Here is a 112384-nt window from a genome sequence, read left to right as displayed (position 1 = left end):
TCAAACTGATGTCATCAAGTTATTAATAAGTGATTATCAGGCCATCAAACTGTAAAAGCTTGTGGGAGAGGTGTTGATATGGTAGAGATGGAGCAAGTGTCAAAATCTCTCATGGACAGCCCCTTCTCCTACACGGAAAAAACTGGAGAGAGAGTTAAAAGGACTAATGCACAGTGCTTGTGATGCAGTCGATGATGAAGATATGTTACACACAAACACAGAGATTCCTGGAATCATAGATGGTACAGTGCTTGTGGTTTCTGTGCCTGTTATGCAGCTGCAGAGTTTCTCAGATGCTTTACATGTCTCAGATCACAATTAAAATTCTCTGTCACGGCTGTACTGAAGACCCAAACGCACAACACACAAGGTTCTGAATGTGCGCAGATTTTATTTGAGAGAGAGATGGGGAGGACGGTTGAGGGGAACTGGTGGATGGTGGAGCGGGGTACCGGTAGGAGGACTGGAGGACTGGAAGCGGTGATCTGGTTGAGACAGAAACAAGGTCAGCACAAAAACAGGCGTAGTCTTGTCACAAAACCACAGAAAGCCAGGAATACAGACGTGGGGTCGGTGATTCAACAAACTGGCGAGCAGTGGGTGACAATCCGGGGTTTAAGAGCTGTGGTGTTGATGAGGGAATGAGCAGCAGGTGAGTTGAGTTACCGGTAGGAAGTGAAGAAGTGGAATGGATACCTGGACCTGGAAGAAACAGATTAGAACCCTGTCTGGTCTAGGCCGGGGACATTTCAAATTTACTTGTTCAACCACGTCATCTAGCTATTTATGCATATCATAAAAGCAATTATTAATTTTAAGGATCAAATTGCCAATGTGTAGCAATGTGTAGCTGCTGTTTCCTACATTACCAATTGCTTTTATCATGTTGATCGATATGTATTGGTTTTCTATTGAATAGTTTTAACCCCTCATTGTGCACAAGAGTACTATGTTATAGCCTATTGACAACATGGCTAAGCATTTTGACTATCTTGCTTATGAACAATGACTAAGTAATCATTTTGATGGCACTGACATGTTTATTGACATGCATATCTGTCTTTGACAGATGAACTAAGGATTTGTAGCAAGTTGTGTTTATTTTGCAGGTAGACATTGTATGGTGTTTTATGAATTCTTTTGACACCAACAAAGGACTGATTAGGTTATATTACTAAGAACAGTTTTCTTGTGGAATGCCCGTTTGCGGCTCGTAAGATCTTATTCATCAATAATCGCTTACTGTAGTGCAGTTCAGCTCAACTCAGTTGTATTTATATTGAAGTACCAGCTCCATAGCTGAAGCCATATTAATGATTGAAATTGTAAGGTTTTTTATTTAAAAGTTACAATGATGCATAGCCTCACATTTCGTCATTATGTTTAAACATTAAATACCGACAGACAAAATACAATACTTTAAATAACCTGCCAATTCAATCAAATACAGCTGTGATTAAATGCAAAATGATCAATATTTACAGTAATTAATGAGCAAAATAAACGAGTTATGTTTGTGTTGTCCACCTGCCTCACATTATGTAAATATACCCCCAAAACCATATATAATGGTATAAAGTCAAGAAACAAACAAATATAGTACTTGTAAATTAAATTACAGTAACATTAATATTCCCAGTCAGCTAACAAAGCTGTAAAACCAACATTAAAACATTTATAGATACTGTACATTTGGGGAAAGGTGATTGGAGATGTTTAATTGCCTCTAAGAGGACAAAAACAAAAGTGACATCCTAGTGTCACACGTGACAAATATGAAAATAAATAGTGAAACAAAACACTTTTTCCTTCCTGCGTCCCAGTTGGCATGGCACAGTCAGTAAGAAGCAACTGGATGGCAGCCCAGCTCCTTATGCAGAAGACTGCGTGGACCTTATCTTAAGTTGGATGTAAATCTCATACAACTAATAGAACATTTATAATTATTCACAGAACAGGTATATATAGTATAACGGCTGGATTTTGTGGGGGCCCCTGGGCAGTGTGGACCCTAATGATTCTCACCACCTTTCCCTTCCACTAGCGATGGTCCTCACAGGTCAAACAGAATGGTTCCCCACAATGCAAGGGGCATAGCAAGTTCCTGATCCTTGAGAACAAGCCCATTGTTTTACTGATCTTATCCCTCATACACTGAGGAATTTGGCGCCCTCTGGCCTTCGAGTTCTTTTCGATCACTTCTCCCAGGCTGTGATGACCTTATTACGAGCAGCAATTGTGTTTATGTCCTCTAGGAGGATTCCCTGAGTACCCTGTGGGGTAATCTTAAGAACATCTACCAATCTATTGTGTTTTTGTCTCCCACAAGATTCAGGTTTTTCAACACACACTCTTTTATGTGGCAAGAAACGAAAGGTTCCACGATGCATTGTGGTCACTGTGGTCCTTCCGGAATCACAGTGCCTGCAGACCACAGCACCCTGAAACCCCCTCCGAAAGTTTTTATTGAAAAAACCATAGATGACAGGATTGATGCCGCTGTTGAAAAAGGCCAGCCAGTGAGCTACAGGGAACACATAGCTGCTGAGGAAGTCTATCTGTTGCTTGTCCAGTTCGCCGTAGTCCGTCAGCAACATCAGAGTCCACAGTGGCAGCCACGACAGCATGAAAAGAACCGCTACCATGATGAGCATTTTGATGACCTTTGCCCTGCGCTGGGAACGAGTTCTCCTGACTTCGGCGATCCCCACTTGCCTCAGGTTGTTGCAGAGTTTGGCAGCAATGCAGCCGTACATGATACTGATGAGCACCAGAGGCACGAGGTACACGTGAATGAAGATGACCATAGTGTAGACCTGCCGCATCTCTGACCGGGGCCAGTTCTCGAAGCAGACAAAGACAGGGTAGGTCTGGTTGTCCTGGACCATGTAGGTGTCCTCCAGGCGGATGACGGTCAGCGTGGCAGCTGAGGGGCAGATGACGGCGAAGGCCGCCAGCCAGATGAAGAAGATGACAAGCAGGGCACTTACGGGTCTCATACGATGCCTGAATGGATACACGATACCTGTGAATCTGAGGGAAAAAAAGGGTGAGGTCAAAGTAGGTATGCGGAAATATTCATGACGATTTTTTCTCAAGACCATCATTATGCCTTTAGAAATCCAAATGTAGTTTGGATTTCTAACTGCTTTCGATTGAGGTTATTAAGCATGTGGACTTACCTGTCGATGGCAATAGCCACCAGTGTGAACACTGAGGCTGACACAGACATTCCCTGGACCAGATTGCTCATGGTGCATGTGAACTGTCCAAATGGCCAACCTGAGAACAAATAGAGATGGATCACTCAACAACACCAAATCAATGTGTGCTTTATGGAACGATCTATCGCCACACCACACAAACAGAAAACAAAATTCTTCGGCCAATTATAGTGTGAGGCAAATTCCCATACAGATCCACCTCAAATGTTAAGTTTGTGGTCTCATATTGTTACAAATCTTTTTTATTCTACTCCACGAATGTCCTGAGTGACCCACCACATAAATCCGCGGACAATATTGACCGTTTCTTAATTAATACATTTTGGGCTTATAATTGATCATATCGTACAGAGATGGTAAACTCCAAAACATTTATAAACAATAAGAATGATGTAAATTATAATAATACGAACAAAACCCACCTGATATCAGGTTATCAATCAAAGTTGTTGGAATGCAGAACACTCCGATGAGCAGGTCACTTAGTGCCAAGTTAAGAATGAAGAGGTTGGTGACGGACCGCATGTTCCGATTTCGAAGAACTACCAAAGAGACAAGCACATTTCCCCCGACGCAGAGCAGCAGGATCCCGCCATAACAAATGATGTACAGCATGGTCATCCCGGTGGTATGCAGGTAATACGGCATGAAGGTGCAGTTGCTCATTCCGTCGCTGTCCATGGTGCTGTTCATTTTCATTCAGTTAAAACCTCAAGGACTTGAAGATTTTTAGAAGTATCTGGTGAAGAAATAAAAATCTGCAGGAGTGTCACAATAGTTATGCACGCACTTTATAACAACGACTACACAATTTAACATTTAGACTACAAAACATTGCAGTTAACATCTCACAATTATATTTTACTCATAATCTGAAATGTGTGCATTGTGCTGTTCTGAAAATCGGTTAGATACATTTCTTATACAGTCATTAAAAGCAAGACTAGATATATAGGTTCAATAATTTCAGGAAAATTACTGACATGAAGAATAAACATTATACTGTAGTCAAAATCAAATTTTACATTTTGAAAACCTGCGTCATATAGGCTACTCTTGCTACAATAATTACCTCCAGGTTATGCGAGCGCCTGGTCACCGGAGCAGTGTTGTCCAATGTGTTCAACAGGTGTGTTATCCCTGCAACTGAAGAAGAATAACACATCCTCTATATTTGAGCAACTGGCAGCGTCACTCAAGAAGACATGTTCACCAACCTCTTCGATAACATGGAGATCAAAGTCACATTAAGTCGGAAATAAAAGCCTATTGAATCAACCACGATGGCAGAAATATAATTATAAAAAAATATAATTTTAGATTATTATTGTTAATGATCATTATGATGTACTTTATAGCTTTGAAGCTTTAGACTGTGTGCTTCTGTCCCCCAAAACGTTCTGTTGAAGCTACTATAGAGGCAAGGTTAGTTCGTTAACTTTAAATATATATTTTATGCGATGAACGTGTCCCAATGTCAGAGTTTGTCATTATTAAAATGTGTTTAGTATATTAGTATTTGATATGTCATCGGTTAGACATAAGCTAAACACGATGAAAGTCTTATTGCAATGGTCCCGTGGATAGTATGTAGAATGTATCAAATAATTATTTCAGTCTAAACGTTTATATACAGTACATCATAACATATTTCAAATACAAGTTTGTCGTTGTTCCATTCTATTTATTTTGCTTAGCCGAGCAAAAACATGTTGAGATCAAACAAAGTAGAGATCAAAAATATAATCAGTATTATTCACTGACATTACACTCAGCATTATTCATGCAGTTGTGGAATTTGCCAGTTGGTGGCACTAGTGCTCCCCATGAAACGTGAAAAGCAACTGAAGTTTGAAAACTATTTTCCAGTTTAGTCTTTGACAGTACCATTTGCCACTGGTTTTGTAATTAAAACGCAAGTATCGAAAATATGGCACATCTGATCAATTTAATCTACTAGTGCTTCTGTGTATCCAAACTTGTGTATCACAACAATACATATGTTGTGTTCGTGTGTGCCGTGTGTGTGTGTGTGGGTGTGCACTATATCCATGTGGGCGCTCATCTGTACGTGTATGTGCGTGTGTACTTGTGCGTGTGTACACACACGTGTGTGTGTGGGCAGCAGCGAAGTGTGTCTGGCCTGGAGCACCTCCTGTCGATCCAGTCCAAACAGCCTCCCTCCTCCTCTCTCGGCCCAGGACTGTTGCTCCTGCAGCAGAGATGGGACAGTGATCCAGACTGGAAGATCTCAAGTCTGGAATGCTGCCGTGCCACAGCTGCCTGGGTCCAACTGCTGCAAGGCTACTGCAGAGACATATCTTCCCGAAGCTGGAATAATGTTCCAGTGTTGTGACAGGCAGGCCATGCTGGTGCTGGAGATGGGTATTCTGGTGACTGTGCTGCTGGCAGGGAGTGCAGGACAGAACTCTGACAGACGGGAGGCTGGATCCTCCTGCTATGGAGGATTTGATCTCTACTTTGTTTTGGACAAGTGAGTTTTTCCCTTTACCCCAGGATTTGCAATAACGTATGGATTTCTAGTGAATTCTTGCAATCTTGTGGCTGCTAGTTCCCCCCCCTAGCGTACACAGGAACGTGTTGGCGATGCATGCTGAAAGATAACAAGATGTTTGTTTCGACTTGGTTTTGTAATCAGAAACATGTCTGTGCGTCGTCATTCATTTCCTTGTCCTGGGAAATACTTACGGCAAAGCAATCTCTTATCGTGTGCTATCGAATCTGCTCGTTCCCAAAAGCAGGTGTGTGTTTCAAAGGATCAGGTGACAGACCATAGTGAATAGCACGGCAGAGGAAGAGCTGTATCCCCATGGAAAAACCAATCGATGAGTTGATTACATGAAAACACAGGATGTGGACACAGGATAGGCTTGAGGTGTTATGTGTTAGAAATGGTGTTTGTTATGGTTTGTGTTAGTCACCTATCACTGAGTTTCCAGATGCAGAGAACTCCCTTTGATTCTAGCGTCACCACAGTATTGACGTTCCTCTGGTGGGGCTCATAACATTCCGATATAAACTGAGCTTCCATAGTACTGGGTTATCTTTTATTTGTCAAAGATTACTGCGTCGAGGCAAATTGTTTTGCTGTAGTATTTTCCTTAAATAGTGTTTTTTTGAGAGCTGCTGTCTGTATCTGGTTCTCACTCTCTCTGTGTCTCTCTCTCTCTGTGTGGAACCCTTTCACCATTAGAACCAGACATCCCAAAGTTCTAGTGTTTGTCAGTGTCTCTCAGCACTGAGCATGCAGCCTCACACCATGGGAAATAAAATGTGAATGGAGAGAATATTGTCTGTATAAATATGATACTGCGTACGGTACATTACATACTGTATATACAATATGAATGTAATGTGGTCGTAAATTTATCATTAATAACATCACTGTGTATACATTATTCATTTCGTTGTTTGTATTCATTGTATGTATATATATATATACTGTATATGTATATAGGTATATACATGTGTGTGTTACAGTGCGATCATTGCCGAGTGGCCAAGTGATATGTGATAAGAAAAGTTGTATTGAATTGACTTGCATTGGATCAAAACCCACCCGCCAAAACGTTGTTTTGAAGATTGAACACTGCTTTGGAAAATCTGGGCTCATTTCCCGAGTGAAGGGTTTCTGTCTACGTTTATGGAGCTGTACCAGTAAAGGCACATACCGCAACAAAAAAAAACATTTTCCTTTATGGGGTCCAAACTACCCCTCCCGCTCAGCTGGATTGTGCGTCATGGTAACGGTGCCTGAAGGCTCTACAGCATAACAAGTCAATAAATATTCATTTGATCAGTGCTGTTACTGCCTAAACATGGTTTTGCACACCCAAAACACAGAAACTTGTGCATACACACACATGCACATACAGTCTTTTGAAAGAAACTGAAAGTCCCTATGTTTTGATCAATGGAAATCAAACTAATTTCCCTTTATTTTATTCTAATGGGACACAATGATCATTACTGTGCTCATGGTGGACATGAACTAAACAACTGTTCTGTATCTTGTTGCTGAAATCTCCTCATTATTTTTTCAGGTCCGGAAGTGTGCTGCACCACTGGAATGAAATCTATTACTTTGTTGATCATCTTGCTCATAAATTCATCAGGTAGTGTACAGTTGAAGAACAGTAAAAAAAAACACGGAAATGTGGATGTCATGGAAACACTGTTTAATAGTCATAAAGGAAATACAGCAGAAACGCAATATTAAAGTAACGCACAGGTTGAAACATACGAGAAAAGTATTACTAGTGAAGAAGTCTCTTTATGTACCCAATTGCTGTGAAAGAACCAAGTTAAGGAAGACAGTTGCCAATTACAAGTTCAAGACAAAATAAAGGTATTTATTACACATATATAAGGTGCAGGTGTCTGATACACTCAAGTTGAGCACTTCAGAGGACTGGACAATGAATACAGGAATGAAGGGCAGTTAAATAGGATCACAATATGGGAGATTTTACTCTCACTTTAAACGTTAGGGGGGTATCAATCAACATAGCCTACGCAAACACTGAGAGGAAATGTTGTGTTCATGGTGCTAGATAGCTTTTGTTTAGGTCTTTAGATCGGGCTCCTAGAAATGGCCTTGACTTTCCGCTTATTTTCCTCATTCAAAGTTGCATGGCATTATGCTATTACACAGGCAAGCTTTAGCAAACAGCATAATGACAGTTTATCAATGATACAAGCAACGTCATTCATAGATAGGCATATTTCTCTTCTAAACATGACCAAGGGTCATGTTCTCATGAGCTAATCAAGCAGGGTATAGATCAAACATTGTGTTCAGAACATTCAGAACTGTATACAAAGTACAGTAATAAAGTAATCATTACTGGTAGTTAATAAGTCTTTGTTTATTGTTAATTGATCAGTGGTTAATGACAGACCTCTTCTACAGATTAACAAATGTATCTCTCTCTCTCTTCCCTCCTGTTCCCCCTCGTGAAGTCCTCAGCTCCGAATGTCGTTTATTGTGTTTTCTAAAGAAGGTCGGATCCTGATGAAACTGACAGAAGACAGGCAAGACACAAACTGACAAACTTGAATTGTTACATTGAATTGTTTCCACTATGCTGCTAATTTCTCTGGTTATTTTAGTATGTATCCATGTGTGTGTATGTTTGGTTGTCTGTATTTATTGTATTTATTTAAGATCTAGTTGTTGTTATTTATTTGCGAGTGGTTTTAACCGGAACCTCAGTACCAAATTACGTTCCGGCTCATGCAAATGTTTTTGGAATGACAATAAAATGATCCTTATACTACCTCTTCCTCCTAACCCAAATATACTCCACTCACTACTATCACAGTGTTCGCTTGACATGGTTTGACAGGACGGATCTGGTCTGGAAACAAATGATCGGAAGTGATGTTGACCTCAACTCACTCAACTGTCTTTTAATTCAGTCAATTCAGGAACATTTTGTTGATCAGGTTTATTCCGTGAAGAGCGTTCAAATGATTGGTGGATTGTGTGGATGTGTTTGTGGGTAGGGAACTCATTCGGGCTGGACTTGAGGAGTTAAGGATGGTGCAACCTGGGGGAGACACCTTCATGCATAAAGGCTTTGAGAAGGTGAGTCTTCAAGCATATAAATCAAGTCAAGATAAGCTAAATGTGATTGTATGGCGATCTACAAATTGGAAAAGCTGGATATACTGTATGTGAAATTACAACACACCGAAATAAATGTATAGACTTCATGAAATGTCTTTCAAATCTCTTCGTCTTGTACTTCAGGCCAGTGAACAGATCTACTATGCAACAGGCTATGGTAAGTATGATAATAGACACAAGTTATGCATTCCAACGGTTGTAAATCCAAATGGATATCCTTTCAGATATTTATTATCTGAATCAATAAGTTGTCCCATAGAGAATGTGAGTAGCCCAGGTAACATTCTGTACAATTGCGCCAATTATTTTTTTTTACAAAGGTATAAATATCTAAAGATAGCTCAAAACATCAAATATTTTGTAAAGTTTGGATGCTTCAGCAGTGGTGTGGATTATTGGAAAGGCCAATTTAATGTTGGTATTGCTGAAGTGTCCCTTTTACCTTAGTGACAGTGTGACTACGTGGGGCTATGCCCTCTGTTTGTAATGTGAATCCATGTGTTCTCAATCACCAGGTTACCGAACGGCCAGCGTCATCATCGCCTTGACCGATGGAGAGCTGAGGGAGACTCAGTTTGACCTGGCTGAGAGAGAGGTGAAGTAGAAACCTCTACCTGAAAACAGCCACTAAGCTCATCCATTTCCAAATCTGGTTATTTCTGGTTATTTGTTTCTGTGTTCAAATGTAACAGTATCCCTTTGGCTTTCTTTGTGTGTGTGACATTTCTGTTTGTTCCTGGACTACTTTGTGAAGTCTTAAACCTAAATTACATTTCGTGTAATAGCTTTGAATCTGAGGAAAGTGTTGTTTAAATATGGAGAAAAGATCAGCCAGCCTTTGTTTGGGTTTAGCAAATGGTCTGGTTTATACAAGTTGAATCTCAGCTTTCCACCAGATGTGTATATCATGAATTCCTAGTAGTACATGTAATAGTCTTTATTGTGTTCACACCTTCGATTGGTAAACAAAGATATACAAATTGGATGAAACACTACGTTATTCTCTAGAAACTACAACCATAGACGTCTGTTTAGAGGTCTTTATTTTCTGGAACAGTTCTAGAGTAAAAGTCCAGTCGTGGCACTCTCAGCCACAACATTAACCATACACTACCCCACAGTCGGTTTGAACTTAAATGCAAGTAATTGTTTTTTTTACTAATCTGAAGTTGTCAACAGCTTTTCCAAATGATAGCGTCTTTCAAGATCCAACATCAGTTTGGCACCAACACCCTTGTTTTCATATTCCATTTGAAACCAGGCGAGTCGTTCTCGGCAGTTGGGGGCTTCAGTGTACTGTGTGGGAGTGAAGGACTTTAATGAAACTCAGGTACGCGAGCTTTGTGTGGGAGGTTTGTCAAATGGGAACTGAATTGAGTTTGTCAGTAAGAGCAGTTGTAAAGGTCAAACAACAAATTCAAACGAGTACCACCTTGTAATTTGACCTTTAACTTAACAAGGCTCTCCTGCCTACTCTTTCTTAGCACCAGGAAAGAGTGGCACTATGGCTCAATCTGGGTACAGTGAATGCTAATTAAGTATCTTGCTTTAGTAGCGCATCCTTCAACTGATGTTTCGCGTACTCCACGTACACCTTTAACCTCCACTCTCCTATGCCTCACTTCTCTTGTGTTACATCCTGTATAACCAACAACCATAATAACCATGTGCAGTTCCTGTTTGACAACAGATAGATTCAAACTGTCACATGCAATAATGCAACCTAACTATTTTTATCTCGGTACAGCTTTGGACAATAGCTGACAGTAAGGACCATGTGTTCCCTGTGAACAATGGCTTTGAAGCCCTACAAGGGGTTATTGACTCGGTAAGACAAACGACTTCAAAGAGCAGTTGTTATGCTGGATGTAGTCACAATTATACAAATGGTTTCTGGATGGATACGGCAACTCAGGCCTTGGTTCAAACATTAAACAACCGTTACTAGGGCTGCTTCTGGTCGTCATCAACATTGCCGTGATTGTCGTCATAGTACCCCATCTCTTTGTGTGTTTTCTTCTCCCTCTCATGCAGATCTTGAAGAGATCATGTATAGAGATCCTGGCCGTAGAACCCTCCAGTATATGTGAGGGAGGTGAGTGGGAATCCTACTTTCCGGGAACACGGCGTCTCCTAAACAAACGACAGCCCTGCCATGTCTTTTCAAACATCACACCGAATGTCCAATTCCTGTCAGAATCTTTTCAGGTCGTAGTCAATGGAAACGGTTTCCTGCATGCCCGCAGTGTGGAGAAGGTCCTCTGTAGCTTTGTCATCAACGACACCCTCACCTTGAGTAAGTGATACCAACCGTGACACTGATGAAATATTGCAACATAAGTGGGAACCCCTTGTGCATTGTAACGGGTTACGGTTGTTTGAGAATAGATATACTTATTTTCATCTTCATCATGTATTTACTTAAAGGAGCACCACCGTGATATTGGTTTTAGGAACCAAGGAAACCAATAGTTAATATGTAATAAAGGAATAAAGGAATGAATTTGTTTTTTAAGAGTAGAGCAGATAGTAAAATACTACTGAGCATGAAAAGCAAGCTGGATACAGAATCAAAGTATTGTTTTCTTTACACTATTTTGACTCAAACAAAATGACGCTCCGAAGTCTGGAAGTGATAATAATTGTTATGAGAGGGTGAGAAATTGTTTCACAGCTGTGTCTGTGGGACAACTGAGTGAAGAAGGCTTAGATTTGTTCTTTTTGAAATGTGTCAGTTTCACTCATGATACCTACTCATTGTTAGTCCCCCAACTTGCAGTTGTCTCTTGGGGCCCAAGCTACAGTAGGGGTCTGAAAAGGATTGAGCCTTCACACAATGTAAACTGTTATTTTAGGGGACAGTTCTAATTTACAGATATAGCTCGTCTTGGCCAGATAAAAAGTAGAGGGATGAAGGGATAGGACGGTCTACCTCTGTTGATGGAACTCCCTCTTCCAATCCCAGCCCCCTTCCCAACCATCATGGCCAACTTCCCCTACTTTGCCTCAGCTGGTAAAATACTTAGGCCCTCTCACATGTCTGGGGGGAATGTGGACCTCATCAGAGTCGTGAGCTGTCTGTGCACACACTAGACTCACGCTCAGTCCAGCCAGGGTAAACAAACCACAGCCCCAGAAATGAGTTTCAGTTGCTCCACGAACCACAAGTAAAGGAAATCCAGGACGCAAGTAAGAGAAAGAATGTTCTCAAATGACTTATCTAGGGCATCGTTCCTTAATGATTTTAAAGCTGCATCATGTATGAATGACTTTTCAATCACACTGAGTCACACTCAGTATGACAAGACATGACTGACACCTTGTGTATTGTAGCACCGTATGACACTGAGTATTCTGTTGTCTGTTCCCAGTGAAGAGGCCCCTGGTGGTGAGGGATACTTATCTGTTGTGTCCAGCTCCTGTGTTGGAAAAGGAGAGAACGTAAGGGATGAGTCTTCTATCCACTGCTCTCTCTCCTTCTATCGAGCCTTAGCTTGGCTCTGAAACTGCTTTTCACCCTTTGATATGTACATTGGTATGATGTATGACAGAATGTCATCGATCTAATTTCTAAAACTATCCTACGGTGGCTACATTTTGGGTTGCATCTCACCAAATCGACTTCAAAGTACTTGGTGTTGTATTGAAGAAGCACACTGTCTCATAACAAAGCTCTGTTTTTGCTGTTTCAAATGAATTGAATACATTTATTTGGAGCCAGGGTTGGCATTGATGGACAGTGCCCCCCTCCCCAAATGAAATGCTGTCTTTGCTCTGTCAAAGCCCCCCTCCCAACTATGCTTCCCCTCCCTAGGACGGCCACCCTCCATGTCAGCATGAACAATGGCCTGAGCTTCATCTCCAGCTCTGTAACCATCACTGCAGTTAGCTGTGTAAGTACCAGAGCAGAGACTCACCACTCTGTTGCCTTGACTACGTATGGTCAAGTTATCTAATCACTTCTGAATGTCCAGGACAGAGCAACTTTATTCCATTCTTGGCCCCACTAATATGATGTAAGTAATTCAACATGTAACACAATTTGGACACGCATTTTGGACAATTGGTCAGTTGGCTTTTGTTTTTGATACAAATGTCATGGTATGAAATCAGAACATAACATACTACTCACATTTTTGCTTTCCCATTTCCATCCAGTCTGACGGGACATACTTGGCCATCGCTCTGCTCATCCTTCTTCTCCTGTTGACGGCAGCCATGCTGTGGTGGTTCTGGCCGCTATGCTGCACAGTGGTCAGTGGAACATCTGTTGACTAAAGATGATTCGTCTGATGATTGACACTAGAAAACAAACTGCAGTGACAACATTCAGAGATTCCATCTTTGAAGCACAGTACGTGCAGGACTGCTACCTGGTCCTGGTCCACATGTTTCATTTTGAACTGATGTGGTGTTGCCAACCCTAACTCTCGTTTGTTTTTCACAGATCATTCACGAACCTCCTCCTCCAGAGATGGAGGACAGCTCTGTAAGGAATCCCAGTTGGTTGATAATTACACACACACACACACACACACACACACACACACACACACACACACACACACACATATATACAGACACACTTATTCCAAAGCCTGTCTGATCTGCAAAATATCCAGTGGCTCTGAATCTTATAAAGCTTTTTATTCCGTTTTAAACACTGAAACAATGCTTTTAAAATAAAGACCAACTGTGTTCTGGATGACACCTTTCTCCCTCTCTAGGATGACGAGGATGGCTTCCCAAAGAAGAGGTGGCCCACTGTGGATGCGTCCTACTATGGAGGACGAGGAGTGGGCGGCATCAAAAGGATGGAGGTCAGAACTCCACTCTAGCACTATGGACGGAACCATCACCACCCTGTCAATTCCTTTAGAGCGCTGACTGCTTACTGCCCCGGCCACTCTTCCTGTTTCTCTACTTGTCTCTCTTCCTGTCTCTCTTCTTGTTTCTCTTCCTGTCTCTTCTTGTATCTCTTTCTGTCCCTCTTCTTGACTCTCTTCCGGTCTCTCTTCTTGTCTCTCTTCCTGCCTCTCTTCTTGTCTCTCTTCCTGCCTCTCTTCCTGTCTCTTTCCTGCCTCTCTGCCTGCCTCTTTTTTTTGACTCTCTTCCCGCCTCTCTTCCTGTCTTTCTTTCTTTTTCTACCGACTCTCCCGCTGTCCCTCCTCCTGTTTCTGCTGTCATCTTCTTTCTCTCCTCCCGCCTCTCCTCCTGCCTCTCCCTCCGCCTCACCTCCTGCCTCTCCTCAGGTCCGCTGGGGAGATAAAGGCTCTACGGAGGAAGGTGCCAAGCTGGAGAAAGCTAAGAATGCCCGCGTGAAGATGCCCGAGGAGGAGTTTGAGTTTCCTCCAAGTCGTACCCTTAACAATGGCATGCACAAGCCCATCAGAGCCCAGAAGTGGTACTCACCCATCAAGGTAACTGTAGCTTTCAATTCATTGAATATACCTTTGAATTCCATTGTATTTATTACGCTTCAAGGACACGTCGACTGACAGGGATTTGATTGTTATGCAAATATATTTTTTGAGAATAAAGGAATTGTGTGCTTCACAAGCTCATTTTCCATAATTCTTTCCATTGTTCCCTTTAAATGTCAAACACAAAATGTGTATCTTATCAAGCAAGCCCTTTCAACTAGAAAGACAGAGATATTTTATTTGTCCTTTCAGAAATTGATTATACGCCATGCATCAGTCGCCAGATACATGTAGATACAATAACTACAATAACAATGGCAAGGGCACAAGCAACAAACAACAGAGCAGCTCAACTTATTTACAGAACTTTGCACAACATTTCACTAAAGTGCTCTACACAATATAATAAGGTGCAACAAAGGTACAGTTATTTATGTTTCACAGTTTGTTCAGAAATGCAATACAGGTAAAAAAAAGTTAAGAAGATAATAGAGTTGCCCAAGTAGAACAACTAGTGTTTGAAACTAACTGGAATTCTTATTTCAATGATCAAATGTGCACTGTTCCAAAAAATATAGTGGTCACAGTAATGAATTGAGAAGATACTCATTGTCCAAACTATCTTTGTTCGTTAAATTTCCTAAGAACTCAGCGTATCCAGGAAACAGTTAATGCCTTTTGTTTCATAATGTCTTAGTCAGCTGGATAGGCAGTAATTTGAACCAGACTTAAACTGACTGACTCCTCTGAAATGGAATCTGCAATGCTGCTGCTATTTTCCCCCAAAATACATTATTTCCCTATTTTCTCCGCTCATCTGAGCAGTGGGTCCTACTTTACTGGGTACTCTACCTTTTCAATGTATCTAGTCCAAAGGCTGTGAGTCAAATAAAAACACAGACAAAGACAGACAGAATGACAGAGAGCTTGTGAAGAGGTCTAAAGACAAAGATCAGTTCTTTCGAGGCAAATTATTTTAATGAAGGCGCCCAACAATCTCGAACACTTCATTAGCTGTTGCCATGGGAGCTTATTACCTTGACTGGCTGGGTGTCAAACTGTGTGCACTGCACATTGACATGATAAAAACACAGGCAGTAGCATTAGACCAAAACATTTGAGAAATGAATGACAAACACCGATACACAAACCAGGAGCTGGTCATTATGGCTAAAGTATATTTAGGGGTTTCTCATTTTATAATCCATCTTTTTTCAAGTAGGCTGTTTTGTTATCAAGCAACAGTTTGGCATGAACATGACAGCAAACAAGGAATGACAAGGAACGAAGGTGGGATTTGAATAAATGTCATCTTCACATCTTGTCTTGCAGGGCAAACTGGATGCTCTCTTGGTTTTCATGAGAAAGGGCTACGACAGAGTGTCATTGATGAGACCCCATCCTGGAGACAAGGTGAGACACAGGAGAAGGTGGCAAAGAGCAGGCCAGCATGTGTCAGACACCCTGTAAGGACAAACTTCAGTCAGTTCATGAACTAATACTCATAAGATTTGAACTAGAACAAAGAGTCACGTTAATGTTAGACCTCTATACTTTTGTATATGCATATTTTTGTGTGAGCAGAGAGGGTCAAGTCCCACAGATAACTTAGCTTTTTTTTTGGGGGGGGGGGGTGAGAACTGGATACTTTATGGCTGTGAAAGAAGCAGACAAAGGCATTTCGAAGGAAAAAGCGGCCAAAGAGCCCACTATGTCATGGCTTGGCAGACTCTCCTTCAAAGTCACAAGACGAAGAACTCTAAACCTCAGGAAGAGGAGGGAGGAGGAGGGAGTGACTGGGCCAAGACTGCAGCATTAGGAATGGAGCAGAGCGAATGGAAAACAAATGTGGAAGGTCTTTCAGAACCTCTTTCAATTGGCGTTGCTTTAAAAAGAACCCTGATATCCCCAATAGGCAACATCACAGTAAGGTAGACACAATGTCTGCAAGGAGATCAAGTGCACTTTACATTTTATGGAGCTTTCAATTCAATTGAAGTCAATGCTCCAGCACTGAGGAATGGTCTGGTGTCTGTTGAAGCCATGCCCTGCTCGTCCTTCCCTGTTGTTTCTCCCTGACAGCAGAGAATGAGAAGAAGAGGTCATTCCATCTATTATGTTGTCACAATGCAACTAAATCTTCCAGTCAGACTTTTCCAGGAAACAATTTGCATACCGATAAGAAAGCAAGGATTTGGGTGGAGATCTCATTTCCATTAGTTCATTGATATGATCCGGCACGGTTGTAAATAACACGACGATATGTATTCACTCTAGAATAGTTGTACACCTGCTGACAATGTTTTTTCTCCCCACACTCTATCCTCTGAAATACAGGGAAGATGCATCAACTTCACGCGGGTGAAATCGTACCCTGCTCCGCGCTACCCCATCTACAATCACCCCTCCACCCCCATCTACAGCCTCCCTCACAGCTATCATCACCCTCCTTCACAAGACACCCTCTCACACAGGCCCTCCTCCCCCACCTCCACCCTACCGCCCCTGCCCTCTACTCCGCCCCCGTCCTCCATCACCCCTCCCCCATACACCCCGGCTCCTACCAGAGCTCTACCCCCGACTTCTCTTAGCCCTCCGCCGTCTCCACCCACCCCGCCGGCCCTTTGCTCCCCGACACCGCCTTCCCTTCCCGTTGTTTTGCCTCCCGAGCCACAGACACCCCCCCCGCAAAGAGCCCCCCCCCCCTCCCGTCCTCCCCCGCGCCCCTCTCATTAGGCTCCTGCTGTGGCCGACGTGTTAAAGAGAAAAGGAAGGAGTCCAGTCATGTTCCAAAGAACTGCTCAGCATTGGATCCGTGGAAGGGCCAATCAGAATATCCCAAATGCTCTGTCACCTGCTCACCAAAGCAAACTATACATCTTGCCAAGATCCAGCTCTCACAAGAACACGAGAAGGTTGTTTTGAAATATTTTTACAGAATTATTCAACACTTTTTTATTTCTTGCGTGTATTACAAAGACGTTGCTTACTATGCTGAAACCACGCACTGCTTTTTTCCTAAATACACATTCTCGTAATTTCTTCATGCTGAGTCGGATATGTATCACTGAGACATTGATGTCTGTCATAATAATGAATTAAAACATGCATACTAAGGAATGGAAATATGAAGGTCTTGTCACAGTGTCGAACCTCTGCCTAGAAAAAGAGAGGGATTGAAAAAGACTTATGAGAAGAGGTCTTACCAAGGAAAAGGAAGAGATGGCAGCAAATTCAAGTGTCCTTGTGTTTCAGCCAGCAGTTTCATCTATAGATTCAGGTAGTCTTTAGTACTCAGCCACAACTAGTTGCAAACTGTAAAACGGGAATAATTTAATCATGGATAATATATTGGGTATTTCATAAGTTGTTTGTGCCCTCATGGTTTCAATTTTTCATTGGGGGATTTCGTTTAGGTGCAGTTATGTGAAGCTCTCTGGAGCATTGCTTAAAAAGGGCAATCCAAATGAAATGTGATTGAAGATGGCAGTGGAAAGGAAGCCAGAAATAGAGAGGACGGTGCAGACCAGCAGATAAGACGAAAAGTGCCCAAATATTTAATCACACATGGCCAATGTTTGCTGTTGCGTTGAAATTTCCACTTCCAGCATACTCTGGGGTATATTCTGGAAAGCAGCAAATTACTTTCTTTGTGTATCAGCAATGACAACCAGGATGGTCGGTTTTGAATGATAAAATATTTTTATTACCGGTAAGTAAGAAAAAATAAACATTATGATATGTCAAGGCAAGGCAAAATGTCTTGGTGCCTTGGCTCATGGTAAACACAGTGGCCCATCGTACGTTTGAATCCAAATTTCAGTTAGCCACATGGAAATATCAGCACTGCATAAAAGGTATTACGACTACCTAGCCACAAACAGGATACTAACCATACTGCACATTGAGCAAACAAGATAAAAGTACCATGAACAGACTGCATTTTCTATTAATTCAAGCAATCTTCTTCTTGTAGCAAGACTAGGACCTTCAAACCTTGAAACTCGCATGAAGAGATCGCCTACTACTGGTTTAATAGCGTTGTTACATAATATAAAGAGAGGCAGACAGACTCCTAATCCTGTGGGAAGTGAGCTCATGGAGGCATGCCTGTGGCTACAGAGGCAGCCAGGGATGGTGGGGGCCTTGAGGCACGACTCCTGAAAGCAATAAAAGCAAATGCTAACGCTAATGCCACGCAGAGCTGCTAGATAAACGGTAGGCAGGAGGCGGCTCCACTGCGCTGGGCCCAGCAGGCTGGGGAAGCAGGGACTCAGGGAGGCCTGAAGGAGCTTGGATGACTGGCAGCACGGTGATCTTTAAAGGACTCTTTCCACAGTCGTTTGCATGGATGTGGATGCTTTTGAACACTGGTGACATCAGTTTTTGTGTCAAATAAATGAAAAAATATAAAAAACGACTTTGACTAATAGTACATTACTAATATTATAATGCATAATGCCATTTATGGATTCCTACATTAAATACATTTGATTTAAAAAAAAAAAAATTTTTCTCTCCAAAACATGAGTGCTGTACAACTTGTAATATACTTTACAGCATAGACAATCAGTGTGGTAAATAATTGAAAGGCTTGGTGGTGTATGTGATCCCATATCACAGAGAACATCCACTCTGCAAGTATGGGCCGTTTTAGTCCACATCACACAAGACTTTCTAACGGTACATTGAGTAGAACACATTCGATTTGACCACTAAGGGTGAACATGCCCCTTTGCTGTGTAGTAGGTGCATAGACTGTGCTCTTAATGTGGAAAAAAATGAAATGAGAAATCTGAAAAGGATAAGAATCAGAAAACATGAAAAAAGGCTGAACAAAACATGCTTTGTTCAAAAGATAGGAAAGTGACTACTTGGACTAGTTCACCATGAATCCTAGTACAGCAACACGCACATCCATGAAAAACAATTTTCAACGTGTACAATTATACAATCTGCAACCTAAACAAGTAACAGCACAGTTTGCATATAAAACAACATGAAATATAATTGCAGACATTAAATATAATTGTAAAGTAAAAATACCCATGCAGCACAGTACAATTAACGAGTACCATTTCAAATGTCCCTGGTGTTTTGGTTGCCAGTGTTTCCCCATCAGCTTTGCTCAATCTGATCGACCATCATAACGCTGAGGTAGAGGAACCGTGTGTCATACAAGTCCATTATAATACTGCATGCACCCTTAGCCAAGAGAGCCTGAGGAGAATCCATTTCTCTTTCTGGAGAAGGCAGGGTTTTTTATGGACAAGGGGTTAAGACCTTGTCAGGGTTCACATCTGCTGGTCTTGGTTGTTTGTAAATAAAGGTCATGCGGGGTGAAGACTGGGCTCAGGTGAGATGATGTCCCTCGTATAAAGGTTTGCCTTTTGGACACCTGGGATGAAAGGGGGCCCTGAGAAAGGGGTCCTTCAGAGCTCCCCCTCCGATGGTCCAGGAGTGCAGGGGTCCCACAGCCACCGAGCCCACGGCGGCCTGCTGCCCCACGCTGGAGACCACGCGGTGGGCCGCCACGGGCTGCTGGGGCAACGGGGCCTCGGAGCGAGGGTAGACGGGCAGGGGCTGTCGCTTCACGTGGCCCAGACCCCAGGGGGCCGGTCGGACCTGGGGACGGGAGTTGTGGGGCTGGATGTGACGGGGGGCGGCGTCCGGGTACGGAGGACACGGACGGACGGGGGGAATCGTTTCGACGGGCTCCCGTCTCCCCCCGCGAGGGCCCCGGGGAGAAGCGTCGGAGGACGGGGGGGGCTTACGGGGCAGGAGGAAAGTGGAGCTGGTGACCACGCCTTGCTCAGCCGTCCTAAAAGGGGCGAGCAGGAAGACGTCCGGCGGGGTGACGGCGCCGTCCGCAGGACGAGGGGGGTTTCCGAGGGGTTGCTTCACGGGTCCCGAGCGCCGGCTGGAGGGGTGAGGCGGCTGGGTGTGCAAGTTGCTGGTGTGTTGTGCCAGGATTCTGGGGATGGAACAGTCGTGCATGCAGGGAACCAGGACCCCTTCACAGGCTAGGCGATGTTCCTCACAAGCCTGCCCAGGGCCCCTGTTCCCCGACCCCCACTGCACATCTGTAGGGTACAGCGGAAAGCTAGTTTAGTGCTTCATCGTAAACAACGACTATTTGGTCTTAAGGTCTCAAGATTTTATTGGAAAACGGAGGTACTGTACACGGAGAGGTAAGAGTAAAAACCAAGATTATATTTTGTGTGTTGGGTTTCATTAGATTATTGATTACACAGTCAGTCATGACTGTAGGATAACAACTTTACATTCATGTGGTCTAATTCTGCCTTCTGTATCGGAGTGTTGAATCACAATGTGCGTCCCAAGAAAAATCACTAAAGCTTACTAGAGCTTCGACATAAGACTCCATCTCACGGATGATTCATGAATCACAAGACATGAGGTGAGAGAAATGTCAACAAGACAACAAAAAGGTTGACACAAGGAACAACCAGACTAAGACTCTTACCTGTGTAAGCCTGCCGTCCGGACAGAGAATGGTCAATTACTGCACAGGTTAAGGGTTCACACACAGTGAATGCTAAAATGTTATTTATCCAATGTTACGTCAATTTCCTTAAAAAAAAAAAAAACTGGTCTCAGGGCTTTGCAAAGCCACTGAATGAATACTCAACAACAAGAGTACATTCACATTTACACATTTATTTCACCATCTCTTTCTTTGTAGTTATTTTTAGTCATCTCACAAAAATAGAAGGTGCACACAGAATAACACAGCTCTGGCAATAAGGGGTTGGGTGCCATTGAGAATGAGTGAGGTTTCAGAACGCTCAGAAGGACGATGTCATAAACAGCTTCCACGTTTGGCAAAAACATCAGGGAGGATGGGGGGTTTCTGGATTCACTACGTCACAAGTTTCACTACCTGCAGGCCAAGACCTTTACTGAGTACAACAGCACAGTGATGTCTACTGGGAGAAGCTCAAGGATTGCATAGGTTCATAGCCACATTAGAATCCGCGAATGACTTGACTGTACAGTGTAGGGAGAGAAAGAGGAGGAGGGGGAGCGGAGAACATTGTGAACAAAAGCCTTCCGCTGCAGGTACTGTATCTACAAATGCCTGAGATAGATGAGACAAAAGGATTGTTACGTTGCCGTTATCTTTTTCTCCCTTCAATAAATGTTGTCAAACTGGAAATAGCTGCTGGCATGCCTTGCTTCACATACAGTTTTATGCAAATGTTTGGGCCCCCCTGGTCAAAATTCCTGTTACCGTGAATAGTTAAGCGAGTAGAAGATGAACCGATCTCCAAAAGGCATAAAGTCCAAGATGACACATTATTTTCCAAATTTCAAGCAAGATTAGTGTATTATTTTTCAATTTTAGAGTTAAAAAAAAGAAAGAAAGGCGCACCATGCAAAGGTTCTCAGAGAACATCCACCAAGGTCTCAGACCATAGCTTGTTAGTGCGCTGGCATAATAACCTTGTCCCAACAATCAGCTGCCATGGGCTCCTCTAAGCAACTGCTTAGTACTCTGAAAATGAAAATGATTGATGCCCACACAGCAGGTGAAGGCTATAAGAAGAAAGCTCAGAGTTTTTCTTGTCGCCATTTCTTCAGCTCGTAATGCAATTGGCAGTTAATAGGAACTGTGGAGAGGTCAAGTTGAGTTCTGGAAGAAAACGCTCAGAGAGAACTGCTTCAGGATTGCTATAATTCACCCTCAGGGACATTTAGCAGACTCGGGAGTGGTTGCTTACTGTTCTACTGTACAGTGACACCCACACAAATATGTCCTACAAATATGTTAAGCACGAAATCTGATTTAAAATACGAAAGAAATGGGTCCTCTTCAACCATATGCCTTTAGGAAATCAGGTCATCTTTAGCCCGCTTAGCTATTCACAGTGACGGGAAGTTTAGACCATGGGTGCCTAAACCTTTGGCGTTGAGCTGTATTGTCAACTGAAAAGTACTCTGTACTTCCTGGGCCACGGAGCAGCAGGGACCGGGGGTGCTGCGCTCTCACAGGAGCTAGCATGGCCTGTTCACTGTGCCCTGTGTTCAGGGTGGGGGAAAACGACTCACTGCCGAGGACCGAGATCTGTGACCCCCCCCCCCCCCCTGAATGTCGAGTCATCCATCATCATTTTCATCTCCCACAGCCTTCCACCTCCCCCGCCCCCCTCCCTTCCTCCATCAAAATCAATCGTCTTGTTATTCCATTGGTTGACATTGAGAAATATTCGAACTTATGTATGCCACTGTCTCTGTCAGAGGTCATAAAAGCAGCACAGGGGCCCTGAGACCCATTAAGGACTCTTAAGATGGACTGACTCACTCTTCCTACCTGAGAAAGTAAAGAGGGGGCCTGTGCTTTCAGCGAGAGAATTCAAACGGCAACACCAATTTGAGTGTCGCTGTTATTGCAGCGAGTCGAACAACACCACAAGCATATCACTCCCCCACAACTCAAACTGGCTGTTACTAAAGTTACAGTACATCATGTCAACACGCACACGCACGCTCGCTCGCGCACACCATCAAGTTATCGAACAAATCAACGGAACATTCAACAACATTGCCATGCTTTGATATGAGTCTCTAGGACCAACGAAAACCACTGCACATAATCATGGCTTTACAGAGCACTAGTTCAGCAAGGGTAGTGGTTCAGCCATTATTGAGCAATGAATAAGAACTGATTCAGGACCACAGTCCCTTAGATGTGTTCCCATTGCAATCAATGGGAACAGTTGTTTTGTTAACTTCAACGGAAAAAAAACAACCTTAAAGAATGTCGGCAAAACCAAGCCTTCCAAGTTCACTAAACTTTTACTTGGAAGATGTACAATTCATCTCAATCCTGAAAAGGTCAAAGCTAGGATTGTCACAACTGTATGTTCTGCTAGATTAACAATAGTTGACGAAACGTAGTGGGGGGGGGGGGGAAATAACTTTTCATCACACATTTGCACAAACAGGAATAAGATATTTAGTATTCAGTATTTATCCGTCTTCTTCTATGATATAGATCGTATGAATCATATATATATATATATATATATACGTACATATATGATTCTATATTCATATACTAATATTTATTTCATACATTCATTCTCTAACACTAGTCATATTCACATTTATTAACAGACACATTAATAAATATATATATTTCCATATTTCCATATTTTTCCACAAGTACAGCTATGACAGACAGGGAACGAGAACTTTTTAACAAGGACTTCTTACTTATTTTTAATTTTTTTAATTTTCATAGAGGAGGAACCAAACCAAGGGTCACTACCTCTGTGCCTGTAGGTATTGCAAATGTACATATTCTAGGATAACAACAACCCAGTAAAGGAACAGGTGTGCAGGATTCTATACAGCTCGGAATGTACATGAATGTGGTCGGAGTATAGAATGTTGTTGATGGAATGGCATTTACTTTTGATTAGCCTAATTATGCTTCTTTCACGGAAATGGTCGTCTCAGCGCTCTCTGGGGGGGTAAGCGCCCCCTTCCTTCTCTCTCTCCACGCGTTAATCGCTGAATGAATCATTCTCTACTCTCTGTATTGCACAGCCCCAGCCGCTAAAACGGCTGAGTTGACTGAAAAGCGTCGACTATTTGACTTTGGGCCCGTAGCCTCACTCTCCAGAACTTGAAGCACAACGCTTTAGGACTGCTCTGGAGGGATCAGCTTCTAAAAAGTGTGGACGAGTTTCAATGACAAACCATCCATTCTATACCACAGCAGGGAATGACCCGCAAACGAGTGCTAAATAGGCTATGTGGAAAGTTGGCAAAGGAGTTCCCCCCCCGCTCCCCTCTTAGTATGCTTCATCTTAAGTGGTAGCCTCACGTCATCCTGTAGCTAGCTTGACGAGGTGCAAATAATCGGGAGAGAGGGATCCTCTTTTCTGAAATGGCGTGAGACACACGGCGGCACAACGGGACCTGGAGAGAGGATGCAACGCAGGGGATCGGCGAAAAGCAAGAAGAACCAAGACACAAATGGGCCAGACACGACAGGCACTGACCGACGACAGAGTGAGGCCCAAAGCTGCCATCGATCGGAAAAAACGGATGTAAAGGAAAGTGGGACACAGTGAAAGGATGAGGGGATCGAGGGGGACGGGAGACTGAAAGCAGGCCACAGCGGGGGGCGCCAAGCAGACAGGACAGGACACGGAGGAGGGGGGGTGTTTTCCAATGAAGATGGATAATGTGAAAGGGACAAGCAAGTCAAGGTTGACGCGAGTGGTGACGGGGGCTTTAACAATAAGGTCTGGATCTATAATACACCTCCACCCCTGCCCGCCTCCACACAACACAGCTCCTCTCTCCTCTGCCAGCTGCAAATGGGTCTACAGATCGATGAGCTGGTCCACTAGCAGCAGGGAGCGGGCCAGGCTGGGGAGGCTGGACTCTGAGCTGCCACTGTTACTGCGGGAGTGGCCTCCTGTAATTGGCCACAGAAAGGGAGGGGGGGAGGTGGAGGAAGGAGGGAAGGAAGGGGGGGAGGGTTAGAGGCAGGGAGGGAGGGAGGAGAGCAAGGGAAGGTAGTCACAAGAAGCAGAAAAAGAGGAGAGGATCGGAGTAGAAGTGTAAAAGGAAAGAGAAATAGAAGCTGAGAAAAACACGACCCACGGATAAACTTTCAGCCGACTTGAGGGGGAAAACGAAGGACCAGTAAGTGTCCAGGTATGAGGACAGTGGCGAGGCGTACCTTGGGAGGTGCTTTTGGGGCCCGTGACGGGGATGGGGTCAAACTCGTCCTCTGGTCCGGGCTCTGCTGGAGGAGGGGGAGCATCGGGCAGATGGGCCTCCAGGTCGGACATCAGGAGGGTGGAGTCTGCATCATGAGGCAGGGAGGAAGAGAGAGATGAAGGTGCGTCAGAGCACTGGGGCTCTTCGAGGCGCTCCAAGCTAAAACGGTCACATGGACGTCGAGTTCAGTGCGGTCAAATTCAACAGATCATCTCCAGATGGTCGACCTCGGCATTTCCAGACAACACCGTCACTATGAAGATGGCCGAACCTCCAGTTACGCACACACACCACGATTTAGTCGAGAGGATAAAAAGGACTTTGCAGAGTGTCGAGGGGGCACCGTGTTATCATGTTGTAGTCTGGCAGTTCCAGGGACAGGACGGGACGGGGTTACCTGCCAGGGGCTGGGGGGCCTCCCCAGATAGCATAGCTAACTCATCCAGGGCAGAGGCAGCGGATGTGGGAGCGGCGAAGAGAGAGGGGGCGCCGCTGGGCCCTTCGGACGGGGCAAACTGGCCCGAGATGAGGGAGCAGCCCAGGAGAGAGTCCTGCCCTGTCGGTGCTTCTGGAGGGAGCGAGGAGAGAGGACAGGTCACTGACAAGTCTGGTGACGACGCAACGAGTCTGACTCCATGGGTCGGCTTGGGGTGAAAATCTCAATGATGGACAGCAGCTCGAAGCCATGATATTTCGGTCTATTCACCCTATTCCTGTCCCATGATTCATACTTTATATATTTCATTTATTAGCTTCGGATGTTATCTTTCTCTTAGATGTTTTAATTAGGTGTGAGAGCAGTTTTTAATCAGTGTATTATCCCAGTCGTGAAAACGTGTAGGTGGCCAACCACATATCAGGATTTTACAAATCAGGATGACGGCAATTTAACACAGACGATCTCTGCCACGGCGGAAATGTTGCAAAAGTAACATGAAAGAAAAAAACTGCAAATTGTAAGGTCCACCTTTGTCAACACATTTGTAGACCTATGTAGGCATTTCTAGACTTGCAGACTTAGACATGAACACACTTGCAAATATATATATATTTTTTTAAAGATATTTTTGATCTCGTACACATTTTGCAGATGCAGGCAATCATTTGCCGATCGTGGAATACATTTGTGAACTGCTGTACTCGATTGTCCTGCTACAACCATGGCCGCATCGCTACACCACCTAAAAGCTAGCTCTTCGATGGAGCCAAGTGGGTGGTATTTACAATGAGGAGTGAGTTACACTATAACAGGATCTCAAATACCACGGAAGAAAAAGGATGGGTCTTTAGTAAGTCAATCGTTTGAATGACTGAGCCGGCATTACACACACAGAAGGCTATTTAAATGAGCAAAGCCGGTTTAGCTGGGAGACTCCAAGGGGCGCTGGTGTCAGCCGGCACTAGCAGCGTCGCACAGTGCGTTACAAATCATTCCTTAGTTCTCTCCCCCACCCCAGCCGCCTTCAAACTTGGTTCTGTGTTGGCGCGGGCTGTTTGGGATTGATCTCTGCTACTGAGATCAAAACAACGTCGTAAGTTGGGTTTCTCTGGCAGAGAGCTGTCACAAAGCAGAATAATTCCACCAAAGAAAAGTCTACATGCATTCAAATGGTGCTTAAATTGACAGAGATAAATAGATATAATAGATCAGATTCAATGCCCATGCGCTGTTGTTGGGAAAATAAGACGAAGATCTTTCGAGTGAATATATCAAAGGATGAGACGGAATATGATTCCTTTGAAAGGAAATCTCTGTTCACGGCCTTGCCTTCCTTTGACAAACAGTCAATGTACTATACGTAAATGTAATGGAGGTAGGAATTAACTGACAAGCCTGCACTCACATCCATCAGCAGTCAAATTACTATCATTATGTTATATAACATCCATTATCGAATCCATGAGTACTGTCCATTGATGCTCCAGCTTGCTTAGAGATGGGTCTCATAATTTGTGTTGTCTGTGAGGCAGTTACTAACCACAATCAGGAGAGGATCTGTCCGCCTGCGCCAGAGGAGACTCCAGACCGGGGATGAGAGGGCCGACCGACACCTCTGCTGAAGCAGCTGAGCCAAGGAGAGAGGAGGTCAAGGAGGGGGATGTCAGAGCGGACACCAAGGTGCATTGGCCTAGTAGAAGAGATGATCGCTGAATAGGCTCACTGATAGCTTCGAGAAATGGTGAAGAGAAGGGAAGAGGCACAATAGGGAGAGAGGGAACTGGACCAAAATGAATTGAAAGTGTTCACGTATACCCCTTTCACACAAATGGAATTAGATTGGAAGAAAATACATGAGGGTAGCTGGTGGTGAAATCTGCACTCTTCATTACTGAACCATGGGTTACAGGGTGTAAGATGGACAGTGTTTTTATATTACTACATGTTATTACGTTATAATTGAATTATTTTATCATTGGTTTATAGCCATTTCCTGTAATTGGCACACCACTTCAACAAAGAGAAAGTGGAACTCTCTTTGACTGGATCACTTCAAGCGCTTTTTTCAAAATATAAATTTACATGTAGTCGTTTAGCAGACGCTCTTATCCAGAGCGACTTACAGTAAGTACAGGGACATTCACCACGAGGCAAGTAGGGTGAAGTGCCTTTCCCAAGGACACACCGTCATTTTTCACAGCCAGGAGTTCAACCGGCAACCTTCTGATTACTAGCCCGATTCCCTAACCGCTCAGCCACCTGACTCACCTGAAATATACGCTCATTAATGTCAAAACACAATAACCCTACCTGCCAATGGCTTTGATATGTAGGTATTAACCAGGCCGGCCATTTTAGGGTTGTAAATAACCTAAACTCACGCAAATATACAGGCCTGGAGACCATCGCTTTAGGTTTTAGGTGTGAAAGGGGTAAGAGAGACACGAAAAGATTAGTCTGAAAGACTAAGGCGATTTACCTTTGGCAGATTCCTCAACCGATCCACCAAATGGATCGGCCAATGACAAGAGGTAAGGGAGCATAAGAGAAGGGTCTGGGGACTTCAGTCCCTCAATCAGCTTCTCTATAGATTAGCAAAGAAGAGAACAAAAGTAAAAAAAAGTGGAAAATAACAGGCAGCATGGAACAACACAAAGACCACTGAAGAAAATAGCTTGTTCTTTGACAGAAATTCTTCAGAAATTGTTATGGGGAGAATAGGAAAGGTGTAGGAAGATGGATTTGAAGGTTAAGACAGACTCAAATGAATGCAGGACAATATGTTGCGTATTTGCAATCCATGTGCATCCACTACACAATGGGATGGAAGGAATGGCGGTTGTTATCAATTGATTGATCTGACTGGTCGTGGTGAGACACAAAAACCCTGTGTCTAAGTAAAGAGTGAAGAGTGCAGTCTTTTCACACATGCAGTGTGAAAAGCTGAATTTCCTGGTCTCGTGGTAAACCATAGTGTGTTACTTTTAGCCCTGTGGCTAACCTTGCCAATGGAAAGACCAGCTTATTCTTTCAAAACTTTCAAAACATTATTAAGATATTTCTTTTCAAATTGTCAGCAGTGCCAGTGAACATGATGGTCAACAACAGCAGATGATTTAACTGCATCATCATGTGCCCTTTGTGGCTAAAATTAATTGTGGCAACTGGGAAAAAAATTCTCAGTTATGAGGCGGAAAAGGGCAAGTACGCATACATTTCATGATTTTCCGAGAAAATACCATTGATGTCATATCAATTGGATTCATTTCCTACATCTCAAGAAGAGTAGGGTGGATTTTCAACAAGTATCGTTAACTGTAGATCAAACTTGACATTGTGACATTTGAGGGGAAAAAATAACATCTGAAGAAAGCTTGGAAAGCCACACATGACCGGCAACACTCACACGACTGTGAGAGATGTTTTTCCGACACAGGAGACGAGTAAGGAAGATGGAAGTGTTACCATGAAGTCACCTCCGACACTCCTTACCTGGTGTGTTTGAGAGTGAGAGCGCGTTGAAAGGCTCTGGAACGACCAGCGACGAGGTGATTGAATCCAGTCCCAGAATGTCTTCCGTATGCTCCACTAGAATGAAGTGATCAAAAAAGATACAAGAGACAAATTATATTGTTTAATACTTTGCAGATAATTGCTGTTGTATATTTTTTGTCATTTAGCAGACGCTCTTATCCAGAGCGATATAACTGCTGTATAACTGCTAAATATTTTAAAACAAATGAAGCTTGTTTATTTTTTACCGCTTCCAGAGGACTCCTGAATGTCCCTAAAATATATTTATATATGATGGTCCTATTTGAGGTTCTTATTACAACTTGTATGTTCTATGTGTACTTTTAGGAGGGATCAAACCATTATAAAAAAATTATAAAATGTATTCTGTTTGCTTGTTTTTAATTGCTGAAGCAACTTCTTTACAAAAGAATCAAATAAAACCATGTTTATTGTTGTTTTTAACCATGTTTGTTGTATAACCATGCAATAAAACCCAGGGTCTTCATGATGTCTTCGTTCCATTCAACATCACAAAACACAAACACAGAAACTGAACCTAGCACTAAACTGAACTGAAGCTAGCGGTACCGTGTTTAGCTATCGTTTAATTGCATTAGTGGTGAAACTAGTTCCAGCTGACCCAGAGCACATCCAGTGAGGAAACCCCCCTGAGGGGAGACCGCAGCCCTACAGCCGACCTGCCGGGGCAAGTAATTGGAACGAGCGGGAACGGACGGACGCCTCTGACGGGAAATCTAAGCATGCGTCAGTAGAGTGTATACACAGAGGCCTGGTGGAGCTGTGCTGATGGAGGGTGAGAGGGGAGGCTCACCAGCTGTCTGGGGGACAGTCTGGTCCGGGGAGGTGGACAGCAGACCTGGAATCAGATCCTCAGTGGGGGCCTTCTCTGTTTCTCCAGGTGCATCTGACAACACATAAATGACAAAGTTACCCCGACACACACACACACACACACAGTAAATTTGGTTTCGTGCACACGCACAATTTGTCACCTTACCATCAGCCTGCTTGTCCTTCTTCACCAGTTCCTCAGCAGTGAAGTTAGAGAAGCCGTCGTCGTCAAACGGGTTCCATGCAGGCGTCGTTGGGGCACCAGAGCCTGCGGGTGAAGCCGTGGCGCCCTCCTTGCCGCCCTCATTGGCACACGCTGGGGTCCTAGAATTCAAACACAAAACTCAGGGGAAGCTCGGCCCCCGCGGGCGATGGGCGAGTGATGTCACGCGGCGGGTGAGTGACGTCATGTGACGCCATGCAGCTCTTCTTACTGGTTAGGGTCGACATCTGCAGCTGCCGCTTGGCTTCGTTGTATGGGGTCACTCTCTGGTGAGCCGGTGATTGCAGTCAGAGGGAGGTCACTAGGGACAGGCCTGGGTTCCGCCTGCTCTGCGGTCTTAGAGGATGGAGGGGGGGGTTGCGGCTGGGCTGCAAGCGCCTTTATGTGAGGGGGAGAGAGTACGAGAGAAAAGTGTGAGGGAGGGTGTAAATGTGACTCATATCCGGATAACCACGGAAAAATATAAACATGTAATTGACAAAGGGAAATGGCGAGGGAGGCATGATTGACGAGAAAAAGCACAAGATAAAAAAGGGCCAAGAAAAAACAGGAAAAAAAGGATATTAACAGACAAACATGACGTCTGTTGTGCCCCCCAAAAAAACAAAGGGAATTCATACATTTGACAGTGATTGATGTCCTTTCATAACAGACCCCCAAAAAAGTAAGTAAAATCATTGGCACGCAACCAAACTGAAAATAAGACGTGCGCTTTTCCAAAAACGTGATGGATGGATGGATAAACGAAAATGGATGCATGACGTCATGGATGACTGGCCCAACCGGAATGACGACGGTCTGGAGGTGGGGGGGGGGGGGGGGGGGGGGGCTGTTACCGTCTGCTGTTTCACAGCAGCATTCGGACACGTCTCGGAAGAGCCGGGCTGGGTCCGGACGAGAGGCTGCGGGGCAGCTTGGGGCTGGAGGAGCACGGGCTGCTGGTCAGCGAGCGGCTGGGGAGCGGGCTGGAACTGGAGGACGGGCATCTGACCTCCAGAGGGCTGGGGGGAGGGAGGCAGGGGAGCCGCGGAGGAGGGCTGAGGGTCGAGTTGCGGTGCCGGGCCTGCTTGCTTACGACGGGCGCTCCGGGCAGGGGCTTTGGGCGGGGCGGGGCTGGACGGGGCCTGCGTTGTTTGCTGAGGGGCGGGGCTAGCCACGGTAGGCGTGGTCTGCTGTGGTGTGCCTGCCAGAGCTTGTGGTTGGGCCTCGGTCTTAGCCAGGACTGGGACTCCTCCCCCTGCTGCATTGACATCTGCTGGGATTGGCTGCCCTGGCTACCATAGAGATGAGTGACAGCAAGCAGTGTCATTAAAAAACCCGTGATGTCAACTATCATGGTCAGGTGGGAATAAAAGTATTCTTTAAGAGAAATAGCTCTCTTACTCTTCTAAACTTCTCCACACAATTCTTCCTTCAAATACACTAATAATATAATCGTATTCATAGTTTCCTCCATTCCCCACACACTCCTTCAGAAACAGAATACAAAGGAACTATTTCACTTGACCAACTAGCATAGTTAACAATGGCATTCAACACAGTGTCTGATATTTACCACTCGACTAAAAGCCCTAACTTGCCACTCAAATCCGGATGCATTATTACCTGCTTCTGTTGAGTGACAGCCTGACTGGAGGGCTTTTGAGATTGGTTGAGAGCTGCTGGAGGGGGGACTGCACCCTGGGCCTTGTGTGATTGGAGGGCTGCTGCTGGCTGGGAAAGGTTCAGAATAACACCTGTGGATGAAATAAAAATAAGTCTAGTTACTAGGCCAACTTGAAATGGAAGGGGGGAAAATGCGGGTAGAATCCGGCTGTGGCGGGTAAAGCAGTCACTCTTACTAGCCACTTTGGCAGGTGGAATTTGACATATCTCTCGCTATAAGATTTTCTATTGTAGTCAAAATAATAAACTCATTGCAGGGTTCTCAAGCCTCCCGCATTGACCGTGAGACGCACGCATTTCAACCAGCACGTATCGTTTCCCCCTTTGTTAAACAGTCTCGGACACTGTACGTTCGTTGCTAAGCAACGTAGACGCGCGAACACGTGCGAAAGCTCGTCTTGTAGGGCTTTTGATCAAACTTGAGGACCCTGCTCAGTGCAAGGCAAGGATGTGGAGGTAGGCTACATAACAGGTGTAGGAAAACCCGGAGGGCAGACTGGTGATGAAAGTGAAACCGAAAATTAAATGTGTATTTCATTTTAACCTTATTTTTATTTTATTTTTTTGCTCTAGTTTAACCCAGAGTCGAATAACTGTAATTCTATTTGTATTGGCATTATTTGGTTCATGCTAATACACTGTTCAGTTTCCCATCTTCCTTTAAACCATAGGGGAATTCGTTTTGGTCGTTTGGACAATATTTAACCCCCTACAAAAGGGAATCTCGCTGAGCGCGATCCTCGTGAAGCGCTTGAAGAAAAGACTAGTGAGGACCGTATACCCACCAATGGGCTGGGCTGCTCCGGCAGGGAGGTTGGCCCGTTTGCGAGGGGTGAGGGCTGCAGGCTGAATGGGGAGGATCCCCGCGCTGGGCTGGGCGTGGCTCGCCTTGGGCCTCTGACGGGGAGTGATGGAGGTCTCAGTGGTGGGGATGGGGTCGGTGAGTCTGAGGGTCGAACGAACGGGAGGAAAACCAAAGGTTGGTCAATGTGGTTTGCGTTGATGGTCTAAAGTAAGAGGATCGAGCGGCGGCTGGCAGCTGCCTCACCTGGTCTTGGTCTGGGTTTGGGTCTTCTTGGCTGCGGCCTCGCTAGCTTTGATTGGTTCAGGGAGTTGAGTGGGAATAGGAGAATTCTAGAAATGAGGGGGAGGGGGTGTCAATCCTCATTTAGATAGATGGACTAAGACATACATGTGTATTACAATGCACCGAGTACAATCTTGAGAGAAGTGGATCAAAATAGGAGAAGAAAATTACAAAAGTGTACTTTCGAAAGGCGTAGAGGAAAGAAATGTGCACGGTTCAACCAGTCACCCCCCCCCCACACACACACACACAGAAAAGGCTCAAATACAACCCGAGAGCAGAGGAGGACTGACCTTCACATTCTGAACAGGGCAGTCCCGCCTAGCCATTTTAAAAGCAAAGTAGGACACCTGGTAGATGTCGGGCCTTTTATCGGGGTCGGGCTCCAGCATGTACCCTGACAGACACGACGACCCGGGTGTGAAGAAGACACACAGACGTGGGAATGAGCGTTAGAACACGGAGAGAGAGAGAGAGACCACCAGGCCATAACCACCAGAAACAACACAAAGCCACATACAACAGACCCACACACACACAACCTCGAAAGCAAAGCCCCCGGCTGGAGGAGAGGAGAACCAGGGGGAAGGGGGGGGGGGTGTTCACAACACGGATTCAAGCTACGCGACCATGGAACCACACAACAAGCTCCCGCGCTGGGGGGGGGGGGGGGGGGCGCGAGGACGAGCATGCATACTGACGGATGAGGCAGTGGAGATCGAAGGAGTAGCGGGAGTTGTCCGGGATGGTGAAGTTGCCCTCGCAGATGGCCACCTGGCTCTCCCCAAAGGGCAGAGTGAAGAAGCACACCTTGTACAGCAGACAGCCCAGCGCCTGGCGACACAGAAGGGGGGAGGGAATTCGGTTACATCTCGACCTTCTAAACCCCCCCCCCCCCCCCCCCCCCCCCCCCCCCCACCGAAGGGCTTTGAAGAAATGATCCTATTTTGATGGCAATACGTGTGATGACACAGTAGGATGGCAGTATGTTCTGGGGAAGAAGCTCTTGAGTCCACTGACCCATATGTCTGCTTTGGTCGTGATCGTTTGGCTATTGTAGAGATTCACCATCTCAGGGGCTCGATATGAAAGAGTGGTGTACCTGAGAGGGAGGGGAAAATACATTGTGAGAAAGAATACCCATGAACGACACATCCTTGTTAAATACCACAGAAGCAGTCCAATGACCCTGAGCACTAGATGCCCTGACAAATGTGTTATGTCACCACCACTCATGCTGCAGGTGTCTAGTGTCAACTAGGGGTGGACAGCATGAATGATGTAGAAATATGCCGGTATTCATTTCCCTCACGGTATGATTTTGGACTTTCAAATAAGCCTGACGCTTAGCGCCCGGCCCTAGTGTCACCCTTCACAGCTTAGAGTCTTGAGTCGTGGTCTATTTTCAACCATTTCAGTCAACGTGACGTCTACTTCTCAACGCCCACGTACTTTTTTATGTCTTCCTCGACTATTGTCACGCCCTCGGTTTGCGGGTTCTGGAACTTGTTGGTGGCGCTCCCAAAGTCGCAGAGTACATAGTGACCCTTGTCATGCAGGAGAATGTTCTCAACCTGCAAGCACATAAGAGATGTCTGTCACAGCGGGACGCCGTCACATAAGCCACATTTCAGACGAGCAGCCCCAACAGAGTCGTCCGGGGTCGAGAGTGTCAACGATAGCACTGCACTTGGAGGTCCCGAAACACATCGATCCATAGTTGGTGGACTGCTCCTGACTGCTCATTGGCTTGAGTCAGACAGACTTCCAGGTGTTTTGTAAGAAAGACAGTGATAGGTTTAAATATCAACATCATCAGACGACTCCAGGTCACCACCAATTGCGGCTGAGCTGTCTGAACTCCCTTTTTTTTGTCAGGCCTACCCCCAAGGTGCTGTGTTCTAGGCAGCACATACACTAAAGACAGGAGAAGGAGACGGTCGGCGGCGAGAAAAAGAACATGTCCTGCCTTGAGGTCCCTGTGGATGATGGGTGATTTGCCCTGGTGCAGTCGAGACACGGCGTCGCACGTGTCACAGAAGATCTGCAGCACCTCAGCCTCGGTGAAACCTGTCTGCAGCCGCTGGTTCATCAGGTTCACCACCTGGCCCCCTGCAGGGAGACAGAACATTGTCGACGGACGATGGACGACGACGGACCCCCTATCGTCAAAACTGACGATAGGGTGTCCGCTGTTATTAGTTCACACAGGTCGCAAGAAAAGTGGATTTTCACAACAACGTGCTGTTCAAGTGCGTTTGTGACGTCACAGACAACACTGGGCCAAAGAGCAATGCTGTAACGCTTGCAATAGCAAATATGGAGCTACTTTTACTGCTAATTTGACACATTACAGTCACGTCACTTTCCATACTTCAGCTACACGATGTTATCCACTGCCCTTGCCGAACGCTGGATATCAAACCAGCAACACTGCAGTCGTGTGGATAGACAGCGCCCTCTTATGGACTAACAGGGTCATGTGAAATTGCCGAGAAAAAAACGTTGACCACAAATTCTGTGGTAGCGTGACCCTTTTTTTTTTTTTTTTTTTTACGCACAAGTGACCTTTTATCAGACAAACACCGTGACCGTCCCGGGACGAACACAACCGGCTTTTCTTTTTCTTTTCAACCGGCTTTTCTTTTTCTTTTCAACCGGCTTTTCTTTCCCGCTCCCACTAACCTTTACAGAAGTCCATGAGGATGAGCACCTCCCACACGTCTCCGGCACCAACAGCTGTAATACTGGAGTCCAGATAGCCAACAATGTTCTTATGGCCGACGAGGTCCTTCTGCAGACCCACAACGCACCGTCACAGGTTAGCAACCGACCATGAAGCACACCGAGGTGCAAAACAGACAGTGACGGCTTGTAGCTGTTCCCCCCCATCCCCGTGGGCCTGTGATACGCACCATGATCTGGATCTCCCGCTTGCACACTTGCAGGTCGTGCTCGTCGTTGACGTACATCCTCTTGAGGGCACAGCGCACGCTCTGGCTCGTGCGCACCAGGAACACGATCGCAAAGCCCCCTGCGGGAAGGTGGACACAACCGACAAGAAACGTTTCATTGTTATGTTCATTTAGCTTGTGTTAGAGCAAACTCAACGGACCTTAAAAGGAACAATAGACGATAATGGAGTGACCATAATAAGGGAAACAATTGGCATGATGAACAACATGCTATAGACGTGTTCATCAAATTATCATATCAATCCAAGTTGTGTCAACGGCCCTTGTGGCACTATGAATAATTTACTGCCATGGCAAGGCCTTGAGGAGATACTAGCCTGTAAAGGCCTACATACAACCATATGGTATACTTCACTGCAGATATCGGCACAATAATGTTTCATCGCTGTTAAAAGGCAGGTGCATTAGACTATCTGACAATGGTTTGGATACTGAAGGTCAGCCTGACGAAACTGCAGACTAGAATGATGCAGTAGACCAGTGGTTCCCAACCCTGGTCCTCGGGACCCCCCCTGTCCTGCATGTTTTGGATGTTTCCCTGCTCCAACACACCTGATTCAAATGAATGGGTCGTTATTTACTTATGGAGAAGCCTGTTAACGATCCATTCATTTGAATCAGGTGTGTTGGAACAGGGAAACATCTCAAACGTGCAGGACAGGGGGTCCCTGAGGACCAGGGTTGAGAACCACTGCAGTAGAGCAGCAGTGGGTGTGGAGGTAATGCTGCTGAGCCCAAACTGGGGCAGGGACATCTCAACTGTCAAATAGATAGACAACACAATGCCTGTCATCTGCCACTGTACACAGAGGGTCTCTGGTGAATCCAGAATCTCTCTCAGAAAAGAGAGAGTTTGTGAGTGTGTGTGTGTGTGTGTGTGTGTGTGTGTGTGTGTGTGTGAGAGAGAGAGATAGGGAGGGAGAGAGTAGGACAGTGATGATAAAACAAACAATTACTATCTTCTATCTCAGATAGGCCTGCACTTTGTACACTTTGCATTTACAGTGTAAACACTACCACCTGAGAACAGAGGACACTGTGTGCTGGCAAAAAAAAAAAAATTGAAACGGATGCTGCGACACTGAAACTGATTTGGATATTTTTTTTCACATGTTCATCAGAACTGGCCTGTGGATAGGGTCTACAGGAATAAAAGCACACACAACTTATTTTCAACCAATTATTACTATTCTATTAATGTTGCTAGAGTGAATAAAACTGTATAAAATCTTAATCTTGCTTTAATGTGTATTACTGTGTAACAATAACTTCAATTGTATATCTATACATATACACACACTGAATAAAACATAAAGCCAAGCTAAGATGGTGGGTGTTGTGGCCGGGTGATTTGACTTTAAATGAGTCATTTGTGAATTGTGATTTGGGCTTTTTATGTGGCTACAACTAACTGCACACGGTACTTTGTGTGTTGTACCAGCTGTGAAACCAGCTGTGAAGCCGTAGGCCAAAGTGTGATAGGCAATGAGGCTCGAGTCACCGCCGGCTGCTCTTAAAAGATGAGCAGCAAGCTTGCAATAGTTATGGCCAGAAATTGACAGCATAGTATATGTTATAGCAAGGACAATGCCTATTCCAGAATAAGATCGTCCTTAAAAGCTGATGAAAGCACATGCTCATACAAGTAGTAACCATGTCCGATGACTCATACATCCAAACCTTTCCTCCTGCCCATTTAATCAGGGCCTCATCCATAAGTGGATTTCCTGCCCTGCATGGGATTTACCACATGAAGCTGTTAATGACAGGGAACACTTCCATTTGCCTGACCTCTGAACTTTATCCATCCACGATAGGCTAAATTACGATTGAATGGGAAAGGTAGTGTCGTGTTTCAGATGGTGTGGCCTAGTCTTCCGAGAAAGGGAAGATGATACTACCTTCAATGGCATTATCAACAGACATAAGAGAACAGAGTTTGAGTGTATTTTCGTGGCTCAAACAAAGCAGCAACTGCCAATTAACCTCTCGGCGTAAAACGTTGTTAGTTTCCTGTCTGATTCAATCGTTACCATTACATTGGCCAGATTAACATTCACCAGTTTAGATTGAACTGGCAATATATCTTACCTTCGGCTACTGTTTCTTCAACAGTGACTTGGTACCGACCGATAGTAAATGCACGTCCAATAAAATTGCCACCTGCATGGCTCGATCCACTGCTTCCCCCTCCTGAACCAGGTCCAGAACTGACCAACTCCCGACGAGAATCAAAGAACTTCCTCATGTTATAAAGTGATGAGGGGCTTTGATGCCTTAATTCTAAAGAGTGAAATTGCTAAATTATACTTGTTTCCAGTTGTATTTTGGGGACAGAGCAGCTATTCTTTTTGACACTGTCTGCTTGTTTGCTGATGAAAAGCATTCAGTAATTTCTTAGCTGGCTGGCTATATCGATCTGTCAATTAGCGAGCTAGGTCCAAGATGTCAAAAAGTGACTATCCTTAGCAAGCTGGTGTCTAGTCTCCCATTTGCCTCACAAACAGGCGTATGTTACGTAATACAAACAAGATATATATCACAGTTATATCTCGTTCTACAACATGTAATTAGTGAACAAGCCTGCTATCGTCTTCAGGGAAGACATTTCCATCAGTCCAGCTGTTCATGATACCCAGCTAACGTTAGCTAGCTAGCTAATAGAAATGTCCCTCCATCACCGTGGCTATGACATCTCGTGCAGCTAAGGTTATCCAGGTTAACCTCTAAATATAACGACGTGTTTCAATATATCCGCGGTGCAAAGTATGTAGTACCCGATGGGAAAACTTTACACCATTTTCCATATTGTGTTGTAAACCGTATTTGTCAGTCTTTACCCTAGCTAGCTACCATATTTAGCGGTGTGGCTAGCTGGTACAATTTTCTTTTAACCACGAACGAACCTCTTTTTTCTCGCGACAGGAAATGTCTTCTAAATTGGCAAGAACTAGTCATTTAGCTAAATTTACGATTTTAAATGTCAGTTTGGTTTTGTCGATAAACATCTTCAAAATAAAAAACAAATCTACATTACTCGCTAGCTACACAGTAGCTTGCACTACGTAACCTACAAGCTTTGGTTGCTGCTGCTGAGTACCACAACAGCTCTGCTGCTGACTTGCTCATCTACGTCATTGCAGAAACATGGGATCTGTAGTCCTTCTACCACCACCGTGGGGCGCTGAATTTACCGTTTGTTGGATTCAGGTTGGATTTGGAGGAACATGACTGTTATACTTCTGTCGAGGAACAATATCCACAAAGAAGTATGCAAAATGCCAAATGCACATCTGGAGAATGAGGTTTTAATGATTGAGCAGTGCTACTAATCATTCATTCGTGTAGCCTATGAGTGGATTTTGGTTTTGAGAGTTGTCAGCTGATCTGAGGTCCACTAAAGTCTGCGGTGCTGAATGCAGCATAAAGGGGTGGGATCCAAAAGGAGGTTTTACAGTTCGTATCCATAAAGGTGGATGTTACACGACAAGTTACATACGTTACACCCTGAAGCGAGACTCTGAAGCGCTGCTTTACACCTCAGACATTTTTGGAACAATATAAGTCTCAAAGGTTAGTGTTACCGCAGATAAATGTTACAATAATTTTAACATTGACGTTCCCTCTTGACAAGATTTACGCTAGTTTAAGGGTGTGTCTATGAGAAAAGAAAGGTTGCTTCACGAACAGTTTTCAGGGTAGTGGCCATTGCCTAGGAGTTCTAGCAAGTATTAGCATCAGTATAAAAATAAAAGTAAATGTAATGTATAACTTATCGCCTATAACTTCTCAAGATTGAGCAGATCGTCCACCAAGACGGGTACCCTGCTAAAGTGGCAGTGGGTTAACTTAGAATGACACAATGTAATTTGGAGTCACTTCAGTGAAGTTCATCGATCATGTTTTATTGAGAAGGCAACACCAACTCTTACTATGTTGTGTTAACCAACTTTAACTTACCCATACACTTGTGACAAAGGTCCCAGAAGCATACATTTACTTTAAAGCAAAAGTTTTTTTGTTTTTTTATATATCCGTTCAACATAAATGGACACAAATATGCATATTCGTTGTGTTGGGCCTATCGTTTGAATTGAAATAACGAGACCTGGGTTAAAATTCATTTGATTACGGGGTCAAATCGTGTTGGTAAGATGATCTCAGAGCATCTGCCAAGTGGAGTGGACTAAAGAGAAGTCCCCAAACGATTGGAGTGAATTGTGAGGTCTTTTTGTTTTAATGACACACACAGAGGACAGTTGAACGCGATCACGGAAAAACGCTTTCAGAATATTGCATGCACTATTAATGAGAGACTAATGATGATTAAGCATAGGAAGTTGGCTTAGGTTACCTGCCAAAGAAAGCCCTACTGAACTATAAAGTGACCATGATTTATGTTTGATACATCAACCCCTAACTTTGTAACTAGTTTATGTAACTTTATGAATGTATTCAAAAGTGATTTTCCTCTTTTTCTAGCTCTTTCCATTTCTTACGTTTGGACTCTTATATCTTCATTACCATGGCGGCAGTAAGTCCTTCCGAGCACAGACACTAAACTTTTTAATGTATGCATAATGCGTTTGAAATAAGGAGCTATTATCATTATAATATTATTTCAATATTATATAATCATAAGTTACTTATGATTCCTTAAAACTGATGCCACAGCACATAGAAACAGTGGTGGCTGCTTAATACTGTGCTTTTGTATTTCCAAACTTTATTCACAGATACTTTAACCATGATTATTAGACTATTGCATCAAAGCTTGACTGCAGTGTATGTCTAAATGTATTGTTGGCCATTATGATGTGTCACTCCAGATTGGCAATCGGGGCACTGTCACGGAGGCTTCTGGTTTCAACCCCGAGGAGGATGTCCAACGTCTGAGAGGAGCCATGAAGGGGGCCGGTAAGAGACCCCTCTCCAGAAAATAAAGAAAGTAGGCCTGCACAATGGAAGCATTGTGTTTTAGCTTGATTCTATTCCATGCCCTTAGTGTCCTGATTCCATCCTTAAACTCCACTTGTGTAGAGCAGTAGGACGGAGCTGTCCTGCACAAGAGACGGCACTGCATTTGTGGAAATAAAAATTCTAGGCTGCAGTGGTTTCCATTGTATGACCTCATTCATTCCTCTTCAGTTGACCCCGTCAGCGTTTGTGTTTTCAACAGTGTTGAGAAGAGAAGCGTTATGGGATAGTCATGTTTTATTGCCTCACATTTTCGTTGTTGATTGTCTTTCTCCTCAGTCTGGTGTTGGCTGTGTCTATTGTTAGATGGTAGCTTACAGGGCAACACTGTGTAGTAAAGTCCTAAAAAAAAAATCAATTTGGTGAATCTTGGCACCATGCATGGAATGCTGATAAAGTTAGGAATTCGTAATCACCTTCGCCTGACTTTAGTTTTAGATGGATCACATCTTGTGAACAGTGCCTGACTCCCTCATTCATGCAGGTTTATTTCACGCGGAATCCCGAATGGTCATGAACCACTGTACTGTATAGAACATCATTGAAAAGCAATCTTGTCACATGTCCTCAAAGCAAAAACATGGTTAATGTTGTAAATGACCTTTTTAAGAGCAGGATAAAAAGTGAGGGAATATGTGTGATATTCTTTTCCAGGCACTGATGAGGCAGCCGTCATTGAAATCCTGTCTCATCGTACGATTGCTCAGAGGCAACGGATCAAGGAAGCATACAAGCAGACCGTCGGCAAGGTGTGAAGCGCTCGTAGCATTTTACACAATCATAGCTAATGTCTATTGGCACGTTTACAGGTACGCATACTCTAAAATAGAGATGGTTACTGTCTCTAATGACTTCTTTACTTCTGCCTGTATTTGCGTATATGGGTGGGGCAGGTTGAGCAGATGATAACGGTGGCTAACTATTAACCTTTTACACACTGATGCATATCGGCTGTATGTTGACAGGACACAGAGAGGCTAGTTTATCGTTGCGTTAAACCCCTAATCCTGCTCAATATATTAACTAAAAGGGAAGCTTGGTTTCTGTTTACTATACTGGCACTGAGATAGTGAGCTTGCACTATCCGTCTGTTGTATGACCGCATAGGCCAGAGGGAAGAGCAAAGATTGCAAGTGGAATCCTTGCGGACAGAAACGGTGAGTCATGCCAGGAGAGGCTTGGACGCAGTCATTGGCTAGCTGTCAAGGAACAGCCTGTCTTTCATAAACGCCAGCGTCCAATGTTTCCGCAACCACACCCTGGAGACCATAGCCTTGTTTCTGATCACTGTGACCCACTTTTGCTAGGCCGTATGTTATCTTAAATGCAACGTGCCTCTTTCGAAATGGCGTCGAATTGTCTTGTGGAATTGAACTTCAGTCCTTTCTGAGCAGGCACAAGGGGATTTTTTTCCTTTCTTCGTCCCATCTCCTTATTTCTTTGGTTCTTCATAGGACCTGAATGATGACCTGCGCTCCGAGTTGACGGGCAACTTTGAGAAGGTGGTCCTGGGTCTTCTGATGCTGGCTCCCGTGTATGATGCTTATGAGCTGAAAAACGCCATCAAGGTTAAACACTGTTAGCCTCCATTCCACACAGTGGCTGTTACTGGATTTTTACATGCATTTACTACTGTAGCATCAGTACACTATATCATACTGTTTATCTCCTCCCTGAATATCAGGGGGCTGGAACTGAGGAGGCTGGTCTCATTGACATCCTTGCCTCAAGGACAAATGCTGAAATGAGAGCCATCACCGCCTTCTATAAAAAAGGTAGCTACACTGTCTCTTTAAGCAATCTCCAGCTAAAACAAATCATATGCTGATTGTATAGGAACATTTCTGACTTCAGCACAATATGGATTATATCTGATCTGACAATATTGGGCCTATTGATGGACATTGAGACAGATTATGAACACAATAATTCATGGTAGGTAGAGCTTTAATTGAAAAAAAAAAGGTATTCATATTTGGTTTTCTGCTTTTAATTATTGATAGCGTTTTTTTTGCAAAGAAAGTTAGTAGTTTTCTGGTTAATTGTACTCTTAACATGCTGTTTGAGTTGGCTGCAATTGTATCGCTATTATTGATTTCCTGTCTTTTGGACGGCAGAATACGAAAAGAGTTTGGAAGATGATATCTGTGGTGATACATCAGGAATGTTCCAGAGAGTTCTAGTCTCACTTCTCACGGTAAATCACACCCTTTTTGTTAACCCCCCCCCCCCCCCAGCTTGACCCATGGTGTAAACTCTTATCTACTGCAAATACACACATAGATGACCTTTCCTCATTCCATCAGAGGAAATCCAACGTTACTGTTTTAATCAGGAGAACAGTCAAGCCTACTTCCTCTAATATATCATTTACTCTCTCATCCCAGTCCTGTTCAGCCATGTATTTGTGCTAACCTGAGTGTATGTCTGTGTTCTGATTGACAGGCAGGGCGAGATGAAGGCAACGACGTGAATGAAGCACAGGCTGTACAGGATGCTAAAGTACGGAAACCATATACAAATGAAGGAGTCATGTGATGGGGGGGTTTGTGTGCTGATGTTGCAATCATTTCGGTTTTGTGAAATCCGGGTACTGCTGTGTGCAGGACATCTACGAGGCCGGGGAAGCCCGCTGGGGCACAGACGAGGTTAAGTTCCTCACTGTGCTCTGTGTGAGGAACCAAAACCACTTACTTCGAGGTACTTCTCTAATTTGACATATCCATTTTTTCCTTACCTCATAAACGCGGCAATCTCAGTGTTGTTCCTCCTTTTTTTGTGGCTCAAAAATACTGGCCCCCTTGTTGTCATTTGACGAACAACACTTTCCCTCGCAATGGCGTTTTAGTGTTGATGACCTTAACTTTGTACTGTCATCCTAACCCGAAAAACGGTACATGTCTGCACCCCCTTCCTTATACCATCTGTTCTCCCTCTCTCAGTGTTTGGGGAGTATGAAAAGATCTCTGGAAGGACTATTGAGGACAGCATCAAAAGGGAGATGTCTGGTCATCTAGAGGATGTCTTCCTGGCAATAGGTCTGACTGATCTAATGTCAACCACTGTGATACATTTTTTAGTATAGTCTATATTTCATGCACATGCTGATAATTATGGCTGTGTCTGTATGATGTATGTGAAATTTAAGTTTGGTGAAATGTCAAATGTGTTTGTTTTGATCATTATAGTGAAATGCGTGAGGAACAAGCCAGCCTTCTTTGCTGAGCGGCTATACAAATCCATGAAGGTGATTTACCTTTTCATATCGTGATGTATGTTTGGATTATGTGTAAGAAAACATGGAACGGTGTTGGTTAGAAGTGGGCAGAATTCTGTGTAAATCACGTAACTGTCGTCTTAACCAGACCACCTCCCTTTGTCTCAGGGTCTGGGTACAACAGACAGCATCCTGATCCGAATCATGGTGGCTCGGGCTGAGATAGACATGCTGGACATCAAGGCTGAGTTCCTGAAGATGTATGGCAAGACCCTTTACTCCTTCGTCAAGGTAGGAAACAGGTTACTAGATATGGACTGGTACTAAAAGTTGATGGGGAAATATGTTCCCTTTTTTCCTGTGGTCTTCAAGTCAAACTGATGATTCCTTTACCGTTTAGGGAGACACATCGGGTGATTATCGCAAAATCCTGCTGGAACTGTGCGGGGGAGAGCAATAGAACAGCGATGACGTCATTTGTTGATGACTTCAACCATGCGACAAGAATAATAGGTTTTGGTCTGCAGTTTCCCTTGCCTTCAGGAAGCTGTGCTCCAACTCTCTACAATTCTAAACCCCATGCTTTTTTTTACAAATGAACCATGATGGCCTTTTCACAGTTTCTAGTGCTAATTAAACCAGAGACGAATGACATTTTACACCTGTCTTGAGTTCCTTTTATTGATCCCATACAAATGCATGAATAGGAGGTGTTAAGTTAGAGACAGAGCTGTCTGTAAGGCCTGGTGATGTAGACCTTACTGACCTATGCCGCCCACAGACAGAGACGTTTTCATCACCGACCTGTCAATGAAGTCCATTTGTTTAATTAGTTCGTTTTTGCTCATTTGTCGAGTCAGCTCTCAGTCTTTTGATCCAATTACCTTAACAGCATGTTAGTTTGATTTGGAAGGCAGTAAAGCACGTTGTAATCCATTCAGGGAGGCCCCATAGCTCATAAACAGTCATTTTGACGAAGGAGCAGGCCTATTACAGGACGCGGCACAGCAATAGAAGTACTGAAACGTATGTATTACCCTCTGGTACCTCAAGGTGGGGCCACCATCATTCATTCATTTGGGGATCTGACAGTGATGTCACCGCTGTGTTGAATTTGAGCAACAACAGGCGAAACAATAAATCTCATTGCTTGCTATAAAAATGTTTTCTTAATTACAATTCCTCTGGGAAGCAACAGCCGCCAGTGAACATATACTCTCAAACGTCTAGGAGCAACCAGCCTCAATAACATAAGGAAGTTGGAATCTAATATACTAATGTATTGTATGGTTTTATTTGTAACCCATTTTCTACTCTCGTCAGTGGCATCACAAAGCATTCACCAAGGGCAAGCTTTCCACTGTCGACACCATTTGAAATATAGGGATGGTTTATATTGTAGGATCAGACCATGTCTCAGTGTGTCTCAGCCATGAGCTATTGAATTGGTCAGAAAGGTTAAACTGATACAATTTAACATCTCAATATAAGGTAGCCTAATATGTACTGACATTGTGCGTGACATTGTGTGTGAGTTTTAAGAACTGGGGTCAAGTAGTCGACCAGTCTAAACCAACTGCCATGCAAATATGAGTCTATGCTGTTGCTATAGGAGCTGTGAGAGTGAGAACATTGTGGTTAATGCTTATTAAAGGCATCAAGAACATCTTGTTTCAATCCAAATATAGAGAAGACACTGCATAAAGCCTTAAAGCAGTAGTGCTATTGAGATCGATACATGATGTGGTCCGCAATGACGAAACCGCAAAGGTCTTAAGGTCAAATCGATAAATTCCCAATGCTTATAAATTGTCTATGAGGGGTCCAGGTCCAGAAAACATATGTTTTGGTGCATCATTGATCATTATTGATTAACATGTATTCAGGGAGTGTATATAACAAAAGAAATAAGGAGTAAATAAAGATTTATCTACATCAGACCATAGATAATGTGAGTGATAGCATTACCTTTGATGGCGATAGCATTACCTTTGTTGGCGATAGCATGTTTTGCACCAAATTGCATGGCTGCAACACTCCACACCACAAGAAAGAAGGAGGCATATAGAGGAAACCACATCCATGCCAGCACTGCTGAGGTCAAACAGCACACTGCTCAAACACTGAGAAGAAGTGACATGACAATGTCTATACACGGATGACAGCTTGTTGACAGCTTTACTAAAATGCTCACCCTTGCGATGATAACCTAAACAATTCATTGGAACATTTCAGGTAGGAATTCTTTTGTACATTTATCATATCCACTCAAAGGATTATTTCAGGTCAGTACAAATACAGCTTACAGACTTGGATCTGTCAATGGATTGTTGTAACCAGAGTTTAATTTTTTTTATTTGACAGCTACAGTATGGATTAGTTATATCCACTAAATGTAATGATGCAAATGTTGCCTTTTACTTGCTGTCAAACAAATACATCAAGCTCTGACTTATGAGATGTGTTTATCTATTTATATATATTTTTTTAAATAGACATTTTTGTTGGGTGCAGCTATGAAGTTTTTGCATAAACATAATCCCTTTGTGCAATCCAACTTTAATAACAATCTGTTGAGTGGATAGCTGGAGCATGATGGACGGGGGACATTTTGCAACACATCCTATTGACCTTCATGCTGTGAGGAGAGACGGTTCGAATTGCTGACACTTAGTTTCCCTTTCCTGTGCTTCAGGGACTTCTGAGAGTCCGACTGAAGACGGTATGAGCAGCAACAGCCCTGCCGTACCCATGGTGACACTGCTCATTGGGCCAATTATTTTGATCACAGTGTCTGGAAACCTGCTGGTTATAATCACCATCACCCGCACCCTGCACCTCCACACCACCACCAACGTTTTCATTACATCGCTGGCTTGTGCTGACCTCCTGGTGGGCTGCGTGGTGCAGCCTCTGGGGTCCTCCCTGGTGGTGACCGGTAACTGGCTCCTCAGTGCCACGGCCTGCGAGCTCTGGATCTCCATCGACGTGCTGTGCGTGACGGCCAGCACGGGCACGCTGTGCGCCATCGCCGTGGACCGCTACGTGGCCGTCACCCGGCCCCTCAGACACCAGGTGCTGCTGGGGAAGCGGCGGGCGAGGACGATGGTGTGCGTGGTGTGGGGCGTGGCCGCGCTCCTCTCCTTTGTACCCGTCATGAGCCAATCGTGGCGAGCTCGCGACGTCGAGGACGCCCTGCAGTGTTACCGGGAGCCCGCTTGCTGTGATTTCATAACCAACGCGACCTATGCCATCATCTCCTCCGCGGTATCCTTCTATGTTCCCCTCCTGGTTATGGTTTTCGTCTACGGTCGAGTGTTCCTCATCGCCACTCAACAGGTTGGAATGATCAACAGGAACAGGCTACGCTTCCACAGTGATAGCGACGTGGAATCTTCAGCTGGGGATGGTGTCGTGCACCTCAACCCAATGACAGGAAGTCGAAGGCCTACAAGACCCACAATCCTCAAGGAACACAAAGCTCTCAAGACGTTGGGGATCATCATTGGAACGTTCACTTTGTGTTGGCTCCCCTTCTTTGTGTCCAACGTCGTCAAAGTGTTTAAGCCTGGCGTACCGCGCAAGGAGCTCTTCCTGTTCTTCAACTGGCTGGGATACGTGAACTCGGGCCTGAACCCCATCATCTACTGCCGCAGTCGTGAGTTCCGCGCCGCCTTCCGGTCCCTTTTGGGTTGCCCCTGGCTCTCAAGAGTCGGTCTCCGCCGCCTGTTGAAGAGCTCGCAGAAGGCCCCCAGCCAGACTGGCCCCACTCCCACCTTGGCGGAGGGCCCGGGCCTGGAGTTGCCTCCAGGAGAAATAGATCCCGTTGATCCAGAGGCAGTCGGAATCGCACCTGTATAATTGTTTTTATATTGGCGTCAGTACAACTTTGCTTTAGGGCTGTGACAATGTATTTGTTGCCACTGTTAGTGGTGGGAAGTTGATGACTGATTTTTCACTTCCTTTGATCGATACCAGCGTGAGAGGTTGGTGCAGGATGCAGCATGAACACTGAGAAAGCGGAAGAGATCAACTTCCCACGCTTCAGTTTTGGTTGGTTTGTTTTTGGCATGTAAATAGCGTGTGGGTGTATCGATGGGGAAGTAATGCTAGTCTAGTTTAATTAATAAAAGGCATCATTAAATTCATAAAAGTGTTTCGAATGTTTTCATTTGTTCGTTTTTCCTCAGTTGAGCTTTTAGTATGAGTTATGTGTATAAGCAACGTGTATTTGTATCTTCTAAGTCTCTGTGTCTCTGAAAGTGACAGTTTGTACACGTTCACAAACTCAGGGCACAAGATCAAAGATTACTGATAGCTGTTAGTTGTCTAGGAAATACTGGATGCTAAATTTTGCATATGAAAATCTGAACGTGTCAGGGGGAAAGAATGTCGAACTTGTTTGTGTCATCTTGACCTAAGGATGCAAGGATGTGACAGGTGTTGATAGCTACATGGACTGTTTCAGAGTCGGATGTTTGATCTGTCCTGACAGCACAGACCTGCTCTGGCTAGACAGCCAAAACAGATTACACCTGGATATGTGGAAGGACTAAGCATCTGTTGCTATTGCTATTCCCTGCAGACTTGTCTTGCTGGTCGGATGTCTTGGAAACAAATATTATTTCAATAGAAAATGTGTATCCTCTGGGAAAATTGCATATTAAGTGGCACATTTTAAAGGCAAATGTATTATTGCCTCCATTCATTGATAATGCATATCATGAAGTATCCAAGGGTTTGTTTTTCATAATCATCGTTCAGAAATGTCTTTCCGTTTTACATCAACTTTGGCAATTTAAAAGCTCATCACCTGGTTGTTGCACAAATATTTTTAGGTTGACTGCTTCCCAAGTACCAAAGCAATATGAGAAATATTTTTCTAATTTTCATTGTCTTAATGTGACAATCATCATGCTTAGATCATAAGCATTCAAATAAATGATTTTGGTAGTGGGATTGCAAGTTCATTTAAATGTGCAAGGATGCTGTTGGAATTTAAATCCATCCTATCTTTTCACAGTATGGTTGGATAATGCTTTTTATAAATGTTTTACATGGATACCATGGAGATGTAGAGATTTTTCAATTCCCCAAAACCCAGCTTATCTTTTTTTAAATAAGACATTAAAGAATCAAAAGAAAGACGAAGATGGAACAGATTCCTGGCCAAGAAACAAACTGCATAGAGGAGCTACAGGGAGTACATCACGTACTTTATGTCTTCACCATCAGATCTTCCGAGTCAGTTTACGACTGTGTACGATATAAACTCTTCAGTTGAAATCGAACCTTCTATTCAAACCTCAGCTGGACTGTTTACAGTCACGTCAAGTTCGATTTCATGCATGTTGTTAGACGTTCCATGTTGTGACTTTCATGTGAAACACATGACACACATATGCATGTAAACAGAACTGGCCCACAGTGTGTTTACTGTAGAACTATGAGTCATCATAACAGTGGTAGCTAGGCAACACGTGGAGACCAAAACACATTTTAAGTAAAAGGATGAACTATTGATGGATCTTCCGTCAACCTGGGCCCGGGGTACATGGATCACCGTCCTGTATTCATTCATTCAAATCACATCAGAGTTCTGTGTCTCACTGCGCAGGGCCAGTGATACAGATGGTCTCCCACGAACTCCATTTCCTCACCAAACCAGTTACATTTTGGCCAGTTAAATTTTGCTAGCCAATGTCCTAGTAACTGTGAGGACTATTATTGAAAGATGAAGACTCGACAAGGACCTGGGGGCGAGGCCGACACCGCACAAATTGAGAAACTTCTGACAGCCTGATTGTATGATTGGCTATATCAGAATCCAATCCATGGTGTTCCATTACACAGAATGATCTACATATAACTTTTTCTTTTGAGATTCCGAAAAGGTTTGTTGGTTCCTCTCTTGAGTTCAGATTATACCTGGAAATGTGAAAGGATTAAGCATCTGATGTTATTCTCTGAAGAATTGTCCTGCTGGCCTAATGTCCTGGGAACAAATATGATTTCAGATACATTGTTGTGTGCAAATATGTTGCTTTATTAAGTTCACAGTGTCTGGAAACCAAATGTTCACATATATAACAAGAAGAAGAATCACACACAACATGTGTAAAAAAAATACATCCATATGTTGTAAGGAAGGTTGTTCTGATGCAAGGGCACTTGGGGGTTGTGTTCTGGCACACAGGAAGTGCACGGGGTGATGGATGGGGTGGAGTAAAAGTCTGATTCCTAACAATAGCAATCTGAACTCACATTGTGCCCATCAGCATGAAGTTGAGCAGATGGATTCTCCTCCCTCCACTTTGCTAACAGCTGGCAGCGTGGCACGAGAATACATGAACATTCGTCTTAGCCCCTACAAAGGAGCTGATTAGGAAGCGATCGAGCCACAGGACATATCAAAGTCCTGAGTCTTTTGCAAGTAAGTCTCATGTGAGACGGCAGCAGAGCACTGGCCATCCAAATCTCATAGGGACCAGATCAAATTGGTACAAAATGAGGAGGCACAAGTATGATTTGATGTCATTTCATGATATTTTCATAATTCAACCATAATTGAGGTGAGGGTCACTTAGCACCTAAGGTGGTTCAATTCAGTGCTGAAAAAAAACATCCAGATACCATGAATGTTGAGTCTCCAAAGGTTTTCGCTGTATAGTTTTGTAAACTGCTAAAGAAAAGTTAAGTCTGTCTCTTCAGGAATGGTGACTATTCAGTTTGGTTCTGGGTTTATAAGTATTAATCAATCTGCAGATTGGCGAGAGAATTTAAACACCCTTGACATGAATTATGCAATACAGACTGTGGGGCATGAAGGTCAGGAAAGAAAAGGGAAAAACAAAATACATCCCATCTATCTTTCACAAAAGTACACCAAAAAGCTTTTATGTTTTTCAAGTTAAGTGGTATGAAAACTGTTGCGTGAACACCTCACTCATTTCTGGCTCTTGTCGACTACTATCCTTGGAATGAAAAGACCAGACAAAAGATTCAGATGACAATTCAACAATTCCATGGTGGCGATATGTACCATACAGTATCATTATCTTAAACGTTTAGAGAGTGGGAAACTGGGAATTGAGCAATGATACTTTTTTCGTCTGGTGCCTGCCAATCGCATGCTCTTCAAGATCACATTGCTTTGAATGGTTTAATTGGACGCTAACTACATACAGTTACTTCTTCCGTGGTCTACACCGTTTTAAATACTGACATGTTGGGAGACTTTGCGACAGATAAGGCATACGTCTTCTATCATGTCTTCCATCTAAAACATTCTTATTGTTGTATTATGTTGTTGTTGGACAACGATGCACGTTTTCTCTAAACCCTTGCCAGTATAATGATTATTCATTCATTGTTCTATGTTTATCAGAAGTTTCGTTTTATGATGCCACTATATCCATTATACATCCATATGACTACTTTTAAACAGTTGAAATTTGTTACCTGTAAATTCCATATACGTACACCTCTCATTAATGAAATGAAATGATGAAAAAGAATCATATTTTAGCTGAATCAGCAGGGGTGCTAGCTTTCTTATTTGCAGAATAAACTGCATGAATCATTTGAAACGGAGTGTGGAGACAGGTAAAATAAACTATCATGACTGCAGTGTCACAAGGGGATGCACTACATGAGGAAACAGCAACCCCTGGTGCGACAACAAACATGGCACCACTTGCTGGAACTGACTGGTCATATTTGGAAGCTTGTTGTTCTCCTGCCAAACACAACAGGGGTCGCTTTTTTGTGAGAAACCAGGAGAAGCAAACAACACCCGTAATGTAAAGGTAAGCTTCTCACAGTCTTGTGTCAGACGCAAACATGCAGCATAGACAAATTAAACTGAAATTTGAATTCTTGGACACTCTATTGGATTATTGTTGTGGCATGTAGACAACCCTCCATTGAACATATCGTTTAAGTGTGTTTGTGCGAGAAAGGGAGAGTGTAACAGCTTCAGGACATAGATTCAAGATTCAAGATTTTATTATTTGTCACATACATGATTATACACAGCACAATATGCAGTGAAATGTGTTTGTGTACCTGCAACCACTTAATTAAATAAAAAGGATACTAAGAGAGACATACAATTTTAAGACATAAGACAGAAATGGATATTAAAATAGAAAGAAATAAACTACAGTAATCAAATAGAATAAATAGCACAGAGCAGCATGTCAACGCTTCAACATAGGCAACTTAGGTGTTGGCAAAATATGTTCAATAAATACCTGTTCTTGACACCCGGCCACAAAGGCAACCATGATATGACAGGCAGGACGAGGGCCCCCACAAGAGAGAAGAGAGGGAAACAGGTGAATCCTGACAGATGATATAAAACAGAGCGATGTGAAAATTGGAGGGCCTGACAACCCGGTTGGAGGGCTGTCACCTCACTTCTGGACATCCCGACTTTGTTGACGGAGAGAGACAAACACTCACAGTTCATCAAGTAGGCATAGGCGCCGCAGCGTGAAATTCAATCCAGTCTGTGATAAAAGTAAAAGTGAGAAGAAGGATGAAATGATACCCCTGGCAACTCGCTGATATAAGTGTAATGGTAACAGTGGGATTGGCCAGACCTGCATATCGATGTATCACTTTCTAATTGGCCGTTCCTTTGCAATAGTTCAACCCCAATCTCTTCGCCATACTTTATCATACTTTATCATGCTCTACCTCGACAATAGTCTGTATGTAAAGGTCACAGGCAGCAAGAAAAATTATATTTAAATCGATGATGATAACATCAGTGAATGCATGGGGTGGACCCGAGAGCAAGGAGACAGAGAGGAGGTCACGAGAACACAGACTTTACTTCACGAGACAAGACAAGAATGTAGCAGGGATACTCACATAAATAATCTTCAATTAGCCACAAGGGAGCAAACATATACAGAGGGCCAGGGTTATTACACAACGAACAACAGCTGGGTGATTTGGACAAGAGACAGGTGTGTAGGGAACCAGGGAAGTGAGACAAGACCAGGAAAGGAAGACAGGAGACAGACAGAACACTGGGGAAACCAGGAGAACTAAAACTACACAGGGGCTAACTGAAACAAACATTGAACCAACACAGGTGAGCGACAAGAGCTCTGGGGAGATGGGGCCTCACAGATGAAACTTAGATAATATAAGATCTTATGAGATCTATAGGTCATCATAAAGTCAGAGTAAAGTAAGAACAGTTTAGAGTATTTGCTACCACAGGACATTGACGTACTGCAGTAAAGTGTGGGGGACTGTACCATATAGTCTAGTCTGTGAACTGTTCTACATCCTGCCTAGGTATTCAGAAATGTCACCATCAGTGTTACTCATGCTTTCTTACTAATCACATAGCCAAGCTTTTTTTTTCATCTCCATTTGATATCCCTGTGAAAGGACAGTATGGATGCTAATGGTTCAGTCTTTGTGCTTAAAACAAATGGTTGATGGATGGGACTATTCATTTGAAGATGTCTTGTGATCCCTCAAACACCTCTTCCCATCTGAACCTCACTTTGGTTCAGACTTACTCTGTATATACTATTTGTGTACCTATATGTCTTGGTTACCGCTGACAATTTTCTCTCTCTAATAGTGAAATCTTGCTTCCTTCATGAGCCATCTTGAAACCTGGGAGTCAGATGGCTGAGCGGTGAGGTAGTTGGGCAAGTAATCCGAAGGTTGCCAGATCAATTCCCCGCTGTGCCAAATCACGTTGTGTCCTTGGGCAAGGCACTTCACCCTACTTGTCTCGGGGGGGATTGTCCCTGTACTTACTGTAAGTCGCTTGTCTGCTAAATGTAAATGTAAACCATAAACTATGTATTACATATTGTGTAGTCTGCCTGAATCTGCCTGATTTACAGGTTCCTTTATCCATATTGTGTTACACTTCCTTATGAAAATTGACGCTTAATTAAACTGAAGGTACTGTATTCCTAAACCAATGCTAACATGGATTGGCATTGGAGAAGTAGGCTATACTTCTGCCCTCTTCATGATGTTGTTGACATTGAATTTAGAATTTAATCCTGAAGGCTGCATGATAAGCTGTTGTTTTTTTCAACATGAGGGCCATGCCGCCCTCATCCTCAAGAACAGTGGGCTGGAAATGTAATGTGTGAGCTTAATAAAGGCCATATGGCTTTTTCGAGACACTAATTGGACAATAATGCCAATCATATGGTACTCATATCGTTCTGAGACATAATAAATTAAACAAAAAAAATAAACACAATTTGTAGGAGAAAATAGGATGTTTGATATTGTAAAGCCGCTGGTGAACCAATCTAATGCCGATTAGAAAACCGCAGTTTAACATGTACGGTCTTCCTACACCTGCATCTCTAATACCATGTTGTCACATATTTAAAAAAGCAAATTCTCGCCACCTTTACTGCGCTGAAAGTACTTAAGGGCAAGGTTATCGACTTCTCATTTTCAGAATGTTAAATGTAAAATGGTTTTAACATTAGCTCTGTGAATCTGAGAATCAGATTCCAGCCAGTTCCTGGACAATTCTAATAGACACAAAAATGTATTTTCAAAACTATAGCATAGAAATAATTCAAAACAAGAGCAGACATTTTGGTTCACTGGATACCCATAACTGATGCGTGTGGATAATGCCAATTATCTTGAATTTAAAATAGTTGTACAGCTGTGGTCACAGGATGCAGTTACCAAAACAAACAAAGTTCCGTAAGAGCATGTCTGGCATTATTTCATTATAATGATCTCAAGAACGCTAAAGGAACTACAAAACCTATGAGGGAGTGTCACACCAGCTCAATACTGGAAAGAGACGTTTTAGAGATATATTTTAGATGCTCTTACGAAACTTTGTTTGTTGCCTCAAACATGCTTTACATTCTGCATCAGGTTTCTTTATTTTTTAGTTCAAAGCGCCAAACCCACTTCATTAAGCACTGTGTTACTGGGAACTCGATACACCCCAAAGAAAAGAACTCATTTAAGACCATGTCTTAGTAAGAGCAGGTCTAAGAGAGAAAAATAAATCTTGTCTAATCAATTCCTCTGAACACACCGCTCCCGGTCCACATCGCCATTTATCATCAGCTAGCCCACAGTGTGTAGGCTATATCGCCATTCCTTTAAGCTGTCAATCACTGTAGGAGGATGGTGGAGATGCTCATCATAAACATTCAGTTTATGTTCACATCAGTAAGCATTCATAACAATGAACTTCTCATTTATCCGATTTCCGGCTAAACGCTTTTGGTAGGGAAGTGTGCTGTACAAGGACTGATCTTATGGTTTTCCAAACAAATAAACTTGAACTGTAAAAAATTAATAATGGGGCACTTCAGGTTTTGATATTGTGTCCCCTATCAGTTGGTCTATGCTTTCTCTGATATACAGGGCTACTGCACTGCTTAAATTAAACAGCAAATCTAAATTTCAAGCTCGGATACCCATCTCTCTCTCTCTTTCTCTCTCTCTCTCTCTCTCTCTCTCTCTCTCTCTCTCTCTCTCTCTCTCTCTCTCTCTCTCTCTCTCTTTCTCTCTCTCTCTCTCTCCAGAGCCTATAACGGAGCGCCTGTCTTGATCGTTGGTCCAGAGATGCGCTGTGCTTTGCGTCGAGCTTACTGCCTCTCAAGGAGTTCACTTTTGCAGTTTGCATTCCAGGTATGGCTGTTTTATAACAACATACATGTTTTCTTCTGTTGTAGCTTGTAACACAATTGCCACTTGTTAAAATTGCACTTTTGGATTTGATAATACATTATAATCAGCAGTAGACTAGCAGGTTTCAGATTTGATAGAAAATAATTGAATGTCGCTCCAATGTGCTATTTCTATAAGACAGCGTATCTGCTTCATAGTCATGATATAAATTGATGTAATTCAAATGCAAGTTGTTTAAAATGTAGAAAATGGATCTAGATATGTGAATCTTTAATTGAACATGAATTATTTCAACCTCAATTGAAGTCTTAATATTGATCATGTAGTTCATTCAAAATGTATGGATTAAGATTCCTTGCCATATAGTTCATACTTCAGAAAAGTGCGAAGCCGAGACTGATCTTTGCATGAATGCATGATTTCCTGATATAGCCTACAACTTTAAGATCTCAGTAAAGTAGTTAAATCGTACCTACTGAACCGGGAACCACAGACTGCTACTAGGCTAATAGACTACAAGTCAGTTGAATGCAGACGCAGAAAAAGGATAAGTTATGACGCTGCGAATTCATTTTTTTTTTCTTTTCAATAACAACGAAGCTATATTGAATTATTATGTAACACAAATCAAATCCCTACCGTTTAGATCAACAATAATCTACTAATCGACAATAAATAACTGAAGATGGATCAATTAGGCAACTACATTATACTTAGAAGTATCAATGCAAACTTTTTCACAATATCTTTCTGTCAAAAATGTGTTGCTCCCATAGTTCTAACAAGATGATTATACATTTGTCAATAAGATATTATTTCTCATCTGACAGCAGCTAAAATCAGCAGGATAAGGATCCAACTGCCTATCCACATGCTGTGCTGGACTGTAGAACCTGCATTATATCAAAGAGCCAATTAAATAGCATCTAACCAAGTGCAAATAAGAGATAATAGATGTATTAGGTGTATGGATCCATTCAATTGGTCTCTCAGTCAGATGTTACATCTGTGCAGCAATTACGGATCCAGGCCACAGCATCTAATGAATGATGCTTCTAGGCACTTGGTAATCACCCCAGATCTCATAGGACTAATGTAATGGCAGCTAATGTATGTTCTCGGTGATTACACTTACACTTGCTTGTGCCACCTCTCACTTAATTAGTCACTGTCAGATTCTTGAGTAACACGTTTGAGTGTAAGATCTTAATTTCAGTAATTCATGAAGATTTTGAATTTAAATTGTATAGTTTGATAGTTTGATGAGACAATCAAAACGGCCCAGCATGTTGTGACATGACAATCAATGATGATGCTACGCTTGATGAAGGATTTCTATTGTTCGAGCACCACAAAAACAGTAGCATTTTTTTGTGACACGATGTTGATTGTAAGGACAAAATAAACATGTAATCGTCATCTATTCATATGTGAATTACACAACTGAACATTGTGAAAGTGTGTCCTGTTTTATACCTGCAAATATTTAACATCAAAAGATTAGAAATGTGTCATAGTCAACAACAATCTTCCTGATAAGACCCTGCAGTCAATGTGGTATATGAAGGATGAGATTATCACCACAAATATAGTATTGCCACAAGGTCATTTGGATTCCATTATTAGAATGGCATATAAATAGGATCTGATGATAGTTGCATAGCACTGTAATGCACATCAACATGTTGACTATTACAGCATACCCTTTTCTCATCTCAGCCCAGGGTTCTGAAAATAGGGGTCTAGCAGGGCTATGGAGGGCAGTGGCAGTGGCTGGATTGGAAGTATATTCCCGCCTGTGACAACGGAAACAACGGAGGCACGCAGCTACGAGGTGGCAGTCCTGAACGACCCGGCCAATCACAGCTCCCAGTTTGCCGACGTGGCTCTCCTGCAGAGCTTCAAGCCCCTCATCATCCCCTGCTACGTGCTGGTGGTGGCAGTGGGCGTGTTTGGCAACTACATGCTGCTGTACGTCATCTGCCGCACGCGCAAGATGCACAACGTCACCAACTTTTTCATCGGCAACCTGGCCTTCTCCGACATGCTGATGTGCGTGACCTGTGTTCCCTTCACGCTAGCGTACGCCTTCAGCCCTCACGGCTGGGTGTTTGGACGCTTCATGTGCTACCTGGTGTTCCTCATCCAGCCGGTCACCGTCTACGTGTCTGTCTTCACCCTCACGGCTATTGCTGTGGACAGGTCAGTGTGACGCCTCCCATTTCAACTGAGCCATTTGAAAGCACCGTGTACCGATAGAATGATGTTTGATCACTAGAGGATATTTTAAATATGACAAAAGTCTATATCGGTCCATATATGAATTCACGATGTTGCCTATTCCCCACTCAGAAATGTACGGTTTAATAAAAGTGAAAGTGGGAAAATTACACAGGGCTTTTAGTGAGTCACACATACATTGAACACACTGTATGATTGCCGAATGGGAAATAAGTAAACAACTCCCCCCGTTGGCCTTTTCCCCATCACAGGTATTACGCCACAGTTCACCCTCTGAAGAAGCGGACCTCCGTAGCCACCTGTGGCTACGTCCTCACGGGGATATGGCTCCTGTCCTGTGGCTTGGTGGCTCCGGCCGTGGCCCACACCTACCATGTGGAGTTCAGAGAGGAGGGCCTCACCATCTGTGAAGAATTCTGGCTGGGCCAAGAGAAGGAGAGACTGGTCTATGCCTACAGCACCCTGCTCGTCACCTACGTCCTCCCCCTGTCGGCCCTGTGCGTCTCATACCTCTGCATCTCCGTGAAGCTGCGGAACTGCGTGGCGCCGGGGCATCGGACCCGGGACCAGGTGGAGGCCCAGAGAGCCCGAAAGCGGAAGATCTTTCGCCTGGTGGCACTGGTGGTGGCGGCGTTCGGCGTGTGCTGGCTCCCCATCCACGTGTTTAACGTCCTGCGGGACATCGACATCCGCCTCATCAACAAGCGCCATTTCCTCCTCATCCAGCTGCTGTGCCACCTGTGTGCCATGAGCTCGTCCTGCTGTAACCCCTTCCTCTACGCCTGGCTGCACGACCGCTTCCGCGCCGAGCTACGGAAGATGTTCACCTGCCACCGCCGCATTGGCATCCCTGCCAACCACTGTGCTACTGCCAGTGTGGTCCTGTGACTGGGCAGAGTTGGCATGGGAGATAGAGAGACAGGACAGAAAGGGGACGTCTGATTGGCTGTAGCTCAGTCAATGTCATACTCTTTTCTTCGGGAACTAATATGACTGATTTTTTGGGCTACAAGGCAGGTTTCCACTTAAAACATTTAACAGTGACATAGATTAACATACCTGTTAAACTGTTACATACAAAGCAGGTACAAGTCAGGTTGTCCATTTTAAGATTAAAAACTATATTTAGATGTAACAGATACGGCTTGTAGAAGTGGAATCCTGAAGCTGAGGATAACTTGAATGAAGATTACAAAATATATCTACTGGGAAAAAAATATATATATATATGAAGGAATACTTAACCAGAATAAGAGAGTGCTCTCTTGTCTTTTGCCATGACTGAATTGCATGACTGTTTATAGTGAATGAACATCTGCATAAAGTGACTCAAAGGTCATTATTGGTATTTCCTGACAATGGCTTGGAATGGTATTTTGGATAATCAGTCAATACTGTAATGTTCTTGTAATGATTCATTTCTGTGTGTGTACATTATGTATAATAAGTGTATATGAATATTAGAGTACAGCTTGCTTACAGTGAAAAGCTTTTTCTTTTATTTCGTCAAAATGAACCCAGAATTGTCATGAACCATTATGTGCTTTATTCGTCTAAAAATTATAAATGTAAATAATTAAAGGGGATTGGTGAACTTTTACTGAGAATGATATACCAGGCTTCTCTAATATGACCAATCAAATACTAGTAGTTGGTGTTTTTATGCAGATGTTGTGAATGTATATGCAATCAAATCCCAGTTGGAATTATAATACATATAAAAGGCCTGTTTTAGTTACCTATTTCTTTCTTTATTAAAAATAAACAAACAACTATTGATTGGATTTACTGAGTGTATTAAGATTAACACCAGAAAGAGACAACACAAAAAGCAGGATAACACAAAACGTGGCAAACAAATTTTGATCTTAAAAATACAATTTCATGACAATGAACAGTATAACACAGCACATCAGAAATATGATGTTGAATATGATGACAATATATTGAGGCTAATCAAATCATATTCCTTCACACCATAGAAATGCTCTCTTTAATCAAGAATCTATTCAAATAGTTTTTCTTTGTGTGAATGTGTGAGATGGAAAACACTTACAAGCATACAGGACAAATGGACCAGGATAAGGATACAATGGTGAATCATAAACTATCGGCTCATAACCACATATCCATCAAAACAATCACAAGCTCAACATAGCAATTTATCTATTTAGAGGCCATGACCTAAATCTGATTAGTATAACAGAAAAGGTTCTCCCTCACAGCTGAAATAATTTTATAATTTTATAAATGAAACTAATAACCAGTACAGCCATAAACTGTATACCTGGTAGGCAACTGAAACTTCTTTCATTGTAACATGAATCTGTCCAATACTGAGAAAATTGTAACAAGGTCAATTATGGAATACATTTGACAATATCAGGTTATTGTCCCTGGGCGTATTCCGCTAGGCCTATTTCTACGGAAATAAATTGTATCCATCGGCTACATGCTGAGAATCTTAACACAAAAGCAATTTCAGGGCAGCAGCAAAAACAGACAAAAGATTTAATTTGTGCATCATTTATAAAAGAATGAGTTCCCTCTTAATTCATGGAGAAAAAACCCCCCAAACCCTTCAGCGTTTCTAGCTGAATTAACTTCCAATCTCAGAGGCTCAGGTTGCATTCCAATCCATCCACCCAAGTAAAATGTAATTCATTACCCAGAAGCGCACATTGCATTTGTAAGTCACAGGTACAGTGTAGGTGTATGCTAAATTCCCCTTCCTGTCATTGTTCATCCTCCTCCCCCTCCTCCGAGAGAATCTCCTTGGTCTTCACAAAGTCTCTCACTTCCTGCGGGGTGCGGATGTACATGTCGATCTCACTGTCTGAGATGTCCTCATCACCAGTTACCTCGGGCATGGGCGTCTCCACCCTCCTCTTCCTCTTCTTTGGATGCCTGACGCAAGGGGGGACAAACAGGTACTTTTTGCTCCAGGTTTCCACCGGGACCTGGAGCGGCCGGGCGAGGGCTTCCCCGTCGTCCTCCTGCCCAACATCAGTGCCCGTCGTTGGGTCGACGTCACTGGGGGCCTGGGCCCCCTCTCTGTCCGGTTCGCACACCGCTAAACAGGGCTGCGGTGGAGGGTGGTGCTCTGGATCCCTGGAGGTCTGGGATGGTGCTGTTCCCTCCTGGCTGCCCAGAGTGGCGTGTTCCCCGGGGGGACACTCCTGTGGGTCGGGCTGGTCTTCATCCTGCAAGGACTCCTCGTGGGTCCGCATGGCTCGCCTCAGGAGTGCGCTCTGGTTCTCCATGATGTCGTCCACGTGCGGCATCACGTTCGCCAGCGTCACCTCCACCCTCAGCCAGGGGATCTCCTGGCCCAGCTTACTAAGCACCTTCTTCAGCTCCATCACCCGCTTCGGAGCCGTTTGGTTCCGGTTGACTTTGGCCATCTGGCAGAACTTGTCGACGGAGTATTTAAGACGATCCTTGGTGGGCCTCAGGGACTGCCATGCCAAGAACGTACAGGCTATCATCATGGGCACCGGCTGGCGTCCTGTCACAATCCAGGTATCTGCTGCCAGCTCTATCAGGGCTATAGCTCGCTTTGTCAGAGCCTTGACGTCCTCAGACAAGCCTTCAGAGACATGTTCTGGCCTGAGTTTGTATCTGTGTGTGTGTGTGTGAGAGAGAGAGAAGTAAGGTGTAATTCAGAGATTAGTATCAACCGATTATATGCTTTCATAAAACAAGTGTCACGTGCAAATGCCAGAGTAGTCATCGAGATGCACCAGTTCAAGTAGAAATGACACTTACTCCTGACAGTGAGCCTCCAGCATTTCAATGATAGCTGTGTTGGGAGCCTCTATCTTCAGAGACTTTATCATCTGCAGATAGACCATGCCCAGCAGGTTCGGGTCAGCCTCCAGAAGGCTGCAGATGGTTCCCATGCCGATGGGCCAGTTGCATAGCCGACAGCTCACCAGCACGCAGCATCCCACCAAAACCTCTTTTTTTTGAAGGCTGACGTTGATGAAGTGGGGGTGACTGTATGCCTGCTTGTAAAAGGTCTCTGACATCTTTTCCGTGTCCGTTTTCAGTCTGAGGATGCGACAGAACGCACGCAACCGCTGCAAGCCTGTTTGGGTGATAATATAGGCTACTAAATAAGTAATACACTAAATAAGTGTGCTTCAGAAAATGGACACAGCCACATTAGAATTCATTCGGTGTTATTAAACCCTGTTTTGCACACTGACAAAACAAACTCAATATCTTCCAAAAAGATATTGACAAATCTGCCCAATCTTACCTTTGATTAAATTTCGACAAGGCTGGTTGTGTACAGCTGTGGTGTAGCAGTATGCAATATCTAGGATAAAGAAAATTATCAAAATCAAACTGCTAGTCATTTTTCTTTTGCTGCGAGAACAACTTGGCTATGCAGTACTGTGCTAACGCGTGAGAAAGGATAATAGCTTTATCACTTGACGTGTTTGACATAAACAGCCTTATGCAATTTTGAACGGATAGCTACTAAAGTTACCTGTGCCTTGCACCTCCTCGCTGGCTGTAGTGGTAAGTAGTCCTTCTGAGATTACAGAACCACAGTCTTCACACACTAATTGTGGTTGTGAGTAAAGTTGGTCGTCCACTATATTTGAGGAGCCACATTCCGGGCAAGTCAAACCTTCGGTGGCCATCTTCAAGGGCTATGGCACTACTACTTAAATCATTATTAAGGACATTTTGCCGTTGGAATATTTAATTCAGCGTGTATTCAATTAAATGCCTCCTCCAAAATCCTCCCACTACATCTCAGCTGTAACGGCGGGTGTATTCCATAGCAGTGCGTAAATGTCTTGGTCCGTGCGGCAACTTGGTTTAACATTGGTTCCGTTCACGAATACGCTCTGCCTCAACAGACACAGGTTGTAGGCTATCGGTAATTGATTGAAAACCTTTTATTTCATAGTTTGGCACACGTAGGCCCTATAGTGAATATACGGTATACTGTGAATATATCGACACAATATGCATTTCTAAACCAATGGAGAATCATAAATCATGTGCAAATTGATTATGCAAGCCAACATGGGCATTTTTATTTAATTGACAATTTCGTTTAGTCTCTTTAGCTCAATTTAGTAGTAACAGTAGTTGAACATAACACTTCAGTTGTGCTGTAGGCTATGTATTGTAACCCACAAATGTATTCATGATTAAGTGCATTTTTGTTTCACAAAAACCTCATAGCAAGAAAAAAATACAATGTGAAAACTCGGTCATGACATGTAAGCCCTTTTTCTGGATCAGTTAAAACTACACATTTCAAGAAACATGACAATGAGGTAAAGAAAAACATGTAACTTCTTCATAATAGGTTGACTCAAGCATCAACAACCAGTAGTAACAGTTCTGTCTTATGTGTAGGTTTGCAAGACAACAGATGTTTCTAAGATCAATCAGAAGAGCACAGTATTTACAAAAGAAAGAGTATCACGTAACGGTCGGCTATTCAGTAGAAAGGTGCAAATTCAGTTGAGGCACTTAAACAAGTCTAATAAAAAAGACACAGAGTATGATTTTGAAAGCGCAACTCTTGGTTTGATTTGTTTGGAATATGCGAGTAATATACTGACTAATATCTTCTTTTTTTTTACGGTTTACAAGAGTTCAGTGACATCAGGATGCAAGGTGCCTCCTCAATGACCCGCACTAGCAGGTTGTCAATGTACTGCTCCAGCTCTTTGATCTTCTTGTCCCTGTCGCTCAGTTGCTTCTGCTGTTTACCCACCAGAGAGATGAGCTCCTCTTGGGTCAGCTGGGAGTACGGACCCTTCACCCCAGGCTCCTGGACCTGGGAGGAGAAGGTAAGAGGGGCAGCAACCAGCAGTCAGTATCAATACTAAAAGATGATGACCAGGGGACTGTGTGTTCAAAATACGATGTTAGTTAACAGCAGGCTTTAGGATCGACACTCAAGTTGATAGTTGTGGTACAGATGCCGGAATGCCGAACAGGTTGTACATAAAACAGTGTTCGTATGCTCACACTGAATTAGCCCTCATGTGCATGGAAGGGATTTGTAAAATAGTGTAACATATGCTAATATATGCAAATGTGATTATAATAAATTGATCTCAGGGTACGTTAAAGGCCGTGAGGCGAAGACACTGCATATTCATATACAAATATTAGCATATAACTTTGTTCAAAATAAAATATGTTGCAATTAATCCGCGCACACACACACTTGGTTGCCTTGATCCGGAGGTGGATACAAATACATCCTGGGATCTTACATCAGTTTTAAGTTTAAGGTTGGAGGCAATGTATTGTGGGGGTCAACCAGGACTTCTCCATACCAAGAATGTACCTAATTAGCAGTCCACCCATAATGGGATGTCATCAAAACTATTGGCAATAAAAAAGAAAATATAATAATCCACCTCAGGTGTTTTGGCTTGCCTGTGTGCATTGGTCACATGCTACTGATGGATTCTAAAAGATACCTTGATTTTTTCTTGAACACTAGAGAATACCGAGATTGCTTCTGATTTCTCTGGTTGTCCCCCCTGGGTATTCGAGACAGGCTGCTGTTCCGAGGAGTTCAAGGGCTTTACTGGATGGGGCCTGCAAGGACACATACAAAACGTAAGAGAGATTGGCAGAGTGATCCTAATGGAGAAAGTAAAAAAAAAAAAAGAAAAAAAAAAAAAAAGGCTGGTTGAAGTGCATGAGTGGATGGATGATGTGGTGTGTATTGGTGCTTGAGGTTACAGCATGTGTGATGGGAGATATTGTCCAATGGGATCACACATCACCACTCACAGTCCCCAGACAGGAACATGGACTGAACTCAGTGAAGCATGGATGTGTTATTATATGTTATCTTTTTGTTGCCACAGCCTGTGGAAGAGACTCATAGTGACAAGGCTCGTCTTTGGTTCAGTCAAAACACTGGAATCTGTCTGCGAGACGGTTGACCAACCAGCTTATCACCGCTCTTTGTGTGCTCTACGAAAGATAAGCTCATGGACAAGTTTACACATTCTCATGGGCAACATTTGTGTAGCCAGACTCTCACTAAGTTTGTTGAGTGATCCTCGTGGAGCATAAATCTGCAACAACGGACTGTACTTTTCTACAAGTAGCATTGTCTTGAATGAGGGGATCCTATGAATAACACCCAGTCAAAATAAAACAGTATTTTCTTTTGGACCAGTTTGTAAATCTAGAATCAAATAGCCTCTAAAAGTGGAGTGACACTGCATAACCTTTAAGGTTAGTGATGAATATTAGCTGTGTAGAAGCTGGCAAACACAATTTTCCACGACAGATGAACACTTAAAGTAACACACACATCCTTGCAAACGGAGATTGCTCCAATAGCTACAATTCGCGTTATTAAATAACCACAAATAACTATTCTAATCTACTGCGAAGCGGACAGGAGTTGCTGAGACACAGACACAGCTGCTACTCTCTACCAGCCACGGCTGGGGTCTCTCTCACCTGAGTGAGGCGGAGGCAGGCTTGCCTCCCTTTCCTCCCCCCTCCTCTCCTCCCTGGAAATGGGATTCCAAGGACCTGGCCTCACACGGTTGTGACCTGGCCTGTGGACAAGTACTCTGGCCAAACGACGCCTGCAAGGGCTCAGGACTTTTGCCCAGGGATCCCTCCAGGATCTCAGAGTGAGAAAAATATGGGGTCTGGGTGATTATATTCACAGGTTGTTCCACATCAGTGTTGTTAGTTTGCTTGTTTACAGCCACGCCAGATGCGGGGGCCCCCGAGTTTTGTGGGGTTTCCAAGGTCACCGTAGAGATGGCCTTCATCTTGACTGGAGGCATGGGAGCACGGGACACCTTCAAGGACTTGGGAAGGGTGACTTCTTCATTAATGGAATGAGAACTCTTATTATGAGACCGCAGGCTCTCTCCATTGTCACATAATTGACGGCTCTGGGCCTCTCTTCCAGACTCTGCAATGGAATTGATTTCAAATACGACAGGAGATCCATTAGAGGGGTAGTCTTCCATGGAGGGTTCCATATAACTGTGTTTCTGAACATTTGCTGGGTTTTCATCATATTTTGTCACCGTTTTCTCACTTTGACAGGATGAATCAGGCCTTGAGGGGGCAGGTCCTTTTATGGCCGCTTTACAGCCCCCCGTGGCTAATGGGATGTCACTGACATCAATAACTTGGTTTCCACGGTGAGAAAATCCCTGTCCTTGCAGCCCCCTGGATTCCTCTCTCATAGCTGTAGTGGAGGCTTTCAAAGGAGCAATCATCTCCACTGCACAAACAGAAGAAGCCCCAGAGTTGGAGGCTTCCCTTTCTTCTCCAGGTCTGTCGTTCGTGCCCAGCATCTCTACGGTGCTCCTCAGATCCTTCTGTATCTGGCTCGGAGTCCCCGGCGTTCCTTTCAGGCTGTCTGGAGGCTGAGGAGCCGGTCGCTTGTCCAGCATGGTGCTGCAATGGTCAAGACAAACACCGTCCGTGGATCGACGGGCGTCTGTTTTTCCCACCGACTTCATGGCAGAGGGATTTCCAAGGGTTGGTTTGGTGGTCTTGGCGTAGGGTTGGCGAGCTGTGGCAACATTCGAGGTGTGAGGCAGACCCAGGCTGTGGGGGGGCAGAGGAGCTTGTCTTTTCTTTTCTATCACACTTGCAGATGAGTCTGGAGACGTTTTGACACCCTGGTGGCCAATTGGGGGAGTTGTGGGGCCTTCAACTTCAGAGGGAGTGAAGAAAGGGTTGGAGGAGAGCAATTGCTTGGGAGGGGTCAAACATGAGGTGGAACTGGTAGAGCAGGATGAAGGAATAACAAATCGTCAGCAGTACATAAAACAATGAGATTACATCGACATTCACGTTCCAGATGTTCTGCAACGCAAAACATTTAAACACAAAACATTTACTTAAACACGAGTGCTTACAAATACAAACAATAAATTAGCCTATGTGCAATACATTAGCAAATTACAGACATATTTAAAGGCAGGGTTGGAAATGTTGTTGAGAAGCAGTTTGTCATATTTGCCAAAATATATGTCTACCTACCTAACGATTTTAGCTTGATTTTGAAAGGATTCTAACCAAAATATCTTGGTTTTGTGATATTTTGGTTTGAATCCTTCCAAAATAAAGCTAAAATTGTTAGGTTTGCAAAACTTGCCTATCCTGCCTTTAAATGTTGCCTTTTAAATTCCAAAATTGTATGGAAATTCACATCAAAACATGATGATAGAAGAAGGAAGAGTCTAAGATCAGCCAAACTAACATACAGGGGTGTTACAAGCCCTAATCTCTAATCTAGGGTACTAAAATGGAGGAAATTCACAAGACATTGAAAGGTAAAAGGACTTATTTGCTTGGTAAAATAATTTCAAATCAAAGGTAAAAAAGATATGTCTGGCCAAATACTTCGGTTAGTGAAACAAGCATAGAAAATACAGCACACTATCATGGATTTAGACACAAATTAGTAAGTAATGACTGCAAGATGACAGTTCTGTTAGTATCTCTGAGTCACCCCATGTTTGTCTTCACTACACTGTCTCCACTTGGTTCAGCTTCAACCACAAGCCTTTCCATGAGTCAGTCACTGCAGCAGCCAAGCAATTCAGTTCAATTGGCTAATGGTTCTTTTTTGGTCCTGCTCCGCCATGTTTAATATGACATCTAATATAATGAGGTGAAATTTAATAGTCAAAGAATGAATCTGTGCTCAGCCAAAGGTGACAAAATGTGCACATACACACACACACACACCACTGCAGATTTCATGGTTTGCCCTTAATTAGATATTTTTGCTACGGCTCCGACACCTAGAGCTCACACACCAATTTACCATGACCTTGTTTCCACTTCAATAGAACTACGTCCACACAAAGTTATGTCAACAAACATCGTTTTCCACAAAAGCATCCACAGAAAATACATATAATTTTCATGCTAACTGAACCACCTTTGGATGGTACCAAACATTTAAATTGGTCTCCGATTCAGTCCTGAATCAAATTTAACGATGTAAATACATGCCACTTGGTGGCACAACAGGTTTTCGAGCAAAAAATTCTGGAGTGTTTGAGGGGTGAAGATAATGTTAGTAGATTTGACGGTTTGGTTGAGGATAAAAGGAGTGAGGAGTCTGGGTGAGGATGTTAGGTGGTCTATACACAGCTGGAGCATGATTACCACACAAGAAGGGAAGCCGAGGCACAACTTAGAGCAATGATACAGTGTGTGTGTGAGAGAGCTTTGTGCATGCCACAGTATACTGAATTATGTATTTATGAGCTAGGTTTACAAGTACTAACCTTGGCTTGACCGCTGAAACTTTTGTTGTACGGTTGAGGGGTTCAGTAGAGTGCGCAGTAGAGGGCTCCTCAAAGGGATTCGTTGAGGAAATGTCTTCAAATGGATCTTCAGAAGGGACTTCTTCAAATGGGTTTTTGACCACCAGGGCCTCCCCTTCTCCATCTTGAAGAACCATCTGTTTCTCAGTCACAGCCAGCCTAATCATCTCCTGCTCCTGTCGTTCTCTTTCCTCTTCATCTCTCATCCTCCTCTCCTTCTCCAAGTTTGCTTCCTTTCTCCTCTCTTCCTCCAACCTAGCCCTTTCTCTCTCCTCCATCACTTTCATCTTTTGATCTTCCACCCTCTTTTTCTCTTCCTGGTCCTTCCTGCTTTCCTCTTCAAACTTCCTTCTTTCCTCCTCCTTCGACCTCTCTTCCTCTAATCGCATGACGCTCTCTCTCTCCTCCTTCCTTTTCTCCTCCATTTCCTTCTCCAGTCTTTGCTGTTCCTTAGTCTGTCTCTCATCTTCCTCCACTCTCAGTCTATCTTCCTCCTCCTTCCTTCTTCTCTCCTCCTCTGTCTTTCTCCATTCATCCTCCTCCTTTCTCCTTTTTTCCTCCATATCCCTAATCTTTCTCTTCTCTTCCTCCTTCAGTCTAAATTCTTCTACTTCCTTCCTCACACGTTCTTCCTCCTCCAACCGCCTTCTCTCCTCCTCTTCCTTTCTCAGCTCCTCCTCCTTTCTCCTCAGTTTTTCCTCCATGTCCAACCTTTCCCTTTCCTCTTCCTCCACTTGCAGTCTCTGTTCTTCTTCTCTCTTCAGTCTATCTTCCTCCTCCTTCCTTCTTCTCTCCTCTGTCTTTCTGCATTCATCCTCCTCCCTTCTTTTTCCCTCCATCTCCCTAATCTTTCTCTCCTCCTCCTCCCTTCTAAGTCTGGATTCTTCTTCCTCCCTCACACGATCTTCCTCCTCCTTCCTCCTTCTCTCCTCCTCAGTCCGTCTCCGTTCTTCCTCTCTCCTCATTTTGTCCTCCACGTCCATCCTTTGTCTCTCCTCTTCTGCTCTTCTACGTGCAAACTCTTCCTCTTCCTTCCTCGACTTTTCTCCCTCCTCCTCCTCCTCCCTCCTAATTCTTTGCTCCTCATCACGCTTCCTTTTATCCATCTCACCTCTCAGCTTGTCCGCTTGCTCCATTCGTGCCTCTTCCTCTCTCCTTAAAAATTCCTCCTCCTTCTTTCTCTCCTCTTCAAACAACCTCTCTTGCTCTCGGATCTTGTCCTCTTCCTCGCGTTCCCGTCTCACCCTCCTCACCTCCTCTTCCATGAATGTCTTTTTCCTCTCTTCCGCAGCTCTCTCCTCTTCCTCAAGTCTAATCTTTTCTGCGTCTTCCATAACTTTCCTCTGGTCTTGCTCCTTCCTAATTCTTTCCTCCTCTTCAATCCTCCTGTTTTTCTCCTCAATCCTCTTCCTTTCTTGCTCTTTGATTCTTATTTTGTCCTCTTCCTCCCTTCTAATTCTCTCTTTCTCTTCCCCCCTCTCCCTCTCCTCCTTCATTTTTTCCTCCACCTCTAGTCGTCTCCTCTCCCGCTCAGTCCTTCGGATAATCTCTTCCTCCTCCAACCTTCTCATTCGGTCTTCCTCCTCTAACTCTCTCACCCTCTTCTTTTCCTCTTCCGCCACCCTTTGTTCCTCGTCCAATAGCTTCCTCCTCAGCAGCTGTTCCACCCTCATCCTCTCCCTCTCCAATTCAACCCCTTCCTCCTCCTCCTGCTCCTCTTGATCCCCGATGCTCTCTTCCTCCCACGGGAAAGGCTGCTTCCCAGCCTTCAGGGAGTCCACAGAGGCCACGGAGCTCTTGCGGCCCTGGGACCTGCGCAGGTCCTCCATGGAGCCATGGCCTGAGCTGGCCAGGCTGAAGGTGGAGCCTGCCCGGGAGGTGCGAGGCTGGGCCTCCTCGGTGTATACGTGACTGCCATTGATGCACATGTTGCTCTGGTCTGCGGACGATGTCGAGGCCTGTCTGGAACGCCCCAGGATAAAGGTAGAGCCTTGGGAAGCCTTACTGTCGGAGCTGCCTGTGCGCTTATGGGTCAGGAACTTAAATTTCTTTTTACCTAAGTTGGAAAATGAGAAAAAGGACATCATTAGTTTGGAAAACCATTTGGGTAGCTTCATGTGGCTGTATGAGATTGTTGTATCTGTAGAATTTTATAATGAGCAGGGAACTATAAGGACGTTTTCATAAGGACTGCAAGACTGCCCTCACCCTCTGAGGAGTCTATGTTGAGGCCTGAAGATCGGCTACCAGTCAGAGAAGAGTTTCTCTCTGGCAGAGTGCCCAGGACCGACATCGACTGAGACGCGTTCCTCTGCAAGTTCGACTTGGGGGAGAACAGCGACTTCAACTTGTGTTTCTTCTTCTTCTTTCCTTCCTTGTCTGCGGCCCCATCTCCCTCTGGCTCTCCTTCTCCCTCACTGTCAGTCAGGACCTGGGTGAAGGAGGGCACCACAGCAGATGCAGAGTCTGAGAGGCCTTCCTTCTTCTTGCCCCGGACCTTGTCCTTGAGTTTGCCCAGGCGGGAGTGTGGCTTGTCGGTTGCGGAGAGGTCAAACATGCTGGCAGTCATGTTGTTCCTCATGAACTGGATGTCCACCAGGACCTCCCCTCTGTCTTTGTCTGGCTTGCCAGCCTTATCCAACAACTGAAACCACCTGTTGAAAAGGACAGAAGACAAGCAAGTTACCCAACTAATCTGAAAGCCTCTCGATCTTTATGAAGGTCAATTCCAAAATGTTTTTTCACATTTTTCATGGGAAAGTAAGTCTACAGTAGTTCCATGTAATGATTGCTCCTTCATGGAAACAATAAAAAGCCTAGTTTTCTGTGGAGGGGTTTTAAGGTGGAGATGCTGTGGAAGATGACGATAAGTGCTTTGGCAAGTCTGTGTTGATGTAATTATGAGCTGTGCCATCAAGAAAAAGGAACATTGTATGAATGTTAGGCATTGTTCAATAATGATAGTGTACAAAGCTCATAAAGTTAAATTGCACTTATCCTTTTGAAATAATTTAACAGCTGGGTTTCCTCTGCTATAATAAAATATGTCATTTCAAAAACAAAGGCTATGCCCAGCAGGGGATAATCTACCATTATCATTTCTCAAGCATGGAATCGAAACATAAAATTAGTCAATGGATGCAAGGCTGTAGATTTATAGGCATTCTATAAAAGCAAATCATAATTAAACAATTTTATGCAGTCTGGATTGTCTGTTTATGTAACCCACCAACAACCGCACATAAAACATCCCATAATGCTGCAGTACGAGCTAACTGCTTAAAGGGACTGACTGCATTATGTGGTGTAAAGTTCGTTTTTTTTTTTTTAAGTCATCTGAAGTACTCTCTCAACACACTTGTTTCTGAACAATGAAGAGCTGACCGAGCACGAAAAATCTCTGTCAGGCAGAACCAGGGGTCATCAGCTCACCACACAGTGGAACACCCTGCTGAACTCTGGAAGGAAACTAGAAAGACAGGCACACGATCATAATGTGTGTGTGTCTCTGTGTGTGGGTCTGTCTGTGTGTGTGTGCCTATGGACATCTTCTGAGAGGTTACAATAACAAGACTGGTGCCACGAATGCACATTCTTATCTTGTTTAGAACCCAATGGCAAAGCCTACAGAGGGTCCTGGAGATATTGGTTGTTGCTGACACACTATAAAACAAATGAGTAACTGCCAAAAAGAATAATGAAAAAAAAGAAAGAAATGGTCTCATTTAGAGGATTTTGATCGAATTTGAATGTGCTCGTATCTACTTCATTGCTTATAGTCCCGTAGAAAGGCAAGACATGGAATTACAGAAAAGTAGATGAACAACAACATCAGTTGAATAAATGGTTGTTAAACCTGTCCATGCCAAAGAAACTCATGAAACAAAGATGACATGACAACATTGCATAATTATAGTCTGTGCTTGGGTCAGAAACATTTCATTGTTGTCAAGCTGTATGAATTAAGAAGGTCATAAAATGGGTCGTTAAACACCTGATTATCACAGTGATGATCAGTTTGCCATGAAACAAGCAGTGAGCCTTCAAACCACACCTTTACAGCCGACCCATGAAATGGCTTTGCGGCCAATGACGCTGGGCATCTCATCATTGCACGCAGTAAGTGGGTAAGCTCACGTGCCTCATATAAACACGTTCTGTTTAGTTAGCACCTCCATGAGAGAAGCCTTTGATTCCAAGAATAACCACCCCAACCTTGAACATGGCCAGCTACACACCCTCCTCTCACATTTGTGACAAGGGAGGCTCCACTCCCGAGTCTAACCTCCTCCTCCTCCCCCCCCCCCCTCCCTCCCTCCCTCGCCACGTTACAGAATGTGACATATACAGAATAAAGGCACGTCAGGATGAAAGAGCAAAGAACACCTCTTGCTCCTATATTTTGTTCATGGTCCCCATCTGCCACCATTATCATGGGCTTCAATTCTGCCAGCAGCAGAGCGAGAGCAGTGTGAGCCAAAGAAGGTAAGATCCTTCTCGTTCCATACAGAATGTCTGTGGTACAAAACCAAACCCTTTCATCATCATCCTGCTTGTGAAGTCAAGCTGTCTCGCAGGGAGCTCTGTGAAGACGGCATGTCCTTCGCTTCGAACCCTACTCATTCGGATATGGGGATATAACTGAATGTCTAATGAAAAAAAATACAGATAATGAACAGCAGTCTGTTGACAAAGAGGAGAAGTAACTCTCTCCAGCTTTAACGAAAGGGAAGTTGCCACATAAGCCAGAGAGGGTTGGTTGGGTGGAGGCCGTGGAGAACATGGGTGCTAATTCTTTTCTGAAAAAGGCCGACTGTAGCCACACCTTAAGAAGTCGTCTCATGCCTGGGTGAAGAGGACACGGTGCTGTTCTCAGTCAGGACAAACAGGAAAGGATGGCACGTTTTCTGACTCAACGTTTCGCCTATTGTGGTTCGAATGGTCTTTTCAGCACATACATTTCCTGTGCCACCCGGAATGACAGATAAAGCAATTCTTTGACTGAAGCCTCTCTTATCTCAAGCCACAGTTGTGTGTGTGTCTAGTTGGGTGGCAGCTAAAATAGATTTGTATTTAATCCACTCTCATATCTGTATGACCAGGCCCCAGGAATGAAGTCATGTCCCAAGAGAGATGTAATGTGTAGTCTGTTTATTCTAACAGACAGAAATATGACCCTTATATTTATGTTCATCTACCATAATGTGGAATTAGAGCATCTTTGAGCACTGTACTGAGCAAATCTCTACTTTCAAAACAATCCCTCACTTTTCCCAGCTTTCACGATATGATGTTAAGCCACATTCAGGGAATTCTTCTTCTCAGTCCACTGAGTTATTCAACAAATCACTTCTTTGCCCGTAAAAATAACACCTTGTTTGGAATCTTTGTCGCCTTTGTTTGCCCAACATGTTTCCATCCGCTTGATGAGAAACATAATTGTACCTACTTCAATCAACAACCAACTTTCAGCTATATCCAAAACAGAAAAACAAACAGCACAGAAATGACTTTGAATTGGTATAGAGACTGAGCTGCAGAGGCTTTCGTCCTCTGCTCGGCAAGTCTCCATGGGGATTGGCAGAAACTGCAAACAGTAACACTGACTTATCAGCTCCAAGCTAAACATATTATGGTCTGTTATGTCTACCCTTGTCCTGGAAGAGAGAATGCAGGAAACCAGCTACTTTCAGGAATGCAAGGCTAAAGCTGGGTCTGACCTCGGAAATCAGGTACAAAACAGCCAAAAACGAACAAAACACTGAATCAGATGCAGACTGCTCAGTCAACACCAATTTGCAAGCGCATTCATCAATTCATTGATGGTAATTAAAACGGTAATTTGATGTGCATTGAGATAAGTAGGCTGGGTATCCAGACCCAAAAGAGGAAAACAATTTGTTTTTTGGAGAACCATTCAAATACAACTTGCAGAGCTCGAGGTGAAAGTAACTATAACATCCTAAACATTATCTAGGCGGCACAAAAAACTGCATTTGAAGCTATAAATCTCCTCTCCACAGAAGCATACCAGTGTGTTCCGGAAAGCTCTGAGGATGGCAAAAGAACCGAGACAGAGACAAGTCTGGCATTTAAGCCAAAGGGCAATGATAACAATAATGTCACATTGACCCATCCCTGTCAAACAAGGAAAAAGAGCATGAGCTGTGCAGGTAATAGGACCAGTCTGACTCCCTGTCTCCAGCCTGACTCCTTGTTTCAAAGGCCCCTTCGTTATGTTCTGAGAGGGCACAGATGCTTGACATGAGACATGAGAGGACAAGACATGTTTGAAGTTCTGGCAATCAAATAGACAAAGTGAATATAAATAGATTATGGTAGAAAATTATTAGGCTGTGTGTGTATGTGCATCGGAGGTAGCCTAATGCAGGTCCCATGATGAGAGTGAAATGCTATGAGACGGCTTATCGTGTTGTGCGTGCTGAGGAAACAAACAAGCCTTCGGGCTACTGAACTGAATTATGTAGTAGAGGGTGGTGGAATTAACATACAGAAGTGATACTATACAGACTTGTGGACTTTAAAAGAGCCTGTATTTAAGTCTATGGGTGAGAAAATGGTGGTGGGCTCATCATCCCAAGGCTAACCCTACCAGAGTACAGATGAAATGCTTATGGAGGAGAAGCAGGGTGCATTACTCCATTTCTGACCAATGAATTTGTCTATGGCCTGGAAACAAATACCTTTGAGATTACGTCTGACCTAAAGGAATTCTCAATGATATTGCACTCTTTACGAATAGGTTAGTGACTTCAAGGACGTTAGGAACCTTAATTCAAAGGACTGGATGTCAATGTAGTGTTTTCGTTTCGACTAGGTAACGAGGACATGGTTCACTCACTCAGTTTTACTGCGGGATTGTATTGCACTTAGCTCCAACAGATTGACCACCGCTTGTCCGAGCAACTTGTCTGGTCCCACGAGAGCCCGGTGCATTACGTTGACGTGCAATGTACAACGCTCTGTGTTACCGTGATGGAACAGCTGCAGATCGAACGTGGCCTCCTCTTTCCACATCGGGGACACGGTCTTCTCCACCACAGAGGTGGCGAATTTCTCCTTGGCCACTTGCATGATGGCGTAAGCGTCGTTGGTGCCATTTTTCCCCTTTATCCTCAGATTTCTTGCCTGAAGCACCGTTACCTGTGCGCTTGTTGGATACCACTGTTGGCTTTGATCTGCTAGTGACATGACTGCCAATGAGGTTAAAGATGCGGGAATAACCTCCCAAATACCGCAAAACCCTGTGTAAAATACAATCAAACGCCTCGATGAAAGTTTTACCTTTGCGAATACTTAGGAAACAGCTGACTGGGCGTGGTTTACCGTGTGGTGACGCTGAAAGCCTTTAGAGTGCATTCGCCTGAGCTAAGACACTCCCCCAGATTAGTGAATAAGAATTGACACTGAGACTCCAGAAAAGGAAAATTATGCCTATCGTTGACCTTTTACCGCCCCAAATTATAATGGAAAAGAACGGCCTAAATGGCTGTGCAAATTCTAAAAAGCATCATTCATTAAATGTATTTAATGTCTATTAGGCAATTTATCTTATTAATTCTAAGATAATTTCGAGCACACAGAGCAAGTTCCGACCAGTTCGCTTTTAATAAAAAAATATTTCAAAACCTTTCGGAGCCAAGAAGCAAACAGCCTACTTTATATCCTATACCCCTCCGCCATGACTTAATGGAAAACGAGACAGCAGGGCCGAAGGCGGGGTGGTTTGGCCTCTGATACCTGACAAGCTTGTGACAACTGATATCTCAGACAAGTCTCCCTGTTGTTTCCGTCCCATCTCCGGAGATACGGGGGCTCTTCGAATATAGTCGACCCACTTCTCTGTGGGTCATTTACAGAGCACTGAAGAAAGTGAAAGCTTTTATTCAATCACGCACAGTCAGACCCCTCTCACCTTGCAAACATGATTAAAATGTATTATTATTCATTTTATTATTATTATTGTTATTCTAATTTTCTAACGAATAATAACTCGTAATGTTTAGTTGAGGTTTGCTGATAGAGCTTATTAGGATATGCAAATACAAGTGAAGAAACAAGTGGAAGGCTGAAGACAGCGGGGGTATTGCAGAAAGCAGGTTATGTTATGTAACATAAACGGGTAACTTAACCCTCCAGCTGATTCACAATTTTTCAGCAACCTGGCAATGTTGCTACAACTTTGGGTGTCAGCTGGGAAGTTAACCAACCAGGACATGTCGCATAACCTGCTTTCTGCAATACCCTCTGCATGTGGGTCAAGTATGTCTGGATGTCAGCTTGTGTTCTTTGTAGTAAAGAACACAACATCAGAGTCGTGGTTTGAGATTAGGTAACATCGTATCTCCCAAAAACTGGAGGGGTGGAAATAAAACATGAAAGCACTACAAAAAAAAATCAGTTTTCAGACAGAAATAACGCAGTCTTGTAAGAAACTGCTTTTATTAAAAATGAAATGTCAATCTTCTAAAAGAAATTCACAGCTGCATTGTGGACTAGACATACTTAAATCTGCCTGGCAGGTGCCATATTTGGTGAACCATCCACTGACGAACTGACCCATGGTTTGCTGGTATCCATTAAACACAATTATTACAAATGCCACCGCATATCTGCACTAGGCTACCTCCAATACACATACACACAACCACACACACACACACGCACTCACACACACACACGCACCCACACACACGCACACACACACACACTTCTGTGTTGTTCACACAGAAGCGGTATACTTAGCCCTGCATTTACTGTGGCCACAGAAAGTACATTTCTCTTATACATATGGCTCTTTCCATTCATGTATTGATTTGCTTCACCATGAGGATGTCTAAAGTATCTAAAGAACATATCTCACTCGCCTCCCAACTGAAGAACTAACCACTTGTCTGACACAATGTCTGTCTAATACAAATAGCATGTCAGCCATGTTTTAAGACAGTCCACACCCTGTTGTTGTTTATTGTTTGGGTCCAGTTACACATCATCAAACAAGCCATTTTTCTGTAGCTTTTGCAGACAGTGCGTAAAGGCTGACCCCTACTGCACATAATGGGGAATTTCACATTTTCAAATGCCAAGAGGTCTCTCAGCGATGGCTGTTGAAAAAACCTAAGCAAAGAAGAATGACACCACGCCATATGTCCTTATGGATCTGTAGAAGCACGTCCCATAAAAGTGCATAGGTTCCTGTCTATGTTGAAAATGCCATTGTAGGCTGGAGGAAACCCCTGCCCCCACCTCTCATATGCTAAAGACTGGAGTTGCTGAACAGAGTCTTTGCCTGACTGCTCGCTGTTGCATTTGTGGTCATGTGTTGATAAGCAAAGGTCAACATGTGGTCTCATTGGTTTTTCTATAGATAATAATTGGGTATAAAGGGAATTGTGAAGCATTGTTCTGTAGATTCTTGATCTCCTGAGGGCTTTTCATCAGCTCTGGCTTCTCCCACTCCTTGTCCTTGCTCACCTCTTACTCTTTCTCCCTCTGATTTCCAATAATCATGGTAGAATAGGTAAGATTTCAAACCTTCACTTTATAATATGTTTGCTTTGTAATTTATTTAATTAATGTTCAATGTTAATAAACATTAATTTAATTGAACTTTACTTTGACCTTTCTTGCTCCAATTTAACCTATAGAGTCAAATAAACACAATTCCACTATTTGGTTAATGTTAATACATTGTCCAGTTCCCCCCTCTTCCATTAAACCTAGGGGAATCGTTTTGGTCGTTTGGCCAATTGAAAAACCCTCACCATGTATCTTCTGTACTCATGTAATCACATCAGACATTCGGCCTCCGTTCCTGTTGGTTCCTCGGCTCATCTGGGACTCTGATGCCTCTGAGAGGCATGTTTCCCACAGTAGAGATGCTCTCCTACCCAGAAGTGCCCCCTCTTCAGCAGAGTCAGTCCACAGTCCTGACACGTGTAGCATTCCTGATGCCGATAGCGCCCCTCGCTGATCTTAATGGCTTGCGTGCTGCAGAGGCAGAAAGGGAGAGAGACTCCATCACCACGAAGGTTGTGGACAGGGCGGCCATTTATAAAAGGATGCAGCTAAAAGCTACGCCAGAGCGGTGTGGGTGCAGACAAGTTCACGTTAAAATGAATGAAACGTCCAACGTACACAATCCGAGTGCCGCAGCTTTCACATGAGCGGAACGGCCGCACTCTGAAAAAGGGGAGGTTGCTGGGCGGCAGTGTTGAGGAGGGCGTCATGTCTTGAGGTCTCGGGCTTGATTCTGAAAAGAGAGAAATTAAAAAGCAGGGCAACTGGCCTAGTCAATGGCGGCCATGACTTTTATTTGGGCCCCAATTCTTTCAGCTGTCCTTTAAACCCCTCAACAAGTGCAGATTGTGGAGTGAGGGTCTTACTTCCATAGTCTCGCTCCAGCACTTCCTGTATCAGGTTGAAGGTGTTGGATTGGCGAGGGGCCGTGTCTCTTAGTCTGCTACCCTTAAAGACCTCCAAAGTCAGAAGTGGAGACGTCTGTCTGGGGCTATCGCAGCTGAGACCATGCCAGAGAGAAAAGTGCTATTACGGCCTGCTTCTATCTTATGTATTATACAGTAGCATGTCATGTAATCTGTACAGGAAATCCACCATAATAACATGGAGATGTTTCATGCATTGGCATTTGTAATGGTATATGTAAGGTTCTGCACATTTTACTTGACATTAGTGTTGTGTCCTTGAAATGATTTTTGCGGTATACCTGTACTTTGTGAGAGATTAAAATGGCCACTAAAGGACAGAAATGTCAATCAAACCAAACGAAATCCTGAAGGAAGCAGGTGTCACCTCTGAGTTTTTTCATGTTGGCCCCCAGTCTTCAAAGTCTTTCTGACTGGGGAGTTCAGAGCTGGCAGGACTCTCTGTTTCACAACTGTGGGGGTGCACTGGGCATTCCCCATGTTTGTGAATCCATCTCGGCTGACTTCTGACACTTTTTGCGCAAACATCTGTAAACAGTGATTCAAGGTTCTGCTTTTAAGACATCCCTATTTTCCTTCATAGAAAAAAGGCAGAGGTCATTGGATGAAAATAGCACATTCGTAAATCCCTAAAAAACAAGAACCAACCTGTTTTTGACAGGCTGGCTTTTGTGGAGGTACTGCGACACTTTGTGGCTGCCTAAAGATGGCTGCATTTGGTCTGGAAAGGATTACAGAACAAGTATAACACAGGTACATACTCATCTGGTTCAAAGACCTTTTCCCTCTGTCCACATGCTGAATACCTAGGTCTCGTCACAGTACCTTTCTATAAGCAGCATCAGCAAGGTTCTTGAGTTCTTGATGTTGTCATAAGCTTGTACGTGAAGCATCCTTGCTGCGCTCTCTCCATTGATCTCCACTATCACATCACCCACACGTAAACTGGCCAGTTCTGCCTTGCTGGACACATTCACCTGCAGTCACACATACAGTATTTCAGTAAACAAGATCATAAAAAATTAAAAATAAAAAGTTTAGTTGATTCAAATTGGTCTTTTTGTAGCTACCTTAGAGATGGTCAGAACCCTCCGGAAGTCCAAGCCCCCGGAGAGACGGAAGCCCCACGGCGGAGGTCCGGTTAGAGTGACCAATGACGTCATCCGGACCGCGGCCTCCAGATCACCACCACGGAGATGCGAGGGAAGACTATGGAGTTTACCTTCACGCGCTGCAGCCTTTCGACCTCTGCAGCGTGAACTTGCTCGGAGCCTGCCTGGTCGAGGTAGCCCACATGTTCATGTGAGATAGGAAACCTCCGCCCAGGAACATCTATTTATAATGTTCTTCAAGATCTAATCTCCGTTTCTCAGTAGACCTACTGTGTAACATAGCTTATGAAGTCCTTTGGTCATTTTGCTGCATTCCCTCTGCGTGTTCCGTCTATTTCTCATTAGTACCACGACAACTGAAAAACAATCCCATTCCAATATACTTAACAATACAATGACTTAATCGTACCTGGTATCCTCTGCAGTGCCCAGGGAAGCCTGGATGACAAGACAAATATAGTAAGACTAATTGTCTCCAGGCCTTGAATTGAAAGACACCCTTGAGCCAATTAGCCAACTGACGCACAAGGGCATTGCCGTGTATTCTAGGCTTTTGGCTCCACTCAAGTTCAAGTCTTTTATTGTCAGATGCACAGAACAACACAAGGTCAGACTGGGCATTGAAATTCTTAGGACAACGCAAACACCTGGCATAACATAACACTCATTGTTCTGTCGACCACGGACTGACGGACAGACTTAGAAACAGACAGATGGACGAAGGGGAGGCAACGTGTTCATTGATGGTATAAATGATTGTACAAAGTTGTAGCTTACCTCGTACCTGCTGCACACTACAATACAACAACACATTCAGTAAGCATTCAAATGTTGTATTTTCTATTCATATCTAAATGATGTTTTAGCGGAACACAACTGTATATGTTGTGCATAGATTACGTGTTATTTGTTGGCTAATTTCCAGTAACATTCAGTAGTTTCACTGCTTTTGAACTGAGTTCTTTTTTTTTGTATAGCCTTCAATTAGAAGACTTTGTTGAATTATGTTTATAGAATCATACAACAACACTGCAAGTCATGAACCATTGACTAGGCATTTGTTTCCTTTAGAGGCAGAGAAGCAGAGAAGCAGACAGGAGCAGCCCTCTTGTTTCCTTGTGAATCTAAGGCCTTCTGTTAGATGTGATGCTTTGGATATCAGACCAGCTCAAGAGAGCTCTCCTGTTTCATTCTGGGTTCCAGAGTCACAAGAATGTTTGAAAGAGCTTCTAACCGTAGGGGCCGCTGAAGAAGAAAAGTGTGAGTCACAATAACTTTAATATTGTCTGAACACCAATAAACCCTGAAATGAATCGGCCCTTAGATTAATTAAGTAAAGTTCATACTTTATTTATTTTAGATGCATAATGAAAACAATGAAAAATCTCATGTGAATCATCTGCACTTTCTGTTTCCAACATACAAATAGACAAATCAAAATAGGGTATTCCTAATAAAATGCAGAATTAAATATTTACATGCTTATGCTAAATAAGATCAATGTCCTGGTTGATTACATGAAATTAAACATCACATATTCAATTTCACAAAAAGTCCACTATCCATATTGAATGAGAGGCTAAAGCAGAAACCTTCAAATGGATAATTATCAGGTTACCAACAGTATTCATACTTCAAACTATTCAGGCTGACTAGCTGTTCATACAGTAGCTGTGAAACCTCACCTTTCTATCTTTACACCTTTAATGTTATTCAATGAATGTAATTAAAATGGAAGATATCCCTGAATGCAAGCCAATGGAAGACATACCTCCCATATAAGCGGCTTTAAAGCGGGCTTTACAGCCCACCCACCCCCCCCCCTCACACTTTCTGAACCTTAATCCCTATTCGAGCCATCGAAACAAAATACTTTCACCTACTTTTGGCCAGCACACACACACGCACATATTCTTCAGAACCCTCCAGAAGATTGACCCCATCTAGTTTACCAGAAGGCTGTGTTTGTCGGTGCTCAGGAGAAGAAGAAGTAGGCCAGGAACCCGAGGACGAGCAGGGCCAGGATCCAGTTGGCAGAGTGGATGTAGATGATGACCAGGTCGATGTCAAAGAGCCAGCCCCTCATGTCGGCAAGGTCCAGGGCGTCTAAGGTGAAGCCCGCGGGAGCAAAGTGCCACCTTCTGTCTGCCACTGCCTGTCTCTGGTACCCTGTGTGTGTGTGTGTGTGTGTGGGGGGGGGGGGGGTAAGAGTCAAGTTTCGAATAAAGCAGGGAGATGGAGCTACTGTTGAGAATATTACTGTAGCTAATAAATGGCCCAACTCTTACATTGACACAAAGGCATATTTAAGTGTGAGGCTCAAGGGGGGGGGGGGGGGGGGGGGGGGCGATATTTAGTGAATGGAAAGCTCGCTGCGTTCATCTCACCCCAGAAGATACGGAAGCGCTTCCTGCAGTTGGGCAGGGGCCATTTTGCACACGTGGCTTTCTGGAAGTTCTGTTTCCGGGTGTGGTAGACCTTCGGGAAGAAGGTCTTTGCTGATTGGTTGAGCTCTGAGGGCAAAGGGTGACAAGAAAAAACGATAAAAAAAAATGTATGTCGATTTGCGGAGTGCATTTCTGTAGTATTACAAGTAAGACAAAGCTAAGGTGTGTGAATGCTTTGCGTAGGGGGGGGGGCACGAGCGGCGCGGCCTCACCTTTCTGGAAGAGCGTGTGTGTGATGAGGGTGCGGCAGAGGGGGCAGGGGGTGCTGGCGGGCCGGCTCTTGGCCAGCGTGCGGAGGCAAGGCTCGCAGAACACGTGGCCACAGGGATGGCAGCTGAACGGGCTGTAGTACACGTCCAGGCACACTGCACAGGTGTAGCCCTCACGGTCCTCCTCCTCGTCGCCCGACACGCTCTGACACACAGCACGACTATTAGTACACGGCCAGCGTGAGGAGAACACAACCAGGCAGGGTCTCCGCCGACACACGTATTGCCAAGTGTGGATTTATTACCGCTACTCTTGTACCTTCTGAACTACGACAAGGTCTTTAAAAGGGAAATCCTTGAGAGATCCGAGCTCGACGGCGTTCAAGTTTAATCTTGCGCGGCCGATTGTGTGTCATAGGCTTTCGTTTGCTTGTTCTGCGTCGGTGAGCACCACTCCAGTCAACCGGTGGAGTGTCATGGTGAAGGAGCATGAGACAGTGGAGAATCCTTGAAGTGGTGGCTTCACAGGATCCTCTTTTCTCCAGGAAAGAGAGCGACACGAGGGGAGAAGAATACTCCTCGACAGCAAACCCATTGAAAACAATTAGCCTTGTCGTTGCAGTGGTAGACCAGGTCGCCGGTAAACCATGAAATTAACATGTGGCCTACTGCAGACTGTATGAACCAAACCTCAAAGGCACCCAACATTCCCCTCTCAATGATTATCCACCCATAGCCATGACATAGCTACAGGCTCAGTATCCAGTATTCCTGAATAGCTGCATTAATCTTTGCATCCCAACACGACAGGCCAGGCACCCAGGCCAGATCATCCTGTCTCTATTCGCTTGGTCAGCTCCCAGAATCACATTCCTAACCCTAACCCATGGCTGAAAGGCAGTTGGTCTACGATTTCAAACCCCAACCACCTCTGTTCTACATCACCACCATGTGGACATGTGGTGCATATATGACTGAGGCCAATGTCTGACTCCATGATGTCTGCATTAGCTTTGTTGAGGGATTCATTGTATTTTCAAACAACCTTCTGACAGACTCATATTAAGAAAAACTCAATTTATTTGTTATCATTTTTGTAAATAGGACCTACAGTATTTTGGCTACATGTCAAAATACTGCCTAGGAAACCTTCCCTTCTGGTTCATGGTTGAAATCCATCAAACATACGGCGTTACATGTTCTACAAAGGTGGACACGATCTACCCAGACTGTCACTTTCCAGAGAGCTCCTCTCACCAACCATCGGTAGGCCAGCCAATCTCACCTACTTGTATTCCCCATGACTCACCTGATCCTTCTCCAGCTGACTGTGGATCCAGAGCTCCCTCCTCCTCTGCTTCCTCCTCTGGCTCTTCTGACGGTTCTTCTCCCTCTTGCTCAGCCTCGTCGGGCCTGGAGAGGCCGTGGACACGGGGGGGTTCTGAGCCTGGAGCTCCCTGGAGGATCCCTGCCCCTCCCGGGGCTCCTCCTCCTCCTCCTCTCTCTCCCGCTGTCGCTCTGTGCTCGGGGGGCCGACCGCGGCTCCTCTCGGGGAGACGGGAGGAGAACCGGGTGCCTCTGGAACCGGGGCTATGCGCTCTGGGGTCGGCCCTCTGGCATGTGGCTGCTCACAAGTCTGGGGCTCCTCTGTGTGGAGCTCCGGTCTTCTCTCTCTAGAGACAGGCAACAGGCGAGGAGCACTAGGTGGCCTGTCAACAATGTCGAGAAGTTGGGTGGTGTTGATTACTTGAGAAGAATGGGGTGATTGTTCCCTCCAACGTCTCAGCTGCCCTTCGATATTATCCATGGGGCTGGACTGGGAGAGACCTAAAGTGCTACTGGATGTCTCCACCTCTGACCTGCTCCTCACATTTGAAAAGAGGCCCTTCTTTAGTGGGAGGGTAAAGGGATCGCTGGGATGAACTCTCGGGGCCACTTGGCTGTCCGTGAATTGGTCAAGGGCATTGAGGTGGGTCGCGATTGGTCGGCTCTCCAGGTTGAGGCGGGGGAAAGAAGCGCAGCAGAACTGGGAGCTCGGTTGAGAGTGTGACCCCCCCGGTTCAGCGTGCGGGCACCCCCGTCCTCCCCCCGCCCTCGCCGTCCGTGTCCTGGCCACGTGGAGGGAATGTTTGTGATCGTGGTCCACCCGACTCTTGTTGAGGTGCACGGTGATCTCTTGACCACACGGGCATTTCGTCTGATTGATAAAATTAAAGCCCCCCAGTCGAGCACCGCAACTCTGGCAGTTCAGCCGTCCTACTGTCCACTGGGCCTGTGGAGAGAGAGGATATCAGGGAGGATTAAAACATCGCATAGTCCTCGCAGTAGCCATGGCTGGGTGGGCACATGGAAAAAGAGCACAGAAAAGCCTATTTCAGACCTCAAGCGGGTAAGGGCATTGTAATGACAGCGGGGTGATTTCATGCAGAACACCAACAAATGAAGTACCTCCAACAGGGGATACATCTAACAGAAATGTGCATACAAGTTACTGAATTTACTGATTTAAAAAAATTAAACTACAGTCACCTAAGCTAAGTTCATGTACATTTTCCATTAAATAAAGTTTCATTGGTAAAGTAATGCATTAGAACATAGATACATATTGAACACAAAGGCATACTGATAAACCAGGTAAACCCCCCCCCCCCCCACACACACACACACACACACTCTCTTACCTGGTACACGGATGTCAGTATCCACTCAGGTAGCATTTCAACGTTCACATGCCAGACACTGCACGTGGCTTCAGTGCTGTAATCTGTCGCTATCTGATAGGAGACAGAAGACCCGTCTTCACTAACTTAGATTGGTTGTTTCAGAACAATGTGACGTCAAACCTATAACATTTGGACTAACACGCAAACACATAAAGATGAATATAAACCAGTGATCAAATGGGTTGTGCCACATATCTGTATTATTTCCCTAACCTGATTGGGATAATCTATTTAACACCACTAAGTGTTATGGTCCACTAAGATCCAGTCCAAGATTCTTGTTCTGGGTCAAATCTGGTGTATCTGCTAAAAGGCAGATGATTAAGAGACAGAAGGTTAAAGAAAGTTCAGGATTCAGATAGCACTGGACATTGTACCTGAACAACATCTGAGTGTCTTCTCAAGGGCAATATACCTGAAGGCTTAACCTACTCTGATTCTGTGTCGTTTTTCCTGTAAATCACACTTAATAGTCCCAATGAACAGGGCAATTCGTAGGCTGGTGTAGGCTAATACAACACAATGTTGTAGTAAATAAAGATCCAAGGCAGGGCTGGCTATACAGCTTCAGGAAGCTAAATATGATTCACTATTTGGAAAACAGTCACCCACCGGATACAGGCATGTTGAGTCTATGTAGCTTTTACGACATTTTCGGCACCGTAGCATTGCTACATTCCCCGGACTTTCCATAGATATTCTGTGGTAGGCAGATGAAGATGGCAAGACATGAGCATGGCATACTGTACAGAACTGTGTCTGTTGTTTCAGACCAACAGTCAAGACAGATAATTGAACGTGTGTGATAAACTGGCATCACTGATAGGTAGTTCCAAATATTAAGGTCATCAGAATAACGGATGTTCAGTGGGGATTCATAAATATATATACAGCCCTAAAAACAACATTGGTGGCTTTCGCCTCGTCCAAAATAACTATTATGACAGGTTTTGCATGAATTCCAAGACTAGCTAACATGTCTGTCCTTTTGAACCTGCATTCAGGCTAGCAAAATATGTCATGATTAGTCTAGTGTTTGGTTACGTAAATCTAGATTCTGAAACTGTACAGTAACAAGCATTGCATTAGCATTAGCTACTAATCTACCACTTCAAGTCGCTAATAGAGCAGCAAACATGACAAAGTAACGATTTCCCACATGCATACCTAGCTGGCTGATCTAGCGATTAGGTTTAAACTAATTGGTCGGTCAGCTAGTCTATAACAATTCAAATAAGCTAGCTAGCTCGGTAGCTAACTGAGCCAAAGAGTTTTGTTTAAGTTTAAGTTATTTGTCACTAAGTTTAAGTTATTTGACTGAGCTGAGTACAAAGTGGCAGTGCTGGTCAGCTCGTGTTGTTGTTGTGGTACTAACATAGCCATGTGGTCAACCCACCAGACTGACTAATAAACATGAATAAAGACAACTCTATTTCAAGTAGATAAAAAACACTTATGATAGGTAGAATGTCAGTAACGGGAATATACAGTATCTTACTGTACCTGAGATTTAGAAACCCAAATTGCCACCGACACTGTAGCAAAAATCGCTGATTTAACAAAAGTAAGTCGGTGGGTTGTACTCGGAGTTCAGGGACAATTACATCATTGGTTATTGACGGGCAAGCAACAGTAGCCTACGGAAAGGCAAATAACCCAAACAGAGCTGAATGTCTAGCGCAGCAAAAACAGCGGTCTAGACATTCAGCTTTGGGTTATATATATGTGGAGTCAAATTAAGGTCAATAATATTTAGCATTCAGATAAATAGTTTTGCATCCGTAGAAATAGTTTTTGCATCTGTAGAAATAGTTTTGAATCCGTAAAAAAGTTTTATTATGCGGAATATTTTTTACCAACTCTTTTTACGGATGCAAAACTATTTCTGCGGATGCAAACCTTTTTCTACGGGTGCAAAACTTTTTTTGCGGATGCAAATCTTTTTCTACGGATGCAAAAGGATTTTTCTATGAATGAAGAATATTAATGACCCTAATTTGACTCCATAATATGATCACAAGTTCCTAACAGCAAGACCACTGAAATATATAGTTCAACAACCACATTCAACAACCATTTGCTGATTTCTTAAATCCGTTAAACATTATTTGTATGTAGACAAACATTTGTAGGCTACATGTACCTGTTGACAGGCTACCTGTCCTTATCAAAATGAATACAAAAGTAGGCTATTTTATGTTGTTTTGGTACAGGACAAATTAGGCTATGTGTGAAAATATGTTTTCATAAAATTACACAGAATGATCATTGGAATTTGAAAAAGGCCTAAAGGGGTTAGCAAAACTACATCCAAAAACATGTTAATCCATGAACATAACAAAGTGCACTGAGCTAAAGCACCGGTATATTGTATTTGCTGTTATCCAGCCAACATTCCATCGCTTTGAAAGAAACGGATTAAAACTATTGCCAGCTTTGTCGGTCAGTAACCTACCCTACTTCTCATATTTGAAATGCTGTCTAGATTACTACCAGCAAGACAATATTAAATGGAAACTTTAATTTCAGTACATTAACGCGCATGAACTCCAATTGTCATTAATGAACACTTGGAGAAAAAGAAAGTAGACGTACGCCAGATGGCAGCATTCTAACCTTTATGGAAGTGCTGTTGTAGATATGCAAGTGCCCAATAGTCAGCTGCAAATATGGATTGACCCCCCAAAACTCATATCAAAAGGTTTCTCAGTGGTTTACATTAGTATCAGATGTAGCCTACTTAAAAAATCCTAAAGGTTTACCAAAATGTTACTCTAAGAAAGGCTCAATTTTCAAAATGGTGGCCGTCAGGTCCTTTAAATGACCATTTTATTCTTCCTAGACCAGGAATACTGGTGCCTGGTACATGTTTTGGCCATGTAATATTCTACTGATCATATTTGCATGATAGATAAGTGATTACAAGTACAATTATAGGAGTTACATGACATAGGCTAAATTGTTTACATCGCTGGTTCACCCCAAACAAAGATAAAACCTTACAGTAATCTCACAAAATCATGTATTCCATAAGTATGTAATAATACCAGTGCAATTTAGATAAGTCCAATCGATTCATAGACCCAGAAAACATGGGATTGGACCCCAAGATTACTTGGCTAGGTCAAATAATAAAGGAGTTACGATATTTTAAGGGCTTCCAGCCCATCTTGGACGCAATCTTGAAAATTACACCTTTCTAGTGTTCAAACTTTGGTAAACTTTGTTATTAAGGACATTTAATACTACAAAAAATAGCTGAGAAACCTTTTGTTAGAATTTTGGTGTTAGCTTTTTCATATAGGCAGCCACCTACAATGGTGCAACAGCCACAACCTAAATTAAATCATTATTATGCTAAAGGAATGTTGGTCTCGTCGATTATTAGTTTAATAAATAAACATTTCTATAATCAATATCATGCATAGCCTACATTTGAGCCTAGTCTAACAAACAACTATTATACAAACATTAATGACCCTATGTAGGTTAGCCCATAACTAGACGTACGCTGGGAAAATTAACAAGATTGGTATAGCTGGTGTCTTGAGATTCTATCCAAACTTGTTGCTTCCAAAAGCAGAATATATTTGGATGCTTGTATGCGCACGCCCTCATCTACCAGACTGAGCGAGCGACCAAAGAGATTGAATTGACGTAGCCTATTTTCCATCGCCAGTATAAATATGCCCCCTGATTCGTCGACACTAGTCGACACATAGAGTTCAGAGCTTCCTGTTCATCTCTGTTCTGAGGCGAGGTGAATTACAGCTCAGATCACCATGCGCTCTGCAATAACTGGAGGTGTAGCTTTTTGCGCAGAGAAGCTTGATGTACGAAGTAACTGAGGACATTTAAAAAAAGCAAAGTTTCGTCATGGAGATGACAAACGACACAACAACCTTTTGGTTTTCAAATGGCAGTCTTGATAACTCAAACAAGACAAATGCCACCGAGGACATTGAACTAAGTTACCAAATCATCGCATCCTTTCTCCTGTCAGCTCTCATCTTATGTGCCATATTTGGGAACGCATGCGTTGTTGCCGCCATCGCTTTGGAGAGATCTCTTCAGAATGTCCAGAACTATCTAATCGGCTCTCTGGCGGTAACGGATCTGATGGTGTCTGTGTTAGTGCTCCCCATGGCAGCACTTTACCAGGTCTTAAACAGGTGGACTCTTGGGCAGGTACCGTGTGACATTTTTATCGCTTTAGATGTCTTGTGTTGCACATCATCCATTCTGCACCTGTGCGCCATCGCTTTGGACAGGTACTGGGCTATAACTGATCCCATTGCCTACATGAAGAAAAGGACCCCGAGAAGAGCGGCGATTCTTATTAGCGTGACTTGGCTGGTAGGCTTCTCAATATCTGTCCCACCCATGTTGATCATGCGGTCTCAGCCCATCGGTGAGACAGAGGAAAGGCCCGATCCCATGAAGTGCGAAATACGACAAGATACACCGTGGTACACCATCTATTCAACTTTTGGGGCATTTTACATTCCATTAATCCTTATGTTAGTTTTATATGGACGGATATTTAAAGCAGCCAGGTTTCGGATCAGGAGAACAGTGCGCAAAACAGAAAATAAGAAAGTATCTGACTCGTGTTTGGGGCTGTCTCCAGCTCTTTTTCACAAGAAGTCAAATGGAGAGCCTGGAAAATCCTGGAAAAGGAGTGTGGAACCCAAGCCGAATCCGTGCGTAAATGGCGCAGTCAAGCACGCGGAAGACGGCGAGTCGCTTGAGATAATAGAAGTTCACAGCAACGCAAAGAACAACCTGCCACTGCCTAATACACCGAATTCGGCTCCAATCTTTGAAAGTAGACACGAAAAGAACACAGAGGCAAAGAGAAAAATCGCCTTAGGGCGTGAGCGCAAGGCTGTGAAGACCCTGGGTATTATAATGGGAACTTTTATTTTCTGCTGGTTGCCGTTCTTTATCAGGGCGCTTGTTATGCCGTTTTGCAAAATGTCGTGCTACATGCCTTGGTGGCTGGGAGATATTATAAACTGGTTGGGGTATTCCAATTCCCTACTGAACCCCATAATTTACGCATATTTCAATAAAGACTTCCAAAGCGCTTTCAAGAAAATAATTAAGTGTCATTTCTGCAGACCATAAACTCACATTGTATATTAGTGTAAAATGTTGGATTCCTGGTTTATGTGTTCAGAATTAGTTCTGAAACTGTTTCTATTTCTGGTGCAATATTTTCAAAAAGGTTACGGTGCGTTAGTTTGGAAAAGTGGGGTCAGATGATTAAAACAGGATCAGCGCTTGATCATGAAGACAGAATAATAATGGTTACTATTATTATTATTATCATGTTAGCACCAAAATTGTCTGTGCGGAGGATACATCTGTAATTATTAAGTCTGACCGTTTATGCCCATGACAAACATTCTGCTTTGTAGTGATCAATAAACCATGCCATTTCAGAAAACTGCGTTTGTGTTGATATTCTTCAGAATGTGACAATGAAACCTGTAATACACTAAATACATGAATAAAGCAAACCGTTTTACCGTGTATAATTGGAAAGGTACGTTTGTAAATGCTATTTTAGATTTTTAACCTCAGAGGTTTGTCCCGATTCCATCCAAGTTGGACTGCATAGTTTAACCACCAGATAATAATGACTGTGCTTTAAGATTAAACGTATATTATAGGGCTAGCACTATAACGTGAAGAGCAACACAGTGTACTGGTAAATGTATATTAGACATACAGTATAATATATGTATTTACAGTGTGTGTAAGAGAGAGAGAGATAAATGTGAACAATAGAAGGTGAAGAAATTACATCAAATAGAGTGAGATAAACTAGAGAACCGAAATAAATGTTTTCAAATGTAGTTTAGAGTTTAGAGTTAGAGTTTAACTGCAGGATAACTGTTTTATTGATGCCACAGATAAACCTTTAGGCATAGCACTATGACTGTCTGAATAGTGGAGCCGAGGGCATGTATGCTGGTACATACTCATATGATGATATTTAATAGATATATTTGAATGCTAAACTATGCGTGTGTGTCAGTTTGCATGTGTCTGTGTGTGTGAGAGAGAAAGAGAGAGAAGGTGAGTCATGTAAATTATCTCAAATGGCGCAAGAGAACTCGAGAAGAGAAAGGAAGGATCTCAAATTGAGCTGTGTGCAGAGTAAATGCTTGGGATTTGATTACTGCCATTATCAAGATAGTCTTATTATGTTTCTGGAAGCCATGTGTCATCTAGTGCAGCATTAGCATAGCTACAAAGCTGTTCCATTTGCATGGAAGAAATCAATTAATCTCAACCTTCCACTTATCACAAAGATAAACAAAAACAACACAAGTACACAACATCTGTATTGATGTATTTGACTACCATCTAAAATGATATTAAATTGTTCTAGCTTTATACATCTACTAAAGTTCATCTAATACTATTGTATTGTAGTTTTTGTTGTTGTTGATTACTTACAGCTGCACATCTACATTTGGGTCCATTAACTACAACATGTCCAACAAATACTAGTCTGCAATGAAAACGTGACATTTCCTGCTGTGTCTTAAACATACATATACAAATACATATAACTGTATAAAAAGTTACCAGTGTTGACCAGAATCTCAAGCCGTTCTTAAAGCTAACTATATACAGTTACCCATGAGGCCGGGTTGGCAAAAAGCCTCTTAACGGAACCAAGGACGAAGAGCAGACACGTCGCCATAGCGACACCCGGGGGCTGCAAACCCTGGGTCTGAGGGGCAATTATCTGATCAAAGGCCAGATACAATAGAGGAATATAGAGAGGTCCTGCATGCAGGCCAACAGCTGGACCCACAACACCTTCCCAGAGGACCCCGCTGCTGTTTTGCCTCCCTGACTCCCAAACGCAAGGCCAGACCCCTGCCCCCCTGCCCTGCTCGCCCTCCCAATACCTGGTTTCAACCCACCTCCACCATTTCATCCATCCTACTTCATTGTTCACAAATAATATCCAGTGCTTGTCAGCTCCACAATGTTCTCTTTGAGTTGCAACAAGCACAGGTATAATTTCACAGCAAGTATGTTATGAGACCACCGCCTCCTCAGATTCCTGTGCAGTCTGTGTGTGTCTTAGTGAACACAGAGTGCACTTGGCAGTAATTCGCTGTGTGCGTTGGAGAAGGGGGAGATGGAGGAGGGGTAGTGGATTTCGTCCATGTTTGTTTGAGTTGCTCAGTGGTGTTCTGGGATCAGCCCTAGGTGGTCTTCTGTCAGAAACATTATGTTCCAGTGTCTCGAGTAAACTTGTGAAACACGAGAAATCCCTTGATTCTGTCTATCTATAGCTGTATTCCATTGGTTTTCTTTTGAATAACCGTCAGGATAAGGAATAAGAAGTGTAAGAAAAAGGTGGTTCTTTAGCTGAATCAAATTTGCATTGCAGGTTTTTCATTTTCATTACCTATATTTGCACTATACCTATTTGCATTACCTATATTTAAGCTTCTCAAACATGACTCACATCAGGTGCAATAATGTCCATACACTCAATCTACCACCAGAAAAAATACCTGAACATTTTCCTCTTGATCTGAAAGAGAAATGTTTCTCACTGGTTTTGTGAAACAATTGTCACGTATCACACATATCACAGCCTTTCTTTCACCAATCCCATTTCTCTCCTTCCCTTCTCACCCCATTTCTCTTTAATGACCCTCTCAACCCGCCCTGCCAGAGACGATCCCTACTGTACGCTGTCATCGGATGTGGCGCGAGGAAACGTACACGTGTGACATCAAACAGAGAATCTTTGTAGTGTTGCTGTTTGTACTTTCGGCAGGTGCTGTCACCCCCGCCCCCCACCGCCCCCCCCCCCCCCACCGCACCCCCCACCCCCATCTCAAACACCTGTGATCCTTACCAAAGATGATGACACAGACATGACAAACACTGCCAGGGGAGAGGGGCAATCACAGATGTTTTTACTTTTTACTTTTACTGCATTACAACATTTTCTGAACTCATTGAACTGATGCACTGATGCAAGTATTGTTATAGTTAGTACAGTAATCCCCGGCAAAACACTAGAGAGTTAGCAACACAGTGCTGTTGGTAGCAATGTTTTACACATTTCTTATTGTTACAAATAAGTCTTATTGTTTTACTCCAAGGTTTTCAACACTGTACTGTAGGTGAGGCTCACTACCAGAGCTTCAGCTCTGCTTTATTTGTAGGACCAGGAGGTTACTGCTACTTCCACTGTAAGTACATTCTTTTTAGTCTACATGTCGCTTCCGAAAGATGAAGAGCAGAAGAGCAGAACAGGAAGTCAAAAGAAGCATTTTTCACCAACAACCCAAGAGTTCATCAGTGTCCTGCCAAGTGTCATTGCCATTTCAAAGGGCACCGGTATATAGCTGTACAGTACACTAGGTGTCAGTGGAGGCGGAGTAGGATATTTGTCAGTAGTCGTTAAAGTGCCAATTAATTTGAAAAGGATGGAACAACGACAGTCTTGGCTTCTCACTGTAAGAAATACAACATTCAAAAAACGGATGCATTCAAAATTTAAATCCATCTAAAACATAGTTATTCACGTCCATTATAATGAGCAGAGTACATTCATTCAAATTCTTGACTTGTTAGACAAGCTCAGCTGGGTAGAAACCACAGAGGGTTCAGTTGTGGGGTGAACCCAGAGAGGAACGGCAGCTGCCCCCCCACTGTGAGCAGGTGGAGATGAAAAGGACTCTGTTTCTTAGCAAGAACACAATTCTTCTGTGAGAAGCAGTAGTGAAGGAAAATTACCTGTGCAGTTCAACACCCACGTCTCCCAGGTAATGAGAATCATGGGTTTGTAACATTTTCTAGTTTATTTCACTTTGTGCTTTTCCTCTCTGTCTGGCTTCAGAATCAGAATCAGAATCAGGTATCAGAATCAGAAATCAACAAACTGAGCACACACTCCCCTGAGGAAACAGAATGTCCATGGCTCGATTGCCGCTTACACAGATGTTGTGAGGATTCTTTCTTGTCATTTTAATATTTCATCACTAAATACTAATTAGCAATCAGAGTCTTAACTAAACATAGTTTCAGACTTAAACTGTTATTATTACCAAGGGTTCTGTTTTGAACTGTGAGGTCACACGGTGAGACTGAAGAGCATAATTGCAGGTTTGGACAACACAATCTCTCGCATCGCACAATAGTGACACCGAGGGTCCAGGACTATTGAGAGAGAATTACAAAATCATTTATTATGGTTTACTGCAGACACATGTTACAGTAATAAGTGGAGTGAAGTAATTATGAAGCACATTTCAGAAGCCTATGAGGAGTGAGTTTTACTCGGCCAGGCCTCGTGAGTTTTTGCTTGTCCTGATGAATTTACTAAGAATATGTTCTAATGAATTTTGTCATGAAACAGTCCACAGGTTTTCTTTAACATTTTACAAAGGCTTATGAATTAATTTCCCCCTCAAAATCACTGCAGATAAATGTCTGTCAGATAATCTTGCAACCATCCAGGCGTGCCTATCCAAATAACTGTAGTTATCGGTTGTTACAGCTCCTCTCTCTTTCAGTCCAGTTACTAACGAAGTGTGATGGTGGATTGGATTACTAAGCTTTTACTATGGCAACGACATTCTTGCAAGCAAAGTCAGAGATGGCGAAGGACTGGCACACTCTGAGCCAGAGGGCTTGTATTTTGCCAGGATTAATATCTATAGCTTGTTATGTACATTCTCAAAACGAAATGCCCATTTCACATGGATAAAAAAAGTTGGTTAAATTTAGTTCTGTGAGATGAAGAATCAATTTGACTAAAAGCAAGTTGAATACTACGTATTTTAAAGGAGCTCTGAATGCTTAGTGAGTGGTAAGTCACGCGTTTGAGATGAATCCTTTATGTGTATAAATATTTTGTCTCTGCACGGGTGTAATTGAAAAAGCTAAGGGCGGAAATAAGAAAAGGCAAGACGTTACGTAACCTAATGGGAGAAAGGAAAGACAGAGAGCGCATGAGACAGGGCGTTATCCAGCGATGGAAAACCAAGCCAGGAAATTTGGCCCATCAGAAGAACAACATACTCTCAGCTACAATACTGTGGTGGACAGAACATAACAATCAATGTTCAATCAAGGACATTAGGACTGAAAATAAGCAGATTACAGGATGGGTACGTTTTGCACAATTGACCCTAATGGATGCTTGATGTTCTTGTTTAATTGAATTGATTATCGCAACTGCAACCTATGCAACGTGATCTTCAACAGGCGTTTGAGGTTAACACTGGGAAATATTCAAAACACGGAACACTTGTGAATAAGTGTGAAGCATTGCAATCAACTCATCAGGATCGTTTTCATCATTCTCGAAAGACATGTCCCTACAGAGAACACCCACGAAGTCTCTCAAAACACTTGCTTAAGACTTCCTAGAACCATTGTTTTCATCCTGAGCGTCATCAAAGACACGCCCCGGCCGTGATCGCGTCAAAGGGCAGAGTGTTCAAACAGGATCACCTGTGTCTGGCTGAGGCTGGACAACCTGGATGGCCGAAAAGCTCCGATCCGCGAGTAGACCTCCGCGTCCGAGCCGGCGCCCCACGACAGGTGAGGGCTGGGAGGGGTGGTGTGTATGATGGGCAGGGGGAAAGGGAGAGCCACGAGGGGAGGCGTGGGGGGGAGAGGCGGCGGGGGGAGGACAGGGGGTGGAGGGAGGACGCGATGTGGAGGGGGAGGGAGAGTGGGAGGCTGGGAGGCCGGCGGCGGGGGTAGAGGGGTGACGGGAGCGTGTATCACTAGCTTTGGCGGCGGCTCCCCAGAGGGGGGCTCCGCGGCGGGGGGCGCCTGCCGTCGAGCGTCGCCGTTAACTGGCAGCTCCTGAGGCAGATCAGGGTTTTTAAAGGTGTAGGTGGCAGCGTGGCAAAAGCTGTAGTACTCCAGAGCGTCTCTGGTCCTCGCGAGCTTCAGCCTGTGTCGGAGCTGGAGGAGTCTGTACAGCAGCAGCAGGATGACCGCCCCAGCCAGGGACAGCAGCAGCACGACCAGCTTCACATCCAGGCTCCAGCAGCCCTGGCCCAGACCAGGGGCGCCACAGGGGGCTCTGGGGGCCACCGGCTGGGGGTAATCCTCCTTGCTGTTGACGATGTCCCGGCTCAGCAGGGGCTGGATGGTGTCTGGAGGTATGGGGTGACTGCTCCTCAGCGCGGGCTGTGGGGGGTTCTGTGGCAGAGGGAGGACCTTCTGCCCCTGCATAGCGCCCAGGGTGACCCCTTAGAAATGTGGGGCTCAGTTGAGCAGGGCTGCAGCTGCTGCTAGTGAGAGGCTTTCACCAGGTTGAAGAACAGGGACAAGGGTGACAAGCTTGAGCCTCCTAGCCGCCAGTCTCAAATGGCTTCATCTGCTTGGAAACGTCAAAAACTGTCAAACATTCAGGCATCCGTGAATTCAGGTGTGAAGGTTTAACAGAGTACCTTAATATTTAACATAAAAGAATACAAAATAAAACCAACTTACCCATGTTTCTAGTTTCTAGAATGTATGTTCTGAAGACTCAACTTGGACCTTAGATCTGTGGCTTTCCAGGGTGAAAACTCCACCCATGAGAGGAAGCCAGTGAAACCGCAGGAAACACTGCATTTCCTCAACACTAAACACGAGCAGCCAATTGGGCGATCCTTCCCATCTCCATGGTTACAGGAAACTGGTAAAGGATGTCTTTGCTGGAAGCTTTTGCTATTTTTTTCAAATTGTACTTACAGAGAGTGGGACAATTGTGCCACTTTCTCTCCTACAATCTCTCGCTCCCACATTCTCTCTCTCTCTCTTTCTCTCTCTCTCTATCTCTCTCTCTCTATCTCTCTCTTTCTCTCTCTAACACACACACACACACAGTTTGAAAATATTACATGTAACTGAGCAGGTCTACCTTTTCTGACTTGAACATGGTAAGTGGCTAATTTGCCATTTTGTAGACCTCAAGGCCAAACACTAAATGTTCTTTTGCACATTAACATGTTTTGACTATCCACATAAAGGAAGGAAATGTATTATGCATTATGATGATGTTATGTGTGAATGGTCCAATAATATGAGCATGTTGAGTCATTGCCTGAGGTCTTTGGTGATGCAGTTTTGTCACACAAAGTCCAGGCTTAAACAAAAAGCTAAATATTTGGAAAGGGATGACAATGGGTTTCAATGTTTACGGTAAAAGAAGCCCAAATTTACCACCAGTTTAGTGAGTGTACTTTTTGATTTGATTTATTTATTTATTGTTGGCCTCACTGAAAGCAAACCATTATCTGATTAAGCCTGCCTTCAACAGACAAACAAATGACCCTAGCTTGCCGAGAGACACCAGTTCAGACAGGCATCATGTCTCTTCTCATTCATCTGTTTTAATAACTCTCTATCCTGGCTGGGGAGGGACAAAAATACCCAAGTCTCACCATCCTCTGCTCACAAACAACATCCTGGCCACCCTGAAGCGGTGCACGCTGAAAAATCTCAGATCCAGGAGCAGGGATCATATTAAAAAGATCTCTTATCGTGGGGGTTATTGGCGGCAGTAGGGAGGGTGTTTAGCTGAGAAGACTGTTGGAAAACATAAATATTGGAAATAAATGACCTCTATAGCTGTAGAGAAAACAATCCCATCAAACGCTGAAGTGTCAAAATCTTTGTTCTGGGCCAGAGTCCCTGCTGTTAAGACAACACTGGTTGACAGTTAACAAGTGAGGCAGGTGGTACACCCTCAGCTCCTTCTGCTAAATATACACACACGCACACATTGCACACACGCAACAGACGTGGTCTTGCAAGTTCCATCAGAGGTATACGGGCCACTGTCCGCTGCGACCGGGAGTCGAACTCACCACCTCTGACTTCCGAAGCGCCACCACTACCAACTACGCCAACGAAAAGCTAGCAATTTGTTGCCCCGGGTGGCCTATTACATACTTGAGGAGTGAGTTTCACCACACACACAGTTTCTTCAAACGCACCATCTACCGAAATGAAAATCACATCTCACATGCTATCATCAAAGTTACAAACCTATCAGTGGCAAAACATCCTACAGACATTATAGATGCCAGTAGATATGTCCCCAGTGAGAAAGGATGACCAGCACTTTGACCAGCAGTGGAAATCATCATGACACATCCTCAACTTCTATCAAGACAACTTTCTGGTGGTGAGAGAAATGATGTTCCCGCTCTGAAAACTCTCAAAACGGAAGAAGGAAATCAATGATCTGGATACAGAGGGATTGGTGAGTCACTTTACAGTAACTGAGCCATAGGTTCCCTGAAGGAGTTCAGAGCTTCTAGCTCTGAGTGGCCAACATTGCTTTGGGAGGCTGGAGTGGGCTCTGGTGATTGGTTTAGTTAGAGTGTATCTGGAGCCTGCTTCACAACTGTGTGAGGACTCATTAGCGCTCACTTTATAACCTGCTCGATGTTAAGACAGTGTACACTCAGCCATTACCACGGCGGATGAGTCAGTGTGTCTGTGTTTGAACGTAGACATTTGGACAAGTCAAGGAGTTTTGTTTTTCTGTGGAAATCTGTGAGGTGAAAACGCATGAGATTCAGATGCCATGGAAACCAAATTAGCTTTGAACAGCCTGGTCTACAGATTGGAATTGACTGTTGAAATTTGATATCACAGCCGTGACAAAGCCGGGTCATTTTCAATAACAACGCGTGTGTCTGTTTACGCACGCTGCAGCATTCCCAAGCCAGCCATGATCCATCAATGTAATTAATTAAATTGTTTCAGTTGCCTGAAACAGATCTCAGTAAGCCCAATTGATTGTTACGCAGCTCCTAATGAAGAACCAGTCATTTTGTATCACCTTTTGGTGAGGCTTTCAGGCTCTGCTCTTATACCTGTACGGCCAGTGCCTGTAGTGGAAGTCTGTCTGATCAGTTCTACATGGATGTCAGACAAGTCGCCCCCCCTCCCACACTCCCCACCCCTCCAGGCCACATTCATTTCATTTAGCAGACGCTCTTATCCAGAGCGACTTACAGTAAGTACAGGGACATTCTCCCCGAGGCAAGTAGGGTGAAGTGCCTTGCCCAAGGACACAATGTCATTTTGCACAGTGGGGAATCGATCCGGCAACCTTCAGATTACTAGCCCGACTCCCTCACCGCTCAGCCATCTAACTCCTCACATCAAGTTCCCCCGGCCCTAAGCTGTCTACATCCCCACACAGGCATCCACTGCACACTGACTGACATCTCCCCACCTGACACCCCCCACTCCAAACCCAACACAGAAATGAACACTTATAAGGCAATAGTTTCAAACAGTAGTCATGTGCAGCGTGCTACATGAGTTCCAGTGACCTTTCATCGTGGTCAAATATCATTTCCAGAGTAATGTGTCATGCACCATCAAGAGAGCAAGGCTTTAACATGATCGTTTCAGTCCAGTGGAAATGAAGCCACATTCAGTAACCTTTTGGTGAAGGGAACACAGTAGAGTGGCCATGGGAATCATTAAGGCTGCGCAGAGGGGCCTTTCATGGTAATCAGCTACGATTCTCACACTGAAAATGACACCGTGAATGGACACTCAATAGTCAAGGGGCACACAAGAGCACACAACTGGCCGCATTTGTTGGCAATCAGCTGTCCTACACGAAGATGTGTGTGTGTGTGTTGTCATTAAATACCTCCCCGCAGGAACAAAACCCTTATTACCACTTCAGAACCCCTGCTCTCCAACAGGCACATGCAAGCATACACACACAGACACACACACTCGCACACGTCACACACGGCGTCAGCAAAGGCTGGGTGTTTGACCTCCGTGATTGGTCGAGTAGCTGGTCCCTGTAGAGCGCTCTGTGCTGCCTGGGCACCTCTCGTCCTCTCCCCTTTTGTTCCCCTCATACATATTCATCTTATCAGTGATAAAAGGACACCCTCACCACAGTCACACTTCACCTTACATTTACATTTAGCAGACGCTCTTATCCAGAGCGACTTACAGTTAGTACAGGGACATTCCCCCGAGGTAAGTAGGGTGAAGTGCCTTGCCCAAGGACACAACGTCGTTGGCTCGGTCGGAAATCGAACCAGTAACCTTCTGATTACGAGCCCGAATCCTTAACCGCTCAGCCACCTGACTCCCATAGTCAACGTGTGTGTGTGTGTGTGAGAGGTTGTCTTCACTATGAATGCACGTCTGTACAAGGCCAACCGAGAGATTGGGGCGCACCAAGGACACACCGACGTTTTGTAGGACCCAACTTTAAATAGCTCATTGAAAAAAAAAATGTTTTAACCAAATGAAGGTTGAACAACCCATTCGTTATCCTCCGCATCACATTTCAAGTCATCGATGAAACATAGTGTGGTTAATTTCCCCTGGGTTCATTATTCTGCAGTTTCCATAACTGCTTTTCCTCTTAAGAGTCAAGGGCGCCGGTTCGTCGAACCTGAGCCATACTTTATAACTGGCCATTAGCTAAAAGACACTGAAAAAACGTTATGGTTTAAGTGTGACTGTATGATGTTTCAGACAGCTGTGAGCTTAGGGCGAACATGAATCCACGGTCCGCTGCATTCACATGCATCGCGCCGAGATTGGATGATTACTCCCCAATGAAATATCTCATATGCCTTCACTTGCACACCACGTGACACCATTTAATCCATGTAATAAACTAGAGGTGATCTGTATGTTCTTGAGGGTTGAGATGTGAAAGTTATGGCCGGCTAACATGTCCTTGGGTAGATGTCCTGATATCCAAAGTGCTAGTCTCCATGTTCCAAACTGATTTGTTTGGCTTTTTCAAGAAGCTGAAACTGACTTGCCAGATGTTTGTTTTTTTACACATGATCATCTGGGAAGTCGACCTTGGAAACTTTTGGAAAAAGGGCTGGCACTTGACAAAAAACACTTGGCCGGTGATTGGACGTACCACCTGTCTATCATCATCTATCACGGGCTACCTTCATTCCACGCCCCTAACCACCAGCAGTTCCTCAATGGAACACTGATTGGTCCCAACCACAGTGGTTTAGGCACAAATGGCTTACTTGGGAGTTTGACTACATTGGTTCTCTCGCCGTGGTCGTGATTGCGTGAACCAGCTGTCTCACAGGGTTAGCTCACAAGTGCTATTTACCACAGTGGCAAAACAAACAAAGTGGTTTTTCAAGACACATCCGACGCTACGGCTGAAAGCATCCAGTTAAAGAAGAGACATATCAATGTTTCCCCCGCATGCTGTGTGAAACAATAGGCCTACAGTAGGTGGGCTTTACCTCTTATATTTACCTCACAAAGACTGATGCCTCTGGCTGCTTCAGCCATCCAACGCTGTAATTCGCCTCTCACTGAGCCATCAAGGTGGTAGAGCCAAGTCCTCTAATCCTGGAGATTGAACTGACCGTAAATGCAGTTTTGGGAGCATTATGAGAGAGAGCACATGTACAATCGTACGTGTCGTCTTTCCCGGTTCATTTGAAGACCGTACACTGGTTGTATGGGAGAATGAATGCATGGTTGAGCATTGCTTTCATGTTCTTCCAGTCGGTAATCTGACACAGGATGTGAAAGCTACTGTAGAAACAGCTTTTGTGGTGCGTGGACACAAAAGAGAATATCTGACGGGATAAGATAGCTGAATCTGATTGTTTACAGACACAGTTATGTTAACATGTTGAAAAACTCTCATTACAACTGTCAGTGCAGCTATGTAGTGATACCAGGTGTGTAGGCTATATACAGTAGACATTCCATGTTTAAGGGGATGTAAGATTGGGGTGAAAAGGGAATGTGAGATTGGGGTAAGAAATGTAAATAATTAAGTTTCTACTCCCTCAAATGTGTGCTGAAAGTTTTATAAATTAATTAGAAGATTCTAGGAGTGGAGATTCATGTGAAGTATGCTTTTATATGTGACATGGGAATAACATCCGATAACAGCTTGTCCTGTAAACCCTTAATCTGATGCCTTGGTTGCATCCCTGTTAATTCTTAAACACTTCCCTCCCGTGAGGCCCCAGCTATTCAAATGCGGCAAAAAGAATTGCTGAAAAATGGCAGATGCTTTTAGTCACCATGGTAACAATGAAAAAAGAATAATGACCCGGAAAAAAAACACAGGAACATGCATTTGTAAGATCTGGGCGAGGTGAGAAGGGACGGTAGCTTTGAGTGATGTGATGTACATTGATTTAGACCATAGAACAGAACTGAAGTATACAAGGACTTGATTGTTATGGGTATGACAGCCATACACATTGCTGCTATTATTCTCAGGGTTCTTTATGTCAGATTTTAGGCTAACCATGGCGAGACAGATGATTGATGTAGGAACACTGGGGTAAGCACACAATTTTCAGAGGAAATAAATAAATGAATTGCTTTCAAAAGATGTGACAAGGTAGAATGGGTAGAAAAAAAAGTTCTCTCCCTGAGAAAAACATTTCGATTTTGTGAAACGCGTCCTTCTGCGTCCTACAAAATACCCCCAAAACATTTGCCGTTGCCTTTCCGTCAAATTTGTCCACCTGTCTTAACCCTACACACTCTAAAAAACACAGCCACAAAAACATATTTTCAGTTGTTTAAAGAAACTAAAAACAATAGTCACAACATCGATTGTGAAAAGCTGAATCGTCCAATGCCGAGAGGCAAGGGGGAGTTGAGGAGTTTGTGTATCGACAGAGAGAGGGAAAAAGAGAGAGATTGCTAGTTTACCACCAATAGCACAGCAAATCGCCACTCTAAACTCAAGTTTGGAACATAATCCTACCCATCTGTGGCCTGGCTTACAATGAGTGACAGCCTGTGGATGATTGGCTGGAGAATGACAGTGATGGACGACAGAGAGGCTGTCCTGTGATCAGTCAAGGAACAGAAAACTCATTTCCCCAAGATGAGAAAGTAAGAAGAGAGTTGAAGGACATATCTCTTTCCCTGTATTGTAATTGTAAATCTTGAAGCTTCAGTGAGCCCGGATAAGTTTGAGGCTCTGCCAGTATTGACACTGTCACTTTGTCCCAATGGTAAAACACAGTGACGGTTCCTCTGGGTCGGATTGGTGCGCTTTCGCTGTGACGGTTCCACAGGCACTTACTGTACCTTCTCATGTTAACACTGGCTGCTAATTAGCCTGTCACCACAAATGACAGGTCCTGTCATTTATCGGAAATGAGCACACTTAGAAGACACGCAGATATGTACAAAGTACACACACACGAGCGCGCGCACACACACACACAGCATGCTCAGGCAGTTTTGTCCCCAAAACTGAGCATGATAATTGATACATTTCAGCAGTGCAGAGGCTCAGTGACACACATACAACCCAGAAGGCAGATGCAGGTCTGGTTACACTCATGGTTACACCCATGTCCTGGTCTGTCTGTCTGCTTTACCTGTCTGGCCCAGTTGGCTGAGCCGACTGATGAGCAGACCAATCATTCACATGCGCTCTCGCATGAATTGGAATTGATTTTCCCTCCCTCTGACCCCACCTCCCCCAGGTAACCATCAGCTTCCCGCCTTCCCCAAACCCCTTATTTTCCCGAACAGCACTTCCACGTTCAGCTCAGCAGCCGGATGACTCAGGGAGTGTTGATATGGGTGCTATCCCTTGTCATCTTCTTCATCTGTGCTCGCAAAGCCTCGGGTGGCAGCAGCATGAACACGTGTCCCATGGCTAAACTCTGGCCACCCACCTGGTCTACCCACGCAAACACGCACATGCGTGCGCGCATCAGCCATGCAGCGTCATCCAATCCAACCTGTTTTTGAAAATAATAGCATGTGGCTTGATATAGTGTCATCAGTCATCATTTTTGACTTGTTATTATAAAATGATGTTATAGAGCAAAAATAATTTTCATTTTTTTGTTGTTGTTATTTTTCTGTTATTTTCTTTTTGTAGTTATGTTACTGCACCTGTCTAGATTGTTGGCGGTTGCTCTATTCGATCATTTTTGACTTGTTGAATTATGTTACATAACAAAATAATCATCCATTTTTTTCACGTGAACAGGAGCAACAAAACCAGATCTTCCCACAAGCCTGTCAGGAGAAACAGGCCGCTTGCGTTTGAGTGAGATGAATACCCCCGTTTCTGAGACGAGAGGTACAAGGCTGCAGAACACCTACGCAGAGACTGATAGCTGCAATCAGCAGGAGGAGGAATCTGAAGAGGCAGTTTATTGTGAAGGATTACAGCCTTTTGTTGCTACCCAGCCCTGATTGAGTCGCAATCCTTGGAACCCCAAATATGAGAGGACTGTAATAATAATCAAGGCATCTGAACTGGTGTGTGTGTGTGTGTGCGTGTGTGTGTTTGTGTATGTGTGTGTGTGTGTGTGTGTGTGCATGTGGGTGTTTGTCCATGTATAGGACCGACCCCTCTTGCATGGTCTATATACTTTCTGGAAAACGTGTTTACCTGTTGTTGCATAACAATGAGTATATTGCTTAGTAAAGTCATTGGGTAGATTTCTTCGACTTATTCTTCAGACACATCCCAAAATGAACTTCCCAAACATTTGTCCTCACCCAACACTTCTCTCCGTGACAGTGACAGGCAACGACACAGGGAAGCTTGCAGACTCATTATTCTATTTTCGATTCTCACTTGCCCTGCCGAGACAACAATCTTCTTGACTGCCAGGTGGGGCGTCCTCTAGTTCTGACTAGCGTGTAGGGGTGACAGATTCCCCAGAAGCCTTTGTGATATGGGGCTGGGGGTGGGCTGTCAAGATGTAGGAGATCAACACCTCTTGAGGAAACGGAGGAAGCATCATCAGTTTGATGCACAGCGTTCAGGCGATGGGGGGCCAGGGTTGCCGGTTTGCGCTGGTCTGGACAGCATCAGAGAGGATCTGTTGGCATAGAGATTTCAGCGTTACTTTCTATTACAGTTGTCCTCCACATCTATCAACTTGTGACCTTGACAAGTCTGTCTCTTCCACATTCACATGTTCCCTATACGAACCATTCAACAATATTGATTGTGAGACCGTAAGGACAGCCTGATTGAAAGAGCTCAGTATCAACACCAGACACTTTTGTCACGGTTCACATGGCGTCTGAGCGCCGATCTGCGTCACCGGAATATTAGACGCACCTGTTTTGTGTTGACTTATTAAGATGGCTATATAAGATGAGCTGTCTCTGACCTCGTTGTGAAGTCTTATTCTTTGTTTTGTTATCGATGGCCATATGGCGTTTGCCCCTTTGTTCTGTATCATGTTTTTAAGTAAAGTTCTCATGCACATTCATCCCCAAAATGCAGACTCCTTGCCTGCTTTATCACAACTTTACACTGCATAGACTACAGCAAATGCCAAGTACGCTCATCAATAGAATAGAGCACAATCAATTCATGCTCTGAACAACATGGAGACATTCAAAGTCAGAAATCAATGTTGCTCATGACCAAAATGTGAATGAAATGAAAAGGTGAAGAAGGAACCACAACATGCCTGCAGCGAACACTGTTCAGTCTCCAGCTCCTTCAGTTTATTCAGTAGTTAGAGAATGTACGTTGGAATACTCTATGTGAATACATCACTTACCAGCGTAATGATTCTGTTTCAAACGTTCAAGAGGTTCACACACTACATAAAACTATCAAAGGAACTGAAAATCATGATTCAGCGGTTGTGCAGCACCATATCTAGACAACAGTATCGGCTAAAACTTTCTTGAAATGTTATGAAAGGTGCTGAGTGAAACTCAGCATTGAGTTTCGCCATTTGGGAAGAGTGGGGCATCTAAATGATAGGCAAGCGCTTTGATCTGGAAGTCCTTTCATCTAGGAGTGCTCAAGGTAGGCAGCAACTTCCGCCAGAGTATATACAGTACTGTATGTTAGCTCGCTCAACTCTCAAGGTGTCACTGTCACCCTCTTATACCCAAAAATGTTTAGTTAATGGAGAAGTAAAGTTTCACCTTGACCACCCCCCCCCCACCAAAAACACACACACACACACACTATTAAATAATACAAAAGAGAATTGCCCACACGTTTTATTCAGTACCTGGACTCAATCACTTTAAAGATCTTAACAGATATTTCATTGCGTTGCCCTGCCACATTTCTTTGGTAGAGATCACATTTTTCAAATGTTCTAAAACACACAAGCTCTTCCTTTCTTTCTAAAATGATTGTGAGGATGCCGTCGGCCATGAGTCATAATCTTCCAACATTACATCATGCGTACAATTATCCATCAAGGACATCTTTGTATGTTGAAAGGAAAAAAAAACAAGAAATCTCCAAACAGTTGCCTGAAGTCAAAATAACGCATAACATCCCGAAGCTTTCAGTTTGGAGGTCATGCACTTTTTTAGGAGAAAGGTTTACATCTTCTTACAAAAAAAAAAAGAATCGGTCTTTCATGAGGAAATTGTGAAAATTCTCCCTCTTCATCATCCCACATGTCATGGCTCTGTCATTCAACTCATGTTCATCTGTCACCTTCTGGCAATGTCTGGGAAGGAACTGTGTCACCCACCAGTTCCATCTGCTACACGAGGCTTAGGGACATGTTCACCGACTGCCACATCAGAGATCATAGTTCTGGATCCCCCCTCCCGAAATGGGTGACTGGTGAGGTTATGTATTGGGGAGTCCCGAAACAGATCCCAAGAGTTGTATCAACTATCATTTTGCGGCCATTTCAAGGAATCAATTGCATCTGACTCAAATGCATGTAAAACAACTGCAGAACAGAATCGTTTATTCCACTGAAGTTTACTTTCGCATTATAAAGTTGTATGCAAAACTGAAAGAAAAGAAAAAGATCTCTGAAGTCTACTTTTGTATTGTAAAGTTGTATGAGAAAGAACATAATGTTCCGTAATTTCAACCTTCCTGTATTTCTCACCAAATGAACAATGGACTAAGAAGACAACAATATCGGCTCTTACAATAGTACCTGCTATTAATTCTAATTACCACTACTTGAGGTATATCAGGTCAAACCTTTGTGTATGATAGGGGCTTACCTAATCCCTATTTCTTTTAAAACACAGTTTCTGAGGCCTATTATTTTCTAGCAATTGCTTCCTCCAACCTACGCCCGTAGACTGGTCCCGCTGAGCCAACTAGAGAGCTGAATACAAATGCAAGTTCAACGCCCCCAAATGGACCATAACACACCGTCACAAAGATTACGTCCCACAGTTCAGTTGGTTGTCCTCATTTTAATGTCAACGCTCGTCGTTGCCATCAGCTCCATGCAAAATTGCTAGCGCTGACCCCTCTTATCAGCAATCGTCCTGCAAGGAAAACTATCAAATGATCACAAGGCTAATGATGATGCACAGATACAAACCAAGAACATTTGACTGACCTTCACTATCTTTGCTAGTATAGCATTAATACTGATCCTGAGACTGTACAGCTGAGACCTGGTACGCTGGAGGGCCTAAACCTGTTCAAGAATCCTTGAAACAAAAATTAAATGTTGGACAAAATCATTTTTCAACACCTGTCAGTCTACACGACAATATCCTGCACGTCAATATAAATGCAAATGATTTGGTGTGAGAGTGATGGATTCAAAGGTAGGACCAGACTGTATCTGTGGTCAGCGATGGTGATGGTGGAAAAGGTTGCAGGCTCTTTGAGTTAGAATGACTGACAGGAGTGGAAGTGGGCACACCGGGCATGGAGCAGAGGGGGTGAAGGGGCTAGGAAAAGGGCAAGAGCATTGAAAAAATATTATTAGATCACTTCAACTGGTGGATGAGGCTAGATTATTGTAGGGTTTATAGCTGTGGGCTGACTTGATGAAGATGTCTGGCTTTTTACACTTTATTTATTTTGAAGAACAGTATGGATAGAAGTGATGTAGTTAGTTCTGTAGGAGATCTAGACGCCATAGCACCTACTGTGAATTATTCCTTTTTAATTAATATAAAAAAATATGATAATCCACAATAAATTACCAAATTTAAAAGGCTAGAACTGTAGATATAGTCTTCTACTAAGTGTATTTTAATGGACATAAGCGAAAAAAGATCCACATCTCTGTCCAAATCTTAATCAAACAGCGGTCTAACTGAATGCAGGGTGCTATCAAAGGCAATGTTTCAATTACGGGCACTCCTCCGCTCTGCTGATAATTATCCTCATTATTCTATTGACGTAGAGGCCACTGAAAGCCCTTTAATATTTACGGATTCTTTGTTTTCCCGGGCGGTCCCAACGCAGCCTTGTGTCGCTTTTTCTCTAAAAGCACAAAAACAGCCCCCTTCCAAACAAACATAATCGCCTACTGCTTCAAAAAAAAAAAGATTTTTTTCAGGTTTATCGTGATTGTGGTCGAGAGAAACAGGATTTGTAGGCTACAGTTGGGAACAGGGGCGAATCTAGGTTCCCACTTTTGGGGGGGGGGGGGGGGGGGGGGGGGGGGGGGGGGGGGGGTTAAGCGCCTATATAAAATCTATTAATAAAAAATTGTCCACTTATGTTTTTGTTTATTTTGTGAACACCATGGTTTATGGAGGACTTTTGTGGCTGCACACGCAGATGCAAGCTCAGTGCTGATAGTGCTCCACGCGGCTGGTCCTGTCTGGATGGCACATAGCCTACTGAACTCACACACAGGCCTAGGTGACATTCTCCAAAGAATATTAAAGCGCAGTACTATACGTTTGGGATTATTTACGAAGGCTCTCAAAACACACACAGTAAATAGCTAACGTGATTTAAAATGGCAATTTTTTAAGATTCAAAACGGAATCCTTCCCAGTCTAAAAAGGTACAAACTACGGCGCGTTCCTGTATAGCCAATGTCTTCGTTGGTTGACCAACAGTCACACATCGCCCCCTGTTGGGTTAACTAGAAAACGGAACGAAATGAGCGCCGTCTGTAAAGGGACCACGGGCTTTCACTGTATTTGAAACATAAGGGATGAAAGGAACAACTTGGACCTCATCATACCATTGCAATTAAATCATGTATCTACACGAATGTGCAACGCAATACATATTAATTGTTATAGCCTAGTTAACTGCATAAACTGTAAATAGCCTATAGTTAGCGATCAAACGTGAGCTGTGTTTTCTTTCATGTAGCCTATGAGTTGATTGTTGATTCAAAGAGCAATTCAAATCATTTAAAGACAATTGAAAACTGATCGATACATAATTGTTTTGACTTTCGTTTCAAACCTATTGGATCCCTGACAATAAAAGGAGTTCAGAAACATCAAGAACCTTTTCTGCCCTTGATGGAGATGGAGAGCCATTCACAGAGCGGACAGAACGACCTGATCATAGACCGTTTTATATTTTCATACATCATCATAAAAGCCACGCGTTGGAGTCTCTTGACAACCAATGATGATGTCTTCGTAATAAAGTTAGTAATAAACCTGACCACCAAAATGAAGAGCACGGAATCCTTTTTCTGTGTGTTTTAGGCAAGCACCATTTTACAGTTTACAATGCCAATTTGTTTAATGCTGAAAGATCAAACACAGTTTGATTTAGCCTATTTTGTCTCTGGAATATCTACAATTCATATGCCTACTTTTCCAGTCAAGATTTTTGTTTGTGGTCCATCATGCTTCTTCGTTTCATAAAGAGGTAGTCTCCTCTCATGTTAACGTAAATACGTAATAGGCCTACCTGCACCAATTTAAAGAAAACCCGTGTTGATTCATTCCTATGCCTTTTCCTATTAATCAAAGCGCAATTTTTATTTTATAATCTGCTTAACTAATATTATTGTCAGGACACATTATCAAAGGGATTTCTAATAAACAACTCTCAATGCAGATGTATTAGAGTTTTCACACCTTGCCTAGCCTACTCTAAAGAACGATTGGTTTCGATAAAAGACTTGATGTAGCCTAGCCCTTTGAGTAGGCCCATTGCTCATGTGGATCACACGGTTACTTCAAAGCCTGTGTCCTGACAGAACTCCTCAAATGACAGAAGGATTTTTATAAAAGGCTGTGCGTCAGCAACTCACCTTAGCCATTCTCGACCTGACAGAGCTACGTGCAAGAGGTATTACTAGAGAAAGAGCTACCCCTTGTTCCTAGAGTTTAGACATCACTATTTCGGGAATACAGAAGTAGGATAAGAACTTTACTGAATTGGAAAAATGGAAGGACTAATTCTGGGTGTCGTTTCTGTGCTTCTTCTGGTGAATTTGACATGCGTTGTCGGAACAGAGGCTGCCCCGGGGAATCACGAGAGTTCTTTGCTCAAGATGCGTGGATTATCTCGGCCTGTTGGAGATGTGAATCGAAGGCACACTGTGCACCAATCCAACAGGTTTCCGCTCTACATGATGCAACTCTACCGGACTTTATTGGCTGGAGACGCCGCTGCCGCTCACGCTTTCAGCGCCGCTCCATCAAAGAGCCAGGACAACCCGCGTCTCCATGACTCCGACTCTGTTTTGAGCCTGGAGGCTAAAAGTAAGTCTTCTAATGTACAGTCTTCATTATGAACATTTTGATTTTAGGCCAGGTCTTTAATCAAACCACAAACCATTTAAGCGTAAACATAGGCCTTCTTGAAATTGAAGTTGTTGTGTCCGTGTTTTTATTCACTTTTTGAGGAACTCCAAACGTTTATTGTAGAGTTCGGAGCTTAATTTGTCGAGGATAATTTGAGTGTGTATGCTAGCTGCAGTCTGGTACAAGCGTGTCAAATACAGAGCAATCCACTGTAAGACAATAAAAAACATTTTACTTCATTGATTGCTCATCGCATGAGAAAGGATTTCGTGTGAGCTGGTCACCCGCAGTGGGTGACACGATCTATCACTATCGAGCTTAATGAATGGGGCATGTCTGTTATTTACATAGACACAGACAGAGACTTGTACTGATGTTCTATCCATGTTATTGTGTGGCTGTCTGTCTCATTAATTGCCTAACCGACTTTGTTTCCATCTTATCTCTCCAGGTTGTCTCCAGGCTGGTGAAAGATGGTCTGTCACCTTCGACATGTCCTCCATCTCTGCGAGTGACACCGTCCAGCGCTCTGAACTGAGGATCCGCCTGCCAGTCTTCACAGTCTCTGACAGAGCCACCGTGGACCTCTACCACTCCCAGAGAGGCCAGTGTGTCAGCCATCCCTGCCCAGAGAAGAGGCTCTTCCTGGGTCGCCTCAGTGCCGAGCCCAGCTCCATGAACTCCACGTCCTCCTGGAAAGTATTCAACGTCACCGCCCTGCTCCGCTCCTGGCTGCTCCAGGACACGACCACGTCTCCCCCAGAGGACGGGAGACCAGCTGGGGAGGAGGAGGAGAACCAGGACCCTGAGGAGGTTCACCATGGCACTGGACAACGGGTCATGATGGTGGTGTTCTCCAAACAGAACGCCGCCCAAGAGGGACAGCGATCCCCCACTCTGATCCGTACGGCGGAACTCTCCAAATACGTCACCCTGGACCGGGATCGGACCCCAGCCGTCGCCACCCCTGGAGCCCGTCGTAGGAAAAGGCACCAGCAGGATGGACCCAGGATCGGGGCAGGGGTCGCTGCTGCTGGTTCCCCCACTAAGGAGAGGAAAGGCCCCTTGTGCAAGAGAGTGGATATGTGGGTGGACTTTGACCAGATTGGCTGGAGTGACTGGATCGTCTACCCCAAACGCTACAATGCGTACCGCTGTGAGGGCAGCTGCCCCACCCCTCTGGGCGAGTCCTTCACGCCAACCAACCACGCCTTCATGCAGGTAACACTTGACACTAAACATGTATTTCGCACATGTCCAATTACAGGAATATTCAATGTCTTTGAATGCTACGCCACTGCTTCTGCTGGTCGCTAATATTTCTTGTCTCATCTCTCTCTCTCTCTCTTTTTTTCCAGAGCCTTCTGAAGATGCATCACCCGGACAGGGTACCGTGCCCGTCTTGCGTGCCCACGCGCCTGGCGCCCCTCTCCATGCTCTACTACGAGAACAGCGAGATGCTGATGCAGAACCACGAGGACATGGTGGTAATGGAGTGCGGCTGCCACTGAGAAACATGGAGGCCGCACTCCCAGGCATATCCCAGAAACCACCAGTACATAGAGAACACCACTAACCAGAAAACATCTCTACCAAGAGAGGACTGCTACCTGGAACACCACTAGAAAACCCCACGGCCCAGACAACACCATTACTAAAGCCCAATTAGACAGTCCTGTTGTTGTTGACTAAGATTTTGAATTTAAGCACTAAAT

At 43.9% G+C, this 112384-nt stretch overlaps 13 protein-coding genes across 22 annotated transcripts; 6 read left to right on the top strand and 7 right to left on the bottom strand.

The window, feature by feature from the left end:
- Window positions 1-2195: 2195 nt before the first annotated feature.
- Window positions 2196-3917, bottom strand: npffr1l1 (neuropeptide FF receptor 1 like 1). The gene is made up of 3 exons (XM_047014721.1): window positions 3647-3917; window positions 3183-3282; window positions 2196-3033 (listed from the first exon to the last, which is right to left on the bottom strand). The coding sequence occupies exons 1-3, from the start codon at window positions 3915-3917 to the stop codon at window positions 2196-2198; spliced, it is 1209 nt and encodes a 402-aa protein (XP_046870677.1).
- A 1490-nt stretch (window positions 3918-5407) lies between these two features.
- Window positions 5408-18810, top strand: antxr1b (ANTXR cell adhesion molecule 1b). Its single transcript, XM_047014709.1, has 18 exons — window positions 5408-5718; window positions 7289-7360; window positions 8208-8279; window positions 8754-8835; window positions 9001-9034; window positions 9393-9472; window positions 10139-10207; window positions 10625-10705; window positions 10912-10972; window positions 11075-11173; window positions 12249-12318; window positions 12692-12770; window positions 13036-13131; window positions 13325-13366; window positions 13605-13697; window positions 14130-14297; window positions 15633-15713; window positions 16638-18810. Exons 1-18 carry the CDS (start codon window positions 5564-5566, stop codon window positions 17034-17036), a joined length of 1833 nt encoding a protein of 610 aa, XP_046870665.1. The 5' UTR covers window positions 5408-5563; the 3' UTR covers window positions 17037-18810.
- LOC124463021 (AP2-associated protein kinase 1-like) lies at window positions 17984-38923 on the bottom strand. Of its 7 annotated transcripts, none has more exons than XM_047014699.1 (21): window positions 37913-38923; window positions 35762-35880; window positions 35532-35640; window positions 34816-34958; window positions 34299-34420; window positions 33867-33948; window positions 33548-33680; window positions 33140-33243; window positions 32808-32893; window positions 32545-32705; window positions 31700-31830; window positions 30931-31368; window positions 30306-30472; window positions 30038-30195; window positions 29852-29944; window positions 28996-29091; window positions 27983-28087; window positions 27044-27193; window positions 25462-25632; window positions 25024-25149; window positions 17984-20383 (listed from the first exon to the last, which is right to left on the bottom strand). In XM_047014699.1, the coding sequence occupies exons 1-21, from the start codon at window positions 38067-38069 to the stop codon at window positions 19653-19655; spliced, it is 3582 nt and encodes a 1193-aa protein (XP_046870655.1). In that variant the 5' UTR covers window positions 38070-38923; the 3' UTR covers window positions 17984-19652. The 7 variants fall into 7 exon arrangements, with proteins under 7 accessions (XP_046870655.1, XP_046870656.1, XP_046870657.1 ...); XM_047014700.1 differs by having other exon boundaries at window positions 25462-25629; XM_047014701.1 differs by having other exon boundaries at window positions 27044-27130.
- A 320-nt stretch (window positions 38924-39243) lies between these two features.
- Window positions 39244-44674, top strand: anxa4 (annexin A4). The gene is made up of 13 exons (XM_047014724.1): window positions 39244-39394; window positions 40304-40355; window positions 40651-40738; window positions 41453-41547; window positions 42253-42366; window positions 42483-42573; window positions 42916-42995; window positions 43244-43300; window positions 43405-43498; window positions 43741-43836; window positions 43987-44045; window positions 44184-44306; window positions 44416-44674. Exons 2-13 carry the CDS (start codon window positions 40347-40349, stop codon window positions 44473-44475), a joined length of 966 nt encoding a protein of 321 aa, XP_046870680.1. The 5' UTR covers window positions 39244-39394; window positions 40304-40346; the 3' UTR covers window positions 44476-44674.
- Window positions 44675-45165: 491 nt separating this feature from the next.
- On the top strand, window positions 45166-49431 carry LOC124463031 (beta-4C adrenergic receptor-like). Its single transcript, XM_047014722.1, has 2 exons — window positions 45166-46250; window positions 46711-49431. The coding sequence occupies exon 2, from the start codon at window positions 46740-46742 to the stop codon at window positions 47874-47876; it is 1137 nt and encodes a 378-aa protein (XP_046870678.1). The 5' UTR covers window positions 45166-46250; window positions 46711-46739; the 3' UTR covers window positions 47877-49431.
- A 6181-nt stretch (window positions 49432-55612) lies between these two features.
- Window positions 55613-59051, top strand: prlhr2b (prolactin releasing hormone receptor 2b). Its single transcript, XM_047014723.1, has 3 exons — window positions 55613-55679; window positions 57399-57881; window positions 58172-59051. Exons 2-3 carry the CDS (start codon window positions 57433-57435, stop codon window positions 58806-58808), a joined length of 1086 nt encoding a protein of 361 aa, XP_046870679.1. The 5' UTR covers window positions 55613-55679; window positions 57399-57432; the 3' UTR covers window positions 58809-59051.
- Window positions 59052-59713: 662 nt separating this feature from the next.
- Window positions 59714-62716, bottom strand: brf2 (BRF2 RNA polymerase III transcription initiation factor subunit). Its single transcript, XM_047014719.1, has 4 exons — window positions 62419-62716; window positions 62185-62244; window positions 61689-62010; window positions 59714-61541 (listed from the first exon to the last, which is right to left on the bottom strand). Exons 1-4 carry the CDS (start codon window positions 62573-62575, stop codon window positions 60656-60658), a joined length of 1425 nt encoding a protein of 474 aa, XP_046870675.1. The 5' UTR covers window positions 62576-62716; the 3' UTR covers window positions 59714-60655.
- A 105-nt stretch (window positions 62717-62821) lies between these two features.
- rab11fip1b (RAB11 family interacting protein 1 (class I) b) lies at window positions 62822-75595 on the bottom strand. 2 transcript variants are annotated; one of them, XM_047014697.1, is made up of 6 exons: window positions 75105-75595; window positions 70451-70896; window positions 68204-70298; window positions 65391-66683; window positions 64388-64508; window positions 62822-63732 (listed from the first exon to the last, which is right to left on the bottom strand). In XM_047014697.1, the coding sequence occupies exons 1-6, from the start codon at window positions 75452-75454 to the stop codon at window positions 63532-63534; spliced, it is 4506 nt and encodes a 1501-aa protein (XP_046870653.1). In that variant the 5' UTR covers window positions 75455-75595; the 3' UTR covers window positions 62822-63531. The 2 variants fall into 2 exon arrangements, with proteins under 2 accessions (XP_046870653.1, XP_046870654.1); XM_047014698.1 differs by lacking the exon at window positions 65391-66683 and having other exon boundaries at window positions 75105-75594.
- A 1604-nt stretch (window positions 75596-77199) lies between these two features.
- On the bottom strand, window positions 77200-79949 carry LOC124463036 (PDZ and LIM domain protein 2-like). Its single transcript, XM_047014726.1, has 7 exons — window positions 79779-79949; window positions 79534-79685; window positions 79357-79429; window positions 79076-79236; window positions 78649-78782; window positions 78401-78515; window positions 77200-78253 (listed from the first exon to the last, which is right to left on the bottom strand). The coding sequence occupies exons 1-7, from the start codon at window positions 79869-79871 to the stop codon at window positions 78094-78096; spliced, it is 888 nt and encodes a 295-aa protein (XP_046870682.1). The 5' UTR covers window positions 79872-79949; the 3' UTR covers window positions 77200-78093.
- Window positions 79950-81154: 1205 nt separating this feature from the next.
- On the bottom strand, window positions 81155-86820 carry rnf180b (ring finger protein 180b). Of its 3 annotated transcripts, none has more exons than XM_047014711.1 (8): window positions 86703-86820; window positions 85812-85899; window positions 85413-85505; window positions 85158-85250; window positions 83786-84748; window positions 82480-82681; window positions 82208-82333; window positions 81155-81989 (listed from the first exon to the last, which is right to left on the bottom strand). In XM_047014711.1, the coding sequence occupies exons 4-8, from the start codon at window positions 85191-85193 to the stop codon at window positions 81796-81798; spliced, it is 1521 nt and encodes a 506-aa protein (XP_046870667.1). In that variant the 5' UTR covers window positions 85194-85250; window positions 85413-85505; window positions 85812-85899; window positions 86703-86820; the 3' UTR covers window positions 81155-81795. The 3 variants fall into 3 exon arrangements, with proteins under 3 accessions (XP_046870667.1, XP_046870668.1, XP_046870666.1); XM_047014712.1 differs by having other exon boundaries at window positions 85413-85502; XM_047014710.1 differs by lacking the exon at window positions 85413-85505.
- Window positions 86821-88917: 2097 nt separating this feature from the next.
- Window positions 88918-90629, top strand: htr1ab (5-hydroxytryptamine (serotonin) receptor 1A b). The gene has a single exon (XM_047014720.1). The coding sequence runs from the start codon at window positions 89076-89078 to the stop codon at window positions 90327-90329; it is 1254 nt and encodes a 417-aa protein (XP_046870676.1). The 5' UTR covers window positions 88918-89075; the 3' UTR covers window positions 90330-90629.
- A 5049-nt stretch (window positions 90630-95678) lies between these two features.
- On the bottom strand, window positions 95679-96800 carry LOC124463041 (proline-rich protein 12). The gene is made up of 2 exons (XM_047014733.1): window positions 96705-96800; window positions 95679-96608 (listed from the first exon to the last, which is right to left on the bottom strand). Exon 2 carries the CDS (start codon window positions 96441-96443, stop codon window positions 95679-95681), a length of 765 nt encoding a protein of 254 aa, XP_046870689.1. The 5' UTR covers window positions 96444-96608; window positions 96705-96800.
- Window positions 96801-110416: 13616 nt separating this feature from the next.
- Window positions 110417-112180, top strand: LOC124463040 (nodal homolog). The gene is made up of 3 exons (XM_047014732.1): window positions 110417-110627; window positions 111121-111890; window positions 112028-112180. Exons 1-3 carry the CDS (start codon window positions 110417-110419, stop codon window positions 112178-112180), a joined length of 1134 nt encoding a protein of 377 aa, XP_046870688.1.
- The last annotated feature ends 204 nt before the right edge of the window (window positions 112181-112384 follow it).

Source organism: Hypomesus transpacificus, unplaced genomic scaffold (assembly GCF_021917145.1).
Source record: "Hypomesus transpacificus isolate Combined female unplaced genomic scaffold, fHypTra1 scaffold_27, whole genome shotgun sequence".
In the NCBI taxonomy this organism is placed as follows: domain Eukaryota; kingdom Metazoa; phylum Chordata; class Actinopteri; order Osmeriformes; family Osmeridae; genus Hypomesus; species Hypomesus transpacificus.
Note: the sequence above shows the minus strand (reverse complement) of the source record. Positions and strands in the feature narration are given on the sequence as shown.

Excerpts from the sequence above, each read along its gene's own strand:
- brf2 (XM_047014719.1), bottom strand. The coding sequence starts at position 62,575 with ATGGCCACCGAAGGTTTGACTTGCCCGGAATGTGGCTCCTCAAATATA. Across the intron at positions 62,245-62,418 it reads CGAGGAGGTGCAAGGCACAG|ATATTGCATACTGCTACACC; the intron begins GTAACTTTAGTA and ends TCTTTATCCTAG. Across the intron at positions 61,542-61,688 it reads CTGGAGGCTCACTGTCAGGA|ATACAAACTCAGGCCAGAAC; the intron begins GTAAGTGTCATT and ends ACACACACACAG.
- rnf180b (XM_047014710.1), bottom strand. The coding sequence starts at position 85,892 with ATGGAAAGTCCGGGGAATGTAGCAATGCTACGGTGCCGAAAATGTCGT. Across the intron at positions 84,749-85,157 it reads TACTGACATCCGTGTACCAG|GCCCAGTGGACAGTAGGACG; the intron begins GTAAGAGAGTGT and ends CTCTCTCCACAG. Across the intron at positions 82,682-83,785 it reads GTCAGCTGGAGAAGGATCAG|AGCGTGTCGGGCGACGAGGA; the intron begins GTGAGTCATGGG and ends GCTGTGTGTCAG.
- anxa4 (XM_047014724.1), top strand. Across the intron at positions 42,996-43,243 it reads TTCTAGTCTCACTTCTCACG|GCAGGGCGAGATGAAGGCAA; the intron begins GTAAATCACACC and ends TCTGATTGACAG. Across the intron at positions 43,301-43,404 it reads AGGCTGTACAGGATGCTAAA|GACATCTACGAGGCCGGGGA; the intron begins GTACGGAAACCA and ends TGCTGTGTGCAG.
- LOC124463041 (XM_047014733.1), bottom strand. The coding sequence starts at position 96,443 with ATGCAGGGGCAGAAGGTCCTCCCTCTGCCACAGAACCCCCCACAGCCC.
- LOC124463021 (XM_047014699.1), bottom strand. The coding sequence starts at position 38,069 with ATGAGGAAGTTCTTTGATTCTCGTCGGGAGTTGGTCAGTTCTGGACCT. Across the intron at positions 34,959-35,531 it reads CCTCATGGACTTCTGTAAAG|GGGGCCAGGTGGTGAACCTG; the intron begins GTTAGTGGGAGC and ends GTCTCCCTGCAG. Across the intron at positions 28,088-28,995 it reads CTCACTCTCAAACACACCAG|AGAAGCTGATTGAGGGACTG; the intron begins GTAAGGAGTGTC and ends GCTAATCTATAG.
- LOC124463031 (XM_047014722.1), top strand. The coding sequence starts at position 46,740 with ATGAGCAGCAACAGCCCTGCCGTACCCATGGTGACACTGCTCATTGGG.
- htr1ab (XM_047014720.1), top strand. The coding sequence starts at position 89,076 with ATGGAGATGACAAACGACACAACAACCTTTTGGTTTTCAAATGGCAGT.
- antxr1b (XM_047014709.1), top strand. The coding sequence starts at position 5,564 with ATGTTCCAGTGTTGTGACAGGCAGGCCATGCTGGTGCTGGAGATGGGT. Across the intron at positions 12,771-13,035 it reads CCATCACTGCAGTTAGCTGT|TCTGACGGGACATACTTGGC; the intron begins GTAAGTACCAGA and ends ATTTCCATCCAG. Across the intron at positions 13,698-14,129 it reads GCGGCATCAAAAGGATGGAG|GTCCGCTGGGGAGATAAAGG; the intron begins GTCAGAACTCCA and ends GCCTCTCCTCAG.
- npffr1l1 (XM_047014721.1), bottom strand. The coding sequence starts at position 3,917 with ATGAACAGCACCATGGACAGCGACGGAATGAGCAACTGCACCTTCATG. Across the intron at positions 3,283-3,646 it reads GATTGATAACCTGATATCAG|GTTGGCCATTTGGACAGTTC; the intron begins GTGGGTTTTGTT and ends ATTTGTTCTCAG. Across the intron at positions 3,034-3,182 it reads GTGGCTATTGCCATCGACAG|ATTCACAGGTATCGTGTATC; the intron begins GTAAGTCCACAT and ends TTTTTCCCTCAG.
- LOC124463040 (XM_047014732.1), top strand. The coding sequence starts at position 110,417 with ATGCGTGGATTATCTCGGCCTGTTGGAGATGTGAATCGAAGGCACACT. Across the intron at positions 110,628-111,120 it reads TTTGAGCCTGGAGGCTAAAA|GTTGTCTCCAGGCTGGTGAA; the intron begins GTAAGTCTTCTA and ends TTATCTCTCCAG. Across the intron at positions 111,891-112,027 it reads CCAACCACGCCTTCATGCAG|AGCCTTCTGAAGATGCATCA; the intron begins GTAACACTTGAC and ends CTTTTTTTCCAG.
- prlhr2b (XM_047014723.1), top strand. The coding sequence starts at position 57,433 with ATGGAGGGCAGTGGCAGTGGCTGGATTGGAAGTATATTCCCGCCTGTG. Across the intron at positions 57,882-58,171 it reads ACGGCTATTGCTGTGGACAG|GTATTACGCCACAGTTCACC; the intron begins GTCAGTGTGACG and ends TCCCCATCACAG.
- LOC124463036 (XM_047014726.1), bottom strand. The coding sequence starts at position 79,871 with ATGACGTCATTGGTCACTCTAACCGGACCTCCGCCGTGGGGCTTCCGT. Across the intron at positions 79,237-79,356 it reads AGCCAGCCTGTCAAAAACAG|ATGTTTGCGCAAAAAGTGTC; the intron begins GTTGGTTCTTGT and ends CACTGTTTACAG. Across the intron at positions 78,783-79,075 it reads CAACATGAAAAAACTCAGAG|CTGCGATAGCCCCAGACAGA; the intron begins GTGACACCTGCT and ends GCATGGTCTCAG.
- rab11fip1b (XM_047014697.1), bottom strand. The coding sequence starts at position 75,454 with ATGTCACTAGCAGATCAAAGCCAACAGTGGTATCCAACAAGCGCACAG. Across the intron at positions 64,509-65,390 it reads CCTGCCTCCGCCTCACTCAG|GCCCCATCCAGTAAAGCCCT; the intron begins GTGAGAGAGACC and ends GTGTCCTTGCAG. Across the intron at positions 63,733-64,387 it reads GTGTTCAAGAAAAAATCAAG|GTCCAGGAGCCTGGGGTGAA; the intron begins GTATCTTTTAGA and ends TTCTCCTCCCAG.